Source organism: Alligator mississippiensis, chromosome 13 (genome assembly GCF_030867095.1).
Source record: "Alligator mississippiensis isolate rAllMis1 chromosome 13, rAllMis1, whole genome shotgun sequence".
Classification (NCBI taxonomy): domain Eukaryota; kingdom Metazoa; phylum Chordata; order Crocodylia; family Alligatoridae; genus Alligator; species Alligator mississippiensis.
This window is the reverse complement of record NC_081836.1, coordinates 56,973,823-57,095,718: the sequence shown is the minus strand read 5'-3', so window position 1 is coordinate 57,095,718 and position 121,896 is coordinate 56,973,823. Positions and strand designations below refer to the sequence as shown.

Below are 121,896 nucleotides of genomic sequence, written 5' to 3'. Positions count from 1 at the left end.
CTTGTCTGCCTATGGATATCTGCATACATTTGTTTAAAGTAGAATAACAGTGTTGGGCATTGATATTACAATTATCGTTTGCCTCTGCGTGGAAAACCTAAATTTATGATTCCTTCTTTTTTTTTTTTTTGGTTCCAATTATTTCTGTTTCCAGCTCAATTTGTAGGAGGGGGGGAAAAAAACACAAGGAAACCCCTCATTGTTCATCTCTCCTGAGACGTGAAGTTGCCCCAGTGGGTTGTGCCAAGCGGAGAACGTTTCTCTCGGAACGATGAAATTCCTAACCTAGAAAAAAAAAGCCGTCCACCAAAACGTGCAGGCATTAAATGCGCTTGTTCCCCCCCGAAATGCTCTCTTGATCAAAGTTGCAGAATGAGTGGCATAACTGATGAATACCCATCCTTCTCCTTCTGAATGAGGCCCACAGCAGAGCACAGTCCCGTACTCACAACAGCTTTCCCAGCTTGAAACTCCAGAGTCTGTCAACTCTAATGATATGGTTGGCTCCGGGGCTCTTTCCACTTCCATTCCACTCTTTTATCTTCTGAAAATCAGAATAAAGACTAAAATGAAACTTTAATACTGTAATGTTACAGCAGGCCGGGGGAAAAAAAAAGTGTCCACAGAAAAGCACTCATGAATGGAGCTAAAGAAATGCATAACTGGGAAGCTCCGAAGCATGGTTGAAAGAGCTTTGCTCATAAACTCAGGCATTTTTTAAAAAACGCTGCGAGTCTCTGTAGTGCTATCCTTGCGTGGATTTATTTTTTGTTTGTGGCGCTAGGGGAGGGGTGTATGTGGATCCCGTATGAGTGTAAATCCTTTATCGATTTGATTTCAGTGTTAGGTTTTAAATCTGCAGCCCCTTATTGGAAAAGCGAAATGGCATCGAATGCACTTCTCGGGGTTCCCCCCCCCAATTGCTGATTGCTTCAACAAAATTAACAGTGGCTGCGGTTTGTGCTGGAAATAGCCAAGTAATGGATTTGAAGGGTCAGAGACTTGAGAAACAGAACTATGCAGTTAGAACAAATGAATATCCATGCTCCCAGCATCATTAAATAGAATCCAGGTTTGGCAGCTAATGCAATCCAGAGCAGCTTTTCTGTCTCAGGAATACTTTGTCTGTCGTGTTGGGTAACTCAAGAACGCCAGGCACTGGAGGGGAAGGGGCTAGCAGGGGGGCGAGGGGTTGCTACACCCATAGACTCGATGGGAGATTTAACCCTGATGCCAACAGGACCATGATGGAGCTCAGGGAGAGGTTCGGAGAAAGTCCGTTTAAAATCCTGCCCCCGGTTCTTGCTTTTGAGCGGGCCTTTTATTTCTCAAGGGCTCTGCTTCTTCAGGGCCCCGTCTTCCCACCAGACCCCTGTCTTTGAGCTTGGTCACACACATGCAGGTCTGGGGGAGCAGAGTTTGGCTTAGGTGTGTTGATAGCACCTTTTTCTTGTCTTTTTTTTTTTAAGTGGGAGTTTATTCCTATTCCAGGTCTCTTTGTCCCTCAGCTGCCCATGTGCCATGCATTTCTGGGGAGGTTTTAGGGTGATCGGATGGCTCGTTGGAGATCTGGGCAGACCGAGTTTTTACAGACGGGGATACCCACAGGTCAGGAGGGTGGGGACTGGGATAATGGATGGAGGGGAGAATCCTACAACCTCAGCCCGAGGTGGTATGGTCTGAGCAGGGGACCAAGCAGGTGTAGGACATGCTTTGTCACATCTCAAGGCCTTGCAATGCAGCTGGGAGATCAAGGGGCAAGTGGGAGAAGCTGGTTCTCTATTGCTTCCCCGCAGAAGTGCACCTTGCACCCCTGGGCGGGGGCGTTTGGCTGTGCTGGGCTCCCACGACCAGGGTTGGTTTGCTTCAGCGCTGACAGATGGTTGGCTGGGGAAGCGCTGCCAGGTACTGCTCCGATGGAAGCAGCTGAGCAGCCTCGGTGCCAGCGATGCACCTGCATCGAACACGCTCTGCACACGGTCCCTGCTGGGGACACCGCGGGTTTTGCTTGCTCTTTTGGCCAATCCCCTCGATTGCCTTTGACATGAGGGTGGATGATCCCTGACCAGACCTCGAGGGTGTCTTCCACCATGCTCCTCCACTTCAGGAGGATGACCAGGTGAGCTGGAAGGAGGCCATGCCATGCTTAGATGCACCCGGATGTCATCTTCGCAGCACACGTCCAGACAAGCTGAGTCCAATGACGTGATCCTTGTTTTCATGGTCCAATGCACAGCCCAGAATGGCAGTTTCTCCTCGTGTGTTGTTAGCACGTAGGAGAGATGTCAGGCCTGATCTTTCAGGGGGTTGAGCATCTCTTCAAAGGTCCCGAGTCTCTCCATCTCCTATTGGGTCTAGTGAGGTCAAGGGCATCCCGTGCCTTGTAGGACTGAGCATTGCAAATAGTAATTTCTGTGTTTGACATGATGCACATCCCTCAGCCCACTGCACACACAGTCAGCCACGTGCACAAGTGTTTGCTGGCTGGGCCTGTCCCATCTTAGCGCCACTTTGGCTCCGAGTAGTTTGAACAATGTCAACCTTACTCCGTAACCTCTGGCCCTGCACTCAGAAAGTGCAGCCTTGGCCCCAGCCCTGCCAGCAATCACGCAACTCAAAGGGGAAGGAATACTCCTTGCCGGGGAAGGAATATTCCTTGCAATAAGCGGGTAATAAAATGCCTTTTAAAAACTTAACAAGGTGACAGGGACGGATCAATCTGGTGTGCAGGTAGATGCTCCCTCTTTGGAGTAAGGGGGGAATGCTTTTCATATGGCTTAACCTGATCCACATTTGCAATCTCCTCTGCTGAGAGCGGCTCTAGGAAAATCAACCCAAAACAGATAACACAGGAACTTGTAGCCTGGAGGGGAGGGGGAGCAGGCACCTGGAAACAACCGGGGTTCTTGTTTCTCCTTCCTGTGGACTCACCTGAGCAGCTTCTGCCCCCAATGTGAAGATTAGCTCTGACTCGATGACTTTGTACAGGTCAGATAATATCTCCCCCCACCCTCTTTTCCGCTCTTCTGCAAGATAGGCCGGCGTCCAGGCTGTTATCTGATTGGAAAGCCAACTTCAGTGAAATGTGTTCATTCCGGCACGAAGGGAAAAGATAGAGATTCATAAACAGGAAGGGCGCAAAGAGGGTTTCATGGGGGCCTCTTGTGTGCCGCTGGCCAGAGGAGTCCAGCAATGGCCATGGCATAACCGGGTTTGCGTGAAGCTTTAGCTGGGCCAAGTTGTTTTGATTCGCAGCTGATGAGCAACTAGCAGACCGGGTGGTCTGGGGCTAGCGTGCACAGAGCAGGCGTGATGTGTCCAAATGTGCAGCTTGTGCTGAGAGTAGGAAGCTGGCTTGCCATGGGGGAAGAGGCATGCCTGCAAGGAGCATGTGTATTCCCAGCTAGGGAGAGTATGGACAAAGTCCTGCAATGCAGAAGTGGGGGGGAAAGCCATATAGCTTGCAAACTCCTCAAGACCTAGGGGTCCCTTGAGTTCGAGACTGCTGCATTTTGAACCGAGCAAAGGAAACTTTTCCTTGCTCCGGACCTAATCCGTCAGGCAAAAACCCTGCGTCAAGCAGTGAGGATGGATGGACCGGCATCTCGCTCAGTGCTGAACAAGGTGCAGACAGAAAACCAAGCTCCTGCCTTGGAGACGAGTGAGATCCCGCAGGCTTTTCCGCTCTTGCAATTGCTTGTCGAAGTCAGCGAGTCTCTGGGAGCAGAGACCCTGCAGAATCGGTGCTTGACACGTTAAAGAAATGTCCTTAGCTGGCGGAGCGCTGCTGAGAAAGGAGGATGAAATATCGCTTTGTTTACTTTTAAAATAGGAATGAAATGCTTGGCTCCCGAGATGCATAGTAATGAGCAGACCTTGCGCTTCGGGGCATCAGCTGATCCCCATCAAGTTCAGAAAGGAACATTTCTCCCACCCTAATCCTTGTACACAGCTCTGCACCAAGTGAACTAAGGTTAACATTTTATTTTTAACCTTCCCCTAAGATAGGGGTGTGCAACCTCCGGCACGCAGGCCATGAGTAGAGCAGGCAGCCTGTGGCGCCGTGCGGCGACGGGGGGAGAGGCAGGCAGCACAGATGCAGGGGGAGGCAGATGGGACAGGAAGCAGAAAGCTGAGCAGCAGATCAGGTGGGAGAAAGGGATCAGAGTGGCACTCGGGGAGGACATGGGGCCTCATTTGTGGCATGCCTGCCAAAAAAGTTGGTCCCCACTACCCTAAGACATGAGGTACAGACCAGTGCCGCAGATGGGGTAGAAGACTTGATGGACTAGAGACGTAGCCCCTACTGTTGATTTTTGTACATAGGAGGAGGTCAAACACAGCAGGGATGGGTGAATGGGTAAAAATCCTAGCCAGATCCAGTCTGGTGACTACTAGGACTTGAAGAGATAATCACCTACCCCAGTGTAATTTATATTGGTCATTTATGCAGATATAAACTGCAAGGATCAGGAACAACCAAGCTGTGGCAACTCCAGCTATACAGTGGCTGGCTATCACTGTGCCTTCTAGGTGGCAGGCTGCCCTGGGTTAGATGCAAACAGATAGCACCTAAACACCTAAAGTGTTAGAGATGTAGCTGTGATGGTCTAGGTCTTATGCAAGAGGCAAGGATTTTGAGGGGTGATATCTTTTATTGGACCAACTGTGTACGTGGGATAATGCTAGACATGCTTTCCAATGCAAAGCGTTCTTCAGGTCCTGAAGGAGAATGCTTTCACTAAAAAGTTTGCTTAATGTTATCCCAACTATACAGATGGTGCAATAAAAGTGATCACCTAAACTAGTATTATTACGTAAGTGGAATTAATTACCCCTGATTTCTTTCAGGGGTAACTCTGCACTGGATTGGCAACTCATCCCAGGCTGGGGGGCTGTATCACCCGTCTGCTCCTTTTTTATACCAGTATCATGCCGATTTACTAAGTGAAGACATATTGCCTGGCTAGATCCTAGGTTGCTGCGAATCTGAATTTCTAATCTTGTCCCTTGCTTGGAAGGCTACTAAGTCCAAATCACACAACCTGGCATCACGTGGAGAAAGTAATTTGGATCCTGAAATGTTTTTGCAAGAGTCAACCTTGCTCTTCTGCTTGCGTACAGGGATCAGCCCGTGGGGGCAGGTGTTTTGGGAGCCTCTAGCAGAGGTGCCTGATGACCATGGGTTTAATTCCTTCTGGGGGAAAGCAAACAGAGTCCCAGTCAAGTCCATGGACATGCATCTTACACCAGGTATGAAATGAACCCAAGTGGCCATATCCTCATTGCTGCAAATCAGCAGAGATTCAAATCAATGCAACCAATCAAGACCAAATGAGTCTGGCTCCGAGGTTCCCCACATGTTTGCTATGCCCTGGTCCCCCCCGTGGCACCTTTCTGCCTTTGTTTAAAGATGAACAGATGTAAATTTATCGATGTGAAATCTATCCAGCGTGGGGCTGCCGACTCAGTCTCCAATCCCTACTGCGGGGAACGGGGGGAGGGGGCGTCGGATGAAATATTTGGGACAGTTGAGAGCTATGGTTCTGCACATGCAGCATTATGCAGATTTTCCTGTTGATTTTACTCTTGAAAAAGCATAAGAATTTGCGGACATTGAATAAATTCCACATACATTAAATATGCTAATTAACTCACTATTTATACACAGATGGTTAATGCACTACTTTCCCCCCCAAACTGTGTACAAATCAAACTGGGAAGATCTATATGCCTGGCTTTTAGTTTTAATAATGTCCTATTGTTTATATGGGAGCATGCTTTACGGAGGGTGCAGCCACCGCTGTTTTCACTCGTTATCATAGCTGTACTCTAATAAGTTCATCAGTAATCCTCTGGGTGCACGGAGAAGACTTTTACCTAATGGAGGCCACCATTTTTCAGTTGTCTCCTGGTCTTCATCACCAAAAGGGTCTCAGTTATCCTAGGTCTCTATTGGACTTGCTGATCCAGCCACCTCTAGTCTGCGTGGGAGTTGGATCTTGGTTATAAACAGAAAGGACCATTTCATAAGAGACTCCACTTCACTGTCTGGATGTGATTTCCCCACCTTTGGATGCAATGCAGTTACCGGTACCATGCAGAGGCAGCCATCAGCTGCATCCTCCGTTTATTGAAATGAATTGTGCTAGCTGGAATTACTGATGGGGCAGATCAATAAAAACTGTAGGCAGCCCGCTGTATTTCATGCACACGATATTGTACATGAGCCCACTACTGTACTTGAGGAGAATGAATAATACCAGCGCATCAGTGGAAATGACAAACGAGCAGATGAAACTTCACACAATTTACATCTGAAGTTTCATAACGGGAAGGGGAATTAAGGAAGGAGCTGTGTTATCTGATCCTCCTGCTTCTCGTGCTGAGGGTTAGGATTGGCAGCCACTAAAATGAAGACATGATCAGAAGGAGACTGTGGTCTTATCTGTGCATTTGTCCTGATTCAAGGCAATGCAATCCCCAAGGAAGATGACCCCTTGCCGTGCAGCAATGCATCCTGGTTTGAAATCGTGGCATCGGGACCTAAACCTGTGACACTCGGCTCTACTTGGCATCAGTGAGAGGGGAGGTCACCTGTGCTGGAGATGCTCTGCGGGAGACTTGAGCATCTTGCATACAGGCTGGAGGTGGGTATCCTGGACCCTGCATTAGCATCTGTGGCCAGCCGTCTAGTGAGGCTTTGTCCTGCCGTGTCCCTCTGGGCCACGACTGCTCTAGATTGCTCCTTGCAACAAGGTCATTTCCCTCTACGCCCACTTCCTATTCCCAGGCTCAGTACCCACGACCTTGTTTTGCCAGAGGGTATATAATTCAGCGGCACATGCTGCAGTCACTGAGCTGTTGGTTTTCCTTGAAAATGTAATTAAGAGCCCTCATTTGTATGAATTCAAGAGCTCTCATGTGTATAAACAGCCCCATCCTTCAGGCCAGCCACCAAAACCATCAGCCATGAGGAATAGGACCTGTTCACACACACATAAACTTCGTGTGTATATACACAGAGACTTTTCCATCGCTCATCCTTCTGTTAGCATCTAACCCGTCCCTTTGCCTTGGTGATGCAGGAGCAAGACCTAAATCAATGGAGGTGGCAGCACAATTGCTCTCCTCCCTTTGAACAGAAGGCTTCTTACTGCATGGTCCTGCTTTGCTTGTTCTCCTTTCCAGGAGGGAGCTGGGTTTAAAGCCCATTTTGTATGTTTGAGGATGCTCGGGTATGGGGGGGGAAGAGAAATGAATGACTTAGCTCTGCTGACAAGAACAGTCTTGACACCCTGAGTACCACACGCCGTTAAGACTCCTCTGACATGATTATTTACTAGGAAGACATACATATTGATTTAGCAGTAACAAGAACAAAAGGTGCAAAGGTCTGGGAGGCAGGGGCTTCATGCCTGCAACCCCTTCTCATCCAACCTATTTCTTTAGGGCCCAATCCTTCAAAGTACCGAGCAACCTCAGCTCCCACAGATGTCAATGAGAGGTAGGGTTGCTTCACTCCCGGTCGAAAGGAGCAACTAGCCAGCCGTGCTCTGCTGTTTCCCTGTCATGGTAGGCATCTCTTCCCCTCTTCACCTCCAAGGTATTAGCATTGCTGACTTCATTTTGCACGTTGCATTTCGATCACCTAGCAGGAAAACAGTGTCAAATCAAACGAAGGAGCCAGAGCCCGCCGGGAAAGGACACCAATTATAATGAACACATCAGCTCTCACCTCTGCGCCAAGACAGCTTCCCCATTGATTGCTGCCAATCACTTTTGGCACGCGTGTCTCTTAACCACTCTTTTCTGCATCTTCAGAGACCTTTGCAAAATGTCAGTGGTTGTAAGCACTTTCGCTAGCGCTATTACGTGATGGCCACTTTGAGCGTTGTGTCTAGCCTGGTGGTAATGAACGGGTTAAGTGGTGTGTGTGTTGCCTGTGCCCTCTACCGGATGGAGTCTGTGCAGAATCAGTGCCATATAGATACTATACTGATAATTGAACGAAATAAAGGTGAGGTTGTAGCATTGCTGGGCTAGATCCATGTAGCTTGCCAGGACAGCCTTAGCACTGAGTCTGTAGCAGCACAGATTCTCCAGAGAGACCAGGTACCGACGTGCTAATGCTTGAATTGCACCTCTTCATTGCTGCTTTTAGCCATGCTAGATAGATTATGTTAGCCTGGGTCTGGTAGCACCTGCCACCATCACCACCCTGCACAGCAACCGCTGGCAATTCTCCTTCTGCTACAGGAATTGGAGTTGAAGTAGGAATCCCTGCGGTTGACCTTCGCTCCTGGAGAAGACAAATGCATTAAAGAGTGCAAAGCTGCCTGGGTAGAGGAATAGCACGGCAATAGCTCAGCGTTCACGTGAATTTGGACCACAGATGTCCAATGCAGCAGACTGTCCAGGTGTGACTGACAGCGCGGCTTGGCACATCCCAGTTCTGCCTTTGTGTGGGTTTTCCATCACGGTAGGTGAACCTGTTCCCTCTTGGCTCAGCACTGTGGCGTGCGAGTGCAAAGCCTGGCACATCCCCGTCCTTGGAAGCGGTCCTGCTGTGCGCCCAGACGGGCAGTTTGGAAATGGACGCCCTTTGTTGCAGGCTGGTTCGAAGGTGTGGACTTGTATATTCATTCCTTAGCAAGCTCCGAGGCAGCAGCAATCTATACCAGACAGGTGTCTCTAAGGGGGAAACGCCTCTCCAGGCCATTTGAATCTGCTTTTCAGAGCCAATGCCCTCCATGCTAGTGTGGAACAGGAAGGGAGACTGAGTTAACCCCCTCCCCTGACTTTTACTGTCTCCTAAACAAGGAGCTAAAGTGAAAACAAGTGAGACTCTGGGATAGGGAAGCTGTTGGACTCGATCCCATGGCAGTGTACCTGCCCTAGTAGCTTTTTCTGTTCATCGTTATTTGTTTCTGTGTGCACCGTGCATTTCCCAGCTGGACGTGTCTGTGTCTCAGGTTCATTACACTGTACGGCTAGGTCTCACATTAGGGCCAGGCAGCGGGGAGAAGAGTGCAACAGAAACCTTCATTTCCACAACACAAGGAGTTTATCAAAACCTCCTATGCGTGTTGTCATGCTATCTGAGCGCCCTCCTGGAATTAAGTGGCTAACGTCTGTCATAGGTTTGTTTCCCCCATTTTCTCTGCAAGGGGAGAAATGGAGGCGGAGGAGAGTCTTGAGGTCAGTTTTCTCTTATTTTTAATAGTTTCATAGTTGGTCGGGTCGGAAGGGACCTGAGCAGATCAAGTCTGACCCCCTGCCATGGCAGGAAAGAGTACGGGGTCAAATGACCCCGGCAAGGTGTTGGTCTAGCCTCCAAGTAAGAGGTACCTTGCTGTGCATTTATAGCAGTGAAGACTCATTCAAAGAAACATGCTTTGGGGGAGGTGGGGAGGTTTTGGATGGTCTTTATTATTGGGAGGCAAGCTTTATTTTTTGGGTAGATGTAATATCTTTTACTAGACCAACTGAGCAGTTGTGTTGGGGGAAGTTCTTTGCAAGCTTTCGGGCACAAGCATCCTTCTTCAGGCACAGGGAGTCTTGTTTATGACTGTATTGGGAGGAGTTGCTCTTCCCACAGATCAGGGTTGTGGTCCACCTCTCAGGAAGTCCTTTCTCCCACAGATAAGGGAGAGCTTTCTTGTGTCAGAAGAGCAAAGCTGTGTGGAGCAAAGATTTCATCTCAAAGCTTTGTACCCTTGTTTGGACACTGAATAAGCCTGAAAGACAGGACCTTGAATTTAATTTAAAGTCCTCCGAGAATCCAGGGTAGGGGGCACAGGACAGGTTGGATTTGCTCATGGGAGCCTGTGTTACTGGGGAGCAATGCTCCTTCTCAGGTGGGAGCTCCTAGCCAGGCATGCTGCACTGCTGTCGTCCAGTGAAGAGGTGGCAAAGCTACGAGTGCTTTGAGGCTAGGACGGGGCTGAGTCTCCTAGCGAGCCAGATAAAAAGCAGCCTTCATGCATTGTGTGAGCACAAAAGTTGGTGAGAAATGCAAGAGTGCTTCTGTATTATGGACAGAAATGACTGGCTGAGGCAGCTTGTGTGCATCCTTCTGCTTCCATCACCTCCCTGGTGCAAGAGGAAAGCCCTTCTGTTTTTCATCCAGTCCTGGGTACCAGCAAAGCAGGGAGATCCCTGTAGGCGGTAAGGGAACCCCCTGCCAGGGTGATGGTTTAGGCTGGCATTGCCTGGTCCAGCAAGTGGCATGAGTTGTCCATCGGCAGGCTCGGCCGTCTGCTGAATCCATGAGTCCTCGTGGCTGAAAGGGAATCATTAGTCTTTCCAGTTGCCTTTGAGCTGGATGATCTCTGCCACCGCTTTAATGAGCAGCTGGGTTGTGATGTCATCAGTCTTGACATCAAAACCAATGATCAAGTTAAGCATGTGGTCGGTTACAGTGGTTGGGCTCGAGGTTACCTTAGGGGAGGCAAGTGCCTTCGGCTGCTTAGACTGAGTGGTCAGGTACTGTTTTCAGTTGAATTGACCGAGGGCAGCCTGCAGCTTGAATCCAGAGCAGGTTTAAAGTTTAAGTTTTTCATTAAAGTTTTTCATTGAGAGAGAACGACAGGGGCATGAGTTAAAGCCTTAAACTCATGCCTCTGGCGTTCTCGCTGAATTAAACTGATTTAAAGGGACACCCTTATAGCAGCAGACAGATGAGCCAGTCGCAGCGGGTCAGTAGGTTCCTGTCCACTGTTCACTTCTACAATGTGATGTCTAATCTATCCGCAGCCAAAATGCCTGAGAACGGCTCATCCTGTGCATTGCAGAGCACGACTGCGCAGTCTCCCGGGTCTGCTGACAGCTATAAAGGGAAAGCCTGAAAGAAGCATCTCCCTGGAATATATTTAAGGACTCCATTTGGCAGGTTTTTAAAGGCAATTTCCACATGAAGGCTGAGCAGCAGCCTGCTCGCTTTTCTGCCTTGCTGGGCTGTTTCCATAAAGAAGTTGGCAAAAGCCAAGCTGTTGAGTGACTATTCAGCGTGGCCATATGGAGTTCGGCTTTGCCTGGTTTCAGACACTCCAGGCCAGCATGTGCAGCCCATCTCCACAGGGATCCCTCATGGGGGCGAGGGTTATTCATCGTGGGGGAGGTTTGCAGGATTTGGTCTATAGGAAGGAAAAAGAGCTCTATTTTTTTTTTGGTCCTAACCCAGCAAAACACTTAGACGTGTACTTACAGTGAGCACGTCTGGTGACTCCGGGGGGACTGTGTTAGCGCTTAGTTACTCGCACGGTTTGCTGGATTGGGGCGCTGGTGTTTTCCTCCATGAATGATCCCTGCTTCGGCAAGCTAGTAGTCTCGCAGTCTGAGAAGCCTCCGCTTGCCTTCGGCGTGTCTTTGGATCATTATCTGTTTTGCAGACCTCAGGAATGATGAGATTGTGAGTCCACAACCACTAGATAATTGCTTTGAACAACAGTGGTAGGTTACTAAGTGCTTTGGGTTTAGGAACAAAACTACCATGCAGGGACCTCGGTGAGCTTTCCCATTCCCTGTGACACCAGGCTGCCAAAACGTCATCTATAGCTCTGGGGAAGAGCAATGTCCAAAAAGAGAGGATGCATAACTCCCCCCGTACAGCTTAGTTCAAAGAGGAACCCAGTGAGAAGGGACGTGATAGCATTTCACCGAATGAGGAATATAAAGGGAATTAATAGGCAGGCTCCCAAATGACAATTTCACTGGACTGGCAAAGTAGCGCATTTGAATTAGAGAGGAGAAACTACCATTTTCTGTACTTTAACTGTGGGACTTCTTGTCCCAAAGTTGCTGCTGAACCTCAAGTATTTCGCAGAAGCCAAGAAAGGATTAGATATCGTTAATGGGGACATGGATATTTCTGTCAGACATATGCTTCTGTAGGGGAATGAAGCCCAAAGGCTGCTGGTAATAAGAAAACCACTAATATTTATTCTATACTGGTCCATAGCAGGGCTTCTTATGCTTCCCTTTGAAACAAGTGGATCTGGCTACTGGGAACAACTAGCCAAGATGAGCCATTAACCTAATCTAATAATAGAGCTGTTTCTTTGCTTCTGCACTCATCCCTAATCTACATCCACTGATTGCAATGAAATTACATCAGCAATAAATTTGGTCTCCTGTATTTGCATACTCGAATGCCGGTTATTCTTTTCATTTCATAAGCTGGCAGTTAAGGGTATTAGCAAACCACGTGCATTGGAATAATGATCATACCGGCAAACTCTAGAACAGGAAATACTAATTTATAGCAAGACGAGAACAAATTTAAAAGAATAGAACAAACTCCTTGTTAGATAGGAAGTATGTTGCCAATTCAGAAAATCTGGTCATCGTTAAAGAGGTGTACGGTGTACAGAAAAAGCCTGTAATGTTTTATTCCTGGGATGTGTTTCCGGAACAAGTTGTTAGATTGACCTCTAGTGTTCATTTGCTTAAATTAAAATTTGTTGGGAAAATCCAGTTCCAGTCAACTCTTATATTCGTTTGAATTCTGAGCAGTCATTTTGTTTAAAAAAAAATAAAAAAAATTGGACTTTAAATTTCAATACCAGGCTTCGGGAATGTTCTCAAAAGCTGCCTGAATGCAGTTCAGGCATATCATGAAAATGTTAGCACAGCATTACCTATAGCAACAGACTGGGTGAAATTTTGGCTCTGTTAAAGTCAACGGGAGTTCTGCCACTGGCTCTGGAGGGGCCAAGATTTCACCCAGTACATCAAAGATATTTATGCTGGAAAGTTTAACTTGGATGTATCATCTGGTTTTCACTGAAGTCCTGTTCACTGCCGTTTGCGGTGGGAGGAAAACCTTGTTTGCTCTAGGATTCCTCCGCTGTACCTCACACTCCTCCCCATCTGCCTCGGAGGATCACATCCAAACTTCTCTTCCTTACGAACTGCTGGTTTGTCATAAAATGTGATTGAGTATTGGAGCTAGTTGGAAACTAAAACAAAAAAATACCAAGGTTGGGTTTTGTGTTTTGTTTTTTTTTTTTCACTTCTGACATTGGAAAAATCTTTTTGTCCAAAATTTTCCAATCTGCTTTGTCAAGGATTGTGTTTCTCAAACTGCAATCCAGAAATGGGGTTTTTGTCTGTCTTTTTAACATTGATTCGAGGAGTCCAATTTGAAAAGAAGAAAATGTTTGTTTGGGAGAGCATCCAATCAGCTTCAAAGATTCCTCATTCCAACTCATTCTTTACCAGTTTTGGTGGTTCTCACTTAAAACTATTATTAACGTGGTTTTTTTTTTTCTTATTTCTCATTTTGTTTTACAATTCACAATGCTTGGATGGAACACATTAAACCTCAGGTTGCCCCAAGTGGCTCAGGTTCTGCCGTCCATGGAACGGGGATAAATCTGAGGAACGTGATTGATGTCAGTGGAATTATTCTGCATTTAACTCGAGAAGACTTTACCACCGACATGTGCTTAAGTAGGTATAAGTCAGGACTTCGCACATCCAGGCAAGCTAAATTTCAGGCTGGTGGTTTTAAAACCTCAGACAACTGGAGCCTGATACTCAAAGTGGCAAGATTAGGGTATCTATCTGGGAACAGAGACGCAGGCAAAGTGGTATCTAAAGATGTGCTCAAGTGTTTATGAGCGGCTAAAACTTGCACTTAACTATCTTCAGATGACTTAGGTTGCAGAAATAGCGAGACACAGTTACAGACACACAGATAACAAACACACCCAGATAGAGAATACTGCTGAGAGAGCTGCTTTTTTTGCAGTTTGCTAATAAAATCTGACCCTTTTATGTTAAAAATGAGCTACAAACAGTCTGACATTTTTTTTTTTTTGCTCCTTCCTCCTCCCCCCCAGCTTTCTGTGAACATGTTTCAGAGTATAGATTCACTTGGACTATTTATTCATTTTATTCTTGGTGCATGACTGGTCCCCTGACTCTCATGGTGTTTCTGATCCATGACTGGATGAATGTGGTGGAAAGGATTCATTGCTGATTTAAAACAATTAAAAGCATCCTGGATTGAATTTGCTGATATAATAGACACCTAATTCAGAGAACGAACACTATTGCCTTTCACCAGCAAGGACTTTAGATGGAGAATCAGAGCATCGCTTTCCCAAAGTATCCCAGAGACAGTCCTGTGCTTTAAAATATCTTCTTCCCTCTTCTGTGCATCACATTTTGCAATAGGAATTGATTTGCTTTACTGAAATTTTCCCAGGAATATTTGAGGAGCTGTGACCACTCGTTGTAGTGACAGGAGCAGATATTTCAAAGCACTGTGTTGCATAGATACCAGGTGTTATAAAGTTGAATGTCCTAGGCATTGGTCCTCAAGACACGATGCAGTGTTATCTGTGCTAGCTCTGAGAGGACTACTATAGGCAAAGCACCAAGCTAACATGGCAGCACTGCTTCTAATACCTGAGCTGGATGGTTTGTATCGAGCCGTGTAGATCTGCTTTAAGAAGCTCGGTTAGCCTTTCAAGTGGCATTAGGCCATCTCATATTAGTTGCTGAGAGGTGTCCCTGGAGGACCACCACATCATAACCCAAAATCCCATGCATTGGTGGTGGTTATTGTAGTAGCACAGTCTGGAAGGACACGGAGCTGACTTCTGGTGACTTGCTAGTCGGTGTTCGTGGTGCATGCAGTTACTTACCATTATTCATGTATAAAATCAAGTTGGTTTATGCCTTAAAGCAATGATTCTCAACCAGAGTGAGAATCAGCACCGCATCGGGATGCCTTGATATTGTCAAGGGTGCCGCAGGGTGCCATACAAGTTTAGCACTGTTAGGTGTGCAAGCACATTGCACAAGATAAGCTTGGAGATCTCAAACAGAAATCCACAATGTTAAAAACGTTCTGACCTGCTGTGGGCCTTGAGTTTGTTCAACAGAAAAACTGCTGTAGTATTTTTATCAAAAAAACCAGCGAAAACGAAGAGCTGCATTTTCCAAGCTTATCAAGGGGTGCCTTGAGCTTACTGAGAGGTGCCTTGAGTCTTAAAAGGTTGAGAACCACTGCCTTGAAGATTGTCCTCTTACATCCTTGTGAACATGTTTCTCCCAATTAGGAAGCAAGTCTCCAACATCTCTAAATCTAACCCAGTCTATCCGCAAGTGCCTCCTCTTGCACGCATATGCACGCACACACATATATATATATATATATATATATATATATATATACACACACAAACACTGCTCATGCCGTACTTGAGAGCACAAGCCCCAGATGTTGGTAGCTCCGGAAGGCTTTGCTCTGAAGCAGTGCAGCAAAAATTAAGCACCAAACCAATTTAAACAGCACTGGGATTGAAACCAGCTATGGCTTAGATTCGGTGTAAGGAGACGAACGAGACAGCATGCGTTTTTCACAGTCTGCAGGAAGTTGTATAGTTACTCCAGGTAAAAATCCCTTCCTTAAAACCCTCATGCGTTTAGTTCTAGGGAAATCAATGCAAGGACTACTGTACTGAGGGAGGCAGTGTGGGATGGGGCGCCAGGTCGGTGAAAGAGTTTAACAATGGCTTACTGAAGTGATGGAGAGAAGGTTTAGATTAAATATCCTTCAATGCGCCAAGCTTCTGTTTCACTGCATCAGCACCTGTATTACTTCTATTAAAAATGTCATCATTACTCCATCAACACTCCTGATTCTCAGCCAGTTCAGGTATCAGCCAAAGTCGAAGAATAGTGAATACCTTTAATAATTTGCTGTTTTTAATGCATTCAGTCAGGCCAATTACATGAAATTACAGGTCTGCCCTTTTCATTTTAAACATTCTTCTGGTCCCAGGTAGGTATAAATATTAGATGAGTCCACTCAATAAAAGCTGTGAGCAGCACGAAGCTTCTGGAGCAAATATTTTGATGTGCTATGGCTTTGAGACTTCTTGGGCTAAAAATATATATCTTCGGTGTCCCTGGTGGCGATGAATCCCAGATTAGCTCGCTCTGCATGCGTGCAATGTTAATCATTATCTAACAAATTGCTAAGTGAATTATGAGATGCCATTTGGACTCCTGACCATACTGATGAGTATAATTTAAATAAATACATTCATGAAGCCATAACTAGTAGGGCCTGTGGAATGCCCAGTAATGTATAAGAAGTCTTTGTTAATTATGGACTCAATCCTGCAGAGTGCTGGGTTGAAGATGCTCACAACCCAGCAATGAGCTGGGACTCGGGGGACCTAGGACAGACCTGCCTCTGCATTGGCTTCCTGGGATGACCTTGGCCTTAGTCATTCAGCGCCTTTTTTTGACTCAGTTTCCCCATCTCTAAAATGGAGATAATGGTCCAGGCTTCCCTTCCAATGGGTTCTGAGTTCTACTCACGGTGGTTGTTTCATACAGATAATTATCAAGGTTTGCAGGGTCTGCTATTTTTTAAATTTCTGGTTTAGTTAGTCTGTTTAGAACCTTGCAAATTGGTTGAATATGCTCGTTAGAGTGCATATCATTATTTTTGTTCTCGTTAATATAAATGATGGTTTATTTGTAGTTCAGTAGCAGCAAGGAGCAGCAGTCCTAGGTGAGGACTCTGTTGTGCTGGACTCTGTAGAAACAGCAGTAAAGAAATACCTTAAAAATGACAGGTTAAAAGCAGGGGTTTTTTCTTCAATATTTCCTGGCTTGGCTTGCAATATATAATCAGTGACATTGCTTTTGCATTGCTATTTTCATCACAGCTGCCTGCGTATCTGTTACCTGTTGGGCATCATTATATTATTGTGATGTGGTTCCCTAATGCCATGCCTTGGGTCTAGACAGACCTGATCGTTTTATTTTAATACCCATGATGGGAAGGTAAATTACTCAGGGCTCTTTTTGGATTGCAGGGACATCCGTCAGTTGAAAACCGGAGCAGGGAATGAGAGCAAATGGCAAGGCAAAACGCTGATGCTCTGAGTCACTTGATGATTAAACATTACAGTTGCATTACAGTCGCACAGAGTTATGGCACACAACGGGACCCTTGTTTTACTCGCTTTGAAACGAGACAAAGACTTGTTGGTTTCTGAAGGTGCAGGAAGGCCTGAAGTCGGAGTTGGATTACACCTGCCATTTGCGTATGCATGAATAAAAGCAATTAAAACCTGACAAGACCGAAAGAAACTGGCACCTGCACTTGGAACAAAAGCGCAGTTCTAAGGCCTGCGACTCAAGCAGGCACTTAAACAGGAGCTTAATTTTAATCCCATGCTCATGTCCCATTAAGCATGCAATGGAGTAAAGCTTCTCCATCCTCTGCACTTCCTGAAGCCTGACATCATTATGGTGAACTAGGTTTTTACATTAGCTTCTGGGTGCAGTGCACAGACTGCACCGCCAATGCTCCTTTAACATGCAGAACAGGGAACATGGAGTAACCCGTACCCCGGGAAGACGGGAGCAGATTGCTCCTCTACTTCGGTGGTAGCACTGGAGGATTCGTGCCTTGAGGGAACAGGCGAATGAATGTCTCTGAGGCACAGTAACCTGTGGGATGCTGCACCATCCCACAAGGCAAAATCTAGCCCTAACTAAGAACCTATGGATTTAGCCCAATGGGAATTTGACCTCAGTCCTCGGTGCAGGACTTCAGGATCAGGCCCAGAGCCAGAAACAATCTTTAGTTTGTTTTTCCTTGCTCGGATGCAGGCAACAGGCGTCAGCCAGAGCGGAGCACGTTTAATCTGAGCCAGGATCTTGGAAGTGATCCTTAGACGTTTTGCAGTTGTGTTTGGCACGGATCACACAAAATAGAGGTACCTGCTGAATATTCAAAAGCAGTGCCTCCGCACAAAACCTTGAATGCATTACACCTGGGGGAGCGAGATCAAAGTCCGGCCTTATGCTTTTAAAAGGCATCCAGAACCAGCATTTATGCAAAAGCGCATAACTGGCTTTTTGACAACAGTCATCCAATCAAATGTAAGGCCTTCTTCTAGTCTTGCTTACAGTGGTGGGACTGTCAGTGTAGTTACTCCTGATTTACACTGATATAACTCGGATAAGAATCCAGCCGTCATCTCCGGTATTATTTAACTCTTCGGGTTTCCGATATATCATCCCTTCTCGTGTGATTAGAATCCTATGGGCACATCAGTTATCTTCCGCCTCTTCAATAGCTTGGCAAAACATTAATGGACATAGTATCCGTGCACTTAGTCCCTCTTTCTATTTATTGGAGACTTCAAGCTTTTGAAACGAACATAGATCAGCGATTCATATTGTGTAAAATGGTGACCTAAAAAAACAGGCTGTCAGGTCTCTGGCATGCCATTTGTCATCAGCACAGTATAATTATAATGGACTTTATTGACATAATAAATATGAGAGCACAGGTGGTATCCATTTTCAGTTCTTTAATTGAAGAAATGAAAGATCTTGTAATATGGAGTCAACACAGAGAATTCGTCAGGCTACACTAAAAATTTCAATAGCTGTGACCTTGAGGTCATAAAATTACTGATCAGGAGTAAAAATTTTTATGATACAGAAGTGAACAGTATTGATTTTTTTTTATTTTTATATGTAACATAAATGGACAAAATAGTCCACTCCATTCTCTTGTATGGTCTGAGAACCCAGGAGTGCTGTGTTTTGAATCAATACAAATAATGTCTAAAAATATAAATTTTAATTCAGTTATGAAATATAGCCCACCTATATTTCTTTGGGCCACCAGAGAAAATCAAGAGCGAGGAAATTTTTACAACAAATCCTCCTGACGTTTATTTGTGCACCCAAATGCATTAAACTTTCTAAGTGTAAGTGGGATTTGGAAAGACTGGGCCCAGTCCTCAGTGGGGTAAACTGCTGTAGCATCATTGATTTCAACAGCGCTATCCTGATTTACAGCGGCGCAGAATTCAATCCATTGTATCATCTCACTGCAGAGGAGTGGAAAAAATAGATCCAAGCATGTCACGAAGTAACATAATAAGGACAGGGGTTAATATTAGTCAAATACCAAATAAGTAATAAAGTTCGATAGGCCAAATTCTGAGATTGGTGCCAGCCACCTCCCACAGACATTAATGGGAATTTTGCCTGGGTAAGGGATGACTGCAAATTAAGTAAAGCTTTCAGGATTTGCCACAAAAGCAAATCCAGAGGCATAACTTGTTTTAATTCACAAGCTGTGTTTCATTTGCTTTTAAATACATTTCTAATCTATGATGAAGCCACCACTTCTTTTTAATTCAAGTGTGGTAACAATTAATGGATTTAGATGCAGCAAAAAAAGCCTTACAATTGCAATCTGTCTGCCCTACATAAGTGGGCTTGAAATACACCGTTTTGTTTGGGATCTGCACTTTCCCACACTTCTGGGAGTGTTTCTGGTTCAGCCCGTTAGAGGCTAGGTGTGAATTTTTGGGTTTTATCTGTCCTAAAACGTGTAGGTCTTCAGAGGGGGAGGGGGTTTGGAACAGGCCCATCTCTGTTCCCACAAAATACTTCAAGCGCCAGTTAAGGATGCATTTAAACAGAACTTAATAAAACACATTCTCCCAAAGATATGCACTTTGTACCTTCGCATGGGAGCTCTTTTTATGGCACATTTCCTTGAGGGGTCTCTTGATTGTCGCAGACTAACATCTTGGAATACACCCTTCAATCAAGAGCATATAAAATCCAGGATATAAGTGACATGTTTACAGTTTGTATACTGCAGCGCTATGAAAAACAGAGACTGTGGTGGGGTGTTACATCATCATTATTATGGGCTCCACTAAACCCAAATCGACAAGGTAGCTGCTCGCTTACTGAAACTTAAAGAAAGCTTTTTGATCTCTGCATTGAGCCCTGGCACCCAGGATTGCCAACACCAAAACTGGAACATCTGGGCCAAGCTTTGTTCCTAATAACTATATGGTTTTGATCAAACACACGCAAATCAATTCAGCTCAGACAACGAGTTGGATATTTTTTTTGTGCTGGAGCGAGCAATCCAACTGCAGGGAAAAGCATTTTTATAAGAGCTGTCCAGCCAAACTGTACGCGTGGTAGCTGACTCCGGGTCTGATCCAAAGTCCACTGCGGTCAGCCGCGGCGGACCTCAGTGAATTTGGAAATGATCCTGTTGGCCAAGCTCTGCTGCTGTGCGCAGAGCACTTTTTGTTTAAATAAGGCACGCAGGATTTGGTCTTTGTGGTGGTTTTAAGGGGGGTGAGAGGGAAGAAGGGGAAGAAAAAACCATGGTTGTATCGGATCTCATTTGAAAAAAGAACAAAAGCCCTGCTCAGCTAAATTGCTCCCTCTTATAGTCTATCAAACAATATTAACCTATATCATTCTGCCATTTCTGCAAGGCTTTAAATAACATTACCTGCAGAAACGACGCGGACGCAGCACTGTGGTGACCGTTTGACACCCAGCATGTTTTGAAGAGGTGACAGATGCAATCTCATCTCGTTTCTTCCCCTCGCCATACATACAAACTGTTTCAGCCCTGACCTTTGTTCGCTCACCCTTGACTTCTTTATCAAGTGGCAAGAACTAGACATGTCTTGCCCTTATTTCTGTTCATATTCATCAGGGTTGTATTGACAAGTCAATGCTATTGCTAGGAAGAAAAAACAATTCTCCAGCACTGCTGCAAGAAAAGGCCGTTTCTTTGCGCAGCAGAGATGCTGATTTCATTATTAAGACAGTACAGCTCCTCTCTGTAAGGCTGATCTTTGGAAACAAATGCGATGTGCAGCGGAGCAGAATAATGCTTACGAAGGAGCAGTTATGATGATGTGTTGAGATCGACTATGCTTGCTTACCCTGGGAGGCAGCTTTCAACAAAAACTAATTTGTTTAGATGGGAAACACTGCAAACAGTCTGTTGACAAAAACATTAACAATAATCCCTCAGTCTTTGGCTCTTGTAGACCTTGTGTGCATGTGCGTGTAAATATACACACCTGTATGTATACATAGGAGGTCTACAAGAGCCAGAGACTGAGGGAGGCTCTTGTTTCTTTGTGTGTGTGTTTCTTTGTGTAATGTATATCCTGTGTGTGTGTGTGTGTGTACACACACACATATTATATGCATACCATATGTAGATAGTAGATATAGCATATATTGTGTATGCAGACACATACATTATATATTTTGTATATACATGCATATACCCAATATATACTATGTAGAGTATACATGCTTTGTGTGTGTAAACACATACACACACACACAAACAATATACATCTGGTGTGTGTGTGTGTGTATATACACACACACGTAAAATAGTATATATTTAATACACTATGTAATACACACACACACATAAACAATATCCGGTTTTATACACACACACACACGCACACTAGTAAAATAGTGTATACTGAATACACTATATCTATATATAGTTTGTATTGATGCACATCACGTATACTATACAAATATAGTATACATGGGTATATACATAAAGTATATTATGTATAATATACTTTATGTATATACCCATGTATATACATAAAGTATATTATGTATACTATATTATACACAATATGCATAATAAAGTATATTATGTATATTATATTATATACAATATGCAGTTATGTATATGATTGCATTATATTATACATAATATATTTTATCACTATATTATACATAATATGTAGCTATATATGATATATAGTATATTGTTGCATTATATTATACACAATCTAGTTATATAAGATACGTAATATATTGTAGTTATAATAGGATATATATTATATTGGTGCATTATAGTATACATACGACACTATGTTATATTATAGAGTTATATAATAAGATATTTAATATATTGCTGCATTATAGCATACATACTATACTTTATTATTGTAATATATTGTAGTTATATAATAGGATATATATTATATTGCTGCATTATAGTATACATGCTATACTATTACATTATATTATAGAGTTATATAATAGGATATATAATACATTGTTGCATTATAGCATACATACTATACTTTATTACTGTAATATAATATAAAATACTGTACGGTTATATAAGAGGATATATAACAGTATATTGTTTGCCATGTATTGCACACCCTACACATGGTTTGCGGGTGTCTACACACACACACACACACACACACACACACACACACACACACACGTGCTACCGGCGCGCACCCCCGTGTCCCGCGCACACGGCCGGCCGGCCACTGGGTCTCACAGCGGTGTGCACATGCGCACTCCGCACGCGCGCGGCCCCGCCCCTCGCGTGTCGCGCGCGCAGGGGCGTGGCCGGGGACGGGGGCGGGGCCTCCCGTGCGTTTCCAGTGTTTCTCCCGCAAGCGGAGGGAGGAGCCGGTTCCCGCGCTTTGCAGTGCGCGGGAAAGGGGCCGGTGGCGCATGCGCACTGCGGGCCGGGCTCCCTCAGCCGCCCTCAGCGCCACTGTGGGGCCACAGGCTGGCGGGGGTGGGGTTCCCCTCAGCCTCGCTGATTGTGTAAGCCCCGATGCCCGCTTCACCACAAAGTCCTCCTGCCCTCCTACACCACCGCGCATTCGTGAGGCGGACTGACGCTCCGCACCACTAACATCTGGGAAAAAACGTCCTCGTCCTCCCCGTTGGGTCGGTGGTGGCGTGGCACGAGGGGTGGCCGTCATCGAGGGCGGTCCGGTGGCCCTCTCCAGATACGACACCGCGCTGTGCTTTTCATTAGCGCCCGCCGGGAGGCGCGCAGACGTGACACGCGGGATCCACCCCGGGATTTCCACGAGGAAATCCACAGCGATCAAAAACAGGCCGACCTGCTACCATCTTTATGACAGGAAAAAAAAAACGGCGACAGGAAAAAAAATGGCTGTTTTACAAAAATAGAGGACATCGAGGCGTCGGGTTTCGTATCAAGAGAGGACGGAGGAGCAGAAAACCATCGTGTCCTCTATGATGGCGACCCTACGGTTGGGTCCTCAATCTGGTTGTCCTCTCTTGAGATGAAACCCAACGCCTTTATGTCTTCTATTTTTCTGTTCAAGAGAAAAGTAGAGGACGGGTTTCGTATCCATAAAGGACAGAGGGCAACCACGCTGTCCTCCATGATGGCTGACCTACGTAGATCTCCATCTTCTTATACTCTCGGAAAATGCCCTCAGCTTTTGCTCTTTTGGGCTACAGAAAAATAACAGCAATTTTTCTTTTTTTTCTGTTGCAAAGAAAGACCGCAGCAGGTCAGCCTGTTTTTAATAATGTTTTTCCTCTCGGAAATCCCTGGGTTTATCGTGCGTCATGTTTGCGCTCTCCCGGTGCTGACGCCGAGGGGCACCCTTGGAAAGCCCCGGGCTAGGATACCCCAAAAAACCCATGTCTCTCCTCGCTGATCTTTCCTGGGGCATAAAGAGCCTCATCCTGGGTGGTGCTGAGCAGGTCTTGAGCTATACCGACCCCCCCGCTCAGCTCCTGCAGTCAACTCACCACCTCAGGATTGGGTCCTCTTATTTCCCACAGAAAAGGTGAATGGTTGATGGCACCGAATGCTGCATTTTAGCTGCCTGAGCAAGTAGCATTTTCTCCTTCTGAATCTTTAATTGCCTCTCTAATTTATTGATTTTTTTGGATGTATAGGTTGTTCAAAATCCTTTTTTTTTTTTTACCCCATTTAGCTTTAGGGTGTGGTAAATTATTTAACGCTGTGTTTGAGGAAAGGATGTTGATAAATGCCTTGGGATATTTGAGAACAGTCCTCTTCCCGTTGAAGTGAATAGGAGTTTGTCTAGTTCATAGTATTGGGATTAGGGCGGCCATCGTTGAGGACAGTCTGGTTGTCCTCTCTTGATACGAAACCCAACTCCTTTACGTCCTCTATTTTTCTCTTGAACAGAAAAATAGAGGACATAAAGGCGCCGGGTTTCGTATCAAGAGAGGACAGAGGAGCAGAAAACCGTCGTGTCCTCTGTGATGACCACCCTACTGTAGGGTGGTCATCATAGAGGACAGTCTGGTTGTCCTCTGTCCTCTACTGATAGGAAACCCAACGCCGTTATGTCCTCTATTTTTCTGTTCAAGAGAAAAATAGAGGACATCAAGGCGTCGGGTTTCGTATCAAGAGAGGACAGAGGAGCAAAAAACTGGCGTGTCCTCTATGATGGCCACCCTACCTGGGGGCAGGATCAAGACTCGCAGTCAGCAGTAAATCACTGATGTCTTTCGTTGAGGTTTCATTTAAAGTGTTCGTCAAGGCTTGCTCTTTCTTTCTTCTTTTCAGATATTTTTTTGTATTTCATCGATAATGTGGATGCAGAAATAGAAGACTGGAAGATGTTCTGGGCTATTTAGCCTCTTTGGCTTCGTCTAAGACCTTGAGAAGTCATCTTGAAGGAATCCCATTTTATGTAGATGAAAGTTTGCTAGATGTGTGAAATAGTACTCATTAGCCTGTTGCATTACTCAATAAGATATCTTATGTATTGGAGAACTTGCTGAATCTTTTATATCAAAAGAGGGAACCTGATATCTATTTGGAAAGTATCAATAATGCTTGGGGCAGTTTTGGAATAGAAACACTGAAATCTGGTAACAAAAAATAGCGTAATGCAAGACAATAAAATATTTATATCCAAATGTGACATGAATGGAAGTCTTGGTATATGCTCAGTGTTTCACACGAGTGGGCCCTTGCTCTACAGTCAAAATCTGCAGTTTTGAATTAGAAATTAATTCAATTTAAGCTCTAGCAAATGACAAAAACAACAAAATGGGGATAAGAAATGAGCTCTGGAAGTCTCTTTGCATGCTGCTGGAGAACGCGCTTAAGGGAATAGGGCTTTCAGGTTTCTTCATCTTTCTTTTTTTTTAATGATGTATTATTTAATCAGAGATTCAGATTAAGGCTGCAACTCAACAAACACTTTCTGCATCTAAAAAACTTTAGGTATATGAGCAGTTTCATTAAGTTCGGTGGGAGTTACTCAGATTGAAGTTAGACATCTAAGTGTTTGCACAGTCAGAGCCTCAGTCGTCATTCAGTATTAAAATAAATCTCAAACATATTTCGTGGAAATGTAGGTAGAATAATGACATTCATACCTCCCATACATACAAACAGAACAAAAACAGCCTAGCTAAGAAGGCTTGATGTGCTTTTAAGATTTTATTTTTGACTATTGGAGCAAAACTGGTTTGGTAATTTCTTTATGTCAAAGCATCTTTCTTCAAGAAAATAATTTCTCTTAATCTCAATATGAAAAGTTTTAAGTGATTTGTTTTAATTATTTGATCTAAATTTGTTTTCTCAACTTACAGGTAAAAATAAAATGGCATACTCCATTTCAGCACAGAACTTTGTTGCCCTTTCAGATCTGCATCCAAATCTGGCTCGTCCCGTAGGTCTCAGCAACATAGTACTTTTGTTCTCAAATGAAATTGTATATAATGGTATTGAATTACTGCAGAATTATGCAATTGATGTGTATTTATATACTTGAAGCATTAATATAATTATTAGACATAAAGAACCTTACCTTCTTTGTGTACACACCAGGAAAATGAAAATTGATGCTGCTGCTGTTCAGAGAGTATGAGTACCACAGCTATAGATTTTGGCCAGACAGTTTATTGTCTGAAAATATCAGAGAATATATTGTTATTTATTTAACTGGATGCTAAATTACAGTCAGCACAACATAGTCATGTTACATCAATAATGTGTAATAATTTCTGTCCGCAAGCTTTGGACCTAGGGTCTGATCTGCAACTGTTGCTCCCAGAAATAGTCCAGTCAGCCAAACTCTATGGTTGTTTTTTATTTAAAGAAAAAAAACCCAGTCTAATTGAATTCAATGGGAAATGCACTTGAATGAAAAGTTGAAGACTGTACCTAGTAGGATTCTTCTCCTTTCTTAAGAATTTAAAGCAAAAATGGATCGGGTGCTGGCATGTCCATCAGATCATAGGACACCACTTCAAAGAGTTTAAAAACACCACACTAATAAAAAAGAAGGATGAGGTGCATAAAAAAGTGAACTTACTGAACAGTGAGGTTTAGTACTACCTGTTCATTATATCATATATGTTTAGATTTGTTTGCATATCTGTATTGTTTGTTCTGTCTTTGAGTGAGGCCCAGGGTAACCGTATTCACAGTTGTAAAGGTAGTAAGCCTCTACTATACACCAGCATATTTCTTTTTCCTTTTACCTGATTGACTACATAATTAAAAAACAGGAAGTTTCAGTGCGCACATTTAATTTTCATTTTTTGCTTTGCAAGGTTAGATTTTAATATTCCGGTTTATATTATTCCCTGTGCTGCAATAGTTCCCTCTCCACCTCTTGCAATCCCCTAAGAGGTGACATGGCTTCCAGTAGGCCACCAGTGACAGCTCGTCTCTTAAGTCTTCTCTGCTATGGAGAGTAGGAGCCTAGAGAACAAAACAGAGAGGCTGAATTTCCGCATGGATGCGTGGAAAGCTGTGGTGTGGTAACCATATTTTTCTAGAGTTCTCGGGGTATTTGCACAGTTACAGGGCCATTATGTGCTACAAAAGTTTGGATCCCTTGGAAACGGAGTTGAAAACACATGGATTTTCCACGCATCTTTTGTGTTGCCACACCTTTTTAGATGGGAGGGGACAATTTAGGTTTATGACTTTGTCAATTTAAAATAACAACAAGGGTAATTATAAAAGGGATGAACCAGAAGGGAGAGTGTTGTGCACCCCCAGGTATGCTTGTGTGTGTGCACATGTGAACCAGTATTTTTCCAGGTATTTTTCAAGTTTTCATGAATTTTACCTACCCTCAGCAAAATTCGCTGAAGTCCTCATTCACAATCACACTCAAATACAACGATTCACTGGTTCACTTAACATAGATTCTATTTAAAAGTAAACCTGTTTTCATCTGAAAAACCTCTAATTACTACAGGTTAAAGCTGACTCAGTTTCTGATGGCTGGATAATTTAAAAAAGATCAATCATTATGTATTTAGCATGTTAAAGTAATAAGCTTATGTCATTTTATTTAGCAAAATTCATATTTTTGTTTGGCAGTTATAGGATTTTACTTTGCTAGAAGAGGCTGACATAAATTCTTATTTTTTAAGGAAGACATTAAATGGCATTTCCTACTACCAGCATGGCATACTGAATGTGCTGAACCTAATTTAATTACTGTCTAATGTGATTTAAAAAAAATAAACGAAACTGTTCTACATGGATTGAGAGAAAATGAAAGAGGGAAATTTAGAAGACCCAGGAAATTACATTGCTGCACACACATGCTTTTAATGAATTCATGTAAATAACTAACTTTAAGATAGGACAGTTACTTTGCTCCACCTAGTGATTAAAAGTAAACTAGGAGCAGGGGCCTAATTCAGAGCCTACTTATCCTCCATATACATCTGATGAAGTCAGTGCGTTTCACAGGCTTGTAAATTAGTGCAGAATTCAGTCTATGTTGACCACTAAATTGTGAAATAATGTCATGTGCAAATGGCAATTAAGCAAGCTGTAGGTTTCCTGTGTTGTTGAAGCAACAGCCATTCAAAATGAGGGCAAATGCATGCAGATGTGAAAGGTGGCACATTTTCTGTTCTTTTCCTCTTCCATTAAGGGCTAAGCTTCTTGCATCTACCACAAGGTAAGACCATGCACACAAGGACAATTACCTCACAGCAGCAGATGCACAATAAATCGGCCTCCTTTTACCTTGTGTTAAATAGTTTGTGTGCAAATTCTTTCATTGTTTCCTTGTTTCTGTCTGTGCTTCTGTATGGCTTCTGGTGTACTCTGCATTATCTGTATGCCTATGTAACTTCCGTTTTTACACTAAATTATGAACTGTTTGGGGCAGGAACTATCTTGTTGCCCTTGATTTGTTCAGTGTTCAGCACATTTGGGTGGTGCTTGTGTCCAGGGCCTGTTGCAGTGTAACTATTGAAAATACAGTAAGTCTGAATGCCATGGACTCTCCCTTGTGAATTTAAGGAGATCTTGGTCCAGTGCATGTATGGGAACCACTTCACTGTTCTGCTACCCTTCTAATCTGGGAGGGGAGGATGCTATGGGACAGCAAAAATATGGAAATTTCTGAGTAACTTTTTTTCTTCTATGGTTTTTACATAGGGAGGACATGTAGGATTGTTATTTTGTGTTAGTTTCTATATTTTTATGAAATGTTTATATTCTTACTTCATATGGCAGTTTGGAATTAATATATTAAAATGGTCCCCAGCCAAAAATATGTTTATCATCAGCAGCAGAGTATGACAAGTCCATGAAATCTTATTTATCATGTGCATCTGTGTTTAATACTTACATTCTATAATATATATTTTTTTTAGAGCATAATCGGTGTGATTATTGGGAAAACAGATGCCAAAGGCTTTCCAGACAGAAGAAGTAATGCTCTTTTTAGCTTTATTTAGTCTTTATATCGGGTTCAGGAATATTTAAATAATGAACAGCCTTCTTATTTTATTAATAAATAGTCAAGAATTTATTTTTACAGTGGGGGAAAGACCAGCATTGGTTTGGCCAAGTTTCATCAATTAGAGTTTGTTCTGGAAAGCTCCAAAGCAGGAGTGCCCAAGATCCAGATTTCCCAACCCAGCCTGAGGGCCTGGGGGACATGGTGCCAATTTCAGCTTGTATCTAATAGAAACACTTCTGGAAATCCTTCAGGTCTTGTCATAATAATTATAATAGGCGTATTAAAGATATATCTTGATGGGTGCAGCAAATGGTGTGGTTTTTGATTTCGGTGACAAGATTCATACTACTTACTTTTTTTTTAAGGAAGGAAAATTTGCGTACAAGTTGACTACATTTGAAAGTTGCCAAACATAGTTGACTTGCAGAGTGGCTGTTTGGACAATAGCACTGCTAATAGCCATATAAATTCCAGAAAATCTTAATATTGTAAAAAAAACCAAACTACTGACCTCTAGTGGTATTCACCAGATTACTAGACAGTAACTTGTATTTATTTAACATTACGATAAAACCTAGACGAGTCTCATAATACTAGACTCATGTTGTGGTTATTATATTTTGATTCAAACTGACTCTGAAAGCACTGTTTCTGTTTACAGATATTGGCTCTGAAAGGTTCACCTTCAGTTTTACCATTCGAGATTCACCAACTTACTTTATAAATGTACATTCTTGGGGAAGAGAGGAATATATTAGATCACTTTCGGAAAGCTTTAGAGTTGGTGACTGTGGTGAGTTTGAGTTTATTCTTAACATATTTCTGTTTGACTAGTTTTTTTTCCCCCCTACTAAATCAGTTATGTGTTTGCGGTTTTACTATATTTTCCTCTGGGGACTTAGAAAACAGCCTAATTGGAAACAAATTTTTCAGTTAAGTATAAGAGAAAGAGGAGTAAACATTTTAGAATTTAAACTCAAATCTAGCAAAGTTGTCAACAAAAACCCCGTGAATAAACAGAAAATTTGCTACTTGGAATCTATCCATCCTTAATAGAAGTACATTTTCATAATGCCAATTGACTGTATTAAAATAATGTTTTTAATTGACACTTTTATTCCCATGAAAACTTTAAGAATAAGTTAACATAAATGATCGCAAAATTACAAAGAAAAAAAAAATCACAGCTCTGATTTATGTATTTCCTTTCTGAGCTGTAGGCCCATGAAATCAGTGGGAAGATGCCCATTATTATCGCTGGGCTTTGGGCGAGGGCACTGGAGTGAGTCACCTCTATGCAGAGTCTGCCCAAGGGCTATTTATCTCTTTATTTCCACTAAATAATTTAGGATCATGAGTGAATTTGGCATATTGCCTTCTCACACACTCTCTACAAAGATATTAATTTTATCCTGAATGCATTAAATAAAAAATACTTGTAACGATTATGTGTTTTTGAAGTATGCCCTGGAACAACTAACTAGTTTCCAGATGCATTCTCTGTACATATTTGTGTGAGTTTTTTGAAAAGCGGTATTAAATTACTACAATACTTTATTTCAGTTACCATTGAAAATCCTTTAGTACAAACAAAGGAGACAGAAAAGGAAGAAAAATTCAACCCACCAACTCCTAGGTAAATTTAAAGTAGTGTCTGCCTTTTTTGAATGGTCACAAGAAACATGGTGTTTAATTGTTAGATTAAACAGGGCAATACCCCTTGGACACTGTAAGATTCATTTTACATAGCCAAGTATTTCTCTGTATCCTCTACATTGATATACATTACTCAACAACTGTAGGGGAAAGATCTATTCAGTCGTGTTATGGACTCTTGGCTTTCCTCATGATACCTTTACCTAAGTAGAACTAACTTCATCACTGGGCTAAAATCTTGTGAAGTTAATGGAGTCTGTTCCAAAAATGACTTTATCCCCTTGTGTTTAATTAAATACTGAATAATTTTCTGGAGGGATGACTAATCTTACCAGAAGCCATTTGCTGTCTTTAGCTGGAAAACATAATATTTTTTTTAAATTAGTTTCAATTATATTACTGTTGTTTTAATTTCATTAGTATTGCAACAAATATCCTATGGGGGAATGAAAAAGCCCGGCTAATTGCTCTGGCCTAGTAAAACTGGTAGCGTTATAAGACTCACCTAGGGCATGTTTTGAAGATACCCGAGATATATCTAGAGATAATCACGGTCGTTTTGAATTAAGTAGTTTGCATACCTGTAGCAGCACAGAACTAAATGCAACAATTTAACCTGCCAAAAGCTGAGCAAATTAGCCCACGTTAAGCTCTGTGCTGTTACAGTTAGAGCTATGATATACAGACCAACTAATTTAAATACACAAATTTACATACACAAACTAGCTAATTTAAAGCCAGCTCAGGTATCCTTTTTGACTGCCTCATAGACATGAATTCAGAGCTGATTGTGTTACAGATGCTGAACAAATACACAAAAATCTTAGCCAGACAATTCCAGATGGAGATATGGGTGGAGGAATGTTTTTTGTTTGAGCTAGAAAAGCAACAGCCTTTTCTTTTTTCGTGGTTTACAGGCATTTGCAACTGGCTTATTCTGGCTAATGTTCCCTTTTGTGTATGTGGTGTTAGTAGTTTTACCCATACTGGCCCCCAACAGTTTTATTTACATACGCTATGTTAATTTGATAAGTAGCTACATTAATAGTATATGACTCGGCACTCTGTAAAAGTTTCATTACATAGAGTATATATCACCAAATAAAAATTACTTATGAAGTGCTGAAAGAAGTATAGATTTGGGTTTTACATTTGTAGTAATTCACATGGATTTCTCAATAGTAAATAACTATGAAGTGTATTGCAGTCAGATAGTTTTCATTAGGATGAAAAATTAATGTCATGTTACAAAGATAAAGCAACTTCATTTCCTAACCTTTTATCATCCTCAATGTAAATCATATAGAAAAAGATTGACTGCATTATTCGCTATGAACTGAGGTAATATTTCACTGGCCACCATATGTTAGTGATGTGTACGTTTCTTTTTTTGTGTGTGTGACTTAGCTGCTACAAATTACTGCTCAGCGAGAATCATTCAGTGGTCAAAATTTGTTCTCGTTATGAAGCGGGCACCCAGCTACTTTCCTTGTTGCATCTACCTGTGAAAGATCGTCAAGATTTTTATTCACTGGGTGACATTGTTGCAAATGGACAAAGCCTTGATGGAAGAATCATTAATGTGCTTGCAGCAGTAAAGTTCGTAAGTTAAAAGCGTCACAACAAAATGAAGAATGCTTTTCTGCTTTAGCCCTGATGACTTAATTGATTTCACTGTAGATATAGATTTATAGGGTCATGACTGGCTGGAGTGATTTTTTTCCCCCTCTGCCTTAGTCAGCAGTAATTTAGGTTGAGTTAAGACTAAGGAAGAATAACAGTGATTAAAAATATTTTTGGTGTTCATAAGCAAGATGCAACTTACAGCAAGATCTTATATATACAAAGCTCTGTCTGGTACAAAAGTACGCCTTGATGACTTATTTCAGATGTTGCATCGTACGCATGCAAATCCACATTTTATAAGCTAAATATTAGTTAATGCGTCTAAGGTGATTTAAGTTTTGGGATGGTAGGACTTATTCAAGATGCATGCTGGCATACACCAGCTCATGGCATAGCCTGAAAGCTCTGCTACTCTATATACAAAATATTAAAGATTCAAGAATGTGAGAATCTTGCTGGAGATGGATGAGAATGGACATCTCCCAGCTACATGCTTTAAGGATGTGCAGAAATGAGCATTTTTGTCCAGAAAACAGAATATTAGTGGATAGTCTCATAAATTGATTCAGTTTTGTTGAAATGACAACAAGATTGATTAACCTTTTCCTAGAAAGGTAAAAGACAGCACAATCACATTGTCTATACTTTTTGTCATTTCTTTGTTACTTTTTTTAAGTTCCTTTGACTTAGCCTTTTTCATTTTTCTATGCATCTTAACTAGAGTAACAGTTTTTCTTACCTTTCAAAGGTTGGGGAGCCCAAGTACTTCATCACTTCAGACAAAAGAAAAGGTCAGAGGTGTGAAGTCAAACTGTATGATGAAACAGAGATGTCCTTTCCAATGATATGGTAAATGTGCTCTAATTCATTATTAAATATACAAATCAATGCAAGGACAGGCAAAGAAAGAATATATTGAACATAGTTCATATTGCTATAATTTTGTTTTCAGTTAATTGAAATAAGTTATTAATTGGTTGGCCATTGATGAGGCAGCAATATCCATTAAATGGCAGCAATATCCATTAAACAATATTACATATAAAAGATATTCAATAAAGTGACCTTGGCTATAATATGTATTCCTGTGAGCTATTGACAAACTTATAGTTCATGAGTGGAAGAATGAAGCTGAGCTCCAAATGAATTAGGAAAGGCTGTCAGTGATATGAGTAAGTAAAGAAATTGTTTGTAATCAGACCACTAGACGTTTTCTTTATTCAAAGGAATGTATTACATCAACCATAGGCCTACCTTCTGTATTTTTTTTTTAAACAACCCTATAAGCATGTTCATAGGTAAGTTATGCTACCATTAAATCTCTTAGTGCATGTCAGGTTAACTTACTGTTACGTATGCAGTAATTCTGCACATGCTATTCTAAAACAGTTGCAAATACAGTGCATTTCATTCGAAACCAAACATCAAAAACAAAAGGGAATATAAAATTTTTGAAGAGAGACAACCAGAATTAATAGAGAGAAGGAGACTTAGGGCCGAATGGAATAAAAGTGAAAGCAAACCCTTAAAATAATATGTGGTGATCACTTCATGGCTAAATTTCCCAACTGTCTTTTAGTGCCCACAATTTTATTTGCACAGCCTTTTGGGTGTACAGCTATTTGTGCTTCCAAATATAATTTGGGGAGATTCAGCTCAGCCTATTAGGGGCATAATTGGAATTATGGCACCCTAAGTGTGACTCTGTTTTACCGTGCTTCACTGAAATTGTATCATCAGTGAGCATGTCTATTGAAAAGATGGGTTTTTTTTTCTTGTGAGAGGATTTCTGATCCTTTTGTTCCAAAATTTCATGAAATTCTAGTTGCAATTTTTTCCCACTGCCCCATCAGCAGTGGCCTCAAAATATCCTTGTGATGTTTCAGCTTAAGAGTTTCCTGAGCTGGAACTCTGCATGACTCCATTCAGGTGCGTGGGATCGTGTTCGTAGTGTGTGGTCATGCCAGCTACAGTATGTTGATGCCAATTTCCTAAGTCTGCAACTGCACAAGGACCAACCTTGGCATTTAAACAGGGAACAATCATCTGGTCAACATAACCGCAAAGCTGTAGAGGGGCACACAAGAAAATAGAACAGTTAGTCCTTGGGTGCTGGGTGCCAGCCAGCCTTGGTAGTGAGAGGCCCAACAAAACAGCATGTAGTACAGATATGCCCACACGAACATTCATCTTCAATCCCTGCCCAAATCATCTAAGACTAATCAAACCAGCCATCTCAACCCAAGGAGTCATCAGTCAAATGATTCCTAGCACTGAACATATGACTTTGTCCAATTTGCAACAAAAGCTTCAGCTGTGTTCTTTGTAGTCAACCCACAATTCTGTGGTTGATGCCTAGTCTGTGACTTTTACCACTGTCGTACCGTAAGCCCTAACGAGCTTTTCTTGCAAAAAGCGTGCACTTTTCTGGCACTGTGCCACTACTCAAAGAAGTCGACATGCTCTTGGACTATTGCATGCCATTGTCTGTCTGCAGTCAGCAATTTTCAGCAGTTGGTTGATACCCTGCTATGAACAAAGTGGGACTTCACTGAGTCCGCAAAACGCTTCTTTGGTTGGCTTTGCTTTTCCTGCCATGCTCCCGTTATCTATGCAGCAGAGCTAGGGCGAATGCTGTGCAGATCTCCAAAGAAGTGCTCTTTTGTCACCTTGAAGTTCTGCAACCACTGCTGTTTATCCAGGGCCTGTAGTTGAGTCTTCTCTCATCAGTGAAGACTTGTTTCGCAAGTCTAGCAACACTGTTTTACTTCTGTGAAGTTGATCCAAGATCCATCTGGTCATCATCTTCTCATTGTCCTAGTACAGCTGCAGGTGGGCTAGCTGTTGGTGCTGCTGCCAAAACTGTTGAAAACGCTTTGCAGTAGGGCAGTGCCTGGCTTGCATAGCTGAAACCATCTGGCAGTGAGATGTCAAATAAATCTCAACTGTGTATTTGTAGTGACCAACATTATAGTACAGAGCACTTTTTTGTCTGTGCTGGCTAATGATGGTTTGAAAACGGTGCCAGCGAGTAAACAAAAAGAGATGGATCATGGGATGGAGGAAGAGGAATTGTGAGGCTCTGAGTTTGGCTTCAAGTCCCAAAATTGCAGTTGCTCTGGATGGCTTTGATATCTGTCCCTTAAAGCATGGGCCCAGTTTGGGGACAAAGAAGCATGGCATATGTAACCACAGCGCTGAGCATTTAATGCCTAGGAATTGTTTTACAGTACAAATAATTGTTTCCATATACAAGAGCCAGCTGTCCCTGTGCACAGAGCTAGCATATCCTCTAAAACACAACAGTTAATACGCTCCAGCTTAGTGCAAACTAGACCTCCTTATGTAGATAAGCCCCAAGTCATTTGCACATGGAGATAATAGGTTGCACAGAATTGTCTATACATGCATAAAGGCTAGATTGGTGTGCCTCTGGCCATTTCATAATGGTATTTTGTTTAATATGTCCCTTAGTGGAACAAAGGCTTAAAAATATATATTTGTACCAAACGTTTTGCACTGATGTTCCCCAATACTCTCATTATTAAACACTTTTTTTTTTTAATTTAGTTGGGATAATGAATCCATCCAGCTTGCACAGTCTTGGATGCCACGAGACACAGGTACTACGCCGTTCCTTCGTTTTTGTGAAATGTTTCTGCTACTGTTTTTATCTTTACCTGGATGCTGAAATAACAAAGAACCATGTTTTTGTGCCCAGTCATATTTGCATCAGATGTGAGAATAAACTTTGACAAATTTAGGAACTGCATGACAGCGACTGTAATCTCCAAAACAATTATTACAACTAATCCAGGTAAGGGACTGTTAATACATCTTCTCTACTAAAAATCATATATCGTAGACCAGGGTTGTGTCTAACTAATGGGCCATAGGCTGCATGTGGTCCCTAAGGGGTTACCTGTAGCTACTGAGCTCCTGGTCTGGGCAATGCTTTCCTTATCACTTTGCTGGGGTCTCTGGGTACCCCTTATTCCTCCAATTTCTACTTCCTGCCTCTGCCCCAGGCTGAGGGAGCCTGCAGCTGGGGAGTAAGAGGGGCCCATGTGGCATAGCACAAGGGTGCCAGTGTGGCAGAAATGCCACCATCGGTGCCCCTCTCCAGAGACCTGTCTCAGCCAGCCTGGGAGGCTGGTGTTTCATTCCTCAGGGTGGGGATCTCCCACCTGGTCTGCATGACAAAGGCCTGGCACCTGGGAGGCGGATGCTCTAGTTACCTGGGCAAGGGGGGGAAAGACCCAGCCCTGCGCGGGCCCAGGTAGCCAGGGATGCTTTGGGAGATTGGTCGGTTTGTAGCCAGTATTGGCAGCTTCGATTGGACCGGGCTGCTGAGGTCAGAGAGGTTATTTAAGGGCTTGGTCCAAGAAGAAGGGGGGTCAGCCATTAGCCATGCGGTCATCCAGGTGAATCTGAACCTGGCTCTTTCCTCATCACCGCATGCTCCAAGAGTATACTGCCTTCAGAGGAAACTCCAACTACCTCTGGATGATGCGAGTGAGTAAGCTACTAGTGATCCGATTAGATATTTAGCTTCAGTAACTCAGATGCGTGCTTAAACCGCTACCTCAGCCACCCTGTTTTGCTCTATGGGATTCCTTTGATATTCCTGTAAGATTTCTATGATATTGCTCTACCTTTTACCCTGTTTCCACCCTACCCCCTGTAATCAATAAAGTTCTCCTTTGGGACCGGTGTGGGAGACTTATTGAGGGGTGGGTCTAAATTATGCCAAGGAGGCCCCTTAGGTCTGTGGACTAAGGGAGGCTTCCTAATAAGCCCCTGACTTGGGGAAGTGCCCCAAGTGCTGGTATTGGGTCTAGGACCCATTGGACAATCAGGCCTGTGTTTTCCAAGGTGCACAGAGCCAGAGGTGAGTCCAGAGCCTTGGATGGTGGCAGCGGGAACCCCAGGCTAGCGGGTGTGCTCCAGGGAAGGGGTCGGCCGGTCTGGAGGCACCCCAAGGGAGGCACTCGGAGCCTGGAAGGTGGTCGGGCGCAGGGAGGTGGGCGGCTCAACGCAGGAGCACCCCCTACTGGCCTGCCACAGCCAGCACAGCACAGCAACGTGGAAGGGGGGTGCCTATCATACAGTGTGGTAGGAGGTCCCTCGCAGCGCAGCATGGAGGTGCGAGTGTGGTCTGTGGCCTGGAGGATGCGTGTTGGAGTAGGACAACTATCGTGGACTACAGCGCATGAATATTTCAGTTGAAAATGTGAACTGTCTTGTTTCAGATTTAATGCATGTGTCAGATTTGGTAATTTTATCTAAAGGATGTCTCTACCTACAGCAGCTAATTTCTATCTAGCCTGTTTATGTTTTTTGTATAACATCTATCATTGCAGTATTTAACAGAAGTGTCAAATCGGTCATTTATACATAGGCGTCGTCCATTAAGTATTGTGGAACGAATTTGTTGTTTCCTTTCTCAGTTGGGTTCAAAATGCAAACCTAATATAAATTTGTTTTGATTAATGAATTCTTGGGCTGAGTTCAGCCCTCAGATTTACACATGCATCTTTTATGGATTTTGCTGAATGGTATGAAAATTTGAGTGCAGAATTGGGCTTGGCATACTTGCAGCTTGTCTGCATGCAGAGACATGAGAAAAATAAATTTTCACATAAAAAAGAACAGCCTGATCTAACACTAGCTGCCTACGCTGTAAGTCATCTTTACCAGTGAGGAGCATTTTCTATATTTTTTTTGTCTCGTGTAAATGTGGTATTACCCTTGTTTTGTAAAATTAATAGCAGTGTCCCTTCTGAGGCTCAGATTTTCAAATATCGTAACAAGTAGGTTGAGAGGGAAGCTGAGAAGGGGGCTTTGTGCAGACCCAGACCCCTCTGAGTTTGTGGGATCATTTTATGCAAACACTTTATGCTGAGGATCTAGATATTGGGGTGTGGAGAGTGGACAGTCGGACAACAGCTGATACAGACCTTTGGAAAGCATCCTAAACTATGTAGATGTCTGATTGATGTAGCCTAACTAAATCTTTTGCCTTCACCATGACACAAGATGCCTAAATAGGCATGGTTATGACAGTAGAATGAGCAGCAGTACAGTGAAGGAGCCAGTTCTGATGCTTTCCTCAGAGGTACCTCACTTTTGTGAGTCTTAGGGGAGAGAGTTAGACTTATTATTATTTACTTTGACACCCTGCTCTAAGATGTCCTTCAGATACCATTAAGCTTTTATCTTTGAATTCTGGCACTGATTCAGTAGCATTTGGATTAGGTTTTAGTGGGTCTTTTCCCTTCTGCAGGCAAGGGACAGTCATGTGCTTAGCGACCAAGATTTTCTGGTTTCTATGATTCATCTCTTGGTCTCTTTTTAAACGTACTTCATTCACTCCCTAGATGGTTAGCAGAGAGAAGAAAAAAGAAGCATCTCTTTGCAAACTGTGACATTGGTGCTAGCACAATACAAGTAATTTCAGAATTTAGACAAGTGGCCATTCTAATACCTTACGTATATTTATTGGGGGTTTTTTTTACATATTTTTCAAGACACGCCAGAAGCAAATAACATGTTCAGCTTTGTGAAGGAAACTGCAGAATTGGGGCTGTTGGATGATGAAATAGAGGATCAATCAAAAGAATCTATTAATTGTAAGTATTTCAGAATAGAAATTACTTTTATATTCTGTTCTGTAGGGCTACATTTGCTTTTGGAGACTGAATCAGAGTGTATTGGAGGAGAAACTCTCACTGACATCAGATTGATATGTTATTGGGCTGTTCTACAAATTACTGGACAAAGTTATGTACCTTGAATGTGCCTAATGGCAACCAGTTGAATGTGCCACTCTTGGAAATGCACTGACTTGACTAAATTAGAAAACGATTAGTATATAAACACCATCTGTGATGTATTTATTTAGAAAAGAAAACATGTAAATTAAAGCAGAACAGGTACTGTATTTTAAACGATTTAAAGTAAAACTTACCCTCTCTGAGTCGCAGATCTTAAATTTGAAGATGATTTTCTGATTGAAATTTTATGTTTTTAATATTTAATTATGGGCCTGATTCAAAGCCGATTTAGGGAATTGAGAATCTTTCTGTTGCTTTTGATGGGCTTAGGTCAAGTCCTTTCTTCCTTTTGGATCTAACCCTTTTTTGGTCCTTAGTATTTTTGGATATACTTAACAACTTAACTCTTCTAATCTTTAGTGCAGTCTATAGTTGACATTTATACCGTGGAACAAGTGAAGACAAAAGCTGTGCAGAATCAGGGAAAACCTGAACCCATCTACGGCATTATTTATGCTTATCTTTCTACCTTGAATATTGATAACAATGCATCTAAAATTATACGAAACAGATGGTAAGCAACCATTTGCTTTATATTTATACTGAGAAACTTTACTGTTCTTTCTTTAATTCCATATAACGGAGGTGAACCAGTGCTTAACCTAGTTTTGGGTAAGTAAAATGAAACTGTGCTGCATAGATTGGAGAGGTCCCTCGAGCGTCAGAATTGGATAACAATAGAACCTGCTGTCTCTTGTCTTGGGGGAAGGATTTCAGAGCAAGGGCCAGTTTGTCTGCGCTAAACGTTGATTATAGAAAATAAGGAACCGTGGCTGGGAAGGAGTTTCTTGGAGGTATGGGTTTGGAGGCCCAGAGAACAATTTCAGACTGACAAAAAATGCTGAATTTACTCATATCCCACCTGCACCCTTTCCTCCCCGAATTAGCCATCCTAACTTGGAGTGTGTATTTTAAGTAAGGAAAATGATTCCCACACTGGAATGGAAGCATGGGGACACTGGAATGGACGTCCAGGGTTGTGCCCCCTTCTTAGCTGCATGCACGAGGGATGGAGTCCATTTCTCAAGGTCATTCACCCTCTCCTTGCAGCCCAAAGTTAAAGGCTTAACCCTGCTACAGCCACTGCTGAGTTGGCAGCAGCTTGGACTCTGCCCCACCTCCCTGCAGCTTGGAGCAATTCAGCCATGGTGTCTGGGAATACACTTTTCAAAGCCATCATGATACAAATAATCCTGTTGGGACAATTTGCCAGGCTGAAAATAAAACATGTTGGAGGTGGTTTAATTTACCACAATAATTTGAAATCTACCACAATAAAAAAGGTCAATGTGTATTTTCAGACGTGACTAAGCTAGGGGAATGGCGATTTTTGCTGCCATTTTGTGACGTACATATCTAGGCGGCGTGTAACGTACAAAAGCCCGGTCTGCCCATGCTGTGGCTGGGAAGACTCTGGACAAATCCCACCCTCCGCCCTTTATTCTGCCTTCCCAGAACAACGTGTTTGCCTTATTTGAGGAGGGGGCAGGGGATGTAAGAACATGCAGTAACTACAGACACGTTTTAATTCTTTCTTTTCTTGTTTCTTGCAGCTCAAGGTGCCGCTACGTGGTGAATGAAACGTCAAACATATGTACTTTTTGCAGTGACAGTCCCTCGGACGCTAACTCTGTCTTTACTAGTTTTGATGTACTGGTTGATCTTACAGATCACACAGGCACTCTTTATTCCTGCAACCTCTCGGACAGTATAGCTGAAGAAACATTAGATTGCACGGTAAATAACAGCAGAAATCTGATTCCTACAGTTGATCTGAGCTTTCTAGTTGTATGAAGCAACCTGAAATTACAGTCATTGCTCTATTAAGTTTGAACATTCTTATATAGTTGTTATCCTTGTCAGAGAAGCCAACAAATTACCAGAAATAAGAATAATTTTATGTTTAAGATATTTTAAAATGGTGCTCATCCTCTTAAGGCCTTATTCTAATTAAAGCATATATTCCCTAGCTTTAAAATTAATATTTTTAAAGGAAAATTGTGTTTTAATGTTTCTTTTGATTTTGATCATCTTCAGTCTGCTGTGTTCCAGAAACATATGTTATTTGATCATATCAATAGGTCCAAGAGTTCCTCACCCTTACAGAGGGGCAGAAGACAGCATTAAAGTGGCACCTTCTTTTGGAACGGAGCAAAATTTATTTTAAGGTTAGTATACATATATGTCATGACCACACTTAACTGGAAACAACCTTATTTCTGCATTAGGGAAAACATTCCTTTTAAGCTTTTAACAGCTATAAAACAACAGCTGTCAAAACTTTCTAACTACTGCTCCTGTTGACAAATATAAAAGCATGTGAATGTATACACACATACATTTTAATTATTTCAAGAAAGTAATTGTCCTCACCAGAATTTAACACCAGGGTGGCAATTTCTGTGGTGCTTGACTTCTACAGGCCTTCCCGAGAGAGAACCTGAATGAGGTCTACAGCATCTTGCCACTACTCGTTACAAAGCCCCGATCTGGCAAAAACTGTATTTGTGCTTAACTTCAAGCTACTGACTTAAACAGGACAGTTGTGACTAAAATAAAACATGCAAGATGCAGGATCAGGACCTTTTATATTACCTTTTGTAATTAGTCACCCAAATGGTGTGTTCAGAGAAAATACATGGTACTCAGAATCTCCTCGCGTGGGATCAGTAACTATAGTAGACACACACCACTGAAGAAGGCCATTGTTAGAGTATGTGCTGTTTTTATACAGTACTTCACAATTTGTTAATTTTTACCATGCACTTCACTACCCATTCAGTCCTCCTGTTTCACAGATTTGGTTGCTGGCTTCCAATTCTTCTTTAATTATTATTCTGTATATAAAAAAAAAATTCAAATCTCCCCTTAACTCAGAGTTCCCATCTAGCTCTGGGTTCCCATATAGTTTGAGCATTTGACTCTGGTGTTCATGCATATGTAATAAAAATAAGCAAGATACTTCAGTTAATGTAGTGGGAAACTCTGTGTAATGTTGAAAATAGCAAGTTTTGAAATATTTTACATAATGTAATTGTTTTTACAGGGTTTTTTATCACCCAGTTCAAGAACCGGATTGAGGGTGAATTTACTTTCATGCAAACTGGCAGATCCCGTTGAAGCCAGTCAGAACTTCTCTGGAAAAGGAAAAAAATTACACTGTATGTCTTTTTAACAGCTGGAAAGATTTAAAAACTGACTGTTTAAAAACTGTGACTCCATTATTATATAAAGAATGCTTGATCAGTAATTATATTTTTTTTTTTTGTAAAAGAGAAATAAGTTTACTATGGATCTTTACAACTGGACTTCTATCTTTCTGATCCTTCTGTTTTATATTATTATACTTATAAAAGCTGATTTAAGACTCAGTTTAGCAAAAAATCTGTCTGGCATCTTGGAGGAAAGCAATTTTTCATCCAATTTGTAGTATGTTTTAAAAATGCACAGTAGAATAAAAAAAAGTTATTTAAACTAAGCAGAAAACATGTTTTTATTGCAAAGTATTCCAAGGGGAGAGATTCTTTCTGAAGTTGAATTCTTGGTTCACTGAAGTGGATATTTTCTGTGACCTTATATAGCATGGAAGTCCTTTAGAAGAGATGATGGCTTGGTAAAAACCAAACTGTACCTAGCCAAGAATCATCCTCCATGACTGCTGATCTACCAAACTTCTGTGTTCCCTGGCCAAAAAGGATTATTCCACTTTTTGGGGGAGAAAAGTAGGTACTCTTCTATGGTATTTCTCTTTCCCAATGGAGTCCTGTGGACTCGCCAGTTCAGTTGTCATATATGGGGCAGCAACACTGCTTCAAAACGATCCCTTCCTGACTCTCTCAGATGTCCTGGTGTGGAGGTATAATACAAATCAGTAACCATGCAACAATCCGAGGGCCACAGTCCAAAGCCAATAAAATTAGCTGTTCGTTTCAAATGCAGCTATTACGCTACCTCTGTTTGAGATTAACTGTTGTAACCACACATTCAATAAAATTCTGTCTGTAATACAGATAGGTCCTTGCAAGCTATGGTTATAACATCCAAAGTGTATGATTAATGACGCTTCCTACAATGGACAGGGAAGAACAAGGCAAGGGCTGCAACGTGCGCTGCGGACCAGTTGGAATACTCTGCTCATAGAGTTCCTCAAGTTGCAGCAAGGGATGTTTTAGGTTCGATATCAGGAAAAGCTTTCTCATGAGGAGGGCAGTAAAGCACTGGAACAGGTTACCCAGAGAGGTTGTGGACTCTCCATCCTCGCTAGACAAAGCCTTGGCTGGGATGATGTAGTTGGGGCTGGTCCTGCTTGGAGCAGGTGGTTGGACTAGATGTGACCACCTGCAGTCCCTTCCAACCTGAATTTTCTAGATTCCTTCTAAAATGTTTTACAAGGTGGTGACCAGCGCCTGGCCCACATGCAGTCACGTAGGTCTTCCCTTCTAGTTGCATGTTTACTGCAGTTATATTTGAGGGGGGCGGCGAAGGGTTTACATTATGGTAGTTTGAAAAGTCTCTGTTATTTGGTTTGTTTTTTAAAGGGAAACCTGTGCATAGACAGTTACCTTCCATTTGCAAGTGCTCTGACCATAATTGTACCGTTGGTGAACTTGTAACACGGCTCTTGCAGCTACAGCAGCTGTTTACAGGAAAGAATGTACTTGTTTGGTTGTATTTTGATGCAGTGAAGCACCAGGGGACAAGGCCAGGGCCACATGATTAGGCAACTAGCTAGAGACAAGTTGACAAACCCAATTCAAGCTAAAAAACCCTCTCATGAACAGAGGTCATTCAAAGGCTGTTTGTGCAAGTTTTGGCTCCTGCAGCAGGCTCAGCTTCTGCAGAGCTGTGACCTTTCACATACAAGAGCGCCAGGGATACTTTCTGATGGGCAGGATATTTTGGTAGATTAATTTGGGCCCTCATTTCACACCACAGAAACCGGTTGCAGTAGTACAAGTCTGGAAGCGGGAGACAGGAGGGAGAACAGGCGAGGAAAACCCCAACATTTCTGTCCAAACACATTGTAGCTACTGGTATTATAGCAACACAACAAGGACTCTGACCCTGCAAACAGCCAAGTGTGCACTTCACCGTAAGCAGGTGTGTGTCCTCAGTAGGCCTGCAGGCATGTTTGTGGTCAAGAGTACGCTTAAGGGTCCAAGATTGCGGCCTAAATTGAAGAACTGGAAGAACTGCTTAATTTTTTTCCCTCTAGTTGTACATTTGATGGCTTTTTATGCTCCATTTCACCCCTTAGCCAGAGCCTGGTCCCTCAAACAGACCCCAGCAGGATTAGTCAGGTGGTTAAATCAGTCCTGAACAAGCTTCCTCGTGTACTAATTTTACTCTCACAAATAAAAGCATTTCACAACAGTGTTAAATCCCCATGTTAATGTTCCTAATGCTTTTTCCTTCTTAAATGCAGTACGGATACACTACTTCTTTTTGAACTGGGGGACGTACTCCTATTCAGTGAAGCACCAGGAGGTTGAAGCAGCACTGCAGTTAATAGCCACCTCTGGAGATCACACATTTCCTCTGATGGGTCATTCTGATCTCCTGGGACAGACCGGTGAGTTCCCTTTGGGAGGGCACTGGCTATCTTGAGTCTTCACAGTTCATTTTTATTTCGCCTCCTTGCTGGTTCATGCTACTGTCATTGAAAATGATGGCTTTAAAACATGTACCTGCGGGGAGGGTGCTGCAGCGGCAGCCAGTGCATCTGCACAGGGGAAGAACAGTCACTTTGGCCCTGCCTAGCGGAGGAGCAGGTTAAACAACCTAAGGACGATGCTGATTTCTGAAGTTTGTAAACGTTGGCCTTTGGAGGTAATTGTCTCACTCAAACACAACGGGTCTTTCCAAGATGAACATGCGGTGCCCGACACAGCACTGAAAAGAAAGCTGTCCTCTTCCCAAAGTGCCCAGACCCAGCAGGTGCTACCCACACACCCAGCGATGACACCAGACAGGAGCTCCTAGATTTGGAAGTTGAGCTCTGATGCCGCACCAGAAAGCGAGAGGCCTGCAGGCCTCCTGCCCTGGCACCGCAGCAGGTCTGTGGCATGACGCAGTGTTTAATCCCCGTCACCCAGGCACGTGCTGCAGCCTCCCCCTCTTCACCTTTTAACCACTAACCCGAACCTTTGCTTTCCCTGTGAGCTTTGGGTGACGACAAGAGCCTGACCTTGTGCTAAACATTGAACCCAGCTGCCAGCACTTGCAGGGGCAGCTCCCCTCCCGAGCTCCACCCCATACACAGGCCAGCAACACACTCCCATCCTCTCTCTCTCTCTTTTTTAATTTTTTTTAGGCCAGTGAAACACTCCAGTCCTGTTTTCTTTTTTAGCTTTATTAACCGTCCAAACTTGATGCCCATTTAGAGCCAATGCAGCACAAACCCCCCACCTTCAACAGATCCAAAAGCATCAATCCCTAGAAGCCAAGTTGGTTTTTCATTGCAAAGCTAGTTTTTTATCCCCAAGAAGCCAAGTTGGTTTTTCATTGCAAAGTGGTTCTTAATTCCTAAGGAGCCAAGTTGATTTTTCATTGCAAAGCTGGTTCTTCCTTCCCAAGGAGCAAAGCTGATTCTTCATTGCAAAGTGGTTCTTTATTCCCAAAGAGCAAAGTTGGCTCTTCCTTCCCAAGAAGCCATGTTGGGTCTTCAATGCAAAGTTGGTTCTTCATCCCCAAAGAGCAAAGTTGGCTCTTCCTTCCCAAGAAGCCAAGTTGGGTCTTCAATGCAAAGCTGGTTCTTCATCCCCAAAGAGCAAAGCTGATTCTTCATTGCAAAGCTGGTTCTTCATCCCCAAGGAGCCAAGTTGGTTCTTCATTGCAAAGCTGGTTCTTCATCCCCAAGGAGCAAAGCTGATTCTTCATTGCAAAGCTGGTTCTTTATTCCCAAAGAGCAAAGTTGGTTCTTCATACCCAAGGAGCAAAGCTGGTTCTTCAATGCAAAGTTGGTTCTTCATACCCAAGGAGCAAAGCTGGTTCTTCAATGCAAAGTTGGTTCTTCATCCCCAAAGAGCCAAGCTGGTTCTTCATTGCAAAGCTGGTTCTTTAATGCAAAGTTGGTTCTTCCTTCCCAAGGAGCCAAGTTGGTTCTTTATTCCCTGGGAACCAGGAGCCAACTCGCAGACTCAGCGTGGTGCACGAGAAACGCAGGGACGGAGGCAGCGCCAAGGCCCCCCTCACGCCCCCAGCCTTTGCTGCACCACCGTGAAGCGCATGCTGACCAGCCCGTGGATGCCGGCCTCCAGCTCGTCGTGCTCCTCCACGGCCGCCACGCCGGGCGGGGTGCCGGTGAGGATGACGTCGCCCTCGTGCAGCGTGATGATCTCGCTGATGTAGCTGATGAGCTCGGGCACGGAGAAGAGCATGTCGGCCGTGTCCCCCTCCTGCCGCAGCTGCCCGTTGACCTTCAGCCAGAGGCGCAGGCGGTGCGGGTCGGCCACGCGCTCCTTGGGCACGAAGTCGCTCACGGGGCACGACGTGTCGAAGCTCTTGGCCAGCGTCCAGGGCAGCCCCCGGGCCTTGCAGGTGTCCTGCGCGTCCCGCGCCGTCATGTCCAGGCACAGCGCGTAGCCGGCCACGTAGCGCATGGCGTCGTCGCGGGACACCGCCCGCGTGCGCCGGCCCAGCACCACGGCCAGCTCGGGCTCGGGGTGCAGCCGCTGGCAGTAGTAGGGGCGCTGCACCGGGCTGCCCGGCCGCACGTAGGCGGAGGCGGGCTTGAGGAAGAGCAGCGGGCGGCACGGCGGCGTCTCCCCCATCTCCCGCGCGTGCTCCGCGTAGTTGCGCCCCACGCACACGATGCTGCGGCCCCACTCCCAGAAGCGCGACAGCGGCCGCGCCGGCGCCGCCATGGCCGCGCTGCACCACCCTGCGCCCGACCGTCCCGCTCGCGGCTGTGGGCAAGCGGAGGCCGGCCGGGCGCGCAGCTGATTGGTGTGGGGCGGGGCTGCAGGGAAGGGGAGGCCGCCGATTGGCGCGGGGCGGGGCTGCAGGGAAGGGGAGGCCGCCGATTGGCGCGGGGTGTGGCGTGGGGCGGGGCTGCAGGGAAGGGGCGCGCCGCTGATTGGTATGGGGCGGGGCTGCAGGGAAGTGGAGGCCGCCGATTGGCGCGGGGTGTGGTGTGGGGCGGGGCTACAGGGAAGCGGAGCGCGCCGCTGATTGGTGTGGGACGGGGCTGCAGGGAAGGAGAGGCCGGCCCGGGAGCGCAGCTGATTGGCGCGGGGCGGGGTCTGAGTGGCTGAGGCAGGGAGGGGAGGCAGCTGATTGGCGCGGGGCGGGGTGTAGGTCGGGGGAGGGGCAGGGAGGGGAGACAGCTGATTGGCGCCGGGCGGGGTGTGAGTTGGGGGGGGTAGGGAGGGGGAGACAGCTGATTGGCGCGGGGCGGGGTGTGGGGCGGGGCCGCAGGGAGGGGGAGACAGCTGATTGGCGCGGGGCGGGGTGTGGGGCGGGGCCGCAGGGGAGGGGAGGCCGCCCATTGGCGCGGCGCGGGGCGGGGAGAGCCGGGCTGCACCGCACCATGCTGGCGGCCGTCCGCCGGCTGCTGCGGCCCAGGGGAGCGGCGGCGGCGGCGGCGGCCCGGGCGACGGGTAGGTGCGGCCCGGCCCTCGGCTCCCCTCCCTGGGCGGCCTCCTGCCTGGGGCTGCTTCCCTTCCCTTGCCTCTCCTGGCCGGCCCGGCCCGCCCGCCCCGCTCCTTCTCCCGGGCTCACCCTCCCTCGTCCCTGCCCGGCTCCTCCTCCCCTCCCCTGCCCGTCCCGAGCCGGCTCACCCCCTGGCGCCGCTGTGCCCCCGGCTGCCTCTCGTGGGGTGCCCCGTGCGCGCTCGGGGCCCGCAGAGCGAGGCGCGGGGCTCGCAGGTGACCCGAGCAGCCGGGGCGGGTGTGATGTGTGCGGTGCAGACGGGCAGGGCCTGCATCTGGGCCGCGGATAAACGCGGTGACCCAAACGCACCCAGCGGTGCGGCCTGGCACGCTTTGCGTCGAGTTCCCAAAATGCACGCCCGGTAACATTGACAGCCGCCCTGTCTACACACACACGCGTGATACACACCCCGGACACGCACGCGCTGATAACAGAGCCCTGCCCTCCCCGCCTGCAGACAGTGTCAGGGGAGCCGACGACGCGGGGGAAATTGTGCAACGGCACGCTCGGGACCCGTGTCGCGGCATCGCAGTCCCGTGTCGGACCGTGGCAGCGATCGTGCCGCGCGGCACGCGACGGCGAAAGCGATGCCGTGACGTCGGGCGTTCGGATCGCTTTGCCGCGGCGGCGTCCGCGCGCCCGGGGGAGCGCCGGTGCCTGGGACTGCCCGAGAGCGGTCGGTGATCCTGGCAAACGAGGTCCCAAATGCGGTTGGAAATTGGGGGGGTTTCCAAGCTGCGAGGATGCTGCCTTGTTTGTGCTGACACCGCAGGAAAATAACCTCTTGGGGGGGCGAATAACGAGTGGGTGACGCAAGCCTCAGTCCTAAAAACTGCGTGTAATTGCACTTCTCGGTAGCTAATTGCCGGTCGAGCAGAGCTATAAAGTTTGGGGATGTGTGGGGATGCTTCTCTCTCCAACCGACACATTTGAATGACGTAACTTCTTTCCCCGCCTGCAAATGACAGCTTGTTTTGTTCTTTTTTTTCGTTTGTTTTAAAAGCAGGATTCCCCTGCTCCAAAGGACCGGTCGGCAGGTAGGGCCGTGTTCTTCATCTGATGCTGAGTGTCGTCTTTGTGGCATGTATGCTCCTGGGCTTTCTTTGCGGTCGTGCAAGCCAGCGTGCGTCCTCTTTTCTTCTGCTCATCTTTAATCTCCCGCGTATCGTGTTGGAAAGAGGGCAGAGGCGCAGGGGAAAGCGAAAGGCTTTGTGCAAACTGGAGCGAGACGGGAGCTACACCTTCCGCTCCAGCTTCTCTTTTACATTTTGCTGCTACTTATCACCCGTCTCCTTCTCTTCTCCGATGGAGATGTCTCCAAACTGCTCATAGACTCTGCTTGTAAAGTGTCCTTCCCGCCTGGGACACGACTTAGGAGCTTTAGGGCTGGGGTTGTTGCTGGCGGATGAAAACCAGCTGCTTGATCCAACACAGCATAGCAGCACCGCTGTCTCCTTTGCTGGGCAGTGCTGCTCTCACGGCCCCCGATATGAAGACGATATGTTTGTCTTCCATGGAGACGCGTGACCGGAGCTTTCCCTCGGGAGGGTATTTGATGCCAACGTCCCTCGGAGTTGTAACCGTTGGCTTTTTTGGGATCAGATCAGACCCAAAGCACACGGGGGAACTTGGTAGCACAGCTTCGCTGCAGGGAGCTGTAGGTTGGGACCCGGAGACGTTTCATCTGGGTGGATGCAGCGGTGCCAACTTCAGATGTTCAAATGTGAAGCCTCCAACACAACGCGAGAAAAGCTTTAAAAATCCTCAGGGCTTTTGGTTTTTTGTGGGTTTTTGACAGGGGCTCTTTGGCATCTGGTTTTTCATCTCTCGGGATCTGTTTGCAGGCATTTCTCTGCCTCCTGGGAGCTAGTGCCAGGCAAAACTCTCGGCTTTTTATTTTCCGATCCCCTGACTATAGGCGCTGGGGCTGTACAAAACATATCCCGTGTTGTGCAGCTTGCAAGTGCTGGCGGTGATGGGAGGAGAAGTCGGGCAGGGCTGGGACAGCGTTGCTTCCACCGCTTCGCAAAGACTGCTCGGGGCACGCGTGGCTTCAGACTAAGTGGGTCAGCAGATCAGGGCAAGGTAGCTCGGTTTGGCTCCGGTGTTTTGTCAGGGTAACGATAGCGTTGGGAACGCGCTGTATCAGCGTAACGAGGGCAGCGTGCAAACACAACGGGAAGTGCCCGCTCCATCGGCGAACGGGGCTGCCCCAGCTCAGGTCCCTGGCTGCTCAGCACTATATTTCCCCTTGTCGCTGCAGGGGCACTGGGTGGCGGGACAGCTGTCCTTGTGGGGCACGAGTCCCCAGGCAGGGGAGGAGAGAGGGTGAGAGCGGACGCTTCAGGGGAGGAGATGTGATAAAAGCCTGTGCCCGCTGTTCTTCCTCCTGGCACTTCATTTTACGAAGCCCGGTGTGGCTTGTACTCAAAGCACTGCGTGCTAAATATGCCTTGGGGTTTGTTTGAAATACCCCCCGGTTTTAAAAAAGAAAGCCCAGCTGCTTGCCTATTTTTAAAAGTGTGTTTGTATGTGTGGGATGCTCTGGCACCGAGCTAGCGGTGCCGGGACTCTGCTCTCGCTGTGTGTGCATGCTTGAAGCCTCTTCCAGAAGCTGGGCACCTCTGCTCGCCTCTGGGCACAGGGCTTGTCTTAAGGGAAGCATCCAGGGCTGGGAACTAGGGCTCCTGGGACTCTGCCACTGGCCTGGTGTGTGCACTTGGGCATGTCTCCTCACCTCTGTGCAGCATCTCTCCCCTGTTAATTGAGACTGTCTTATCATGTGGGTTCAGAGTAGAGCACCGGGGCCTGGTCTCGGCTGGTGCTTCTGTGTTGTGCTGGTCCTCGACAGAGGGGAGGGAGGATCTCAGCTCTTGCTGTAATTCATAAATTGAGTAAGACTGTGCATCCTCTTCACTGGAATTTATTGTGGTTTCCCTTTTCCAACGTCCCCATAGAAGGCCTGAAACGCGTAAGGAGGCCAGTACATCAGAGGAGCCTCAAAACGGGGAGGACGCGTTAGGTATCATCTCCGCTCCACCATTGAAACAGCTGCTCCTTTGCAGCTTGCCTGGTTGTTTTTTTCCAGGGATCGAGGCCCTGGGGCTGGACAAGACCCCAGTGTTGTTTCCATGTGAAATCTGCTCCTTGGCTTGGATCTGATTAAACATTTACCCCAAAGCAAATAGCAGAATGCCAGTTCCAGGCGACTGCAGCCAGCGAATGTGAGATCTCCCCCTCCGGGGCAGCCTGCTCTGTGCGTGGCACTGGCCATCCTTTGCAAGGGACGCTGGTCTCTCCCCCAGCCTGTCCTGTCGTGCAGCGGCTCCAGCGTTGTCACCGCAAGGCCTCCAGGAAACGCACTGGCCCCGTGGTTCTGCTCTGAAACAGCTGCGCGCCTGCTCCCTTCCTATCGTGGCTCGAGCGTGCAGGGACCTGGCTTGTGCTGCCCGTGAGCTCTGTCTGCCCTTGTCACCCCTCCACGCTGCATTAGCAGGATCAAGCTCCAACTGGGGACGTGGGCACAGGCCAAGTCTCTGTATCACATGAGCAGGCTAACTATCGAGTCTCGGGCAGGTGGCAGGTCTCAGACACTGTTGTGGAGATAGGGACCACGCTCTCACTGGTCACTCGGGGCTTCCTCCTGCTTGCTTGGTGCTGTTTTGGGGGTTCCCCCTGGTCCCCACAAGTTCCCAGAGCCGCGGGATCCCCCTCTTTCCTTCCCCCCCGCTGCGCTGACTTGGTTCGCTTGTGCCTTTTTTGTCCCCAGGCTCAGCACCGCTGTGGGCCTGCTTCTTCCACACCGAATTTGAGCTGAGGAAGCCCAAGACGGTCACGCAGGCCGACATGAAGGTGGAGCTGCTTCCCGCCCTCACGGACAACTACATGTACCTCCTCATCGACGAGGAGACCAAGGAGGCTGCCATTGTTGACCCCGTGCAGCCCCAGAAGGTAATGTCTCACGGGGCTTCCTAAAGCACCCACTCCTGCCTCTGTCGGGGAGAGGATACGAGGCCAAATGGACCATTGGTCCGACCCAGTATGGCACTTTCTGTGCTCTTACGGGCTCTCGCTGCTTCATGAAAGGGGAGCCAGCCCTCGCAATGCTGCCCGGCCCAGCCGTGCAGGGAAGGGCGCTTGCTTCTCCTTGAAGACGCGGCCAGGGACTCTCAAAACTTTTCACAGATGCAAACAAGGGTGGTTTCTCATTGCCACAGAGATCAAGGGCTTCTTTTAAATCCCATCACCAGCAGCATTAAGGCGGCTTTCCTTGGCTATGCACCAGGGTTTCACAGGCTCTCGTGGCCTGCTCAGGGTTCCCAGCAAAGCCAGTGGGAAAGCGTGATATATGCACATCCAGAGTTCCCATAAGGTCGCTACCGGCACGCAGCGGCCCACTGGATGTCACGTCATTTTTTATGGATTCTAATATTTATATCGTGCCGCCTTGTAGGTTTTGGAGGCTGCCCAAAAGCACGGAGTGAAGCTGACGACAGTCCTAACCACCCATCACCACTGGTAACCTTCCCTTCCCCAGTTCTGTTGTTACTGCTGCTATGCAGGGCTCGATACTCCTCTGTCATAGCAGCTCTTCATTCAAAGGCTGGTTCAAGGGTTGTCCTCCCAGATCTTCCTTCACTAGAGGTTCTGCCCAGAGGAGAAAGGGCAGGGCTGGTTGGAAATGCCCCAACCTGCCTAGACTTGGGTTCCCTTATGCTGAGTCTCCCTGCCAGACCTGAAAGACCTGATTTCAAGCCCGCTAGAGTAGGTGCACTTTGCATCTGCTGCAGAGGCAGAAGGACGGACGCCAACAGAACGCATAAGGGATGCGGCGTTTTGGTCGCAGGCCTGCGCTTCTTGTTGTGGGAGGCTGAGTCTGCAGAACTGAGCGTCTATCCCTAAGGCTAGGAAACGGAGAAGTGGCTGTGCCGGGTCGGGCTGGTGGTGGCGTCTCGCTGCAAGGGAGTTCGTGTCCATCGCTCTCATTTTAAGTTGGGCTGTAATAGGCTCAAGACGGTGTTTTTTGTTGACGGCGCTGCAGCCCACTCTGGCAGTAAGGAAATGAAATGCAAGGAGGCTTCTCTTGGAAGAGATGATCAAGCTGTGTAGTGAGATAGACAGCTGGCTGCTAGCATCACAGATACTGGCTTCTTTTTGCCTTCTCCTTGCTCCATAGTGGCGAAGAGAGAATCAGTGCAGCCCTCAGACTTTGGAGGTTGCTGACTGCTGGGCCAGCCTGCTTGTGTTTGTGCAGTTTCTAGGGGGATGCATGAAGGGGTGAGAAATGCACTTAGCATCTGCAGTGCCATGCCACGTACGATAGAGCAAGAGATGCTGGATACAGGACAGAGTTCGGAGCTGCTGGGGTGGTCGAGGCTGAATAAACACCCGCAGGCACATGGCAGTATCGCTGATGAAGCTGCTGTGCTGCACAAAGTGGCAGGACAGGATAAGGTGCTGAGTTGCATATATTAACAGCCCTACTAGATGGGGACTCTCCCATCTTGGAGGATGAAGAGCTGACCAAAAATACTGGCCCGAAAGGCAGTCAAGTTGTAGGTGGAGCAACTCATGTGTTTGCAGCCCCCCGACCTGCCCCTTTGGCTCCCCCAGGGACCATGCTGGAGGCAACGAGAAGCTGGTGAAGATGCAAGCAGGGCTGAAGGTGTACGGGGGAGACAGCCGCGTCGGAGCCCTGACTCAGAAGGTGTCGCATCTGACCTCGTTCAAGGTAATGGCGCCGAATCTGCCAGCCCGCACCGGGAAGCGGACTGGGAGCTGACCCTGCAAGTGCTAGTCTCTCGCTTCGTTCGTGCTCTGCCCTTGCAGGGGATGCAGAGCATCCCCGGCTCTCGTACCCCAGGACGCCTGGCTTCCAAGCCTCCTTCCAGCCCATGCTCCATGGACCCAGCTGGCCGGGTATCCAGGTCACTCAGGCTGGAGAGTCCAAGGCAGCTGGCTGCAAAGCTGGTCACAGCTCTCCCTTGTGTGCCACTGGCTGCCAACACTGGCCAACCTGATGGGCTTCGGGACACAGCTGAGCCTTGCTTTGCTGGGCTGTTTTATTGCAGCACCTGGGGCAGGGAGCGGCAACTCGGCACCGCTGTTCTGCGTGCATTAAACTAATAATAATTATACTACTAATAATACTATTACTAACTGGAGCTATTATTATTAAATAATAATACTAATAATGGCTACGATTGCTATTATTCATTTAACACCTGAAATACATAGCAGAAAAAAGCTATGTTCAAATACATAATAACTATTATAGTAGCAATAATAACAATATTGATAACAGTAATACTATCAATACTAATAACAACGTTAACATTGACAATAGGCAGACAAGGTTCTTTGGGTTAAATCTGCTGTCTTATACTAGACCAGCTCAACTAGTTGGAAAACATTCTTCTTTTTGAGTTGGTCTAATAAAAGATAGCAGATTTACCCAAAGAACCTTGTTTGCCTGTGTCCTTAGACCAACATGGCTACAATCTATACCCCTGAAACAATCATCATCATAATAATGGCAGTATTAATAATAATAGTATTGTTGTTGGTGGTGTTATGTGGCTCTTGTTGTATCCCACGCAGCGGGCTTCTCTACCAGCTCTGTTTGGAGCCTGGGCTGTCAAAGACACTGCTGTTACGGGATCGCACAGAAGTTTTGGTCTCTGCTTATCTCAGACAAGTGCTAGTCTGAGATGCCTGGCAGGGGAGGGGGGCCAGGGAGACGCTGTGGATGTAGATAAGTGTTAATGTGTCTGTGGGAGAGGCCCCATTGCCTGGCTAGTGTGAGGTTTGGCGCTGGGACCGGGTGTAGCTGACTCCCCATGTACAGCACTTGAAGGTAGGCATCTTCACATGATTAATGGCCCTGTCCTGGGCATTGCTTTGGCCTCCCTCTTGCTGCCAGCTGGGTGCCAAGTCACTTGGCATGTAAACGAGCACGGTGCCATCTCAGCGGCTACGTCTGCTCTGCTTTGCCCTCGCTGTCTTCCCAGTCTGCTGTGTGAGCACCTCCCTGGAGAGAGGCTGCCCTGCTCTAGCGTCCACACTTTAGAGCGATTAGGAAATGCTCGTCCCAGACTCACGCCGCTCTTCTGCCTCCCCTGCAGGTGGGATCCCTTCACGTGAAATGCCTGTCCACCCCGTGCCACACCTCGGGACACATCTGCTACTACGTGACGAAGCCCAGCAGTTCAGAGCCGCCTGCTGTCTTCACAGGTGAGGCATCTTTTACCCGCGGCCTCGAGCGCACAGATGCAAGGGCTGTCCCTTGGCTTGTCTTCCCCTGACTGCTGGAGCCCTGAGCGTGCCCGGGGCCAAAAGACCTGCTTCTAATGAAATGGAGTGGATCTACCTTGGGTCACAAGACTGAGTGGAACAACGGCAACACTCAGAAATACCCCAGAGGTTTCGGTGCTGCAATCTGGACCCCCTTCTTTTCCAGAGCCAAAGTGACCCTTACGGGTCAAATTCTGGGTTAGCGACAAAATTCAGTATTTGCTTTTTTGCAGTTGTGGCTGTCTCATTAATGAAACCCTACCAGAAAGGGAGAGTGTGGGCTAGAGCAGTGGTTCTCAACTTTTTTTATACCAGGACCCATTTGTAAACATCGATGGCCAGTCCCGACCCATAGTTTAAGTAGAAAACACACCAATATTTTGGCCTCAAAATACTTATTACATACCACGAGTTAAAGCAGCTCAACTGTCTTCATTTTAAAGACAGAAATTGGTATCAACAGGAAAACATTAAAAGCAATATCAACATGTGGCCCTACGTTACTCCCAAGCGACATTCACATTTTACATGTTTTCCCGTGATTGTTTGTGACCTTTTCATATATTCTTGTGACCTGCTTTTGGGTCGTGACCCACAGGTTGAGAAACGCTGGGCTAGAGGGAGAGGCTCTGGCACATCGTCTCGGTGGGTTCAGGTCCTGCCTTGAGAGAAATAGGAGTCAGGACACGATCCCAGTAGGCATTTGGTTTAAAACTAACACAAGAAAGTTCTTCTTCACACAACAAGTCACTAAAGGGTGGAGCTCATTGCCACCAGAGGTGGTAGAAGGTGAAAGTTTAGCCAGATTCAAAAAGGGATTGGACAAAGTCTTGGAGGAAAGGGGCATCAGGAGCTATTGAGCGTGGGAGGTAGGGAGACAGCCTTTGAATTGGAGCTTCCTAGACCTTCAGTGCTGGAGGCTGCCAGTGAGAGAGGAACAGGGGAAAACCCCTGGTTACACCCAGTTTGCTCCCCTTCCAACCTCTGCACAACGCAGGAGATTGGGCAGATGGAGGTACGGTCTGACCCAGCAAAGGGCAGTTCTTAAATAGGTGGGAGGCTTTTGACTTGTACCCGCTCCTTCTGGGGCTCTTGTCAGCATCCATTTAGGCACCTTCCTCTTTCCCTTCAGACACCTGCTCCTAGCCCTGCCTCTTGGATCTCTGTGCAGACCGCTGGCTTGTCTCGGGAGCTATGATGAGCCCCGACACTGCCCAGCACACTGCCCGGTCACACTGCGTTCCCTCCCTTGCAGGTGACACGCTGTTCGTGGCTGGCTGCGGGAAGTTCTTCGAAGGGACCCCGGACGAAATGTACCGAGCGCTGATTGAAGTCCTGGGCCGCCTGGAGCCTGAGACGGTATCCATTGCTCTTCCGGGCTTGGGTGAACTGCTAGGGCAGACACAGCCCCATCCCTGCCCGGTGATACTATTGCTCAAAGCAGGGGAATGACTCTCTGGTACCTTCGGCAGGAGGCTGCGGTTGGAAGGGACCTTGGGGGTCGTTTCACCCAAGCCCCCTGTGGATGCCGCATGTGCTTGGAGGGAGGGGGTTCTTGCCCTTGACCCTGGGGGGAGATACTCGAGCTACGAGTGAGAATATCGGTGGCAATGAAGCAGTGCTTTGCTCTCTCCTTTCCGCAGCGAGTGTACTGTGGGCACGAGTACACCATCAACAACCTGAAATTTGCACGGCACGTCGAGCCCAACAATACAGCTGTCCACGAGAAGCTCGCCTGGGCCAAGGTGAGTCGGGGTCTCCCTTCCACAGCACTCATGGCTCGTCGATCATCCTGCGTCTCTTGGCAGTAGCCTGTCCTGGGGTGGGACTCAGGGTGACCCCTGCACCAGCCCATCTCTTAGGGCTGGAACGAACGTAACAGCCATAGTAACGAGGTTTCCTGGGCATCCAGGTGACCTGATGAGACGGGCCGGACCGGCGGGGGGTGGACCAGTGTTGCTATAAGGTGACGAGACAGGAACAGGGATTCAGGCTTCAGAGGCTGCAGCTGGTCATGTTCTGGGCTTGCTTTTCTCTAACCCAGGGAGCTGGTGGCAGTAGTCAGAAATCTCTTTTCCCTCCTTATAGGCCAAGTATGACAGTGGCGAACCAACCATCCCATCGACTATTGCAGAAGAGTTTGCATACAACCCCTTCATGCGAGTGAGGTAGGGGGGTGCGGGTCGTGGGTACGAGTGCTGCCTGGCGGGCGGTAAGGAAGTGGAGCAGCGCGTGTCTGCTCTTCAAGGAGAGACATTGTTAAGCTTGTTGCTCCTTCGGCTGGCCGGTCCCAGTTTGGATGGAAGCACGGATGTCCCTTCAGATAATTTTGACGAGCAAGAAAGATCTCCCAATTCTGCAGCATTACCTGGTGTTGCACGATTGTTTCACCCTGTGGCTTCTCCTCTTCCTTTTCCTTGGGAGAAGTTGACTGCAGCAGAGCTCGAGGGGAGGGCCTGGCTAGCTGAAGAGCCCGGGGAAATTTGTGACGCTATTGCTAAACGATGCATCTGCTTTGCTGAGCAGCTGCATTCCTCATTCGTGCTTCTGGCTTTCAGCAGGCATGTTCGAGGGGGTGCAGGGCTGCATTCAGCAGCTTTGCTTCCTAGGCTTGCCGGCTGGCTGTCCTGCCTAGCGGCTGCAGTTTCAGAAATTCTTCGGATTGCTGTATACTCTGACGGCTCTGAACTGTGGGCTGTCCTCGTTAGCCCAAAGAAACTGCTCTAAGCATTTGGATCTTTAGGGACTGATAAAAGTAGCTTGTGAGCAGATACGTTGCAAATATAACAGCAGGAAGCACGTTCGGTAGCTTGAATGAGAACCCAGTTCTCAATTACAAAAGCATTTTTGTCCGAGCTACAGCGGGTTCAGCGCAAAATGTGGCTTATTGCAATGAAAGCACGGTCTTTATTTCTCTTCTGCCAGGGAGAAGACGGTCCAGCAGCATGCCAGGGAAACCGACCCTATTCGGACAATGGGAGCCATCAGAAAGGAAAAAGATAACTTCCGGGTGCCAAGAGACTGAGTATTTTGCTTGAAACACTTTATTGTCGGCTTGACCATGAGTTAGCTGTTCCCACGTTTAGCCGCTAGAACGCTCCTTCTTCTGTTGTGTGTAGTTAGGGATTGGTTTGGGTTTTTTTGGGTTTGATTTTTTTTTTTTTTTAAATGGTCTAAAGGAGAAAAGAAAAAAAAAGCACTTTGCTCTTGTTGAGCTGTTCCTTAGCATATTTATAAGATGATAAAGAATATTTATCCCTCTATCCCTGACTTCCCAGCTGTGTCCCTTGCATTGAGGTCATGCACAGATCACTTACCAAACGTTCAGCATTTAGCTCAGGGAGGGTCAAGAGAAGACCGATGTTGAGGGCCCTGGGCAAAGCTCCGGTGTCTCCTCTGTAGGGCTGCAGCGCCATCGGGCCCTGGCGCTTCATTTAAAGTCTGTCTTGGGGATGTGCATCACTACACAGAGGGCTGAAGAGCTGCTTCATGACCTTTTGTCTTTCTGCTTCTATCCCTTTGAGCTGCTCAGTCCCCTGGTCCAGGTGCAACGCTTGCTCTGCCATCATCAGTCTGGAGTCTCATTCATTAGATCAGCCGCATCGCTTGCTTGATATTCGCTCGGCTCTAGAAATGGCACAGCGGGATGGTTTGAGCTGTCCTTTCATGTTGCAGTGGCTTTTCCTTTGCTTCTGTACGTTTGAGGTTGTGGTAACTCTTGAAGCCAGTGTGTGCTTAGCCTGGGAGGCTGCACCCTTTATTGACAGCTGTTAACTGCTTTCAGGCTTATCTGTAGCTCACTCCTCCCCAAAGTAAAATTTGCAGAGGTTGTATTAATGCCAGGCTATCGGCGCTCAGCTGATGTGTCAGTAAGACCCCCGAAAGGTCTACTAATAAACGCGGGTCTTAAAACCTGAATAGATACTGAGCTCTACAAGAGGGCTGCTACCGCCAGTGTGGCCAGATGAGTCACGGTGCAAGTAGATGCTGCTTTAGCTTAACGATATTAGCTTGCCTGACCTTTCCAGCTGAGAGAGCGGAGCATTAATAACCCGTGCTTTGCCCAGGGAAGCTCAGGCCCCAGCTGTCTTGGGAGAGTGGCTGTCGGCTCTCTGGGGTCAGCGAGAGAAGCTGGATCTTTGGTATTTCACCTTCGGGTTCCTGCAGCTTCCTACCTTCCCAGCAGCAGCTTTTGAAGGAGTCCCGCTCCATGCGAGGGAAGTCCAGGCTGGGCACGTTCACCTTCTGGTCCGAGGTCAGAAGCTGCCCCAAACCTCGGTGTGTCTGTTTGCACACGACACGACTCCCTGCTTTTCGTTTTGACTCCCTAAGCCACGTGGCTGGCAGCATCCCCTTCACGATATGAATGGCACATCCAGCTGTCTGGCTTAGCAGTGCCAGCAGCCTCGATGGGAACTGTGTAGACTGCTTTTAAAGCACAGCGGGTTCAACTTGGTGATTAAGCTGGTATTTCACCTGGTTCCCTCTCGCCATTGGCAAAGCGATGCTTTCCTCAGAATAAGGAAGAGCAGGGGAGCCCCAGCTCCCACCCGGGCTGTTTCTGACCTCGGACAAGCCCCTAATCTCCAAGAGCTTCCACCCCTGCCTCCCTCAGTCTGCATGTGATGCTTCCCTACCTTCTGGGGAATTGCGGCCGGTTTCTAAGATGCTCTGAGATCCCTGCACATGAGGGACTGCCTTGCTACTGCACTCGCCATCTTCCACTTCGCTGTTAAGACTATGAACCATGCAGCACACGGTAAGAGCAGGTTATTTACTCTGTTAAAGCTCCCTGCATCAGCAAAGATGGAAATTCCCATTTGAACGCACTGGCTTGCAACACCTGCGAGTCCTCTGGTGCACATGCTGTGTCCTTACGGTGCCCACAAGGCTTGAGAAGCAAGTTGAGAAGGGAGGACTCTTTGCAGGACCTGAGCGTTAGGAAGAGGCTGGGCAAAGCTTGCATTTTGCTGGTGAGGCTTGACCCCAGGGGTAAGGCAGAGCACACAGTCAGCATTTGCATTTTAACGGACCGGGCTGCTAATTCCGTTCTCCTCCTGTCTCTGATTGCACTGGTACCGACTGCAAGTCTGTCGACACATGTATGATTTTCAATAAACGCTTCACAGTTGAACCTGAGCAACGATGAGTCTCTTTTGCTCGTCTGCTGAATTTAGTTACCTGACAAGGAAGGTGGAAGTGGTGCCTACTGCTGTTTCCGGGATTGCAGTCTGTTAACTGATGCTTGCTGCTCCATTTTTCTTATTAGGAGGGTGGTGAAACACTGGAATAGGCTCCCTAGAGAGGTGGTGCAGTCTCCATCCTTGGAGGTGTTTAAGGCCCAGGTGGACAAAGCCCTGGCTGGGATGATGTAGCTGGGGCCGGTCCTGTTTGGAGCAGGGGGTCGGACTAGACGTGACCTGAGCTCCCTTCCAGCCTCGTTTTCTGATTTCCCTGCTGTCCCTAAACACGCGTGGCACTTAATTCACTGAGCTGCTAAGTCTCAAAGCTGAGAGTGTGTAACTGGATTGTGGCAAGGCCCTGCATACCCTAAGGAGCGAGTGCCCAGGGCAGCACTAGCCGAAGAAACGGTGCTGGTCCTACGACCACTTTCACAGGCATGAAGGATCTTCTCTTTCTGCCCCTTCCACTACCAGCCTGCTCCCTCGCGCTCGCTGAATGCGGATGCTTCCGCTGCTGTTACGATGACGCCTTTCTTCTGCTGTTGGATCAAGATGTCTTTTGGGGCCTGAAAGCGCGAGACCTCTTTGTAGTCACTGAAGGCTCTTTAAAAACTAGTGTTTTTTTAAAAACACTAGGAGTCATTTCAGCATAAAAACCTTCCCCCTCCAAAGCGGCTTTGAAGGACCAGCCTGCATTTGTACCAGATGCCCAAGGGTGGACGAGTGGAGCCGTAAACCTGAGTGTGGCGTAGCTGGATGATGTTACTTGTAATCTGGAGGCCGCTCCGCAAACGGCTGGGTCTTGCAGAGCGTGGACAGGAGAGAGGCTGGCTCGGGAACACGATGGTTGGGTTATGGGTTGTGTAGGCCAAAGACATTATCCTTTCCCCCCGCCCTTATGTCTCATTCACAGGCTGGACGTGATCAGGATCCCGGGAAGAGCCGTCTCTGAGCCTGCAAGCTTTCCTCCAGCCTGGCTGTGCCCTTCCGCTGCCAGTTTGCACGTCTGAGCGTGACCCTGGCTCTGCTCATCATCACGATCCCGCATGCTAATAGACTCAGCCTGACCCGCTGACGGATCCGAGGTACCCGTGGCCTGGATGACCATCACGCTGACTTGGAAACGTTTCAGGCCACAGATGCAGTGGGTGGCTGCCGGAGAAGCGAGTTGAGCCCTGCAGCCAGGCCTGTAACATCCCCTGCAGCCAAGAAGCAAGACGGTGCCATGGCTGCGGCATGTCAGGAGGTGCGTGGAAACCTGGGACGTTCGGGGCTTGCAGAGACGAAGGAAGGAACAGGCTGCTGCAACAACCGTGGCCAATGCTGCCAGGCTCCAGCCCGCTGAACGGCCTCTCCAGTAGCTGAGCTAATCTGTGCAGAGTCGGTGCTTCCAGGACTGACTCTGACGCTATGAAAAGGCTACCGAGAGCTGTAACAGAGCTATTTTTAGCATCTCTCTCTCATACATTTAGTGCATCGCTTTGAGTTGGCATTAAAGTCCTGAATTACCCTCGCTGGTCCTCGCTGTGTTTTACACGCGTGTTTGCACGATGTAGAGCGTGGCACTGCATAGGTGCAGCGTGGCGCTGGCTGTCTGAACAGTCCCGTTCACAGGACAAGGCGAGGAGGCAGCAGGAGGAGGGAGAAAGGGCTGGTGTGGACGAGGGAACCCACGTGTCCTGGGTCTCGGTGCAGCACGCTCTCACGTGTCGTGTGGTTTCCTAATTAAACCACGTAGAAGTGTTTGCATAGGAGGGAGCAGTCATCTTACTTCCAGTTCAACCCTCTGCGGATGTGAAGCACGGGGCTGGGCCCCGTCAGGCTCCTCCGAGTCCTGCTAAAACCCCTCTCCGCCTTTGTTACACACACAAATCCTGGCTGCAAGTTCAAGTCACAGCTGGAGACAAACCAGCCACATTTCCAAGCACTAGCTTTATAGTCCCTTATCTCTGGTTCACAGCAGGACAGTCCTTCCCGCAGGGAGAGAATTACTTTGCACGCATGGCCGGTGGTGACTTTGAACTTGCTGCCGGTCAAGAGGTCACCCGCTAGTTACCCGTTAACTGTGCAATGGAGGCGATGGGCAGCAGGGGCCCAAAAGTGGCGCTGGACTTTTTTGGAGTGCAAAAGAGAGAGGACCTGATTGCAAAGACCCCAGAAAGGCTTGAGAAACCACCCTGGAAAGGATGTCGGGGCGCCCTAGACCCCTGTCCTGCTTCCCTGCCCGGCCAGGGGGCTTGGCAGCCCCCCAAAGGGCCGGGCAGCCTGGGAGGAAGGGGCTTCGGGGGCTGAGTCGGGCTCCCACCGCCCCCGCTCCGGGGGCTGCAAGGGAGGGAGGAGCAGGGAGCCCGCGGGGCCGGTGGAGGCAGGGCAGGGGCGCGGCTTGCGGCAGCCGCAGGAGCCGGAGGCTGCTCCGCGCAGGGCCGGCCCCGGGGCTGGACGGGGCGGAGCGGAGCGGGGCTTGCGCAGGCGGCTCGGCTCGGCTCGGCCCGGGGGAGGCGGCATGCGGCGGCGGCGGCAGGAGGTAGCGGGGGTGCGCACCGCGGGGTTGCATGCAGGGGCAGGGGGCTGTGCATGGGGGTTGCATGCAGGGGTAGGGGACTGCAGGGCTGTGGGGGTTGCATACAGGGGGCTGTGCGTGGGTGTGGGGGTTGCATGCAGGGGTGGGGGGCTGTGCACGGGTGTGGGGGTTGCATGCAGGGGGCTGTGCATGGGTGGGGGTTACATGCAGGGGATAGGGGGCTGTGCATGGGTGTGGGGGTTGCATGCAGGGGTAGGGGGCTGTGCACAGGTGTGGGGGTTACATGCAGGGGTAGGGGGCTGTGCACAGGTGTGGGGGTTACATGCAGGGGCTGTGCATGGGTGTGGGTGTTGCATGCAGAGGGCTGTGCATGGGTGGGGAGGTTACATGCAGGGGTAGGGGGGCTGTGCATGGGTGTGGGGGTTGCATGCAGAGGGCTGTGCATGGGTGGGGAGGTTACATGCAGGGGTAGGGGGCTGTGCACAGGTGTGGGGGTTACATGCAGAGGGCTGTGCATGGGTGGGGGTTGCATGCAGGGGATAGGGGGCTGTGCATGGGTGTGGGGGTTGCATGCAGGGGGCTGTGCATGGGTGGGGAGGTTACATGCAGGGGTAGGGGGCTGTGCATGGGTGTGGGGGTTGCATGCAGGGGGCTGTGCATGGGTGGGGGGATAGGAGGCTGTGCGCAGGTGCGGGGCTCTCGTGGGGGGGAGGCTGTGGAGGAGTGAGGGGGTCTCATGGGGGAGGGGGTTGCATGCAGGGGGCTGTGGATGAGCAGGGGGCCTGCATGGGTGGGGAGGGTCTCACTTTAGGGAGCGGTTGCATGCAGGTGCAGGAGGCTGTGCAGGGGGGAGGGGGGATTGTGCATGGGTGCAAGGAGCTGTGCATTGTGGGGGGTCTCGCATGAGGGAGGGGATTGCATGAAGGGGCAGGGCCCAGGGCTGTGCACAGGTGGGGGGGTCTCGCATGGGGGAGGATTGTCGCATGCAAGGGCGGGGGACTGTGCAGTGGTGGGAGGGTCTCCTGTGAGCAGAGGGGGCCATGCACGGGTGCAGAGGTCTGTGCACAGGGGGGGCTGAATGCAGGTGCAAGGGGCTGTGCACCGGCTGGAGCGAGGTCTTGCGTGGGGGCGTGCGCCCCTGGGACAGGAGCTGCCCCGGGGGCCGGGTGCTGTGCCCAGCCAGCCAGCGCTGCCCGGGAGCCGGCTCTGCCCGAGCCCGACCTGACGGCGTTGGTTTTCCCCTGCAGCCCGTGCACTCGGCCTCGCCCTCTGCGCACCATGAAGGTCAAGGTGATCTCGATCTTGGAAGATAACTACATGTACCTGGTCATTGAGGAAAGCACCAAGGAGGCGGTCGCTGTGGACGCTGCCGTTCCCAAGAGGGTAACTGGGCCTCCCGCTGCGTTTGGACCCATTGCCTTGAATCAGGATTTTATAGGGCGGTGCGGCAGAAAGCTTCCGGTTTGAATCCAGAGCCAGCGGGTCCATTTATAGTTATAGGGGGGTACGAATCTAGTTGGGAACCGGGACCTTTGGGTGTGTTTCCAGTTGCCTGTTGTTAAGTGATGCTGTTGTTGAGGGTTCATGGCCCATGGTTAGGTTTTGGGGCAGCCTTTTTGTAGTCCTCTCATAGAGCAAGCAAACCTGGTTTTAAACCCCGAGCAGAAAACAACGCGTGGGGTCAGCTGTCTTCCCTGGAGGCGCCGGGACACCAGGCCGGAGGGTCATGCGTTAGCACAGGAGCAGGGCGAGTGGGGAGCGCAGCGGGTCTCAACCGGGGTCCACGTCAACCTGGAGACTCTCCCGAGGGTGCCGCGCAGTGTCAGCACCACTACACGTGTGCAAATGTGATTTCAGGAGCGCTGCCACCTGAAATGTGTAAAGCTTTCCATGTGTCCATCATCTTAAGCCCCGCCGGCTTCGTCAGCACCTGTGACCTGGGGTCTCCCAGCTCCTGGATGTGTGCGAGAGACCCCAGTGAAACCGCCTGCTCCTCTTTCTTCCTGAGAGCCCAGTCCTCCAGGTTGGTAAGCCAGGAGGCGAACGAGAAGAACCCGCTAGTTCATTTTAAACCCCGTGATCTCCACTTTCTTTTTTGAAGCCAGCCTTGTGACTTCTGCATTTGCTGTACCGCTGGTGAAGAAGAGGAGGGAGGAATGCCTCGTCCCCTTAACGACTTGTCGGTGGCTTTAGAGCAGTGATGCCGATCTGTGCGGCCTGCTCCGCGCTTGCAGTGATTGCACCTAATGGGAAGTTCAGTGTGAGCGCCGTGCTCTCGTTATAGCCCCACGCCGCCTGCCCCTTCCTCCACAGCAAGCGCTGCCTGTGTCGAGGCGAACTCGCACGTCTTGGCAGCGACCGATGCTGGCTCAGAAAGATCGTACCAATTTCATAACCTGATCAGGGACAGCCCAGAGGATTTGGTATCAACAGGGAACGTTACACTGGCTTTAAAAAGTGCCCCTTCTCCCACCCACTGGACTTACCCACCTTGGAGAAGCCTTCAGTGGCATGGGAGGGGTTTGCAGACATTTAGAAGCGGGCCATAAAATGCAATTGCAAAAGGGGACGTGGAACTGGTCACTCGAAACAGCAGTGTCTCTGCGACCAAGAGGTAGTTCACCGTGTTACCCCGAAGGCAGGATAGATTTGCCCGCTGTAGACTAAACGAGACTACGCTAAATTAACTGTATCGATCTGTAATTAAGTTGGTCTGTAAGGTGCGAATCTGCCGTGCTGTCTCTGTTCTCATCTGTGCTAGGAAGGGTTAAAACGGGGTGCCTGTTTGGAGCTGCACCTGGCAAAGATTGCGTGTTAACACGGAGTGGATCTCACAGCGAGGCGGCTTGCGAGAGTTTGTGCAACCTCCCGCGCGGAGCGAGTTGCTTTGTGTGATGTTCTCGGGGCTGTGCCCAGGACGGGGGTGAAATCTGGCGCCGGAGGGTGTGCTCTGTGCTCCGGTTCAAGGGCAAAGCACACGTTCATTGCTATGTTTTCTTGCAGTATCAGCACCACCCTTGTACCAATTTACCTTTGGACTGATAAACTATGCTGCATTTCCCAGCCAAAGCTGCTGTGAAAGCCTGCCCCTCGATTCCTGCAATTGGGGCCCTTTATAGATGCAGTTAGTCCTTTACATACAGGGGGTGGCTACGCTCTTTTTTGCAGCCTGGCGCCGTTAGCATGAACCCATCACCTACGATCCAGAGTCTCTGAGAGCTGGTGCATGGGATCGGCACGGTGATGCTAGCGCTGCACAGAGCAGATGTGGTTCAGGCTCTACAAGGATGGATCATGGGGGTCTGACTTCCCTGTCTTCTTAAATGACTGTATTTCTCATTTTAGTTGCTGGAAATCATCAGGAAGGAAGGTGTAGCCCTGAAGGCCATTCTGACCACCCATCACCACTGGTGAGTGCCGTGGGGAGGGATGTTTTGCAGCCTTTTGCCTCACGGGGCTTGGGGTTAGAGGTGGGTCTGCCCAAATCTCTGCTCGCACGACAGAGCAGCGCACTGCCGTACGTATGAAAGGGCTGATGCCGCAGGAAAGGACCCCAGGGATCATCTAGTCCAGTGCGGGCTGCCAGCCTTTTTGGCAGGCGTGCCACAAATCAGCCCTGTCCCCTCCACTCCAGTTCCTGTCCCCTGCCCGATGGCTTCTTTGTCTTCTCCCAGCCCCGTGTTCCCTGCCTGATATGCTGCTCTGCTTTCTGCTCCCTGCCCCGTTTGCTGCTATGCTTCCGATCCACCGTGTGCCGCTCGCAGGGGCCACCTGTGTCGCTTGTGGTGTCTATGCTGCAGGTTGGCCGCCCCGATCTAGTCCAGCCCTTGCACGGATGCAGGATGGGCTGTTCCTGCCTCATCCCAGCCACGTCTGTCCAGGCTCTGCTTGGAGACCGCCAGCAAAGCGTCCTTGGGCAGCTCCTTTTGCAGTCCTACAGCTCTTGACAGGGAGGGAGAGTCCCATCCTCCTGCAGCAAGCCCCTCTCTCCTTTAACTGCTTTCCACACTGAACATACTGGATCCTGGAGGCTTTTCTTGTCTAATTGGAGCTCCTGACCTTTGTCAGCCTCGTTACTTCTTGGTCAGCCGCTGTCACATCCTACAACTTGCAGTATGTCTACGCGCTATGCTGGGTGCACAGTATGCTACGGCGTCGTACGTGCGTGGTCCCAGAACTGGACGTGGTGCTCCAGCTGAGACCTAACCAGCGCTGACCGGTCACCTCCCATGTCTTGTGCTCTCTGCATCAGTGCAGCGCAGCATTGCATTTCCTTTACTGCAACATCATCTCTGCTGGCAGGCGCTGAGCTTGCATTTCCCCTCCGACTCTTATCTATCTCCTGTTCTTTATTTGTGCATCTAGGGTTTGTTTTTGTCCTCTCTGTGTAGCACCCTGCGTGCAAGCAACTTGGATGAGTTCTGGCCTGTTGTCCACAGCCCCTAATCAGGCCCCCTTTGGATGTGAATCCTGCCCTCCAAAGTGTTTTGCAGCCCCTCTAGATCCATGTTGTCTGCGGGATGCATCAGCGGACTCTCTCTTCCTGCATCCAAGTCATTAATAAAACATGTTAAACAGCAGATCCAGAGCAGATTCACAGGGGAACCCTTTTCAGGCCTCCTGCCAGTCTGACATCAACCCATTTATAGCTCACGTTGCTTGTGGGTTGTCCAACCAATGTCATATGCAGCAAATGGTAATTCTAGCTAGCCCCATTCCTCCAGCTTGCTGCAAAGAAGGGTCTGTGAGACTGCGCCAAAAGCCTTATTGAACTGCAGGTATGTCACATCCCCCGTCAACGAGGGTTGTCGCGTAAACGAGGGTCATTGCATCAACGTGATGCGACCTGTTCTTGGGAGCTGAGCACGCTTAGTCTTTCCCAGGGCTGAGTCCAAAATCACTGACTCTTCTGTGCATGCACGTGGATGAACTGCCGTGTCCCAGGGCTGATTGCACGCTTGGAAACCACGAGTTTCCATGTCACAAAACACATGCCAAGGCACAAACAGCAGGACAGGCACAAAGCAAGGTGGAGTTGACCGCTGCGTCCTCCCTAGGGTATCAGCACACCAGGAGTCTGTTGCAGAGGTGCTAATCTCCCTCCTTGTCTAAAGGGACCATGCCCGAGGGAACGAGGAGCTGGCGAAGCTGTATCCAGACCTGCGCGTGTACGGCGCTGACGAGCGGATCGGGGCCTTGACAAACAGAGTGGCTCACAACGAGGTGTTAAAGGTACGTCGGCGCGTGTTGTAGCTTAGCTCCTGCGTCGGCTGGGGATCTCGGAGCTCGTTGCAAACCGTTGCAGACAGGGTGCGAGCATGGGAAGGGGCTTATTTTTGAACCCGCTGTGCACTTATTTTGAATACGTTTGCTTTTTCTGTCGGTGTGAACCCGTGTTTAGGAGGGGAGCAGTGAGACAGGCGGGGCTACACCTGCTCTGCTGCTGACTGCATCTTTGCGTAGGTCTGTGCAGGATCCTGTGTTCATGGGGATCTCCTGCATTGCAAGAGGTCGGATGACGATAAAAAGTAGCAGCAAAAATCTCTCCACTGTCAATAGGTGGCAGCGTCTCACCAGGGAACCGGGGCAGCGGGGGCTGAGCTGCCTGCATACATTGCAAAGCTTTGCTTGGAGATGCTGCTTGCAAGTTGTGTGTCCGGTTGCATTTCATGAACCGTCCCCGTCGCCCTGGGGGGGAGATCCAGCTGTGTCTGCATCAGGATTTTGCAGCCTGTCTCCGGTCAGAACAGATCATGTGGATGAAGCGTATAGCTGAGTTTGCATGTACTACAGGCACAGAAAGACAGGCGCTTTTCAGTCTTAATCACCGTCTCCCCATCTGTAATGGTCCTGCCCGCGAATCTGAGTATCTGCGATACTCTGAAACATTGGGACGAGGGAGATTGCCACGTGCCACTTAGCATAATTTCAGCTGGTTGCCCTGTGTCTTGGGCATTGCCGGTAGGGGAACGGGAGGGAGCCTGTTCTTCTGCGCCTGTCCATGGGACGTCTCTCATCTCTCCCCTCTCATCTTTTGGTGGCCTGTTTCTTGCTCGGGCCGTGTAGCTGCTGTCAGCGAGGCACAGCTCAGCAACCGTGGTCTGGGCCAAACCACGAACTACTTCTCCACGGTGAGAAACTGGCTCTCACGTGCTTCCAGACCAGGACCAGCATCAAGGGCTTCTGGCCCATGATCGGGGCTACCTCAATACAAATAGTAACCAGAAATAACACAATTGTGCTGTGCTTTTTCTGCCCTGACTGACTCTTTGCCTCTGCAGTTTGGAGACATTAATGTGAGATGCCTCTTCACCCCCTGCCACACTTCGGGACACACGTGCTACTTCATGTGGGAAGATAACTCCCCGGATGCGCCGGCGCTGTTCTCAGGTATTGGCCCTTGACCCGGAGTATCTCAACTCCTCTCGCACCCCTGTGAGGTAGGGAAGCATCACCCCCACGGTACCCACGGGGAACCTGGGCACAGAGGAGACTAAACGACCTGGCCAAGGCTGCACAAGGCGTCTGTGGTGGAACCGGGACTTGAACCCAGGTCTCTCGAGTCCCAGGTCTGTGCCCGGATGGACAGCTTGGGGTAGATGGCTATGGTAGCACCCCTGGCTTCCCTCTGCCTGCACGCTTCCCACCTCCCTTGCTGGCGTGGGGAGACAGAGCTCGCTCGCTCGAGACGATGCATCTTCCCTGCCCAGGTGACACCTTGTTCGTGGGCGGCTGCGGGCGGTTCTTCGAAGGGACGGCCGAGCAGATGTACAAAAACCTGATGGATGTCCTGGCGGCTTTGCCGAAGGAGACGGTGAGCGTGGTCCCCCCGGCAGCCCACGCGCGCTCGGTCGGTCGCTCCGTCCGTCCCTCTGATTTGCTCCGTCTCCACCTGGCTCTTGGAGCAGGCAGGCAAGGATGTCCTGTGGCGGCTCCGGCCGGTTTGGAGAGCCTCGCTCCTTCTGGAGTCTCTCCTTGCCACGTGTCACTTGGACACGCTGTCCCACAGCCCTTCCTGAGGATGCTGGGCAAAGACGGCCCCTTGCCTGGAAGAAGGTGCCTATGCCCACGGGAGGGAAAAGCACTCGAGAGGCTTGACACTGAGAGGGGGTGGCCGCCTGGCTTCTGCGCCCCGGGCGCACGTCGCCAACCCCTGGGATTGGGAAACCCGAGTGTCCTGTGAGGTGGTTTTCCTGGTGATGCAGCCCATGCACCTGCCAGCTGGTTTGGCCTGTCTCTGGGAGGGGTGACGCCGCTCGGCAGCACCTTCCCTGTGTGGCACGAGCCAGCCCGGCGGATATGACCTGCCCCAAGGCACCAGGCCTGTCCTGGGCTTGAGGGCATAGAGCTGTGTCCACGAGGCAGCCCGAGGTGCTCTGCGACTGAGCGCCAAGCCTAGAGCTCTCCTCTAGCAGCTCTTGTCCGCTGTTGTGTCCTCACCGGAGGGGCGCTGGCTACAGAGATCCAGCGCAGAGGCCCGTACCGCAGCTACCGCCGTCGGCTCAGGCAGCCTGCTTCCAGCACGTGCTGGTTGCTTTGAGCCAAACCCAGCGCATTAAAGAGACGTGGGTGTTGCAAAGGCTGTGCTGTCCCGTTTGTGCTGCAGAAGGTGTTTTGCGGGCACGAATACGCCGTCCGAAACCTCAAGTTCGCCTTGAAGGTGGAGCCAGAGAACGAAAGCGTGAAGAAGAAACTCGCGTGGGCCAAAGTAAGCGCCCGTTTCCCCCGAGCAGGGAGGGGGCGGTGAGCGCTAGATGAGTTTCCCCTCGAATCGGCCTCTGCGCCTGTCACCGTGGGGTTGGGGCCTCTCTCGGCACCTGCGTCTGCTTCCCGCGTGGGAGCTCGATGATCGGGGATGTTGCCTAACGAAGCCTGTGGTTCCCCCCAGCTCCGCGATGACGAGGACCTGCCCACGGTGCCCTCCACGCTGCAGGACGAGTTCCAGTACAACCCCTTCCTGCGGGTCTCGTGAGTAGCACGCGGGCCTCGGGGCTTGGCTTGGGTTTAGCCCTCGGGTGACGTATATTGTAGGCAGATAAAAGGCAGCGTTCCCTGCCTTCTTGCTAGTGGGAAAAGCATCAGGCGAGGGCAGGGGGCTTCTCTCGGGTCTCTTCACCTCGGGGAGATCTCGTCCCTGCCCGGTCCTGTCTACAGAGGTTTGCACCCTCTCAGCCGGTTGCCTATTCCCTGTTAAAGGGCAGTGGGGAGAGACCAACCGCAGGCAGACTTTGCCCCCATCCCTCTTGGGGGAAGCCACAGATGGCCAAAATCCTGCACAGACTTGCAGCAAGGCTGCTAAGAGCTGCTGTACCTTTTGCAGCACCCTAAATGGCCTTCTTCTGGCAGGGAAGAAGCCGTGCAGAAGTTCACAGGCAAGACGGATCCGGTGGACGTGCTGCGCGCTCTCCGCACGGAAAAGGACAACTTCAAGAAGCCCAAAGAGCGGCTGAACCCCCAGGCCATGCTGGCCTTCGAGTGGGGGCTCTTCAGCCCCTTCCTGGAGAAGAAGTGAAACGTCGCTGGGTTGCTCCCGTCGTTTCACTCGAGAGCCACTGGAACGTAGGGTCCGTGCTGTCGAGAGGCAGTGCCCTATGGGAGGGAGTTCCCCGCGGTGTGTTGCAAAGGGTTGCGTCCGGTTTGGATCTACATGAATCGGACACGTGGGGCTTCCCTGCACAAGGGTGCTGGTCCTCGTTACTCGGTCCAAGTTTTTGTGTTGGTTCATTTTCCCCCAAACTGTAACTGCTTCTCTTAGCCCTGCCTTTTAGGCGAGTGCTTTAAAAACTAGCTGCATTTTAGTAGACCGTGGGTTTGTAGGATGTGGGACGAATCGTATGTAGATGTACATGGGTGTATTTAGGGTTGTGATGGGCCAGTTTTTCATAAGGCTTAAGTGTCCTGCTGCTACCCAGCTTCCAAAGGGCATTTTGAATCTAATCCTCCAAGCGATCATCGGGGCAAGGAAGACTGCATGGAGCCAGGCTGGCCGGCGGATGGATGCAGCTTTGGAAAAATCAGTTCTGCTCAGGACTAAGTTGCCTTTATCCTTTTCTTTCTAAAGTGCTTTTTCCAACCTGATTCGAGGCTCGGAAGTGCTGCGTTGGCAGCTTGCTGCTTTCTCAGCATTAAGGGAAGACGCAGTCGTCTTCAGGACAGTAAAGCGTGATCAAAGTGACCGTTATTGAATTGTAAGGCGGTGGCTGCTTGTAGATGAAGAGGAGGATAAAACAGGTTTGGCCCTTTGAGTGTAGTAGGCAGTAAATTGGAGGGATAGGCAAGACTTCAAAGTGTGCCTTTTAACCAGAAAAAGCAAAATCCAGCAGAGAGGTTATTAGGATGAGTGCTTTGAAAGGGAATGGATTTGCCTTTTGGCAGAGTATTTAGCCAGTATCTATGTCTCATTCAGCAGCAGCTCCCCATGCTTTTCAGTAATCCCGAGGTAGGATGTTCTCTGAGGATTTACAGAGCAGTGATTTACGTAGCGTGGCTTTCCAAGGAGATTAAACCCTGCAGCGTGCTTCCCGGTAGAAGCCAGGCTGACGGACTGCCGCTGCCCCCAATCCTCAGTCTTTGCTTCTCTCCTCCCCATGCCCTTTCCTGTCCATCTCTTAATAGGGGGCAACTACAGTCTGGGAGCCTGATCCTGAACACGTCTGCAGTGCTTGATGGGGTGCAGTTAACAGTGGGATTAGTTGCCTGTTAAGGCCCTAAGGGTCTACAGGGGATCAGGGTAATAGGGGCTGCTTTGCTCCTTTTCTCCTACCATGGACATGGAGAGAGGCCTCTTTGAAATGGGTGGAAGAAATCTAGAACAACCTTGTAGTTAAGTCACCGTTTATTGAGGAGCGCCAGCTTTTTCTAAGGCCGGATTTTGCTTTTGGCGTGGGCTTGCTGGAGTTAGCCACGCACTTCTAAACTGGCAAGGAAAGCAACAGAAAGGCTGGTGTTCAAAATCCAGAATGAGCCATGTGGCCTTTCTTGAAGTGAGGGGCACGGGGGTAAATTAACTGTGAGAATTTGTGTGGTCTTATTTGGCTGGAAATACTGCAAAGATCAAGGTGCAATGTTTCACGCACCCTGACTTGCTAGCAGGGGGCCCGGGACCCACATCCCTTCGTTTGGGCACTTGAGCAGCGTGTGATGCTAACTAAACTGGGAGCCTTCTCCCCTGCTGTGCACCGTTGTAAATGAGAACAGGGCATGCAGAATGAGGCCTAAATACTTCCGTCACATAACACCTCTTAACATGGTCTTGTTTCCACTCGATAGTGTCTAGCATTGGAATAAAGCCGTGTGTGGGGCTGGTTTGTGTCTTTGGTTGTGCTGAGCTGAAAGGCACACTATCACCTGGTTAATGGACACATTTTTCTACCACTGTATTTGGCTTTTTTAAATCGACAGTTGCGCTGGGTGTCACTTGTTGCTAAACAGGAAGGGAAAATTCATATCTGCCACTACAGCTGCACCAGTTTTAGGGCTCGAGAGACAAGTGAGTCTTTATGCACAGGTTGTACTGCTAAAGGTTGACCGTGCACTGCCGAGCATGGAGCTGGCACCTGACAGTGACCCCAACGCTCCCAGCTGATGAAGGTCTACGCAGCAGTCAAAGCTGGGATTGCGACTCACGTGACACTTACCTGAACTTAACTAGGTACTAATTAGCAGGGATCTAGCAGCGTGCAGCTGCAGGGAAGCTTGGGCGGTTCTCCTGGGCTCTGCTCCCTGCTGCAGCACCTCCACTCCTGCTAGGAACCGAGCGTAGGTATTTCAGAGTTAGTTTAGGCAGGAGATACCTTTCGACTGCCGGGCCTTGAGCATGCACCCCTTTGTTTTGCCTCTGCATTTCTTCTAGCTTTGGGAAATGGGTAAGAAACAAAATGTAGGTCACTGGGTTAATTTTCCAGTGCAATAGCTAAATTTAGCAAATTTTTTGGCGTTTGCTTCCAACAGCGCACTTACGCCGAACTTGGCTCTTTTGCACTTGACTACAAAGTTTAGTCGCAGCACTTCTATACAGTGAATTTCCTGTAACTGCTGGCATTTCTTGCTGTAATTAAAACCTATAGTTTTAACACAAGACTGTGTTGTTAAACTATGCAGGAGAAAAGGGGCATTCAATGACAAGCCACCTGCCTATAAAGCTGCAGAGAAAACAAGCCAGATGAGAATCTTGCCTCTTCAGCACTGTGAACTCACTAACAACAATGACCACTGACACATGTAAAGCTTTAATTAAAATTTCCTAAAAACTTCATGAGTCTCATGTCATGGACTGGTTTATTTTTGGTAAGGATCTGATTAGACTTTCAAAGAGGCGGGTGACAAGGAAGTAGATAGCAAGACTTCTTTACCAGTATAAAAGGCCATTCAACATCATGAACTACTTGATTTTTGACAGGAGACAGATCTCAAACTGCAGCGTGAGGAGCTGCTGACTTCAGAAGCAGGAAGAGGCCAGCTCTGGCTTGAAGGCATCAAACAGACCACGGTGTTTTTCTTTAAATGCATTTAGCCTCATCCAAATCCTGCTTCTCCAGTAAAACAGGTTGAGCGAAACGGGCGTCCGAGAGTATTTTCCTGCGTGAAGCAGACACAATATTTGCATGTGCAGGAAAGCAGACGTGAACAACAGGTAACGGTCTGATGACTGCCGTGAACGGCAGTGCTGAAGTTAGAGTTGACCTTGTTTCCTCATCAATGCTTTTTAAAATCTATGACTCCTGCCCTCCAGCCACGTGCTTTACCTTTGTTGTTTGAGTTCCAGGTAAGCATGTGTACAAGAGTCATAGGATCAGGGCCTAAATTCACTGAGAGCTAATTTAAAACAGCTTGGTGAGGAACCAGAGAGAGCAGTTTTTCAAGATTTAAGCAGAAAGTGGCAGTTCTGCTGAGTTTTGTCCCACATCGGGGTGGGGGGTGTGAGGGGGAAGCATTTAAAGAAGATGCACATGCAGTTGCAAAGCCTGCCTATCGTGGCCGGCGCATACTGAGGAAGCATCTTAATTTTTCAGACCTGACAAGGTCCCTTCAGCTGCTCCTAAAGGCCGGTTGCTAAACGCTTTCCATTTTAAAACAAGGAAACCGAATGAGGCAGCGAGCAAGACTCACCTTGAGCAAAGGAGGAAGAGCAAGGTCAGTTTACACATTAACGTAACACGTATCGTTCTCAAAACCCCTAACAGCACAATTTCAAAGAGTGCAAAACCAGCTTGTTTAACACACACAGACTGAGTACGCTTTACACAAGTAGGCTGGTATCTAGTGGGTGAGCATTATGTTAAACAGTTGGCACTGGTACTAGTCATGGATGGTTATTAATGTTGGGTATGATAAATTTTGGCCTATTTCTCTCCGCTCACAGCTGGAGCAGCTGTTTTACAGCAGAACATCTGTCAATAGAGGCTGTAATGATAATACTGAAATGACAAGAGACTGGTCTGCATCGCCCTAACGGGAAACGTGCTGTATAAGGGAAGATAGCTTTTATCTGAATGCAAGGTTATTCTCCAACATTAGTGAGACAGAGGGGCTAGAAGTTTAACATCCAGCTGCTAATTCCTGAAGGTTTGCGTGCTAAAATAGTTACAGGGCACAAGTGGTTTTTCTTTACATTCACTCAGGTCACGTTCCAGCAGGCAGCGACATGCAAGTGTTAGACGTCGTGATAACTTTATTATAGGCTTCTGCCGTCTGTGCCCGTGACACTCTCAACTCTTGAAATGCAGTACAAATATCAGTCGGACTCCCAAAGACGGCTAGTCATGGGCAGGAATACAGAACTGGAGTCCAAGGTACTCTTAACCTAGTTCTCACTAAATGACAAATGTCCTAAGTGCCACAGCTATACAGCTTCATGCTGTGAAAATACAGCAGATGTGACATTCAGGTCTTGGCCTGGTAATATTTTATCTGGGCATCAAGAACATCCACAGCTGACTCCACGGCTACTCCTGCATTGGCTTTGACAGACGGGAAAGTGAAATGAATGCAGGCTTGGGCTGACAAGGAGGACCCAGAGGCTAATAGACATTATTGCTTCTGTTTTAAAAGACGTGTCAAACACCTTTTCCCATTCAGACCATGTAAATATCCTTCAGAGCTCTAAAAACGGGTTAATCATACCATTTACATCCTAATCAAATTGTACGCACGCAGTCGCGGTGAGGGAAGTCTCTAGAGCGTGCGCTGGCTTTGGAGGATTTCACAAGGAGCTGAGTAATAGTATGCCTTGGTTTCAAAGACTTGCAGTCACACAGGTTGGATGCTTCTTCACCATTTGATATTAAATCCAGTGCTCATTTTCTCCACGGCATGGTACTCTGTATGCAGTATTTTCCCTGCCTTATCAGAGGCTGCGCCACCCAGCCATTGTTCATACAGTTCCTGTACGCTGCCATTTGCCTCTGGAGTTTCAGTCCTGACAGACTCATACAACTGCTCGACTTGCTGAAGTAACTCCCTGCTGGGTTCGCCTTCAGCTCGGAGCTGACCGCCGCCATTTAAACAGCCTGGGAGCAAACAGATGAGAAAATAAAAGCTGAAATCACTTCCAAACCTAGTTGTCAAAGCTTACCCAAGAGCAATTAAAGCCCAATGATGCAAACACGATACAGCTGAGAGCAGCAATGTAACGCTTCCCACAAGAAAACCTCATTTCATTGATTAGCTTTCATCCCGCAATGATCTGATCCTATAGTAAGGTGGACGCTGCACCTCTATAGGTCAGGCAGGGCTCAAACCTAGTGCAGCAAAGCATGATGGAGTTATAAGGTGGACAACAGTGCATGGGGGGAAAAGAGACTGCTCTAAACCTTCCTGTTCTACACACAGAGTAGGGAGGGAGCAGGAACTTGTGGCTCTTATTTGGAGCCTGGAAAGCAAATGAACTGAAAAAGAGACTGCCACGATGTTAATTAAACGCTGGAGGTGATGAATGCCTACACGAAACAGCAGTGAGAGGCCTGAGACTGCTCTGGTTCCAGGCTTACTGCTCCTGGTCAGCTGCATGCTATCTAGGTGGTATCCTGCAACCAGCTGCTCAGCACTGAACAGCTTACTCCTCTTGGGGCTGGGCTGCAATCAGAACTGCTGTCTGCTCTGGGCTTCTCGTAGATGGGTGGATGAAGGCTGAATCCAGCACTCTGAACCCAGAGGATAAGGCGGCAACTCCTAACACCAGAAAGGTAAGAGACTGCTATGCAAAGCTGTTTGATACTTTTCTAAACGTTGATTCTTCTAACCCTTTGCAGGCCTGTAGAGGGGACGGTATAAAAGACCTAGGAGGTTGCATGTTGTGAAGATGGAGGAAGGTAAATGACTGATACTCCTAGAAAGAAGCGAAAGCAGGTTCTCGTGTCCCTAGAAGTCATTGCCTTTCTTTAAGCTATGCCCATGACTCATTTTTGCCCAACAAAGGAGGTAACATAGCACGAGTTCTATCGAGTGCCCAGAGGTTTACAAAGCTGGGAGGTTTTTTTTTGAGTACTGCACCAAGTGCTGACATACAGGTTCAATCATGACTGTAAAGTAACTTGCAAGGAACTAGCCTCCAAAAATACATCTGACAGCCTCACTAACTACCTCTAATCACCATACCCCGACAGACATTCAGGCTCCTGTCCAGCTCTCCATTTCAGATAACCTCCGAAGTCTCGTATAGTAAACTTCAAAGCCAGCCACTTAATCCCTGGGTAGCCTTACCTGACGGGCAAGCCATGACTTCAACGTAATGGTACGGCGACTTTCCTCGCTTCAGCTTTTGTACTAAATTCTGTATGTTCCGAAATCCATAAGCCAAGGCAAACTGTAGCAGAACCACGCCATCCTTCTCCAGTGTCACCTCCTGGAAATCCTTGTTTCTGGGGAACAGAAGCAGACAACATCTGTTGTCCAAACTGGTTCTCTACTTTACTCCTGATAAAAACACCGTGCTCCGACTTCAGTGCTAACGCACTTCCAAATGAAGAAGTGAGGGGGTAACATGGTGAGAGAGCTAACCTCCAAAATCCTGCTGAATTGGAGGTCCCAGCTCTGTCCCCAATCTAAAAGGAAGCATGTTTAAGCTTGAAGATAAATGTTTTCGGGTCTATATAACGCAGACGGCACTTGAGGCATATAGCTTATCAGTGTCTGTGCATTAATTGTTCTGCTGTTCAGAGCCGAGACCCAGAGCCACAACGGGGCATTCTGGTATCCTGACTTTCCTCCCCACTTATGCACTTGTGTTCAAGCTCTGAACTCTGTCCAGCCTCCTTCCCGTCAAGCGTGTAGGCCTACTGAGCTCCTCGGGTCAGGCCAGCTTGGGCTCTCTGACTGGGGAGCATCACACACTGCAGATACCACTTAGGAGATCTCAGAGTCATCTTAGCTTCCCTGGGTAGCGGATGCTCTCACCTGTATGACCGAGTTAGCAAAGACCCTGAGCGAAGAAGCTTTTATGTGAACATTATGGGCTTTCCTGGCTACCCTCTGCCAGCAGGCAAAACAGTGAGGCTGTTTTAAGAAAGAACTATAAATTGCAGGTAATCCCACCATGCAAAAATGGATATTGAAGAGCTCAGGTCCTCCAATAATAGATGGAAAAAATGTCCACAGCAAGGGAATGAATTGGGTGTTTTCATTATAAGTGTATTTCGAGGTGGTCGAGGATTGCTTCCACTCGGGGGCATTCCACTGAGCTAGAAAATGACGTTACATCAATATGGCTATGCACCATTATAAAACCGTACACAGGGTACATTTAACAGAGGTTAGCAAGAGTTTCACTTTAGATACAGGCCACCTCAGGCAGAGAAAAAGGCTTACTTGCCTTGCCGGTGGTCTTCCTAGCAACTGGGGGCCAAAACCCAGAAAGAGAACCCAGATGACCCCCACTCATTTAAGCCATCTGCTGCCAACACCAATGCTAGTGCTAGCGCACCTGCTTTTTAGCGGGTCGGATAAGTGAAAGAGCTCGTGTCCAAGAGTTTTGTCATCCAGACTGCTCTCGAGTCCACCGCAGCCTGAGACTGGGAACGCTGACAGAGCTAAATTAAAGCATGTGGGTGGCGGGGAAAGGGCGAGGAAGTCACAGAGGGAAACGGCTGCACAAACTGGCGGCTGATTTATGGCTAAATTAAATGTGGGAGAAAGCGGCCAATTCCCAGAGCTTGATGCAAAATGTTTAACGTTGGATAAAGAGCTTTTTGGGCAGCGGCGGGATAAGAGCATAAAGAGAACTGCACTGAGATAGTGCTCTGTGGGCAGCAGCTTTGACTCCTTACTTTAAAGGCTTATACTGTACTTCAGCCACTTCGATCCCAAAGAGGTCCTTGGCTGCATATCTGTAGATGTGCTCCAGGTAGCCGCCGGACCCACCTCCAGAATGGCCGAGCAGCTCCTCTTCTGCCGTGCTGCTGAACCTAGGGCACAGGGAGGGTAAAGAAGGTAACCTCATGGCTTTGTTGAATACAGCAGCTGGTGCACACTGGTCAATACAAGCCTGACCCCAAATCCTCCACAGATGCAACCATTTTGTCTTGGATGTTAGGACCTGTCCCAAAAAACACTTATGCTCGGGAAGTCTGGGACAGCTGAAAAGCATAGAAAGGAGAGATTTCAGCCATCACTTCTGGCCACCTGGTTCCCCCCCCTCCGCCTAACCGCACAACTTCTAGGAAGTCAAGGAATGAAAGGAATGAGCTGAAGTCACTTGACCTTTACTTTAGGCTCTCCTAAAAGCTTGCAAGCTAAAGGGCAACACTTGCACACGGTCTTAACTGGATCAAGGAAAACGCTGCAATTCAGCCACCCCATAAACAGTTTCATCTTGATGATCTGCTGCAACACAACTGGTCATTCAGCTGTTCCTTCTGGACAAGAGCTCCCAAAATGTAAGCCACAACAATGGCTTTTGTTATAAGATGATAATCAGCTGAGGGATGTGTTTATAACCTTCCTGAACAGCGTGACATTGGCATTCTGCTGCTCACAGCTGCTTGATTTCAGGTCAAATCTAAGATGTCTTTTACAGATAAAAAAACATCTCACTCCTAGAAGCACTGCACGACGCAGCGTTGCACCCTGCAATCATCTTCGGGGCCTATTTTTAACTCGGTTCTTGTTTACAGGAACTGAGATTCATTAATAAGTGCTTCAGTGTGTCTGGCCTCACGTACCGCTGCTCTCTGAAAAGGAGTTTGCCAGTAAGTTGCAGCCCCGGGCTAATGCAAACGGTTCCACTAGCAAAGCCGTAGGATGTTTGGCATTTGAACCTCATTCCTGCTGCCAAATTGAATAACCTCTTAATGGCCTCTTCCACGTGTTGAGGGATAAATTGGAATAACAGCCATCTGACTGCTTACATGAATCCTCCCAGGTTTATGGAATACGTGCGGTTTGTGACCAGGTGATTTATCAAGTGGGTTAAGGCTAGCAAAAGGTTACAGAGAAGCATTATCGCCACAAGCAGCATGCCGTTCTGACAGCATAGCCAAAGACTTTATCGAACCGTTGGACATCTGGTTCCACTTTCTAACTGACACTTCCATCCCAGCACTGCATTTTCAAACACTTCAGGATCCCTTTAGGACCTTCCAGTAAGTCTAGCAGAGAGACAGAAGCAAATGAAATTTAAATGGCCCAGCTACGTGGCAGATTTTTCCATGCTGAATTCCTTAAGGTGGCAATTTATAAGAAAGACTGAATCTCCCCTTGGGTTGTTTTAAATTAAAAAAAATTGTAGATTGGAAGTGGCTACTTTTTCCCTTTTATTGCTTCAGAAGTGTTGGTAAGAAGAGTTTATGTGGTGTTTTTATGATCAAGCAGACCCCATGCAAGTATACTGCCCCATCCCCAAGGTTTCCTAGAGCCCTGCCAATATACAGAGCCTAACCAGACCAACTAGTCCAAAGTGGGATTCTGCTGAATAGAAACTGCTAGGAGTGCTGAGACTTATCATCTTGGCTCTTGTCTACGTGAGGTTTAGGAAAAACCAAGCACAATTTCACTTACAATCTGGATTGAGATGAAGGCCCCAGTCCTGTAGGTGAAAGTGGACTGATGGAGCTGCATGGAGTCCCACAGAGATTTGAGCAGGTGCAGTAGTCTGCATGTGTGCCGTTCGCTGCAGGGCTGGGGCTTTCACTACCACTCTCGAGCACATGAAGTATTTGTGCACTGGCCACTTAGGTCACATACAGCCGCCGGCTTCTCTAAACGCTCCTCAACTTCACTGGGTTTGTTAGGCACATGCTGTTTCTTTCTTACAAGGTCATTTTCTACATGCTGATGAAGACGGGTCCTTTCAATGTCATGTTCAACGTGGTATGCTGCAGCTGATGTCAATTTAAGCACATGAAATATGATTTCTAAGTCCTCTAGTCTGTATGTGGTTGACATCGAGCCTGCAGGGTCAGTTTTCAGTTAATGCAATTAAAATCTCATCTGCATCGCACATGTTTAAGATAGCATGCTTAAGATAGCATGCTTTATTGAATAAAAGAACTCCCACGGAATAGCTAAAGTGATCTAGCTATTTCCTCATTTGAGCTTTAGCAATGGGATATATACAGTACTCTGCCTGTTGGGGAACACACTTGAACTAAGGACAGCAGAGCAGTAGGCTTCTGCATCCCATCAAATTACAGTCTCCATCATTCTACTGAAGGGGTGGCACCGGCAGTCTGTGTGTGGCAGGGACAAGCAACACTGGAGCAGGGAGCAGAAAGCAGAGCAGCAGATCGGACGGGGGAAACAGATCGCAGTGGCAGCAGCAAAGGTGTGTGGGGCAAACTTATGGCATGCCTGCCAAGAAAGGTGGCCCCCACTGGACTAGAGTATTGACTTTTTTCCCCTCCAATTGCTTATTAGCTTCCAAGCTTGTGGTAGTTTTGGGGGTTTTTTTAGACATTTCAGCAGATAGTGTGCGAGTGTTCAGTATCCAATTATCAAAGACTACCACGTTATCCAGGCTTTTAGGGACTAGTATATTCTAAATGAGTGAATTCACCCAGTCCTGCTGATTTAGGGCAAACTTACTGCTTGGGTTATGCCAAGCCTATAACACCCAGTGACTTCATATTCATTGACCTCCTTTTGCGGATCTCCAAATGGCTTGAGGCATAATCACACTTGAATTCAAAACCCATTAGATGTGAAAGAGAGATTTGGAGTAGAACTTAAGATGCAAAAATGTGCAGCCTTCGTGTTGCGAAACTGTTTTGGGAAAGGGGAATTCTGTTGCTGTGCTTAAATGAGAGATCACTAAAGGTGTTAGCAAGGTTATTTGTTCTTACATAGCATCCAAAGGAGCAGCACTCACATCTGACAGGGAGACCCCTTCTTGTTCCAACAACTTCAGCACTTCTCCTAGAACAGAACCATAGATACAAGTGCTCAATTTCTTCTCCAGCCTCCTTCCCGTGCCCCAAACAAGAGGAAGTGTTCATGGGCACAAAACCTGTATTCATAATGGTGCCCTCAGGAGAAGTTTTTCACAGCCTAACTTCTTTCTGCGGCACAGCAGAGGGTGTGCTGAAAGAAGCCATCTGAGCCTGGAGAGCTCAGAGGCGAGTATAATGTAATCCTCTCTAACAGAGTTTCACTGTTTCTAAGCTATGGTCAGTCTAGCTGCAGATGTGCTCCTAAAAACAGGCCACAGGGCACAAGGGCATCTTTACAAAGCGCTGTGTCCCGTGTGCAGTAGTGGAAGGAAAGTCAGCTGGAGCATCTCTGGTTCTGCTTACCCGTCGTAATCACACAGTCTACGTCCCGAGTTTGATACTGTTGGTTGAAAAAGTCTGGCCTCGAAGCCTCTAGTTTTTTGTCGTAACAGGGCATCACTGTCACGTGATATATCTGGTCAGGGGTTAAATGCTGCAAAAAACCCAAGAATATCGGTTAGTTTCACTGATTTTAAACACAGTGGGAGAGAGAACTGCAAAGGCACAAATGAGAATGAAGCCATTTAACTGCAATCTTACCTTTGGAAATCCTCTCCTTTTAAAAAACAGATTTAATATCTTTCTGTCCCTGCCCAACTGCACAGGAGAAACAGAATCACCATCTGTAGCACGCTTCAGCAATACCTTTTCCTGTTTTCTCTACTGAAGCTGATGCTCCTGGCATGCTCATGCAGTCGGGAGTCCCCAATTACATGCTTAGTCAGAAGATAAGCTTCCTATCCACCCTTACAGCCCAGACTGAAACAAGAACTTATGTTCTGCAAACAGCATCTCCAGCAAACAAACTGAAGGCAGACACCGCATTAAAAGTTCACCACCATCCAAGAAACAAGCAGAAGTCAAGGAAACAAGTTTTGAATTTGAGCCATTGTTTCAGTATCTCTTGCCAAATACCTTGAGTCCTTGCCAACTTCTGTAATGAGTACATAGATCTCCAAGCTTATTTAACACACATGTTAAAGCAGTGCTCGCTAATGGATAATGAATGAAAGCATCAGCAGTGTTTTAAGTTTCTTAGTAGACTTAATTCTTGGCTATTAGCATGACACCAGTCTTCAGGCATCAGAATGACACTTGAGAGGAAACGCATAGGGTTTAAAATATAGAACCGAATTACATCAAACTGAAATAGAAACACTAAGCTTGGAAAAAGCAAGTCATTTTTAGACAAAGTACGATCTGCATGAATGCACAAACTCAAGTTCTGTCTTAGACACGATCATAGCAGTTTTGTTTTAAATTACTTAAATTCTATCAAAATGCACTGGTAAAGCAAATGGGATGGTAAGAAGGGATGCAGAAAATCCCGTTCTACAGTTGTTAAATAACGTGCAGACATTTCAAGCGGCCTTAGGGCACCAAGATTGAAACTGCTACTGATCAGCTCTTGCTGGAAGCAGAAAGAAGGTGGAGAGACGGTCACCCTCTATGAGCAGGCAGAAGTAGGGAGGTAGATGTGGAGGTAAAATGCTTGAAGGAGTATGGTGACAGGATCTCACCTTAATGCTTTCACAACATTTATAGATCTTCACAGATCCAAATGGAGACTACTGTCAGCTGCCTTGCTAGCACTCCAACATGTTCATGTCAGAAAATCAGTCATTTTTTAAACCGTTCAAGTCATTTTAAAAGCAACTTAAAATCTAACTTCAGCAGCTTCCTGCCAATCATGGTCAACACCAAACTTTACCTGTTGTTCTGCAAAATAGCCTTTGATTAAAGAGCCCATGACCTGCTGTGGAGACTTGGTTGTACTAATATAAGGAATAATGAAGCTTCCATGGGTCTTCTCAGCATAGCAGATCCAACCTGAGAAGAAATAGGAAGCATACTGATTCACTGCCATGACTTTTAAATCATGCTATCATTTAATAATAACCATTTTCAGTCTCTTCCACATACAGAATATGTGTAGGCTCTTAAGAGAGAGCTTGGGACAAAACTAGTTTCTCAAAGTAACTTGCTCACTTGAAGTTTTAGATCAGGTCTTTTAATTAATCTAATTATTTCGAGAACTTGAATGCTGGTCTTGTGAACCCAGCATTCATTCCTGCCTGTGGCAGGGGGTCAGGCTAGATGATCTGTTCAGGTCCCTCCTGACCCTAGCTACTATGAAACTATGAGAACAAGAATATTTCTTTATAAAACTATTAAAGAACTTTTATAATATACTTTATCATAAGAGTGCCTATTTTAAGTTGAACAGACTGCTAAAAGAACCTCAAATAATTAACTGCATGCCACTAAAAGCCATTCTGTTCTCACTTACATGTGGTTTTAGCCAGATTAACATTTTCAGCAGTATAGTGCTGCTTTTCTTTACTGATAGTTTGTCCCAGGATTTCATCACTTATCTACCCATAGTTTATATACATTTTAAAACGTACCTGGACAGGCAGAGGCCAACATAGGCAAAGCCCTTTTGTCTTCAGTTTGCCTTCGAAAACGTTTCACAAACTCTCGCTGGCTCTCTAGGAGGCTGAAGTTTCTAGAGAAGGTTGTATCAAACACATAGTGCACACCTAGGTAATACAGGGATTGGAATTAAACACACAGGCAAAACACCGCAAGCTGCAATAAAAGCCCCAACCCAATTAGATTACATCTTGGTATACGTCCTGTTATTTATGGAATGTTGCAAGTACAAGCAGGTCGGTTTCCAGCAAATAAGCAGAATAAACCTGCATTAAAAATGATTTGACAGCTGGAAATGATCTAGGTTCCTTCTCTGCCTGCTGAGTTTACGATGCCTTAAAGTTATAGGAGATTGTGAATTTCCATTATTACTGTTTTTGAAACAGATGACTGAAGGCTTATTCATGCAGCTCTAATACAGACTAACAGAAGTTGCACTTAAAATATGCTCAGAAGATATGCCCCAGAATTTCCACCCATGATTTAGACTGTAATGTGCTCACCAAGGTTCTTTAAGAAAGCTGTCAGTTTCTTTGCTGTTTCTAGAGGATTCATCTTAAATCTCACAGCTAGCGATGCCCTGGATTGTGGTGAAACAGAAATTACAATCAGCTTCTGTTCACTAGGAGCTGCTGTCTGAAAAACAAGAGATAAAACATTAACGTTCCCTGGACAGTTACGCTGCAGAGTAACTGATATCTTTTAGCATGTTTAGTGTTTTTTAAGATGCTTCTCCACGGTCTGTGTGTGTTCTGGTTAAGGTTTTTTCTAGTGGTGAGATGGTTACACTCACTATAAGCTATGCTTTACATTTTTACATCTGGGGATCACAAGTTTTAAATATTAAGTCTTTTATAAATCTACACCAAATTTCTTAATGGACGCAATAGATGGATGTATTGTACTGAGAGAAGAAATACTACAGTCAGTTCTGGTTCTTACAGAACTTACAATCTCAGATTCTGCTATTTTCACATCAGCCTCTCAAACATGGTGTCATTTTCAAATCCTTCAGTCTATCCTGCTGTTTAGTGAACAGCAGGATGTTCATTTACTTATTAGTGAACCACTTAGTTCATTTACCTTATTAAAACTTAATGCTTTGTAGAGTTCTTCATGGCTTTGCTGAGTGATTAACACACTTTCTGCTGAGGTGATGCAGCCACTACATGCTAGACAGTCATTCAGGGTAATTTTAGCCTTTTCAAGCTTTTTTGTTCCTCCATCCTAGAAAGAAAGAGTTTAGATCCAGTCCCAGCCATAAAAAAACCACTAGTTGCTTGCAGCGTCTACAGCTTTAAACATGAAAGATGTTGCCTCTTTTCATCTCTATACCCTGTATGCAAAGATGCATTAGTGGAATCTCTGCATTTCAGTGCCATGATGAAGATGGATTAGAGAAATGTCAGTGAGGACATGCATCACGTCAAACCCGCTATTTTGGATTCAGGATATCACTCGCTCACTAACTTTAATGTTAATTTTTCTTACATTAACAGAATTGCAAAAAGTGGTGCATCTATTTCAGAGCTCAAACGACAAGGTTTGCAGCTGTAGATTCTGATTACAAAACTGGGACAGTAAAAGTGATGATCTCCCATCTCACTATATCATTCTAGGAAGAAAGATACATTTTTTTTTTCAATATGAAAAATATCCAAGAGGGCTGGCCACAAAGCTAACTGTTTATTGTCATGTCTTCACTGTCCCGTCCCCCCCCATCTGAGATGCTTAGTAGTTGTAAACCTATGAAACACACAACAATAAGGCAATTTCTAACTATTTTACACAAGTAGGAAGACACTACCTGATTGATCTGAAAGTAGCTCCCGTCATCTTCAATTCGGATCTTAGCTGCTGCTTTTCCAGGTTTCTTTTCAACTTTTATTGGCTTTACGCATTCCTGAAACAGAACTAAAACTAAAATATGGAAGAGGCAAGAGAGGAAAAGACTAATTGCAACTGGGCAGAATTAGCAAACAATCCTACAATTTCTGTAGTTCTCAAGGAGACGAGCGAAAGAAGGTTACAAAAGTACGTACCCCATTTTTACAGAAGGAACACTTTTCCAACATCATGCCAAAACCACTACGGTTTTACTGCCCCTATCAAACACCCTGAAAGAAGTCTTGCTCCAAACCGATGCTTGTCTGCAAAGTCCTGTCTTCTCTAAACTCTCCAAGGGTGATCGTGCATGCTTCATGTGAATGTTAGCAGATGGAGGCGTGGTCATTACAGTCAACAGGCGGCTGCTGCCAGTGAGGTTTCATTTTGATCGAAGGAAATCTGATGACTTTATATGGCTTGTTCCCAGCTCACTCTGTTCAAGTTCAGCAATTGAAGTTTTGAGGGTGTTTTTATACTTGAAACTTTTTATTATTTATGCAACCAGTTCTCTTCTCTACATCTGCCCAGCACCATCCCCAGAACTCACCTGCAGCTTAAATCATCCTTGCCCTGGCTGAATCCTCAAGCATTTTTCCATCACGACGGCAGTCTTGCTTGTACAGTTTTATTAAGTCTTTGCTCTGAATTTGGGGAGGTTCACAGAAAGCTCTCCCTGCAGAGGACCAATTCATGCTGGTGCCTTTGATATGCCCAATGAATCAAGAAAAGGCAACAGGGATTTGCTATTTTAATAGGGTAAGAAGAGCCATACCCAGTTCATTGTGTGGGTGGGAAACGTCACTGGAAAACTCAAGTGCTGCAACAAGTGTCGGTGAGGACACCATTTACGCTACAAACCTCTGACCCCAATCTCCCCCCTTTGTGCCGCTTTGTTGGCTATTCCCTCTCCCCAGTGTCACTTTTCTATTTGCGGTGACAATTAAATCTCACTTCCCTGCCTTCTTCCCTCCTCTTAATCCCTCCACACTGTAAGTACTGTGTGTAGCATCCTTTCTGCCCTTCTATTTCAGCTCTCTCTCTAATCTCTTCCTCTATACATGGAAGTCAGGTAGCTTAGTGCCTGATGCTTTCCTAAGGGCAGAAACACTGAGAGCAATCAAAGGGGTTTTAAGAGTCAGCTGGAATCCACTCACTGCAATAATTTATTAACACATCTTCCACCGGTCCTAGGCACACAAAGGAAGCTTTTTCAATGCAATGATTTTTCCCTGATAGCATGATGTTACTGTGCAGTTAACAAAAAAAATCTTTTTTTTTTCCCCTTTCTTCTGGCAGAGCTGGAGAAAGGCGATGAGAGCTCGCTAGCAGCCAAGGCTGCGGCAAAGCTGGCGGTGCTTAGAGACGCACGCACGCAAAGGGGCATTTGCTGATGGGTGACAAGATACAGGCAGTTCTTCACAGCAGAAAGCCTAGCCCCCAATTCACAGACGTTCAGGGCTGGAAAGGACCCGGTGAAGTCATCGGGGCCAGTCCCTGCTCTGGCCAGGAAAGACTGCAGGGGTCAAATAACCCCGGCGAGGCGTGCGTCCAGTCTCCTGAAGATCTCCAGGGTCGGTGCTTGCGCCACCCTGGCTGGGAGCCTGCTCCGGTCCGGTCCCACGAACCATGAGGATATCTTCCCTTATATCCAGTCTGAAACCGTCTTCTAGGAGTTCATGACCACCGCTCCTGGGGCGTTTTGATGGGTAGTTGCTCGCGGAGCCCCCGATGCTCTCCCCGGATATATCTGCGAGCTGCCGCCCGTTCCCCCGAAGTCTTCTCTTTCCTAGGCTGAACAGTCCCGCGTCGCCAGCCCTTCCTCGCGGGGCCTTGAATCGCACGAGCCGCGCCGCTCTTCTCTGGGCTCTCCCCAGCTCCTCCTTCTTGAAGCGCCGACCGCGCCACAAACTGGACGTGCAGTCCGGCTGCGGCCTCACCAAGGCCGAGCGTGGACCCCCCCCACTGCCCCTCCCCCCTCAGCCCCCCCACACTGCCCCTCCCCCAGGCGTTGCCCCTGCCCCTCCCCCCTCCACACTGCCCCCCAGCCATTGCCCCCAAACCCCAAGCATTGCCCCCGCCCCTCCCCCCTCAGCCCCCCCACACTGCCCCTCCCCCAAGTATCTCCCCCATAGCCCCCCCAGCATTGCCCCCACACTGCCCCTCCCCCAAGTATCTCCCCCATAGCTCCTCCCACACTGCCCCTCCCTCAGCATTGCCCCCCACCCCTCCACACTGCCCCTCCCCCAGGCATCTCCCCAATACTGCCCCTCCCCCCCACAGCCGGGCAGCCAATGAGGAGCCCCCTCCCACCTGCGAGGGGGTGATATAATCGTCCAGGTCGGCGAGCTGCAGCGCCCCGCTGAACACAGACGCCATGCCGGCCGCTCTGTCGTAAAGCGCGGCGGCTGCTCGTGGGGAGGGAGGGAGTGCGCCGCGCTGCCGCAAAGCGCGCCGCCACACTGCTGCAAAGCGCGGGGGTGGGGCCGCTACCGCCGAGTGCTGCGGGAGGGGTGGGTGTGCGCTTGCGTGGGCGGGTCCGGAAGCGCACTGCGCATGCGTGAGAGCTAGGGGGCGATGGTGCGTGGTGCTTGCAAGGGGCAGGCGGGGCGGAGGCCGTGCGTGCAATAGGGCAGGGGCACGAGCAGCTCGTCCCCTCCCTTTGCATTCCTGGAGGGAGTCATTTCTCAGAGATCCTGTCTATTGAGTGAAAGGAGTGGGGCTGGGGGGGCCCTGCAGAGCCCCCCTCTTCCCCAGGCCTTGCAGCTCCCCTGCAAAGCTCTTCCTCCACCCTGCCAGCATCAAACACTCGAGCACCTGCATCGCTCCTGCCTCCCCAGCGCTGCTTTGCAGCTGGCGCGCCCCAGGGTGCATAAGCGAATGCTCTCGTCTGCTACAGAAAAGGGACGTGGGTGCAATTCATTCATTCACAGAAGTGGCAGGGCAGCCCGGCTGCAAGGCACCTCCGGAGGTTGTCTAGTCCAGCCGTACCTGAGGCAGGATTGTGCCTATCCGAACCATCCTATACGCATCTATAGTTATATTTTGGCAGCCGTTGATCCGTTCTGGATCGTGGTGTGTGCGTGACGGGTCACCCAGCCCTTCGATGCGTGTGCCTCGACTGGAGGCTTTGCTTTTTAGGAGTCGTGGAGGCTGCCCAGACCTCCCATCCTTTCTCTAGGATGCTGAGACAGAGTCCAAAGGCCAGACGACTGAGTCCAGATGTTTGGTGCCTCCGCGGCTGTTGCAAATCTACAAACTCCTCATAAAAACCATCATCCACCATGTTTATCGTGTTCCTTTATGTGATGTATGCACTTTCCCAGCAAAGGCTGAGGGAGGCTTGCAGTAAGAAAACAGAATAACTTACAAACGGGAGAACAACAAGAAAACAAAGCAAATTAAGAGGATGTTAGGATGTCAACACAAAACAGCTTCCTCCTCCCTCCCCTCCAGCACAGCAAACAACATCCCAGCCTGGCTTTGCTTGCTGAATGCCTGCCTACTAGGAAGGTTTTACAGGGCAACTGAAAGATATCCAGGTTTGGGCTCTGGAGGGCGTTTCAGACCCGAGGATGCACTGCTGGGCCCGATTCTATAAGCCCTCCCTCCATAGATGCTGCATTGTTGGCTCAGCACATTAGGAAGCTGTGCATGGAAGAATAACCCTGTGCAGGAGTTAATTCTTGCTTCTATTAAGGGGAAGCTGAAGCACAAAGTGAAATGATTTCCTGAAGCCAACTAGGTTTACAACCAGGTCCTTCAGATCAGGTCTCATAAGGAGCTTGGCAAGCCTAGGCTTGTGGGATTGGGCCTTACAGCATGACGGATAACACCTGACTTGGGTTTGTTCAGAGGTTGTTCCGATTGCACTGACATCACTCTACTTTTTCAGAAATACGAGTATTTGAGAAAGTGCCTTGGTGTCATCTGCAATTATAAAACAGGTGACCGAAACTCAATGCACCTGACTAATGGTAGTCAGAATGCAAAAGACTAATGCTATTTAATTATAATTAATTTAGGACCTGACCTTGAGATTAGTAAACTATAGCCAGGTAGCACTGTCAGCAGTCCCTGTGAAGTCAACAGGAATGAGCACACATTAGGCATTTATCGAAGCATGTGAGCAGCAGCACTGCTGGCTCTAATGACCATTGGGCACTAGAATAATGTGTCGTCAAATGCATATTAAATACTCAGGCGAGTTCTTTGGGTTGATGGGATATCTTTTATTAGACCAACTGAGTAGTTGGAAAAAAGTTCTTAGTAAGCTTTCAGGAGCAGTCACCCTTCTTCAGGTTTATTAAATACCGTACTTTTCACACTTGGAAAGCTGCAGAAAGTATATGCATTGGTCGTGAATGCACAACTGCAGTTTTTTTCCCTGCCTTGGACTGTTGTAATTGGAATTAGGGTGAAAGTAATACAAGCTCACAAGAAAACAGCCAATGCAGAGGGAAGGAGCATGCAATAGAAAATCTGGGCTGCGTAGTCTTTCATATGTGTCGCTGCTCTTCCAGATGGTTGAGATGCTAAAACAAAGATTAAAATATCTGATCAGTTCTGAGCTGCTGCACACAATGAATCCCTTCCTAGGTCTCGTGCAACTTCCCTGCCTCCTAATAGTTTTCCCATAACCGCCATTTGGAAAGCGTCCCAGCGGGGAGCTGTGTCGGCAGTGCAATAGACTCCCAAGGAAAGGGGTGTGAAATCCATCTGTTGAGTCACTTAAAATTAGACTGTACAAAGCACTGGGAAATATGCTCTCAGAGATGGACTGGATGCAATCCAGTGGGGCTTTTTGTAGAAATGAACTGAACACCAAGGAGAATTTGTCCCAGGAGACTTCATCTGAAAACATCCTTTTGCACGTGTCTTCCCTAGGAAGGGCCGCTATTTTTAAATATATATATATATTTTTGCACGCTAGAGCTAGGCAAACAAGTGTTTACTATGTGGCTGCACGGCAGGCAGGCACGCTTGTATTTAATCAGCATTAGGCAGAGCCCAATGGGTAGCTTTTGAGCCCTCTATTTCACCAGAACGCTTGCTGCTTTTGCCGCGAACTCACTCACCTGCGGGAATATGTATGAAGCCATGAGGGATTGGGTCTGGGAGGCCTGCTGCAAGATGAAGTCCTAATGAATGCACCTCCGATTGCTTGTGTGACTGGGCCCAAGCTTTCACCACCGGCTGATCAGCTAAATGGTTCAGGTCTGGAAGATTAACTCCTAGCAAATCTTTCAGATCTTGAGGGCTCAATTTCTACAGCAGAAGAGAGGCAAACCTGGGTTCATTAATGTGAAGAACACCAGGCGGAAGAGTTGCATAGCTAATACATAATATACACAGGCAGCATTAGCAACCCACAGGCAAGATACAGGCAGCTGTAAGTTCAAGTACAGCTTCATTCCTGCTCTGTGTCTCTGTGCTGAGCTCCGGGCCCCAGCATAGATAGATAGATATCCAGCACTGCCCCACGGGCTGGTTTATTGTGGGATCTTGCATAGTTTTGCCAGTAAAGGCTTGCTGCGTGGGACACCCCACAAGTCTGAGGTTGGGTCTGCTTTGCCTTCAGTGCATTACCTCTTGTTACTGTCACATTCAGTAATTCCCTCTTGTTACTGCACCAAAACCTTGCCCCATTTCTCATGCTGGCCATGGCCTTCCTGCATGCAAGGAACCGCTGGAAATAGGGAATGCTTTCCCAAAATCTCAGCATGTCTTGGCTGATCTCTGCGACCTGCCATTTCACAATATTGTGCAAACGGGTTAAGACATCGATCTATGATACTATGATCTGCGTGGGTGGATTTCCACATTTGTTATAATTAATAAGAAGCCTGCTGGAATAGATATGAAACATCATGCTTCGGGGCAGCTGCCACCAGGCTCGTGGTTCGAGATCTGGTGCTAAGGGAAGACTGTTGGTGCCCCTGTGAAGTCTGGTATTAATGGCAGTCAGAGACAGGATCCTGAGCTAGCTGGACCTTGGGTCTGGCTGTTGCTAGCTTGGCAAATGTATGCATGGGGCTATCATCTGCTTGAGACTCAGTTGGAAAGCCCAGGAGAAAATGTCACGGGAGCTCATGGTTTCGATGGGATCGGGAGTGCTGGTTTTGTTTCGTCTTAGAAGAAACACCTGCAGAGCGAGCAGCGATGACTACCTGCTACCCACATACCTGCACTTCATCTGGATTGAGGCCTATAAATACATCCGTGGCCATGACAGGGTGGCCGGAGGCAAATTGGATCAGGTCCTGGGCGGAGGCTCCACCTTTAAATGAGGGAAAGCGGTTGCATTTAATGGCTGAGATCCAGCTAAACCTGCCGTGTTGCTTAGCTGCCTGGGACTATGCTTATTTTATGTTAGAAAATGGCACCGTAATGGAAGAAAGGAACAGGTATACTGGGCATGAGTCTGGACCCAAAATGTTCCTTCTCTGAAGTGTTTATAACCCGGGGCCTCTGGAAGTGAGATGTGTGGCTGCATCCAAACCCTGCTCAGCCTTGCTGGCCTGGGGAGCATGGGGGGGGGTCTGTCGCCTGGGGCTTTGCATAGGAGCAGGCTCAGCAGCTGCCAGTCCAGCCCTTTCATTGCAATGGGACTCACCGATAACCGGCTTTAGGAGCTGGTAATAGGCATCTGGGGAGCTCTGGTGCTCCTGGTAAGCGGCTCTCAGGAGGTCGTAGAGGAGGCTCTTCCTGCGCTGGGAGCACTGTGAGACGTTCATGGGCGCGCTGATCTCTCTGCAGAGGAAGGGGCTTTTGAGATTTAGTGTTTCTTTTTAAACCGTTGGAGCGATCAGCATTTGCACAGGTGGATAAGATGTACTGCAGGGAACCACAAGCCTGGGAGAGGAGTGGCCCAGTGGTCGTATTGCTGGGAGGCCCAGCAGTGATTTTCACCTCTGCCACAGACTTCACTTGTGACCTCAGGCAGGTTACTTTGCCTTTGGGCCTCAGTCCCCACCTGGCAAATGGGTGTAAGAGCACTTCCCACCTCCCCAGGGCGTTCTGATAGCTGCGCAGAAGAGCTTCTGGTGCCTGGTGGGGGAAAGGGCCTGCATCGCGGCTTGCCCTTCTCCCTGAGCAATATCCCATCCAACGGCACGGCCCTCAGGATGGGAATCCCAGGATCTGTCCTGTTGCAAAAAGCTCCTCTGAGCATTCAGCCACTCCAGACTCCCAAAAGAAAAGCCCTGGATGGGGATTTGTAACGCTCTGTCTCCTCCCAGACACTTAGAGGTGAAATAATTCACAAGGCACCTGATGGCCTCACTGCTCAGTGCTTTTATGTTGGCATCTCCCAAAGCACAGATGTAAGGAGCAAGCACGGTCAGCAGCATCCCGTCCAACGGCACCCCGCTGCCTTCCAGGTACCGAGTGACCAGAGCGTTAACCTGTGGATGTGTCCATGAGGACAAATAGCCGGTTTAAAGACATTAATAAAATAGCCTCAATGTTAGCGTCGTTTATCAAGGCAGCAGCAATAGCCCTTCTACTATTACACTAATCTATCTATCTATCTATCTATCTATCTATCTATCTATCTATCTATCTATCTATCTATCTATCTATCTATCTATCTATCTATCTAAGACATTAATAAAATAGCCTCAATGTTAATGTCATATATCAAGGCAGCAGCAATAGCCCTTCCACTTTTATTACACTAATCTATCTATCAATCGATCGATAGATAAAATATTATAGTTTTTAAACCAGCACCCAGTCATGTCTTTGCTTTCCTGGGTCTTACCTTTGGGAGATCATTTTGCCATGATGTCCCTGTCAAGAGGGCTGACAAGGTATCCGCTGTTGTGATGTTCCAGTTCCCGATCTCAGCTGTGTTATACATCCTGGCGATGTTCCCCAGCAATGGGAGATAGTCTTCAGGCAGTGTGCCAAAGGTCTGCGTGTAGCACAAAAGACACGGAGCAGTGAGGTGGGACATAGCTACGTGTCTGCTCAGGGCCGCATGGCTTTTCAAACAGATGGAAAGCAAAGGTGTGCGTGGGAGTCGGGGCAATGCCTGGTATTCACCTGGCTATCCTGATTCACCAGCGGGCAGAGAAGGGGGATCCGTATCTGCATTTTGAACTACATCTGCAATCAGAGTGGTCTAACTCCTTCTTTATGTCTATAAGCCAGACCACATATCCTGGCCATGCGTGTTGAAGTGGAAGGGGGCTGAGTGGTGTTTAGGGGATTTAGGGGCCTCAGGCCTTTGGGGTTGTAGTTCTGGTCCTGCCAGAGAGCATCTCGATCTTTCTGAACATCAATTAATTTTTGTTGTGATTTCTAGTTGGTCTGATACCTTTTATCATCTCTGAACCAAGGCTTCTAGAGTTCTGCATTTCTTTTTGTCTCAGACCAACACGGCTACCACATATATCCCTCAATTAACTGCCTTCATCCCTGCTGTTGCAGGGGCAGGGCCCTTCTCTCCCTGGCTTTTACCCTGTGATGTTGTCGGGTGTTTCTGGTGTTTCAGATGCAGCTCCTTGTGGGTGCGGGGTTAGAAATGCTGATTGGGGGATCCCTTTGGTTGAGAAGTGTCTGCAAAAGTGAGGCCATATTTTCAAACGTGGTTGTGCAAACCCAGACATGTAAATAGCATGGTGCCAAGAGTGAAAATTAGGGCACTTAGTGACCCTAATAATCGGCCTCTTTTTTTTGGCTTTGTTTGAGCATTAATTCCCTCGTTAAATGGAGATAAGGATGTTCTAAGAGACCGAGAGGCTGCGATGCACCACGAGCGCCTTGCTGGGATGGTGCGGTAGGACCTGAAAGTGTCGGTATTTGTTAAAGCAGCTGAACTGGCATTTAAAAGTGAAAACCCAAGCTAAATCTCCCTCCCTGGCACCACCAGTCCTACCAAACCATCAGCTGGCTTCATCCTTGGACCCTACAGAGCGGGGATGCTGGTCTCTAACCCTCCTGCCCAGCCTGCTCCAGACACCGCTCTACCTTGTCCAGTTTCCACTTCAGGGCTTGAAGCGGACCATCCTGAAAGTCCACCTTCCCCAGCGTCTCCAAAGCATCTCTCAGTACTTCTGCAGAGAGGCAGGCATCCAGCTCGGTGCCGGATGTGTACTTTGCCCCGACAAAATCTCTCTGCTCCACCAGCACTTCTGTTGTCAGTGGAGCTGTGCAGTCTGCAGGGAGAAAGATGGTTAAAATATCCCATGTGGTCCCGTCTCTCTGCGTGCGATTCTCCACGCAGGACTCTTCGGAGAGCGGAGTTGCTTTCGAGGTGGTAGATTCGACCCTTTGGGGACAGGGAAGCAGCGTGCGTTGTGTTAGGACACCCTTTTTTGCTTTGGCTTGTCCTTTTCAGCGGAGCCTCTGGAGAGCGGAGGACGGAAATGGGGAGATCCCCCATTGCCCACCCCACACTGATCACTGGGCTTCAGGAAGTTATTTGGCAGCATCAGATTCCACTTTCCAATCTCCTCTGTCATTTAAAAAACCCTGTTGTAGCTCAGGGCTGCCCTTTTCTGAGAGACTGCCCCTGGGGCTCAAGGCCTTGAGGAGAAGGGGCAGCTTGGGCCAAAAGGAGAGTCGACCGAGCCAGGGATAGCCAGGCTGTACTCACTCGCGTCTCGTTTCTGCCGTGGGGCGGTCGCGAGCTGTTCCATGACGTGTGCGAACTGATTCCTATTCTGGGTCTTCAACTGGCTCAAGAAATTGGGGAAAAATTGTGTCTTTGCCACCTGTGTAGGAAGAGGAGAGCTTTAAGGACAGGAGCTGCCGGGCTAGTTGAACTGCAGATGCCGGTAAAGCTGGTGAGATGGTTTTCAGCATCTAAATCCAGCCTCTCTTAATGACTCCTGTTGTTTCACTCTTGAAGTTAAACCTTGTGCAAAAGCTGGACTGACGGGGGAAGGAGCCTCTGGTGGGGTTTTTTTGTATTGTATCACTCCTACACAGTGCTCTGGATTTTCAGCTATTGACCAGCTGGATCTTCCAGCTCCCCTGCTGGGTTTATACATGGGAATGGAGATTAAGAAGTGAACTGATCTGCCTAGTGCCTTAAAGCAAATCTTAGTCTGCAGAAGAGAAGACCAAGGGGGGATTGAATAGCAGCTTTCACCTCCCTGCTGGGGGTTGCAAAGAGGATGGAGCTGGGCTGGTCTCAGTGGGGGCAGATGGCAGGACAAGGAGCAATGGGCTCACGTTGCAGGAAGGGAAGTTGAGGTTGGATATTAGGAAAAACTTTCTCACGAGGAGGGTGGTAAAGCGCTGGAACAGGTTACCCAGAGACGTGGTGCAGTCTCTAATCTATCCTTGGAGGTTTTTAAGATCCAGCTTGACAAAACCTTGGCTGGGATGATCCAGTTGGGGTTTTGAGAAGGGGGTTAGACTAGACGTGACCTCGTGAGGTCCCTTTCAACGCAAATTTTCTGTGATTGTCAGGCTGGAGGTTAAAACCCAAGGGTTCCTGTCTCCGCATCTCATGCTCGTTAGGCCCTGATGCTGTCTCTGAGCGGTACCATACCTCTGGGATCCTCTGCAGCGTTCCTCTTCTGAGGGCACTGGCAATGGCTCCCATGTCTATCAGGGTGCTGGCTGTCCAGGCGGAAGGAGGTCTGAGAAGGAGAGAGAGATTTGGCATGTGTCCTAATCATATCCAAGTGTCCCAAGAGGAATGATGTGATTGTGCATTATGTGTAGGGAAATTAAAATGTGCCTTGCGTCCAGAAGAAATCATCTAAGGAGACCTAGTATAAATCAGACTGTGCAGGCCGCATTGAGCTGCCCAGCTCAGAGCAGTGGGCTAGGACCCCCCGGTTGCTTTGTTTCTGGGACAGCCTTGCACAGAGCAGGAGGGCGTGGGGGATGGGGCTTGTGGCTCTCTGGTGTAGACATACCCCGTGACACTACAACTCGCCCCTCAAGAAGCTCCACATGTAACATACCCATACTTGTGCTCCAGCTGCTCCTCTATAGCTGCCTGTTGGTCTCTGGTGAATGACCTGCAGCTTTGCAAAACTGTGAGTATTTGCAAGTCAGATTTTGCAATATAGGAACCATTGAGCGCACAGGCCAGGTGGCCTAAAGTCTGTAGGTTTTCCTTAGAAAGTGATAAGCTGGATATTCCCTGAGAACAGGAGAAACCAAAACGATTAACGTGAGCAGCCCAAGGGACTCGGATACATTGGTACAATATGCTCACATGGAGGTTTCATGGAATATACAATATTAGCATAGATTGCGAATCAGATAAAGCAGAAAGACTTTGAAAGCATCTGGAAATCCCACTTGTGCAAACAGTCACGCAGTTGCAGTGCAAGAAAGGGCAAAAATCGTGGCGTGTACAAACGTCCGGTGCGGAAGACCAGGTACCAAGATAACCAAGGGAGAGTGTTCCCTGAGCCAGAATTATAGGGTTTGGGCTTGCTTTGTGAGGTATCTGTGGCTACTATTAGATTATGCTAAATTTCTTTTCCAAAATATCATGAATGTCATTGAAGACAAAATGGAAGAATATTTTGGGTGAGATCCTAATCCTAATGAGGTCAATGGGAGTCTTGCCACCGGCTCACTAGACAAGTACTCTTCTTTCAAACTGGATTCAGTCAAACTGGGATGGGTCCTTCCTATTTTGGACTGAGTGTCCACAAAGGGGAGGTAACTCAGGAATAGCTACTACACTTTCTATCCACACCCTTTCTTATTTAGGAGAGAAACACTTTACACTCACTGACTTATCCCTCCCTATCAGGCATCTCCGATAGCGCCTCTTTGAAACACAGTGCTTCTTGGATCAGTCCAGGAAAGAGAGCGGGTTCCAAAGTTGAGTATGCTTTTCCCCCACCCAAATGATAAGTGTTTAATAGGGACTATTCACTGGTGTTTCTGAGTTGATAGCAACTGTGGAGCTGCTGTATGAAAAGAGGAGGAATCACAGATGCACAGGTTTTAAAGCAAAAAGGCACTGCTTGATTTGATAGTCTGATCTCTTGTATAACACAGGCCTGGGAATCTATGTAAAACCTAAATAATCCGTTTCTTCTAATCGGGACCTGAGTCCATCAGTACAGTGCCATAACACTGCAAGGCTTGGTAAGATATTAGCTGCTCAATGAATAAAATACCAATTTACCAGGCAGGCCAAAGCACTGTCCACCAGAGACTGCCTTTTGGAAGAGCCTCTGGGCTGAAGGTCGACATTGGCTTGTCCAACAAGTTGAAAATATTTCTGACAGCTCGCTGTGTTTGCAAACTCCTCTGGCCTAGAAAAGATTAAATACGAGAGATCTGTCCTCTGCAAACCGCACAGAGGCTTAAAGAAAGCTGCAGAATTCATGCTGAACTGCTGAGCACAACTGGGCAGATACCAGTTCATTTGGAGCATCCTTTTAACAAGTAAAGAGGAACTGCAGCTATGTGTCTTTACCCCATGTAAAGAAGAAGATCAGCTGGATAGTCTTCAAAATCCGACTCTGTTATCTGTCCTTTCAGTCTTCTTGTCATGCAGCTGAGCTACACAAAATAATACGTAAGGAACTGATTATAAACAATTCATGAATTGTCTAAGTGAAAATAGATCCATCCTCCCTGAAGCATAACCCCTTCATTGCGGTTTTGCTAGTCAGTGGACAGCACAAATAATAATGCAGTTTTTTTTCCAAAACTGACTTGCAAGGACCAGTGGAGTCACCTGGGAGGCTTCCTGTTGGTTTTGTGGTGGATCCCAGCCAAAAGTGTAGTATAAACCTTGGTACCCATAGTACATTGTGTTCTGCACTGAATTCAAGAGGTGCAGTAAACCACAAGCAAGAATTGCATTGCAGGGGCTTGTGTGTTTAACAAATTACTTATCACAGAAGTGAAGCAACCTCTGAACGGGAGCATAACATCTGACTGAGAGCCCACAGCGGTGCCGTGCTATTGTTTAGGACAGGGAGTAGTGAAGAATGTGGCACCTATTCGTTCGAAAGCCCTGTGCATGCAAACACAGATGTGCCACGCCAAAATAAACAAGTTTAAATTTTATAATGCTATTTAAATTAATTAGGATTAAAAACAGTGGCTTGTACAGGTGCCCTACATGAAACTTCTGGGAAACTTGAGGAAGCAGGATGTGAACCCCTGCTTAAATTTATCTTAGACAGAGGCCAACATCCTCCACCTTGTGAAAAGTGCCAGGCATTTGTTAATTGATTATTAAAAGTAGGCTCGGTCTTGACTTTGTGTTCAGAAGAGAGAAAGGGCAATTTGGAACATTGTAGCTTAATGTCACCTTTTCAGACCTAAAAATCTGTCTAGATAAATTATTGGGTGTATGGATTTGTGTTATGCATGCTTTGAGATTTGGAAACTTCCATGCATGCGATATGTGGATGCGCACATGTGAATCTAAAGTTACTTTCTGGTGAATCGGTGAATGGCGACCAACGCATAACTTTACTTTGCTTACAATATATTCTGTGCTCGCCAGTCTGGTAGCGCTCTTTCCCGCACGTGTAGCTGGAGTCGTTTCCTTCTGAATGTCCTTGGACACACAACAGCACGAGTCTGACACCAATACGTGGTATCGACATACGTGTCTAAGCTACCCCTGGTGCCATTCAAGCTGCCCCAGTGATGAATTTGGTTGCTAGACTTTGCAGTTGTGCTGCCTGCAGACATTCCCGTGTAGATGTGTATATGGAGTCCCCGAGGGACTGACTCACCTGGCTATGCTCCAGGCTCACTTGTTTGCCCTTCATGGCTTTCACCAGGCGAGCAAACTGCTGCTTGTTTAAGAAGTTTGCTGCTCCACAGCTGAACCCTTGTAGGACAGCAGACGATAACCTGAATTAGAAGCAGTCAAGTGTTTGTAACCGGGGTGATGTTCTTCTTCAGTATCAAGCTACAAACTAATGGAGGATGTTTTATTGGAGCTCAACTGGGTCTTTGGGATCTTTCTTTAGGCATGTGATTGTGCACACACGTTGCAGCAATCCCATGCAAGGGTGGAGGTGGCCCCTGCTAGAGCCCAACAGGGCTTGACCAACATGGGTCACCCAAGCTGCTCCCTATTATCTCCCTTCCCTTGGCATGAGATGCACCTCCTGCCCAGCCACCTTCTACAGCTCTGGAGGTTGGAGGAGCAACATGTCGTCCTCTAAATAGAGCCCAAGGTATAAAGGGAGAGCAGCAAAGCTGCATATCCCATGGCAATAATCCAGTGGTGCCCTGATGCCCCCAAATCAGAGATTGTGGGCTCTTTCAAGAAGAACCATCTCCTATCCACTTTTTTGTGCCGTAGAGGCAGCATTATTCATGTTCTCAAGGCAATTGTTTTGCCTGCTAGGAGATGGTCATATCCTCGCACTCACCTGGAGTATTCCTGTGTGGACTTCAGCACTGCCTGGAAGAACACACCGGCCTGGGATAAGAAAAGGAAGTGAGTCTCTTAATATGCTATAGAGGAAACCACAATCTATGGTTTATTTTCCCATGTGGGCACATGTACCGCTGGGAGCCTTGCATGCAGAGCATGTGTGACATCTGTCCCGTGCTGCAGGATTTCCTTCTGCACGGGTGATACAAGGACGATGCAACAACACGAGTCACCTGCGTGGGTGTCCATCTCTTCTGGTTGACTTCATCAACGTCAATGTGGGTTGAAGCCAGTCTGCCCAGGGGGATCTGATCAGCCAGGTTGTCTGGGACATGGAGGAAGATGCTCCCATTCGTGCTCTGTAAGATCTGAAATGAAGACAGATGGGACTCAGGCCATTAACGCTGTCTCGAGGGAAGCGACCGTCGTCCCAATTTCTCCAGCCCGCCTGCGACAGAGCCAGGTGCTGTCGGGGGAAGAGCCGACCCGGAGACTCACGCGGTGCACGAATTTATGCTTGATGGGCTGGGCGGCCCGCTCCATGCTGGCGGAGAAACCGCGATCGGCAGCCAGGAGGAGGATGTCTCTGCTGCCCAGCTTGTCCAGCGCCGCAGCGGGAAGGCCGACCGCCAGCTCCCCCAGCGCCAGGATGCGGCTGGCATTGCTGACCTGGTGAAAAAGTCACATTGCACGACGGTCAAAACCGGTGGCACTCGAGCTTTCTGCCCCGTGGGATGATGGGCAGGGTTGGTCCATTACGGGCTGGATCTGGTCAGTGGTCCCCGTCCGGCAGGGCCTGGTCCAGACAAGAGGGGTGAGGCGGAAAGGGAGCGTGACCCTGATCCAGCTGTGGGCATCTGGCAGAGCGGGGAAGGGTGGCAATATTAATTGCCACCGGTCTTCCCTTGCCAAATTTCCTGACTTGTGGGGAGCCCCTCAGGCCAGATGCCATGGCTCTGTGGGCTGGATTTGGCCCACGGGCTGGGCTTTGAACGCCCCTGGTATAAACCAACCCCGTTTTCCTGCTCAGCTGGGCACTGGGCTAGGCGAATATTTAAGGCTTCTTGTGTTGTCTTTCAGGCTAACTTTTCTCAGCCTGGTTTTTCTTTCGTTTTCTCCCCAATAATGTGTGTGAAACGCCACAGCCAGTTTGCACGTGGAGTCGCCGTGGCTGTGTGTGCCCATGGCCAGGCACATCAGCTCTGCATACAGCTTCGGACGAGGGCGGTGCGAGGGAAGAGCAGGAATGAACAGATTAATTTGGGAGAAACCAAATGCACTGCCTCGTGCATACATGCCGCCACCATCCTCTATGCTATGATGTATCACAAGCCCCGTACTGCCTATCCCTGGTGGAGAATCTCCTTTCGTCACATGGGGTTTTCTCCCTACCTGGTATCCACCTTGAAGGACTCTTCTCAGGATGATGGAAGCCTGTGCTGGGCTCCAGCCCGTAGCGGCCGACAGCCACGGGAGCATCTGCCGGAGGGTTTGTCCATCCGTCTTCTCCAGCAGCATGGACGGAGTTAACCCGGCTGCCGCAGGGGCAAGTCCTTGGAGGGACGTCATGCAGGTGTCCGTCTCGTTCCCCTGGGAAAGGAAAGAGGATGACGGTGGTTCTTCCTAAGTGATATTGCTGGCCGATGCACCCTGCTTCTGAGCCTACATGGTCTCCTGCGGTGTTGGAGGCCTCCTCTTTGTGGGTAATGAGAGAAAGCTCTGCTAGGAGGATGCTTTAGATGTGCCAGGCAAGATCTGATGGCAACCCCTTCCTTCTCCAAGAGTGCAGGCGGGATGCCCCTCGCTCCCCAGGCCCCGGGATGGGGCAAGCTGCCTTGGGCCAGCCAGTCTTGCCTCCCCTGCAAGGCCCTCCCTGCGGTTCTCACACAGCTCCGCAAGAAGCTGTCGGCTTCAGCTTCCCGGTCACATAACCCGCCAAGTTGTGGTTGGACTAGACAAGGTCTGTGCTCCTATGGCATCATCTCATCCTCTCCATGCAAATGGGGAAACTGAGGCACAAATAGTGAGATCCCAAGACTGCAGAAGAGACAAGAGCCTCTTTGCTGACTTCACTGGGCTGTGAATGAGGACAGGGATCCCTGGGCACTCCCGGGGACCTGGGGTGCTCTGCTACATCACGTGGCTTTGAAAAAAGAGCAGTGAGGGGATAGGACTGGCTGCCAACATGTTCATGCGCACAGATGAGCAGCAGCAACTGGGGAAAAACTTAGAAGAAGAAGCCCAGACTTTGCACGTACCAGCTGAGGGCTGTTGCTGAAGGCTTGGATGTTTTTGCCAGTACAGTGCGTCAGGTAGTTTTGAAACCAGGCCGTGGAGTTGCCATTCCCGTCGCTCTTGTTATAGCATTTCAGCCGGTCGCCTGTCGGGGAAGAGAGTGTTGCTGTAAGCTGCGGGAGCTCCCTGAGGCTTTCCCAGCTGCACGGGGGGGGCTTCACTACGCAGTGTTGCAGGGAGGTATCGGTGCTTAACAAGCATCACAAATGTGCATGCTGCTGCCCTCCCCGGGGTGGAAATACCCCAGCTCTCATGTTTCATTGAATCCCCCTTGAGTGCCCGTCTCTCCAGCCATTCAGTCCCCAGGTTGTTTCCATAACAGTTGATAATAATGATAATTATAGCTGAACAGTGGTGATAGCACAGCTCATCCCATAGCCCATCTCGAAAGCAAGATGCTTCCGAGGGAAGTGGACAATGATCATTTATTTAATTGATTGATGCTATCCCTATGGAGACGTCTCCAGACTCCAGTTGGAAAATGACTCCTTGTGCTTGTCCTTCCTCGTGCAAATGCTCACGCTCTGCTTGTTGATCTAAGGAGAATTATTTAGCTGCTCTTCTCCAAAAATACCCCGCGGTGGAGAGCTCTGCTGCTTAATGGTATGTTAGGTGAAGTCGTTACCTTGCTGGAGGAGAGAGCTCTCGAGCACCGTACCGATGTCTCCCTGCATCTCAGCGGTGTGATCGCTGTAGCTGGTATTGAAGGCTTTGACTCTGGCAGGAGGAAAAAGAGGATTGTTATAGCATTTAACGAGTAGACACTGTGATGTCCTGCAGATGGAGAAAGGACAAGGGGATCAAACAGGGAAGTGGGGGCTTGGTAAAAGTCCCTTCTCCAGCCCAAACCATTTGATGACATGTACAGATCTTCTGTTTAGCTGCTGTCTCGTGTGACTTTGAGATGGTCTTGGACCAGTCACTGCTTTCTTCAAACACCCTATGACTCAAGCTATAGGACATACAATATGCAGGTGTATAAGGATAACTCTCATTAACATACTGTGAATCTTTGTGGCTGGAAGAGGTATCTACTGCTTTGACTGTATATAGTATGGAAGAGGTATCTACTGCTTTGGTTTTATATAGTATAGAAGAAGTATCTACTGCTTTGACTATATATAGTATGGAAGAAGTATCTACTGCTTTGGTTGTATATAGTATGGAAGAAGTATCTACTGCTTTGACTGTATATAGCATGGAAGAAGTATCTACTACTTTGGTTTTATATGGTATAGAAGAAGTATCTACTGCTTTGACTATAGTATGGAAGAGGTATCTATTGCTTTGGTTGTATATAGTATGGAAGAAGTATCTACTGCTTTGACTGTATATAGCATGGAAGAGGTATCTACTGCTTTGGTTTATATAGTATAGAAGAAGCATCTACTGCTTTGACTATAGTATGGAAGAGGTATCTACTGCTTTGACTGTATATAGTATGGAAGAGGTATCTACTGCTTTGACTGTATATAGTATGGAAGAGGTATCTACTGCTTTGACTGTATATAGTATGGAAGAAGTATCTACTGCTTTGGTTTTATATGGTATAGAAGTATCTACTGCTTTGATTTTATATAGTATGGAAGAAGTATCTACTGCTTTGGTTTTATATAGTATAGAAGTATCTACTGCTTTGACATATAGTATGGAAGAAGTATCTACTGCTTTGACTATAGTATGGAAGAAGTATCTACTGCTTTGATTTTATATAGTATAGAAGAAGTATCTACTGCTTTGACTATAGTATGGAAGAGGTATCTACTGCTTTGATTTTATATAGTATAGAAGAAGTATCTACTGCTTTGGTTTTATATAGTATGGAAGAAGTATCTACTGCTTTGATTTTATATAGTATAGAAGTATCTACTGCTTTGGTTTTATATAGTATGGAAGAAGTATCTACTGCTTTGACTATAGTATGGAAGAGGTATCTACTGCTTTGGTTGTATATAGTATGGAAGAGGTATCTACTGTTTGACTGTATATGTGCTTTTATCCAAGCAGTTGCTATTCATGCTTTAGACAGAGATGTCACATTCAGTATACGCTTTCTCAAAGGCAAAAGGGCCAATACTTACAGGTGCCTAAAATCCACGCAGTTTGCAGTAAAGACCTCCAACACATCGAGCTGGTTCTTGGTGAGGAGGGGGAGATAGGCCTGGAGCCGCTTGTTTAACCACGTGTTCAAGCTGGACGAGTTCAAGGAGGTCAGGGCTGTCACCAAGGTGGGCCAGACCCCATCCAGAACAGCTTTCATGCTCGCATTGCTCCTATATTCCTGAGAGAGACAGGATCACGCTTTATAACCGAAGGCGCCGTGATGACGGTTAATAGATCTTTGCTGGTCAAGGCTATGAAATTCAGTTTGCTGTTGAGAAGTCCATTCTCCCCTCCAGCCTCAGGTTATCTTCCCTGATAACCTCCTGCTGCACCCTGGGTCATCTTTCCTGATCTCTCACCCATACACGATCCCAGCTTAGTTCTGCAAAGAGCAGACACAAGTATACAGGCCACAAAAGTGGGTCTTACAGAAGTGGTGTTTATCTGCCAACAAAGGAAGGGGTGTTTACACATCAGCCGTGGCATGATGATGATGATGATTTATCGTTGTGATAAGACCTGAGCAGACCGTTCAAATGCTGACCGGTCAGCTGCCGGTCACTTCTTTCTCATGGTGCCCTCAGAATGGCAGACATGACACCAGTCCTATATGTTTGTTCATATTAAACATGGGATGTGTTTTCCCATTTCCAAGAAAATCCAAAAAATCTTCAGTTCCCATGATAAACCTCAATGGGCAGTACTGCTTCTTGGGAAACTCTTCCTGACTGCCCGCTGGTGAGAAACATGGGGACCGAAGGACTTTGTAACCTCCTTTTCCCTAGAGATTTGGCATCTCTCATACCATACCTCCTGATCTAGCCCATCCAGCACTCTCCCAAGCTTCGCGATGTCTCTGTAGTTTCTGAGGATAATTTCCAGCGCTGATGGATTATTGCTGTGTCCTGACTCGATCAGTATGTCTAGCATCTCCCGGGGCTGCAGAGAGCCGACGATCTGTAATGAGCCCATATAAATGACGTCAACAGAAGGGAGTGCTCAGTGATTGCAGGGATCGATAGATCCTTGTCCTTGTCATAGCATCACTTGATTGATGAGCTCGCACAAATGATCGCTCATCTGCATTGAGTTAATTAGTCTCCTGGTTGTTTTAGGGCCATCTGTGAAATGTGCTCAGGAAACCAAATGATGCAGAGACTGATTTAAAAAAAAATGTTTTTGTGTGCTTTATCAGAGCATGCAGAACATTTGGTACCTAGCTGTCCATGTGTATCATTTCCTCCTGGACAGCGGAGCAGCACAAGGGGTAACATTTTCACCTGCATCTAAGAGCCAGATGATCAAACGCATTTAGACACCTGATGCTACACATGGAGGTCTCACGGGGTTTCCGAAAGCATGCAGGAGGCCTGGCATTCACCAGTGAGTATTTTGGATACGGAGCAGGCTCACCTCTGACATCCGGCTGGAAGGAATCAGGGCTACTAAATCTTCAGTGGTCACCTTGGTGGAAAACGTGGCCAAGTATGTATCCAGAAAAGCCTGCAGACTGGGTCCAGCATAACATTTTAGGGTGGAGCCTTAGGAAAAAAGATCAGAAGGCAGAAACACTGTTAGATGCACGTGAATTATTTCTGCCCAGCAAAGGCGCTTTCCCATTATTTGTTTTTTGGTGGGGGGGTCCAGAATAAAAGCATGGATCTGCAAGGGTTGGGGAACAGGAAAAGGCAGTGCACAGGGAGAGGATCATTCTGCCCAGAGGTCTTGGGACATCCCTAGTGTTTCCTGCTTTTATTCAATGTATAGCCTTTCAACTGGGATATTTAATCTTCCATTTCCAGCCCAAACCAGAAAGCAAGAAGAGCAAGAAAAACCAAAAACAAATACCCCCCCCCCCCACCAACACTTGAAAAAGTCTGTCAAACTTTGTCCAACCTCAGTACAGTCTCAGATGCACCTTTTCTTTTGGCTCCATTCACACAACTATGAACCAATTCTCATGGAAACACATTTAAAATAACTGGGCTGTAATATCGCTTGGAACAACTGTGCCTGGTGGGCAGAGTCCTCGAATGGCCTAGGCTAGAGTCCAGGTTGTCAGCTCATGTTCAAGGAAAAGACTTTTAATCATGAGGTTTACCTCTGTGGATAGCCAGTAGATACTGGTATACGGCGTCCTGTGCCGGCTGAGGAAGCTGCACGGAGACATTGCTAAGGGCATTAGCTCTGCGGGGAAGAAGATATCAGATAGTCAAACTGAACTGTCATTTGCATTAGAAAGGGATGCATAGGTTAGGAAAAGCCCCAATTTTGAGTGCACCAAAGACTTAGCAGTGCTACAGCAATGCACTATATAAATGGCCACATGTGGTAGAGAAGGTGCCACATTCATTGCCTGAAAGATTTGGTTTCCAATATGCTCAGATGCCTTGATAAAAGATGCCTTTTGGTTTCTAACTGCCCTTGTTACAAACAGCTTGGACCCTGAGAGCTACGCTGAGCTCTTTGCACCTGTGCATCGTTCACCACCAGCCATTAATATTCTGCTGGTTACCTCGAGCCCCGGCTTGCACATTTATAACACCATTGTCTCCAAAGCGTGCCTTTAGAAATGTCTGATACCTGACTTTTAATGGAGGATGCATGGGTATAAACCCAGCTAGGAACAGCTAGCAGGACTCGATGATCTTCCGAGGTCCCTTCCAGCCCTAATGTCTATGAAATCTAGGAAATCTTCTGACAGCAGAGGAACCGCTAAGCAGCCTGTAGCTAGGTCTCCTGAACACTTTTGGTTTCCCTTCCCCTTCTGGCTTGAGCGCATGGGACGGCAGCCAGCAAGTACTCACATTTCCCGATAAGAGGAGCAGGTGAGATTGGCCGCCATAAGCAGAAGATGCGTTGAATTCATGTGGGGAAGCATTGCTTTTAAGTTGTCTTGGAAGAAATGTCTCCAGTCCAGGGGTGTGAAGTTGGAGAAGTTGGAACTGAGTTTGTTCCAAGCATCTGTCAGTGCGGTAACATTCAAGGCAGAAATCTCAGCATCCATCAAGTTGGTCTGAAGCCAGAGGGGGGAAAAAAATGGAGAATGTAGAAATGAGGCTGATTTTGCTACAGGATTGAACCATGCTCAAAGGGGCCAGTCGATGAGCAACTTCTCCCCAGAAAGCCAACTTCTCCCCATGCAGCCGGCTCTTGTTCTTTGAGTGCTTTACCTTCGCCGTAGCAGATGCAGTCCTGTCCAAGTCCTGGGTGGAGGTCTCTGGTGGACCGTGCGTGCTGACGCTTCGTGGCACAAATGCATTAGAAACAGCTTCTTGCGTGGGTAGGAGCCCTCCCGCGTCTGTCGGAGTCAAACTGTCCGTCGTTCCAGCCTAAAATTTGGGGAGGGGGCAAAGACTGTAACAGCTCACCGGCACTGTGGTACACACAGGGCCAGGAAACGTGCAAATAGATGCTTATGTGGGACTCTTTTTAGGTTCTTGCACCATGGCCGACTGGCCATTGAAGTCCATGGTCTCCCATGGCGCAGCCTGACCCTAAAACAGACCTAACTGCACAGGGGGGTTCACATCGGGACCGGAGAGACGGGCTGATTCAGATCGGACAGTGAGACCCTTATGCCAGGTCCTCATTGTGGAGGGTGCAATAGAGAAAAGAGGCAGGGATGCAGTGATGCTGCACTGGCTCTGCATGCCCTTTGGTAGGGCATGGACATTAGTCTGTACTGGATCAGGGGCTTGAAGCAAGAGCTTCATATCCTGAAATCCTAACCCCAGAATCATGTGCTAGGTTTGGCCACCTCCATTAGTACCGAGGGCTAGACTTTCAGAGGTCTTCAGGCACCTAACATTGCAGCTAGGGGCAGTTTGTTGCTCTGAGACCCTACTTTGTAAGTTGTGACCAGGAGGTACCATCCCAGGAGCCATCAAAGCCTTTGCAATGAAATGATCTGGCCACCCCGCACCTTCTTAAACCCCGCGTTGAAACCGATGAGATCTTGCACGGACGCCTGCTGTACGAACTTCCCGAGATTCATGTCCGCCCAGGTGTCGAGATCTGCTCGGCTGTCGCAGGCGACTCCTAGCCGGTGGGCCAGACACAGGAGAAAAGGGCAGGGTTAGGTACAAAGCAAATCGAGTCCCGTGTACTTGAAACCGGGATTGTTTCTTGCAGGCATGCACAGCGCACGGTCAGCCACGGAAAACCTCTTGGGATGCTTTCGCTATACTGGGTATAATGATAGCAAGAGAGAGCTTAGCCATAGGGCCCAGGTCTCCCTTATGCTTTGGGTCCTTAAGACAACGGGACTGTAAAGCAGCCCCTGGGGAATCATTGCGGTCAAGGATGAACCTGAGCCTTGCGGCCCAGCCGTGGTCAAGGCATTTTGGTTTCTATTGCCAGACCTGTTCTCCCACCACCTGCCCTTGGGACGTGCTCCCAATTAAATCAAAGGTTGTGGAGCAGCTCTGTAAAGCTAGCCCCGAGCCGATGGGTCATGCCCAGGACGTACTAAGAGAGCAAGCCCGCATGCATCTGCTTTGCTCTGGCTTGTTCTAGTTGATTGATCGGTGCTTCCTAAAAGCGATGCTCTGTTTGAACCGCACTTTATCTGGTTTGGTGTGAGAATTGCTGGGTGACATTCTCAGGCCCGTGTGACGCAGGACATCAGAGTCCAAGATCATACCGGCCCACTTGGCTTTCAAAACCCCTCCGGCCAGCCCTGCGCGGGTGTTACCTGTGGGACGTGACTGCTGACTCAAGTACGGTTTCATGTAACCGTGGTAGATGGCCATTTTGCTGGAAGGTGAGAGGGATTCGTATGCAATGTTAAATCCTTGCACTCTGTGGAATAAGAGGAAATCATCAGCAGGGGATTAAGTTGATTTATGCTTGGAAAAAAGGCACCTTGTCACTGCATCATCCTCTGCAAAGCTTGGGTATCTTTGGAGGCTGCCATCTCTCTTCAATGTGAAGAGAAGATAAAGAGGCCACCGAGGATGCTGTCTGTGACCACAGGAACGGACCAGCATGCTAGAACAGGTATTTTGCTCTCCCTAGGAGCAATAAGGATCTGCTGTGGTATTGCAAAACCAAAAAACCCCACAATCCTGTGTTTGGTCCTGGCCAGTCATTTGAGGTGGCTTTTGCCTAATGCACAGAGGAAGGAACTGGCACCTGTTGCCATTTCTCTCAGAAAACCAACACTTAGATCATAGAATCAGAGAAAATTCAAGTTGAAGGGACCTCAGGAGTTCACATCTAGTGCAACCCCCTGCTCCAGGCAGGACCAGCCCCAGCTACATCATCCCAGCCAGGGCTTTGTCTACCCGGGGCTTCAACACCTCCAAGGATGGAGACTGCACCACCTCCCTGGGTGACCTGTTCCAGTGCTTCACCACCCTTGTAGTAATAAAGTTTTCTCTAATATCCAACCTCAACCTCCCTTGCTGCAGCTTGAGCCCATTGCTCCTTGTCCTGTCGTCTGTCCCCACTGAGACCAGTCCAGCTCCATCCTCTTTGCAACCCCCCGCAAGGAGCTGAAGGCTACTATTCAATCCCCCCAGATCTCAGCAGAAATCGTATCTCGCACGTGGGATGCCTCCAGCATATGTAAATACAGCAGCCGTAATACTCACACGGCCTGGTAGGAGTCACAGGAGGGGTTGGTGCCCAGCCACCCAAGATAGGTTTCATTAATGCCAGGGAGCAGCAAGGTCAGTTGCTTCTGGAACCAGTCTGCCCAGCTGCCTGGTGGGAACAGGGGGAGCCTGGGTCTCAGTTTTGTAAGCACGGTCCTTAGAAGCGCGTCTCTGACCAACGCATTGGGCAGCGAAGTCAGGTTTGCCTGCAAGATGCAGAGAGGACAAGCGTATACTCAAAGAATCATAGAAAATTCAGGTTGAAGGGAGCTCAGGGGGTCACATCTAGTGCAACCCCCTGCTCCAAGCAGGACCAGCCCCAGCCCCAGCTACATCATCCCAGCCAAGGCTTTGTCTACCCAGGTCTTCAAAACCTCCAAGGATGGAGAGTCCACTACCTCTCTAGGTGACCTGTCCCAAACCTTCACCACCCTCCTAGTGAGAGTTTTTCCTAATATCCAACCTCAACTTCCCTTGCTGCAGCCTGAACTCATTCCTCCTTGTCCTGTCGTCTGCACCATGTCAGTCAGGAGACAATATTAATGGGTCCCATACCCAAGCCTAGCAGCAATACTGATTGATTTCTAAAGCATCTAGGCTAGCTGGCCTTTTATTCTCAATGAAGAGCGTTCCCCAAGACTACAACTGCTGCCTCAACTTGGTGGTTTATCCCATTACCTTGAGCTGTCCTTTGCAGTTTTCCTAATATTTAGCCCTACCTATTCCTTTCCTCTGGCCCTGAAGCACATAGAGTATTGTAAGTATATGTGAGAACAAGGAAGGAGGATGCTGCCTTATACAGAAGTATACTATAACCCCGCTAACAGATTTAACCTGACACGGAAGTCTTAACACCTAAGGGATTCATTAGGGCACTTACCTGGCGCGCATACATGTTAAACTGGCTCATGTACCTATACAAGGTGCTATATGAGCCACAGTCGAGGATTGCCAGGATTGCAAGGGTGTCTTCCAGGCTGTTCAGCGTTGAATTCACGGTTAACTGTGCCATCTGCTCTGGAGTCTCCAAACTGGGCACTTTAAACTAAGAACAAACATATCCGTGTCCACAATCAAAGCCAAGGTGAGGGGTTGGTCTACCCAGACAAAAGGAGCCTCCATCCCTGCGGGTTAGCAGGGAGCAAGGCACTGGCCGGTCCTATGAAGACAGAGGGTCTGGAGATGATCCAGCCCTAAGGGAACTGGACTGCTGGGCAGGCCGACGGCTCATCCACCTTGGGTTCCCTTGTGTTGCTAGTATAATTTTAGATCTGAAACAACTCAAACTGTGCAGATTTGCCTCTGGAAGAGGAGACTTGCCTTTGGGTTCAACGCTTTGCAATGCTAGGAATGTGGGGGAAATCAACTGGCATAAAATGGCTTGGAGCCAGTGAAGTCTGCAGCACCTGAGGACCTCAAATGGAGCATGGATTTCTTTGCAAAGGTCTTTTGCAAAGGCCTTTAAGTGCTATGCTTCCTTTTGCCCCATTGCTGGGGCTTCCAGGGGAGTAAATGTGTTAGAAAGAGTCAGCAACTCCCATCGGCATCTGTGTACATTTGTGCCAGCCTCTAGCATGAATGAGCGGATGGAACAAGCCATTGGGTGTTTGCACCGAGCACCCGTGCAACCTTTGCATCATCGAGACTGGCACAATATGAAGGTGGCAGTAGGGAGGGGGATACAGAGTCCCTAGTAGTAGTTACCCTGGTATGAAGGATAGAGGACAGGTGCGAGAAGTTTGAATTGAAAGCCGGGGAGAAGCAGAGAGGCTGGTGGGTATAACATCTAAAGCAGTTTCCTTTCCAGAGACTTCAATGGGGAAATCTCAAGAACTGCACTTATATCTAGCCAGGGGTAGGGTATTACTTGTCAGGGAAGCTCCCTGCTTTGCTAATGGACTTAATTTCTTTATCTTTGTCTATTCTGTGTTTCTTGTGAGGGAAAAGAGGATATGATTTAAAACAACCTTGGGGATGAGAACTTCATCATCATTTCCCCAAAGGAAGCCAAGAGATTGCATCACGTTGCAACATTTTACTGCCCCCAAAGCTGTTTTTTCTCATCTTTCACCCAACCTTTTGCTGTCCCTTAAGCCTTCGCCTGATGTATCCAGCTGCTCCCTGCTGTCCCTGCTGCATTGCCCAGTCCCTCACTACGGTGCGCAGCTACAGTCCATGCAGATGCCCTTACTGAAATGTTCGGTAAAGATGCCACACTCTCCTCAAAATCCTTCTTTAAGACCGACTGCCGTGACATCTAGAAGAAACTGGCCAACTAATTAGGCTTAAACTGAGAGGAGCCTTAGTTATCTATCATTGATGTGCGATGACTTGTTGACAACAAAACTCTGTATTTTGGCTGTGTCCCTTTCCCCAGCCCATCTTATTTGATTGTAAGCTCTTCCAGGCAGAGATTGCATCCTCTTACACGTGCTTGGACAATACTTAGTGTATTGGAGGCTCTGTAAGAATATCAGTAGCAAACAACAGTGAATTTGGGATGCGAAACACTAGTGCAGCGCACAGCTATTCTTCTAAACCAGAGTCGGGCAATTATTTCGGGCGAGGGCCACTTACCAAGTTTTGGCAAGCTGTCAAGGGCTGCGTTTACCTCTCCAGCACAGGGAAGTAGGAACAGCCCCACGGTCCCAGCCCAGAAGCCTCTGCTAGGCAGGGTCTTCTGGTTGGGGAGGCAGGGCTGGAGGGGCCTTGCTGCTGGGTCCTGCTGCCAGTTTCCCCTGGGTCCTATTGTCCCTGGCTCCTGTCATCTTCAACAGGCATCCAGGAGCAAATAAATATAATTAAAAAAAAATTTTTACAGGCCCTGCAGGCTGGACAGAATGGCCTGGCGGGCCGGATCCTGCCCACCCCTGTTTGAAACCCAATTGATTTGTTTCTTGTTTCCCGCGTTAGATCAGACCAAGACCAGTTCTGTTTGCAAAAGTAACTCTAAAAAAATGGCATCAGAGTCTTGTTATTATGACTCCTTCATCCCACACGAAGCATGCCAGACGCCCAAGAAACCAGCCATGTCTTTTTCTAAACTGATCTGGCAAATTTAAGCTGGGCTCAGACAAATAGGTTGGGTTATTTTCCTTGCATGCCTCGTCATGTATAATTGGAATAAAGGCCTGAACCAAGACGTTCAGATGAGTCAAAGCTTTTCCCAAAGCCAGATGGGCTTCAGGTCCAGGGGGTCTAGTACAAGTCCATCTCCAATGGCAAAAGATACACAATGACCCTTAATTGCAGCACCATGCGGGGACCTCAGTTTGCCAGTTTCTTCCATGCAACGTCCTCCATGCACAATGTTTCAGTTGGGAGCTCTTTGTTAATGGTGTTCACAAGAGTTTTCCATGAAACGTTCCCTCTTCAACACAGCAGATGCTCAGTGGCAGTGTTATCCCTATTGACATGGTCAGCACACAGCATCCTAACGTCACTCTTCTTGAAAGGAATAGGACGTGCTAATGTGGTGTCCAGAAGAGGAAAGCTCTGTTTTCCAAACCCTAACTGCACGTCTGTAATGGGGATGCTGGCTTGATACATCTGTCACTTGCACAAAAATGTAAGTTGTGCTGCTTAATACACCTGAAAAGGGCTTAAAACGGGGCGATGGTAGAAAAAACTGCTTAAAGGAGGACAGTGTATAATTGCACTTCCAGTTAAAGGGGTGAATGGATGCAAAATGGTTGATACCTATCTACTCTTGATGGTGTTTAATTAATGCTTACTGCACACGCAATGAATAACGCAACCTCCTTATATGAATGTGCAGGTGTAATTAATAAAAGGACTTGAGCATTTAGGATGTAACTTCTGTCCGTCCAAGAAATGGGCAAACTGTGATCAGTATTGTGAGAAAACGGGAGTCGACAGTTTAGTTCAACCAGTAGCAACCATTTTTGCTGTTCTACTTATTTTGCCATCTGCCTTACGTTTGAAGTTATTTTAAATACCACCAGTGTATAATACATCCTAAGAATGTTTTAAAACACCATGAAACACCAAATCCGTTGTTTTCAAGTTGCTTTTATTGATGACTGGGCGGTTACAATCTCACAGAATAGAATTGGTCAGAAACAAAACCAGCTTTTCTCTGAGTGTTATCACCAGCTTTACAGAGCACGGGTGCCATGCAAGGATAAATGCGCTAAGCTGCATCTAACCATTACGCACTGCTTGGAAAAGAAGCCTGTGAAGAGGTCACGCAACAGCCTACTTTCCAAAGTCACGCGTTTAAAGCATTTCATGGATGCCATTTCCATCTTTGCTTGGAAATCAGGTGCATTGAATCAGGTGCATTGCTACCTTGTTGAGTTGGTCTAATAAAAACTATCAGACTGACCCAAAGAACTGTGTCTTGCTACATTTAGGTGTGATTAGTTTCTTATCACTATCATTTTGACAGATTCAGTTATTTTTGGCCACTTCCCTTATGCTTGGACGTATAATTTCCTAACACGACACGTAGGCCTGGATGATCGTGCTGGCGCCGTAGTGTTAAAAGCTGCTTGCATGGAACACGTTAGGTGCTCAGTGCTCATGTTATAAAACCCATTGCTACTGATTAGACTAAACTTACAACATAAATCAGAAGGCATCTCACCAGCGGGTAAGATGCGTGCTTGGTATATCAATAGACTTGAGCTGCACCCAACAGCCGGCATGTTTTTAGGCAAGCTATAGTTTGCAGAATATCCATGTGACAGTTAGCAATGGCAAAATCCACGCAAGCAAGATGAGCTACACCTTTAAATTAGTTATGATTTCAAGTGATCTCTTGCTCTGTAAAAAGAGCGGATACCCCAGGCTCGGCATGCATGATTTGAAAAGGCGTTCTCATAAGGAAAGGTGTTTGCAGAGAGACAAGCTGTGCATGGAGCAAAGGAAGATTATTTTAACCCCTTGTGTCACATGCAGCCTCTCTCCAGAAATGCATCCAGCGTTAGCCCAAGCAGATCCCACTGCACTTTGTAAAGGCCAAGAGAAGAGCAGAGAAAAAATGACCTTCTTGAAACATATAATTATATCCCACTGTTGAAAATGCTAGTCCCAGGAGGCTACTGTGCTTGCTTCCAAAAGTGCCAGATGCTTTTTACTGTTGCTCGGTACATAGAGTAGTAAAACTTACTCCTGCGATGTCTGGGTAAAAGGCCTGAAGTTCACTTAATTGAGCCAGCGAGCAGAACTCTCCCATGTTCTTTTGCAACCAGTCTCTCGTCCCCGTGGTCCCCTCCTGGCATGCTGAATCTGAAAAGTTTCAAATGCCCAGGGTTAAACAGAGCACGAGACTGCTATATAAACGTTGGGTGGTTGGGGGTCCCCCCCCCCCGTGTGAGCTTCTTACCTGAGTCGGCAAACTGGGCAGTCAAGTAGGCCTTCTGAAACGTATATACGTCTTGTTTCCTTCTGGCTGGCAGCGTTAGGTAGACTTCACCGATTGCTTTAATGCTGTGAAACAAAACCCAGTTATTTCCATTTGGGTGCAGCACTGTGGAAGAATGCATGTGGTTGGGAACCAAGAGGCACCTCCTACAGTTGGATGATGTCCTTGACCAACCAAAAAAGTACTAATCGATTTCCTAGACATTCGGGCTGAAAGGGACCTTGTGAGATCACCGGGTCCGGAGGTCGGATCGCCCCAGCAAGATCAGCACCCAAACATTTCTTAAAGGTATCCAGAGTAGGTGCTTGCACCACTTCTGGGGGGAGTCTATTCCAGACCCTGACGGTAAAGTTTTTCCTTATGTCCAGTCTAAAACAGTCTTCCAGCTATGTGTGACCATTAGACTTCGTCTTCCCTTGGGGTGCCCTGGTGAACAGGTGTTCCCCCAGATCCTGGTGCACACCCCGTATGTACTTATAGGCTGCCTCCTATTCTGAGACTCCCTGCCCCTTTCCCTGACCAATCAGCATTTCTATTCCACAGCAGCGTCCCGGCTGTAAGTTGGGAAATGTGACGGATGATGTAGGAGCATCATGGGTTAGCTCATAGCATACGGCTACCTCAAAGGAGCTGGGTTTCCTGTTGGGATGCATTTAATAAAGAGACTTATAAATGGGTCAATGCCCTTCTCCAAGGAGGGACCACCAGAAGCACTGGATGGAGTGAGTGAATGCTTTTGACTGCATTCAGCAGATGATATGGAGACAAAAAGGTGCTATCGCATCCAAAAAAAAATGAAAGCATGATGCGTCCAGCTCAGGCTGAATGCTCTGCCCATGTAGCAATGCAAGGCAAGCTCAGGCAGAGGCAGTGCTATAAGCAAGTACTTACATGGCTTGGTAATATGGGCATGGCATGCTGAGAGGCAGCATCTCCAGGACGGTAGCATTTACATTGGGGAGCAGGATGCTCAGCCTGTTGAGCCACTTGGAGACATCCTCTAGGGACATGGTGGCCACTTCTGGGAAGATGATTTCGGCCGCCATCATGAGCATCGTGTCTCGCACTTTCGAATGCCCCAGGAAGCCGGAGCTCTGCGGACGGAAGGAGAAATGAGGAGCTGATAATGAGCAGGTGTGTTGGGAAGTTGGGACGTTGGCAGATGCTGGCTCATGCACCAGGTATTTGCACTCTGCCTTTCATTTGGAGGTGGGGGGTGGACTGGATTTCATGAAGCCCCTTTGAGCAATGCCCTTCTAACCAGCCTTGGCGCAGGGGGAGCTGTAGGAGACTGGTCTCAATAAGGACAGTGGAGATTTGAGCTAGACAGAGCTCCACCTGGGACAAGCACGGTGCCTACTAGAGGAAACCCCTCTCTGGCTCATCTGCTAGCTCTGCCGTTGCTTCTGGCTCTTCAGGTCCTAGACCAAACCTTGGAGCTGTAGCATAAGGGATACCTAGGGGGTTCTTGCATTTGCTTGGGTGTCTTACCTTCAGCACAAGGGCGTTGAACTCATCAAGGTAGGTGCCAAGATAGTTGAGTGGTTCCTCCTTGCTACCAACTACCCTGAAGACCATCTGGATGGCTGAGGGGCTGTAGATGGCATTGCTTTGAGCAGACAGCTGGGCCAGCGCGCTTGCTGAGAGAAGGTCTAGGGAGTCTTGCTGTATTGCACACAGGACACAGGGGAATGAGAACCAGAGACCTGCCCAAAAGAAGCTCCCAGACTGCACACCTGACCTCTGAAGTGCCGTATTTAGAGTGCCAGCCCAGCTCCAAAGGACCCTTCAATGCAAGTCTGTCATCGCATTGTGAAGAATCCCACTGGTAACTGTTTTGCTGTGAGGCTAATCATTTGAGAAGATGCTCCCAGTAGATGATCCTTCATTTAAAGCCCAGTTTTCTTTCTGAGCTTTGTCATCTGTAACAATTTCTGGAAGCTGAAATCCCCCCCACCTCCCACCAAATTTATGCTTGGCTCCTAAACTGGTTTCCTGGATGCTGTGCTTTTGACCCTTCCCCCTTAGCTCATTGAGCAGAGAAAGCAAAGCATGTAACATCAGTTGACTTGCTTCTTTTCTTCTGGGTTAATGCAGCTGGGCACTGCTGCTCTAAGGACAGGCTTTTTTGTTATTGGGAATATATTGCTGGCCCGTTTTGAACACGGCCCTCACCCCACGGAAGTCGTTCTTCAATGCAGTGAAGTCAGAGTATGAGCCGAAAGCCGTGAGGAATCCAAAGTAGCGCAGCAGCCATTGCCTATCATCGGTGACATCCTGGGTGCAAGCAGAGCCTAGGGAAAGGAAAGGAAAGTGGAAGTGGAGTGATTCTCCGTGTTGGATGGGTGAGCCCCACGATGCTGCAAGTGCCCATTGGGTGCCACCATGATGCATACTCCAGAACTTCCTCTGGAATTCAGAACCTCAGGGCAGAGTGAGAAGAGCCAAATTCTGCCCTGATTTGACCCACTTTGAGGTTTCATCGAGGTTAATGGGTTTCCAAGAAGCCTGCGTCAGAAAGCTGCATGTCCCATGTACACACCACCCGATTAGGAAACCTGCCCACTCCTGCTCACCTCTGCCTTCCCGTCCTTCATCCTTGGGTGCAGCCAAGGTGAGATTTTAGATCTCAAAACTGGAGACAGGCACGGCATTTCTAACAGCGTCACCCACGCACGTATGCCCTTTGGGTAGCCAAGGGGGATCCCCGGCCTCTGTAGACCCTTCTATTTGGTTAGAGACCCAAACAACCCAAGGGGTGGCTTAAAACATTGCATTTCTGCCGGTGGCACAATACTGCCACTTTCCCCTTTCCCTGGGTACCCAGAGGTCCAGAGGGTCTAGGCCTATGTTACCTGAGTTTTGCGTCTGGAAGTGAAGGACCCTCTTTACGAAGGAGAAAATGTCCTCCGCGTTCTCGTAGGTCCCATTAGCTCTATGGTCGTTCAAGATCTTCACTCTGCAGAACATGGAGGACCCAAGTCTTACAGGGGCAACGTGAGGATGGCTGGCCAGACAATGGTCAGCGTAATCGTGTCCTCCAGAAGAGCTTCCCCCCTTTATCTATCAAGCCAAAGCCTGCCACCAGATGAACTGGGATAACTCTGCTAGACCCACCCAGTGCAAAGCAGAAAGGAATATATATGGAGCTAGGTACAGAGCAAAAACAGCCCAGTTCCCTTCCATTATCTCACACCGCGATTCCTCTTTGATTTCACTTGTAGGTCACTGCAATATCCCAGGGGTCAGCACTTAGCACCTCCGCACAAGAGACTCACTCTTTGCTCCTCAGTGTGGAAGAGGCTCCCCCATGGCCTAGTGAGTGTGTTGGCCAACTTGAAAGCCCCTGTACAACGATGACCTTTTCTGCTGAGCTCTGGTGGCAATGGATTTGATACCTACATGACTGCAAGGGAGTTGCATGACATGTCGCTAGGTAAAAAGCCCAGGTTCTGTGCATTGAGGCTGCTCAAGAAGAGGGGGAGTCTTTCTCCCAACCAGACTGAGTAGTCCTCAGGGGTGAAGAGCTGGAACATGGTGCTGAGGTGACAGAAGATCTCTCCCAGGATGAATCTTCTCACATCAGCATGAGGAAGCTGAGAGAAATGGTGCTTCTGCCAAAAGATGAGAGATGGATGACCTTGAAGCTGGCATTGGTATATGCTACTCAAGTGTGGTAGATTAAATATTAAAAGATGCATGTTGCATGGGCTTTGAGGAGCAAATTTTGGGGTCACAACATGGATTAGACAACTGGGAGACTCCATGGGCCAAGATCTGCTGAGTGGGCATCGGTATGTACTTTGCAGGAATAGTGGATTGTGCTCTATGCACGTGTTGGTATTTACATGTCTATTTGGCTTGCACAGTCATTTTTACATGCTGTGGTTGGGCATCCAGAACATTGCTCTTGCTTCTGCTAATTACGTGTGCAAAACCACATACATTGTTTGCACAACACAAAATGCAACCATGTGCAGCAGAGGAATGAGACATCAGGACTTATTTACACAAATTAGTTCATAAACCTTCACTCCCTGAGCAGGTCAAACCAGGCTTTGGAGGCCTGTCAAAATACCAAGGGCTCAAGCGTGCTCCATTCACCACATTTGCATCCATCGTTCAGGTGACCTATCACAGGTTGGGAAAGGAGGGTCCATCGGTCTTCTTGGGGTCTTAGGTAACTCCCATCCCTGTAATAGCTCAGTGTCTAACCTGGGCTTGCTCACAAAGCTAAGCTTGCAGGTTGTATTCTTTCATGGAGAGCTTCCCATTTCCTGCCCTTTGGGGTAAGACTTGTGGGGACCTGTTGTGAGGCTGAGCCACGGGAATGCAAGGACAGAGCCTAGCGCCTTCCTCTAACGCCAGCCCAGATCAAACCTGAGCGACACCCCGCTCCTGGCAGCCCCGTTCCAACAGCAGCGCACACTTGGTTCGTACTTGGGCTGAAGGGAAAGGAAGCTATTTACCTGTTGTGCTATGGCATTAAATGCATCCATGAAATCCCCAATGGTGCGAGAGTTCAGAGAGCCAAAGACCTTCCCTGCTTTGTCGCGGTCACGCAGAACATCACTTGCCAGTGTGTACGTAGCAAGTTGCACCGGGCTGAGACCTGCTACTGCATCGACCTAAGGAAATGAAAGGCAGATACGGGGGTTTGGTAGTCTTGTGGCAAAACACTGCACTGAAGAAATGGTGCAATGAGCCTACCGGCCCATGGGCGGATGTATCTGAGGTACATCAGTGCCTGCAGCCAAGAGCATGCAGCAGTGTGATGTGGCCAGCATTGCATCTAGCCATGCTGGACGGTCCAGTCCTAGTGACCTGGTGTTCATTGACAGCTTGGTCCGTGGAGAGGTGGCCTTTGACGTGGGTGCAGAGCAAGACTTGAACTCACTGCTCTGGAACCAGAGCAAGAAGCATCACTGTCCCGCTCTGCCCTAGCAAAACACTTGTAGCAGTAAAAGGAAAGAAATCAAGCCCCTGGGAAGCAGACTGCATCAACCACCCCTTTTCCAAGTAGGAGCTACTTACAGCACTGAAATCTGCATTGAGGTCCACCAGTTCTCCATAACTGGCCAAAGAGCTGAAGGAGCCCAGATTGACTTGTAACCAGCCCAGGCTTCCCCTGGTGTTCTCAAGGCACGGGTCACCTTTTAAAGAAAGCAGATATAAAAGCACTGTGCACCCAACAAGACAGATCCCCAGCTGGTATCCATCAGCCTCCGTGGCTGGGCCAACCTCAGAGGCCATAAGGCTGGCACGTAGAGTACAAAACACACCCAGACAAAAACTATATCATGCTCCTCTTGAAGAGGATGCCCTGAGCAAAGGAAGTGAGAACAATATTTTGATGGGCAAATAACACTTGTATATCTCATTTGGCAAATGCTTTCTGGCAGCTGCTGAATACCTCTGATTTGCCCGGTAGCTTTGTTCTGTGTGGCCGGCTCTGTAGAGCGTCGGGTAACGCTTACACAGATACATCCTCCAGGGTTTTGCTTTGCTTTTTGTCTACTCGGCAGGGAGTGAGTGTTTTACATCCATGTTTCAACTAGCTCGGGCTTAGGTTTGGAAATGTCATGGCTGGTGTTCTGGAACCGCTTGGAAGCGATGACGGGGAGGAAGTGGCCTATAGGTTAAGGTATTAACTTGGCATTGGTTCAGTTCCCTTCCTGTGTGACTTCTGGCAAATCACTTAGCCTTTTTGGCAATATTTTTCAAGGAGATGCAGGCAGATACCTAGTGAGAGTTTCAAAAGAGTCTAAAGGCCGAACAGGTGGGGCAAGAAGGGAGTCACAGTGGCTTTTTAAAGCAGGGTTTCTGGCTCTGGTGTCTATGATAGGATGTTATAAGGCCTTTGAGCGTCCAACCCAAAGTCAATTTAAACTTTCTAGAACACGGATAACTCTACACTATTTCTAGCACCAGATGGGTATTTTCACTATTGTTTATGCAGCAGCCAGAGAGTACAAGAACTTTAAAGTATTCTCAAAGGTTTAACATACCTCCCTGGGCGGCCTTGGTGGCCAGGTATTCTTTAGCAAAGCTGTAAACGTCTCGTTGGCTGGCTGGTGACATGTATTGAAAGCTGCTGTCCAGGCCAGCCATTCTGGGGGGGAAAGGATAAGGGCTCATCAGTAGGTTAGACAAATGGTTACTGCTGTACCTCTTGACGTTAGCTGGTGAAGTCACTATAGCGACATAAAATGGCCCCGCATGGCAAGTCTTCAGCATTTCAATGTGCAGCTGAAGGTCGGAGGAAGACCAGCTCTTTTTTGCAGGCAAACTTTGTT

The 121,896-nt window shown here is 47.8% G+C and overlaps 4 protein-coding genes across 8 annotated transcripts; 2 read left to right on the top strand and 2 right to left on the bottom strand.

Annotated features, from left to right (window-relative positions):
* Positions 1 to 22,264: 22,264 nt before the first annotated feature.
* MEIOB (meiosis specific with OB-fold) lies at positions 22,265 to 41,955 on the top strand. Of its 2 annotated transcripts, none has more exons than XM_014608440.3 (15): positions 22,265 to 22,437; positions 24,197 to 24,323; positions 25,234 to 25,313; positions 28,276 to 28,333; positions 29,026 to 29,157; positions 29,928 to 30,000; positions 31,428 to 31,623; positions 32,395 to 32,495; positions 35,217 to 35,269; positions 35,368 to 35,463; positions 38,177 to 38,278; positions 38,843 to 38,996; positions 40,036 to 40,219; positions 40,564 to 40,650; positions 41,529 to 41,955. In XM_014608440.3, the coding sequence occupies exons 3-15, from the start codon at positions 25,245 to 25,247 to the stop codon at positions 41,655 to 41,657; spliced, it is 1,434 nt and encodes a 477-aa protein (XP_014463926.1). In that variant the 5' UTR covers positions 22,265 to 22,437; positions 24,197 to 24,323; positions 25,234 to 25,244; the 3' UTR covers positions 41,658 to 41,955. The 2 variants fall into 2 exon arrangements, with proteins under 2 accessions (XP_014463926.1, XP_019350131.1); XM_019494586.2 differs by having other exon boundaries at positions 24,197 to 24,344.
* A 2,863-nt stretch (positions 41,956 to 44,818) lies between these two features.
* Positions 44,819 to 46,440, bottom strand: FAHD1 (fumarylacetoacetate hydrolase domain containing 1). Its single transcript, XM_006274173.4, has one exon. It carries the CDS (start codon positions 46,345 to 46,347, stop codon positions 45,673 to 45,675), a length of 675 nt encoding a protein of 224 aa, XP_006274235.1. The 5' UTR covers positions 46,348 to 46,440; the 3' UTR covers positions 44,819 to 45,672.
* A 539-nt stretch (positions 46,441 to 46,979) lies between these two features.
* LOC102562743 (hydroxyacylglutathione hydrolase-like protein) lies at positions 46,980 to 73,383 on the top strand. 4 transcript variants are annotated; one of them, XM_059716455.1, is made up of 17 exons: positions 47,036 to 47,082; positions 48,138 to 48,171; positions 50,904 to 51,085; positions 51,588 to 51,652; positions 52,748 to 52,865; positions 54,259 to 54,367; positions 55,683 to 55,786; positions 56,071 to 56,172; positions 56,516 to 56,595; positions 57,353 to 57,437; positions 65,477 to 65,541; positions 67,246 to 67,363; positions 68,413 to 68,521; positions 68,842 to 68,945; positions 69,738 to 69,839; positions 70,020 to 70,099; positions 70,478 to 73,383. In XM_059716455.1, exons 3-17 carry the CDS (start codon positions 50,981 to 50,983, stop codon positions 70,641 to 70,643), a joined length of 1,512 nt encoding a protein of 503 aa, XP_059572438.1. In that variant the 5' UTR covers positions 47,036 to 47,082; positions 48,138 to 48,171; positions 50,904 to 50,980; the 3' UTR covers positions 70,644 to 73,383. The 4 variants fall into 4 exon arrangements, with proteins under 4 accessions (XP_059572437.1, XP_059572440.1, XP_059572438.1 ...); XM_059716454.1 differs by lacking the exon at positions 48,138 to 48,171 and having other exon boundaries at positions 46,980 to 47,082; XM_059716457.1 differs by lacking the exons at positions 48,138 to 48,171; positions 65,477 to 65,541; positions 67,246 to 67,363; ... (3 more) ...; positions 70,020 to 70,099; positions 70,478 to 73,383 and adding an exon at positions 60,524 to 61,123 and having other exon boundaries at positions 46,982 to 47,082.
* A 1,400-nt stretch (positions 73,384 to 74,783) lies between these two features.
* CIAO3 (cytosolic iron-sulfur assembly component 3) lies at positions 74,784 to 88,297 on the bottom strand. Its single transcript, XM_019494539.2, has 11 exons — positions 88,186 to 88,297; positions 85,796 to 85,891; positions 85,072 to 85,215; positions 84,492 to 84,624; positions 83,961 to 84,095; positions 83,264 to 83,382; positions 81,856 to 81,985; positions 81,406 to 81,478; positions 78,394 to 78,531; positions 76,832 to 76,989; positions 74,784 to 75,639 (listed from the first exon to the last, which is right to left on the bottom strand). Exons 1-11 carry the CDS (start codon positions 88,249 to 88,251, stop codon positions 75,401 to 75,403), a joined length of 1,431 nt encoding a protein of 476 aa, XP_019350084.1. The 5' UTR covers positions 88,252 to 88,297; the 3' UTR covers positions 74,784 to 75,400.
* Positions 88,298 to 121,896: the final 33,599 nt, after the last annotated feature.

Excerpts from the sequence above, each read along its gene's own strand:
- MEIOB (XM_014608440.3), top strand. The coding sequence starts at position 25,245 with ATGGCATACTCCATTTCAGCACAGAACTTTGTTGCCCTTTCAGATCTG. Across the intron at positions 29,158-29,927 it reads CTTTAGAGTTGGTGACTGTG|TTACCATTGAAAATCCTTTA; the intron begins GTGAGTTTGAGT and ends ACTTTATTTCAG. Across the intron at positions 40,651-41,528 it reads GGAGCAAAATTTATTTTAAG|GGTTTTTTATCACCCAGTTC; the intron begins GTTAGTATACAT and ends TTGTTTTTACAG.
- FAHD1 (XM_006274173.4), bottom strand. The coding sequence starts at position 46,347 with ATGGCGGCGCCGGCGCGGCCGCTGTCGCGCTTCTGGGAGTGGGGCCGC.
- LOC102562743 (XM_059716454.1), top strand. The coding sequence starts at position 47,013 with ATGCTGGCGGCCGTCCGCCGGCTGCTGCGGCCCAGGGGAGCGGCGGCG. Across the intron at positions 56,173-56,515 it reads AGAAGCTCGCCTGGGCCAAG|GCCAAGTATGACAGTGGCGA; the intron begins GTGAGTCGGGGT and ends CCCTCCTTATAG. Across the intron at positions 69,840-70,019 it reads AGAAACTCGCGTGGGCCAAA|CTCCGCGATGACGAGGACCT; the intron begins GTAAGCGCCCGT and ends GGTTCCCCCCAG.
- CIAO3 (XM_019494539.2), bottom strand. The coding sequence starts at position 88,251 with ATGGCGTCTGTGTTCAGCGGGGCGCTGCAGCTCGCCGACCTGGACGAT. Across the intron at positions 85,892-88,185 it reads ATTATATCACCCCCTCGCAG|GAATGCGTAAAGCCAATAAA; the intron begins GTGGGAGGGGGC and ends GTTCTGTTTCAG. Across the intron at positions 78,532-81,405 it reads GCTGCTCCTTTGGATGCTAT|GTTCAGCAGCACGGCAGAAG; the intron begins GTAAGAACAAAT and ends CCTGTGCCCTAG.